Source organism: Maniola hyperantus, chromosome 15, assembly GCF_902806685.2.
Source record: "Maniola hyperantus chromosome 15, iAphHyp1.2, whole genome shotgun sequence".
Taxonomy (NCBI): Eukaryota; Metazoa; Arthropoda; class Insecta; order Lepidoptera; family Nymphalidae; genus Maniola; species Maniola hyperantus.
In genome coordinates, this window is record NC_048550.1 from 875,270 (window position 1) to 1,019,448 (window position 144,179).

The 144,179-nt window shown below is 37.7% G+C and overlaps 4 protein-coding genes and 1 non-coding gene across 10 annotated transcripts; 2 read left to right on the forward strand and 3 right to left on the reverse strand.

Moving 5' to 3' along the window:
- Positions 1-8,766: 8,766 nt before the first annotated feature.
- hfw (leucine-rich repeat domain-containing protein hfw) lies at positions 8,767-43,201 on the forward strand. 4 transcript variants are annotated; one of them, XM_069503509.1, is made up of 11 exons: positions 8,767-9,192; positions 29,348-29,439; positions 30,470-30,656; positions 32,765-32,890; positions 34,066-34,104; positions 35,387-35,587; positions 35,868-36,037; positions 36,751-36,939; positions 37,923-38,078; positions 39,463-39,567; positions 40,665-43,201. In XM_069503509.1, the coding sequence occupies exons 1-11, from the start codon at positions 9,159-9,161 to the stop codon at positions 40,941-40,943; spliced, it is 1,578 nt and encodes a 525-aa protein (XP_069359610.1). In that variant the 5' UTR covers positions 8,767-9,158; the 3' UTR covers positions 40,944-43,201. The 4 variants fall into 4 exon arrangements, with proteins under 4 accessions (XP_069359610.1, XP_069359609.1, XP_034832333.1 ...); XM_069503508.1 differs by having other exon boundaries at positions 8,767-9,188; positions 29,344-29,439; XM_034976442.2 differs by lacking the exon at positions 34,066-34,104 and having other exon boundaries at positions 8,768-9,188; positions 29,344-29,439.
- A 240-nt stretch (positions 43,202-43,441) lies between these two features.
- Positions 43,442-55,540, reverse strand: ais (DExD-box helicase 52). The gene is made up of 12 exons (XM_034976290.2): positions 55,341-55,540; positions 54,202-54,582; positions 53,163-53,348; positions 52,325-52,577; positions 51,909-51,981; positions 50,699-50,902; positions 49,342-49,454; positions 48,299-48,399; positions 46,686-46,831; positions 45,043-45,123; positions 44,403-44,546; positions 43,442-43,715 (listed from the first exon to the last, which is right to left on the reverse strand). The coding sequence occupies exons 1-12, from the start codon at positions 55,512-55,514 to the stop codon at positions 43,469-43,471; spliced, it is 2,103 nt and encodes a 700-aa protein (XP_034832181.2). The 5' UTR covers positions 55,515-55,540; the 3' UTR covers positions 43,442-43,468.
- Positions 55,541-59,171: 3,631 nt separating this feature from the next.
- Positions 59,172-64,553, reverse strand: LOC117988992 (broad-complex core protein-like). The gene is made up of 2 exons (XM_034976291.2): positions 64,423-64,553; positions 59,172-63,876 (listed from the first exon to the last, which is right to left on the reverse strand). The coding sequence occupies exon 2, from the start codon at positions 63,857-63,859 to the stop codon at positions 63,533-63,535; it is 327 nt and encodes a 108-aa protein (XP_034832182.1). The 5' UTR covers positions 63,860-63,876; positions 64,423-64,553; the 3' UTR covers positions 59,172-63,532.
- On the reverse strand, positions 63,953-116,057 carry br (broad-complex core protein). 3 transcript variants are annotated; one of them, XM_069503513.1, is made up of 8 exons: positions 115,469-116,057; positions 91,902-91,949; positions 80,465-80,698; positions 76,547-76,729; positions 74,526-74,993; positions 72,055-72,223; positions 71,616-71,663; positions 63,953-64,743 (listed from the first exon to the last, which is right to left on the reverse strand). In XM_069503513.1, the coding sequence occupies exons 3-8, from the start codon at positions 80,648-80,650 to the stop codon at positions 64,529-64,531; spliced, it is 1,269 nt and encodes a 422-aa protein (XP_069359614.1). In that variant the 5' UTR covers positions 80,651-80,698; positions 91,902-91,949; positions 115,469-116,057; the 3' UTR covers positions 63,953-64,528. The 3 variants fall into 3 exon arrangements, with proteins under 3 accessions (XP_069359614.1, XP_034832083.1, XP_069359613.1); XM_034976192.2 differs by lacking the exon at positions 63,953-64,743 and adding an exon at positions 65,139-69,519; XM_069503512.1 differs by lacking the exon at positions 63,953-64,743 and adding an exon at positions 69,621-70,354.
- Positions 78,076-78,159, forward strand: TRNAL-UAA (transfer RNA leucine (anticodon UAA)). Its single transcript has one exon. It is a non-coding gene; the product is annotated as a tRNA-Leu (tRNA).
- Positions 116,058-144,179: the final 28,122 nt, after the last annotated feature.

Sequence of the window (144,179 nt, forward strand, 5' to 3'; positions counted from 1 at the left end):
CTTGGCGCGTGGTGATACGGAACTAACGTTGCCGTCAAGTGTTCCCTTTGACCTTGTTTGAATATTCTAAGCCTTTGTTCTCCAACAGCACCCCCCTGTCAATGTCGTTCAAGTACCAAGAGAGCCTTGTCGCACTGATGTAGGTGTAAATTGTAATTGAGCACTAAAATACCGTAGGTCCTGGACTTTTTACGTTATACCTAGATTCCAACAATCCAGTAGCAGTAGGCAAATAGGGCGAATGGCAACCTACATAAACGTGGCAGTAAAGCCTGTAGATGGTTTATCAATGTTGATAAACTTAACTGCGCGAGCGCAGAGCTTGCGTGAAATCGGAACACGTCGGTAATTAGTTTCCGTGTATATGTGTCTTTCAGCCGTACTCAGAGTAGCTTAAGCATTACTTAAGTTTAGTTAAAACGAGCCAGAGCTATATCTCTCACATAAATCTGTCTTGTTTTAACGTAACGATTAGCGACCCTGAGTACGGCGTTTACTTTTCAATTTCAGGAGTTATTACAAATTGTAATTCAATTTTATTGCTGATTAAGAATGCATTCTCATTATAGGTTTATTGCTATTAACCTCCGAGGGAAAGTAGGTCGTCCTATAGTATAAGTCCCGAAAATTGCTAATGCGCGTGGCCGCCATTTTAGTGACGTCAGCTCTAGACTTAAGTTTCGAGCTGATAGTATATTTTTATTTCGGCTGACGTTAAAATGACGGCATTTCGATGTTAATGAGACATGGTTCCAGCGCAACAGCAATTTGCGGGACTTATACCCGTGATGGCATAGGTACAAATTTAAAGTCGGCCGCCTTCTATTGGAACTTGGAAGGTCGGGGGCTAGATTCCGGGCTTGCACCTTTAATTTTTCGAGTTATACCTTCACTTGATTTAACTATTAGGATTTGAAATTAAGCACTACTATCGATGCAAGATGTCAGTAGGTACGCGGCAGAAAATAATGTACATCGACCTTTAGAAAGAGATACCTACTAGCGGTTTTGTAGAAGCGTTGTCTCTATCGTTGAAACGAACGACTGAAAATCCGTTGGTTTCCTGCAACTCGTTTGTTGGTTCTGGAATGGCGATCTCAATAGGATATTTTACCCTTTTTGGAAAGTGTCTTAATTCGGTCCTAAAATAATAATTAACTACCAAAAAGTTACAAAAATTTTATTCAATCGATAAGTGCAATAAAAATGCATTTGCATTTCAACTTTCGCCGCGAATACACAACCCGCCATCATTTTAGGTTCATGAGCTGTCATGACGTCACACGGTTGTCGGAAGCAACGGTGTTTTCTAGTGAAATACATTGCAATTTAAATCAATGTGACGTCACAGTAAGAATTAACATGGCGGCTACGGTACCATGCCTTTTGGATATTTCTAGAACAGCTGAAAATGTGGAATCTTTAAAATTAAAATGAAATATAAAAAATCATCTTTCTAAATATATGTATAAAAGGATTGACTGACTGACTGATCTATCAACGCACAGCTCAAACTACTAGACGGATCGGGCTAAAATTTGGCATGCAGATCGCCACCGTAAAGAATTTCACCCTCACCACCTTGGGTGTCTGGTGCACTTCGACCGTCCGCTGTGCCAGATCCTTCTTTCTACGCACATGCAAAATGTGGAACCAACTCCCATCGGCGGTGTTCCCACTAGATTACAACATGGGGTTATTTAAGGGGCGGACCAACAAATTCCTAAAAGGCCGGCAACGCATCGGCGGTTCCTCTGGTGCTGCAAATGTTCATGGGCAGCGTTAATCACTTAACATCAGGTGACCCGCCTGCTCGTTTGCCCGCTATCTCTATTAAAAAAGAAAAAAATATATTTAACATAAAAAATATCATAATTGTAGGAATACATATTTGCTCAGCTAAATAGGAAGGCGCTCAATTATTATAATCATCATCATCATTAACCTACCGCGCGGCTTACTACTAAGCACGTGTCTCCTCTGAGAACGAGAAGGGTTTGGCCATAGTCCATCACGCTGGTCAAGTGTGGATTGACAGATTCTTTGAAAACCTCGTCAAGGCTATCAAAACCTATAGCCTTAAGCCTATACTCTATAGGGTAGGTGAATTTGTGGTGACTTAGCAAAAAAAAAAAAAAAAGTGTTATTTCTTGTTATACCTACAATGCGAGTTCGACTCGCGCTTCACAAGTTTTTATTATTGTACTTATTGCTTCAAAATAGCGGCAAAGTTCGATGCCTTTGCTGTGCATGCCAAATGTGCTGTGATAGCCCAGTTGTTAGGATCACCTTCTAATCACCAATTGGCACCAAGTGGGTTGGGCACCCACCTCTAACTTTTCGGAGTTTTTGCTTTAACGGTGAAGAAAAACATCGTGAGCAAACCTGCAGGTCTGATACCTACAAATGTTCTCAAAGGATAATTATCAATATAAGGAAACTCCATATTGATAAATAAGCTACACACTGCTGGCATTCAAGGCAATCTACTTTCCTGGTTTAAGTCTTATTTGTCGGGAAGACATCAAAAGGTTGTTGTTTGCGGTTATGAATCTGCTCCATTTAAGGTCCCATCAGGCGTTCCGCAGGGATCTCATTTAGGCCCTATTTTGTTTCTAGTCTTTGTAAACGATTTGTGTGACCATGTAAAGTCATCCAATTATTCACTATTTGCTGACGACTTAAAGATTTTTAAAGCTATTGAAGCTACATCAGACTCTCTAGCTCTTCAAAATGACCTAAATTCTATCTCAGATTGGTCTGCTAAAAATAAACTGCCACTTAATATTAAGAAATGTCTACATATAAAATTTACCAAAAAACGTATGCCACTTCAGACTTCATATACACTTAATGGCCTTTTGCTGGATGAAGTAAATGAGATCAGAGACCTAGGCATTATTATTGATAAAAAACTATCCTTCAACACGCACATAGACGGAATAGTCAGTAAATGCTATAAACTATTAGGTTTTATCTGGCGCAACTGCAAATCTTTTAAGTCGTGTTTGGCCCTTAAAGTGGTTTATACTGCCTTAATTCGCAGCTTACTAGAATATGGCTCCAGCATTTGGAATCCATCCTATAAAGACCCCATATTAAGAATAGAAAGGGTTCAAAAACGATTCCTTTTTCTGTTAACGGTACATCAGAATAAAAAAGCAGAATTAACATCTTACAGGCAAAGACTGAGCTATTTTAAAATAATGTCACTTGAAAACCGACGCTGGGTATCCGATCAGGTACTTCTGTTCAAAATTTTAAATTATGAAATTGACTGCCCAAACATTTTACGCAAAATAATTTTTTCTGTGCCTCGTAAAAATTCGCGATTTTCTACGTACAAGCCTTATATTATAAGGGGATGCAGAACAAACTTAGGAGAAAACAATGTATTGATTAGAATATGTCGCGAACATAATAATCTTTTTAAAACTGCGAAAAATATGATAATAGATCCTCATTCACTCTCCTTGCAGCAGTACAAAAAAATGCTGCATCAGTATATTGATGCAGCATTATAAACTCGTATGTTTCTTCGTAATTTTTCTTATTTTTCTTGTTTTACGTAATATTTAGTATTCAATATTTAGTACTATTGTAAATTGCAGTGCTTTTATTTTTTATTTTTTCATATTTGTATTTTTAGCTTTAAGTTAACTGGTAATCCCGCACTTGCAAACTTTTAAAATGCATGCCGGTTTGCCAGTAATTGGGTGTACACTCTAAATTTTTTCTCTGTGAATTGTAATTGTTATTTTATAATATGTGTACTATCTGTTGGCAAACCAATAAAATAAAATAAAATAAAATAAAGGTGTGTGAAGTCTGCCAATCCGTACTTGGCCAGCGTGGTAGACTGGCCAAAACCGTTCTCACTCTGAGAGGTGAACCGTGCTCTGTGAGCCTCCGCGGTGTATCCGTCTGGCCGTCTTTCTGTCAGCGGGCTGTATCGCGTTGGATAGGCAGTTGAAATCACAGAGTCTGTCGGTATAGGTATTTCTATTGCCTCTTCAACAACAAATATTGCCTTATCTAGTGCGTAGTACACAGAGGTCGTTGTGATAAAGCTAATGATACTTACTGTTAAAGCGAGATAGCTAAATGCATTTAAGCCTTTTAAAAAAAAATTAAAAAAAAAATATATTTGTGATCAAATTGGAGACCATTAATCGTGGATATTTTGTTAGTTATATTTTGTTAAGTATATCTATATTTTTCTTTAAATTTAAACTCCTGTACATATTTAACTATTTTATTTTTTACCTACTGTTAATCTGTCAAGTTACTCTGTACGTTATTAAGTCAGTCTGTTATTAAGTTAATCTATACTCTTAATCTGTAAAGTTAGTGCATTTTAGTTTACAAGTAAAGTTTCACCTGTAATTGACGACCATACTGTTTATTGTATATATTTAAATGTGCGGTCTTTTATGTATGGAAGTTGTCGGTGTTAAATAAATTAAAAAAAAAAAAAAAAAAAAGCCTTGTCCTTGGCCGTGGCCACTTTTTTGTTTGTCAAGATGTATTTGTACGTGAGATCTTGACAAACAACGTGAAGTGAGGTTATGTTGACTCGAGTATTTTAAAGAAATAATTGATTTGTTTCGTTTTTGAAGTAAGTGCAATGGTGGGTATTGCAGTATAGTAGGCTACAATAGCGGAAGCGAAGGTAAAATAGAAATAATACCATTTCACAAGCAGAGATTCCAGAACAAAGTACTCAGGGAAATCACAAATGCACCCTGGTATGTAAGAAATCACGATCTCCACAGGGACCTTAAGATAGAGTTCGTAAACAAAATCATCCAAGAGTACGCAGAAGCTCACCAACATCGACTTCGCCATCATGTTAATTTGGAGGCTGTGAAGCTTCTAGATAACATGGATATCAAAAGGAGGCTCAAAAGAACCAATCCGTTCGAATTAGTGTTAAAAAGTACATAAGTGCAGCGTTTGTGTAATAGTGCTTGTGTACTTTATTTTTCTAGGTCACAAGAACATTGTGAACTGTAAGTACGTGTTAGAATAAACTAAGGACAGTTATTGGACTGTAAATTAGATTTAAAAATTAATCATAAGTAGAAGTTTAAGCTACAATAATATTACTTATTAGCCCATAGGCTAGATGGTAGTAGTAATAAAGCTGCCATTTTATAATGGTGCTTTATGGTAGGAAAAAAAAAAAAAAATTCACAAGTAAGTACCTCTGCTTGAGCGAGAGGGACTGAAGGGGCCACGCTAGTTGCATATCTATACCTACTTACTTATCTGTGAAATGATATCGTGCAGAAAGACCGCCTGTCACTCCTGTCAGTCAGTCTCTGATTTATGCAAATCAATGCTTAACACGACATAATTACAAATAGTCACAAAAACGATTGCACTAATAAAATGCTAATTGATTAATTATAATTTAATAATCAGTTTTTGTTACAAATACAAATACAAATTGTTTATTTGCTGATGGAAGTGTATGTATATTTTTTTTTTTTTTTTTTTTTTTTTTTTTTTTTTTTTTTTTTTTTTTTAATACAATAAAACTTAAAGCTAGCCTTATCTAATTACTATATAAATCATGACCGCGTGGAATGGTGCCAAGAATACTGGCTGCATTTCCGCGCTGGACAGCCAGGCTGATCCGCTGCGCAAAAAATGAGCCAGCCCTTCTGTCACCAGTTGAGGCTATTAATCGCGGTGAAATGTCTCGTAAAAAATTTTTAGCACTAAGACTCCATGGCCCCAGGGTCTCCACGGCAAACGGCGTTGGTGTTGGCGTTGGCGTTTAACCTACAATCAGCAAATAATTTGCTGATTGTAGGTTACATTTATAAGTTGTCAATTACAATTTTTGTTTCGAGCTACAATATACCATATTATGCTGTGCAAATTTGAATAGGTACACAAACAGAATTTTTAATAGGAATCCTTACTATTACTGCAACACAACAATTATTTATCAATACAATCGCTCAAATATCTCATTATTAACATATTCAATTCTTATTATTTTGCATTAAAAAAAAAAATTTAATATTAAGTAAGTCATAAAATTATTATTAGGTATCTAATTAATGGCAAAAGGGCAGTTTCAAGTATTTCTATTATGTCCTAGTAAGTACATACAAAAAAAAAGTTATATGTCAAATAAGTTAGTAAAAATGTACATTTCTTAAATTTTAAAATTTATATAATCTCCAACCGAATTGAATTGGCGGATCATTAACCAGTCAGTAATCTTATTTTTAAATTTGTTCAAAGGTAAGTCAATTAAATCTTTTGGCAACTTGTTGTAAATTTGAATAGACATTTTTTTTATACAATGCATGTTAACTTACCTAATCATTGGCCATATTAATTTATTTCCCCGCCTGCTGTCTCTTCCGCGTATATCATCCAAAGTTTTAAATTACTGGCTATATTTTTTAACAAATATGCAAATTTCTTTGATATACATGCAAGGCAATGGTAAGATCTTCAATTTTTTGAATATTGGTTTAGCGCTATCCAAGAAATGTGCGCCAGTTATCGCCCTAACACACTTCTTTTGGGCTTTGAATGCCCTCTCGAAATCTGTCGAGTTACCCCAACTCGACAGAACTGTTGCTTTTAATACATAATTTTTAATATGATCTATACATCTGTAATAATTAATAATTAAAATTCAGGGAACTCTTATAGGATCACTTCGTTGTCTGTCTGTCTGTCGCGTCTGTCGCGTCTGTCGAGGGAATGAAAACATAGTACAGCAGGGTTAGCATGGGCGGGGATATAATTTTCTCCCCGGGGAAAGGATAAAATCTTTATCCCCTCCGACAGCTTTATCCACTCTCCGAGCATGGGCTCACGGGTGGATATAATTATCCACAGTGAATAAAACGGGGGACTTTTCGGTTTTTGGATCTTTTCCTTTACCTTTATTGGGTTAATGGTAATTGGTATTTGGGACCTATGTTGGGTTTATGTTGGGGTTCCCAACCATATTCCAAACATAACCCAAACATAACCCAAACATAACACAAACACAACCCAAACATAACCCAAACACAACCCAAACATAACCTAAGCCCAACAGGTACCGCGAGACATGTTTTGATTTTTTAAGTTCTATGAGAATAAACTTAAACCCACGTCTAATGTCGAGGATAAAATTGTCCCCGAATTAGGGATAAACTTCTCCTCTCCCCTGTTGCCGTGCTTTGAGAGGTGGACAAGTAAATTTTATCCCTCGTCAGTGGATATAATTGGGGGATAAAATTTTTGTCTCCTGCCCATGCTAGGGGGGCAGGGCAGGTAGGTACCTACTTTCCGTTGAGCTAGAATCATGAAATTTGGCAGATAGCGCGATGTAAGTAAAATTCAAAATTCTTTTAGAATTCAAATAATTTATTCAAATACCCTTATTATTCAGTACCTACCCTTATTATATCAGTAGGTACCCTTATTATAAATGCGAAACTGTGTTTGTTTGTTGGTTTATTGGTTTGTAGGTTTTTCCTTCAATCACGTCGCAACGGTGCAACGATTCGACGTGATTTTATGCATGGGTATAGTTAAAGACCTGGAGTGACATCAGTGGCGTGCAGGTCATAGAGGCATAAATGCACTGCTTACCCCAGTTGCAATAGCTCAATGCATATTCTTCATTATGACCTGCCATTAAACAGGTTCCTACCTAACTAATGCCTACCCTGACTTCAAACCCTGTGCACGCCACTGAGTGACATAGGCTACTTTTTATCCCGGAAAATCAAAGAGTTCCCACGGGATATTTAAAAAACCTAAATCCACTCGTACGAAGTCGCCGGCATCAGCTAGTAGGTAATAAATAGTACAGGAAAAATTTATAACTGTAAGATATTATAGTGAATGATCATAGTTATGTCCAGTTGTCATAATATAATTTATCGATGAATATGTAATAAATTAGAAGATTTTTTAAATTGTTTTAATTTATAAACCCTGTTCTTTAACTGTTAAATAGTGATGTGCAGTGCTTAAATTATGCAATTTATCGATGAATGAAAACATTTAAAATATAAAACGAAAATATTTACAGTAGTCGGTATGAAATGATATTTATTGTACCTACATCGACCTTTAGAACGAGATTTCGGCTTTGTAGAGCGTTGTCTGTTTCACTCAATTTGTGACGTTTTGTCGGTCTCAACGACAGAAAGAACGCTCGACGAAACCGCTATCTCTTTCTAAAGGTCTATATTCATATTATATCAGCGATTATTTATAGGGATACCTATACTTAAATTGGTTATCTAGGAACGATACAAAATTGCATTTGCTGCAATAAAGTAACGTAGGTAGGAAAAGAATAGAATAGAATAGAATGTTTATTTATTCATGTAAACTTTTTACAAGTACTTATGAATAGTCAGGTAGTTTTAATTTACCACTAGGTAGGTACGTACTTAGTAGAATATTTTTATAACAGATAGTAGGTACTATTACCTTTGGGAAATTTCGCACATCTGAGTGTAATTTTCTATTCTGATGAAAAATTCTACATAGTTGTTAGCTAAGAGCTAACAACTAAGTCTAAGAGCTTGTTTATAATTATAGATAATCTATAGAGGTCAGCTGCGACTGCTGACCAGTGACCAGTGACCACCACCAGGCGTTATCGCAACCAGCAACACCTCACAAAACATACAAATTCTCAAACGGGAATACCGGATACTCTGTACGGAACTGTGAAAAATACACCTATCCCTTTTTCCCACCACACACAACCTTTGCCTTTCGCGTTGATAATTCAGTCGCCGTCTTTATCTCGCCTGCAGAGTACCGTCATGCTGTTACTAGCTATACGGGTGTAGCATACGCATCAGTAAACTATTCAATTTTGTGTTTTGCCAAGTTGGAGTCGATCCGAATTAGACTCACTACATGTGTTTGGTGCGTGTAGGTACGTTAATAGTGATCGTCAATTTTTACGATTTGTACCTAAAGTGACTTATTTATTACGAAAAGTGAAAAATGGTTCTGTTGCACAGTAATCGCCGTCTGGGGCGCGCATTTATTAGATACATATAGACTTTGAAAGTTGTGAAGTTTTTGAATCGGGGCAAGGAGTGTGTTGTAAAAATATTCGTGCATTGTTGATTTTTTGTGATCGCTGCAGTGGCATAAATTAATGAAAAATGATTGCAACGAGAGGTCGTGTTGTTGATGTGAGTGGTTTTTTGTTTACATTGTTTTAAATTAACATTTAACTATTTATTTATTTTTAAATTCCATTACAAGTTTACCAACCTACCAAACCTTACCTGGTTGTAAGTGATGATGCAGTCTAGGATGGAAACGGGCTAACTTGGAAGGGGTATGGCAGTTTTATTAAACCCGTACCCCCCTTTTTGGATTCTAAGGGGAATCGTACGTGGTATCTAGCCACGACCAAAGCCTCCCACCAGACAAGACCAGAGACTGTTCATAAATTATAAATCTCTAAATTGCCCCTGCCGGGAATAATATAAAACTAACATATTTTATTACTTACCAGTGATTATTTATTGCCTATAATACCTAATATTATTTTTTATTGTTTTCCTTATAAAACGTCATTGGTATATCACGTCTAAGAAGTAAGTAGGTAGGTAGGTACCTACTACCTACTACCTACATGAGGAATGAATGTATTTTTTCAACAATGTCGAAATAAATACAGTTGGGTACAGATAAGGTATATAGTTGGATCCAAATAAATGTAATACCTATTAGAAAGTAAAGTGGACGTTGGTAGAAAGTTTTTCTATTTTTCTCCGAGTTTGCTAACTTGCTGATACAGAGAACTGGCATAGACCCAGGTTCTAGTTGTTACTATTCGAGTTTTATAAGTAGGTTTTATTTAAAAAAAAATTATTAATGTTCAACCATGAATTAAAAGATTATACACCTATGATTGATACATATTTACGCCCTATTGACGTCTCTATGTAAATATTATACACTATATATAATATTTTTTAGGTTTCTTTTCAATCACTTATACTAAAATATATAACTGTCTAAGAAAAAAAGAAAGATTTTTAATAGGTAGGTAGGTAGATACACTATTAACATTCTCACTCCAAAAGTTTTCCATAGTTAGAACTTAGAAGCCTTCGAATAATGGAACCCCTTGAAGTTAGAGCCCACGTGGTTTGAACCACTACTATACCTAATAGACAATCACGGACCGTACCGTATGGAGAATTATACTTATATTTCCATAGTTAAGTCGTACCTACCTAGTTAGAGTAAACATTACACACATTAAAATTCTAAGTATTTATACAAAAACATTGAATCACAGAATATTATAATAGCATGATTAAAGTAAGTAAATATATGTAGGTATACCTATAATTCCATTGAATGGCGATTCCAATTAAAATGCCATGTAGGTTTATTTTTAAACGAACAAAGCAGTGTTTGTTCTCGGCAGATGACATATATAATAGTGTCGCAATAATATATGCTTACGGCTAAAAATAACTTGGATTAGTGATGCGATCGTAAAATGTTAAAACTGCTCACATTTTAACATGTTTATTTATGGACTCGTGTTAACTGGAGTGGCACGAAAGTGCTAATTAATAGCCCATCGCGAAAATAAATGAAGTGAAAATATGTGACGGAACTCGGAAATTAATCAGTTTCAAGTTTCGTAAACTAAGAAAGAAATGATAAAAAAGTAGGCAACCAAACTAAAAAAACAAGATAAAGTTTAAAACTAAAACCCAACTAGATAACAAGGTACCTACCTACTTCTCTTAATAAACGCTGAAACATTATAGTGAAATTGCTTTTCTGTCACTTATTTAATATTGGGATATATATTATGTATTTATATTTTATAAACTCTGCATTTTCTTCTCTATCATTTGACAGGTATCCCATTCGATACCTACAATAGCAAAAAAATATCTAGAGACCCCACTTTTTTTGATGTAACATCTGTCGTAATATTAGGGAGGTATTAATTTTGTTCATATAAAACGCCATTCGGACTGTAACGCATCGATTTACACTTTATGCATCAAAATTATTGACAGTTTGGGCACTCCTGTGAAACATAAGTAAACACAAAAAAGTATATCTACATTGACTGCTAAAATCATAGTCCTTTCTTTCGCTTTGCCGTTGTCTCGTAAAAGGAGAATTAAACCCCAATAGGTAAGTATTTATACAATAAAATATCTAAGTAGGAAGGTACATAAAAACATACAGACATTCGTACGAGAGATTAGTGATTTGACTAATCATGTCCAATTAAGTAAGATTATTTTAAAATAATTATGATTTTCGCTGGAGTTTCCGGCATTGTAGCTTCCTATTCCTACGTAAAAATTTATTGAAACTTTTCTAGATCTTAAAAAATCTAAGTAAACACCTCAACTGATATTATTGATTAAGGTAAATAAATAACCAAAACGACTCGTTTCAATTCCCATGATTCTTCATACACTTTTAAAATAACGTAACCTAAGTAACTAGTGATGTCCTGTAACATTCGTAGAAAATATCGATAAATTCATTTTCACTTATGTATTTTGTACACGCCATTATTAAAATTACAATTATTTTTATTGTTTTCATAATTTTTGTTTTTAAATGTTTATAAAGAGCTACCCTACTTATATTTTTGTTTAAGTACCTATGTGCCTATATCGGTTTTTCAGAAACCATGAGTTTTAGTTGAGTGTCTGACTCAAAGAGAAATGAAAACGCTTAGAAACTAGGTAACACGTTGTAATAAAATGATTATATCTACTTAATTAGGAAGGTATACAATTATTTAAATATTTAAGTATCTTAAATAATTTGAAGTTTAAAAAAAACAACATTAAATTAAAACTAAAATAAATTAAACTAAATCTAAAACCTCATCGAGACCACCGCAGCGAGGCATTGTACCCAAGATGCTGGCAGCATTACCCCAGCATCCATACTAATATTATAAATGCGAAAGTGTCTCTGTATGTCCGTCCGTCTGTCTGTCTGTCTGCTAGCCTTTCACGGCCCATCCGTTCAACTGATTTTGACGAAATTTGGTACAGCGATAGCTTGCATCCCGGGGAAGGACATAGGCTACTATTTATCCCGCAAAATCAAAGATTTCCCACGGGATTTTTGAAAACCTAAATCCACGCGAATGAAGTCGCGGACATCAGCTAGTATTAAATAAATTAAATTAAACATATTATCCTACCTACCATCAGGTTAGAAATGCAGCCAAGCGTTAATATGTCGTGGAATAGAAAAAAGTTAGTAGACTGCTAAGTAGTGGAACGGAAGTGTAGTCAATTATATTAACAATTAAATGCCAGCTTCCGTAACCTCAATAATACAAGAGAAGTGTCAAGCCCCATCAATTGAGAGGTCCGCGCGCAATCGAGTTAGCCGTAGATCTTTGACCAGTCTAATTACTTGTTACTGCCGCCTCACTTGCTTCATGACTCTTGATTCTTGTGTTCTGAATGATAAATGTAGTGCTTGTGACAAACAGTGTTTTATATTTACATGTTTGTTTTTGTAAAAAAACCGGCAAAGTGGTAGGTAGGTCTTATAGCAGACATTAGGGGAAAAATCTGAAAACCGTGAATTTGTGGTTACATCACAAGAAAAAAATTAAAATGTGTTCATAAACAAATATTGCTGTTTTCGGCTTTCAAAGTAAGATTGCTATATCAAGTGGGGTAGGTATCATATGAAAGGACTTTACATATTATTATTTATTTTTAGGCATAATAGTTATGGATTTATCTTGCAAAATATAGATAAAATACGATTGTAGTACGGAACCCTTCGTGCGCGAGTCCGACTCGCACTTGGCCGGTTTTTTACGTCTATAAAGCATCAATGAGCAAATTAGCTGTGGTTTACATTACTAACAACAAAGTATGGCCAAAAAAGTGTGATTTATAGTAAAAGTGACGTAAATGTTAGTGAATCACTGAGTTTAACGAACTAGCACCTATTATTACAGCTGGAGTTACCAACGGGGAACACGCCTAGGAGTAGACATAGAGGGGTTTCTTCCTCCTTCCAGTCAGCAGATTGTTGTCAGAAATCAGCTGCGCGATTGCGGGACGACAGCTACAATGTCACGATCGCAATCACCTCTGATTGGTTGACGCTAGCTCATTATTGGCTACAATGCATTCTTGCAACAAGAATCGCACAAATTCAGCCAATCACAACAATTGAGATTGTAATAATGATATATGCAGGTTATACGAAATCAACCTAATATCAGACAATGCAACAGCTCGTTGGTTCACTTATATGGCCGCAACGGCTCTCTTTTTGAATATACTCTACTTATAAAAAAAATGTCTTAGCATCATTAAAAAAAACTGAAACAGGAATAATTTACGGGCTTATGGCCGCCTATTTTTGACCCAATGGTCCAGTACTGTGGTAAAGAGAAGCGCGATAGTAAAAAGTGCCGCATTACTTTTTGCTACCTTCAAAGTTTAAACAGTTTTTAGGATTCCGTACCTCAAAATGGAAAAAAGGAACTCTTATAGGATCACTTCGTTGTCTGTCTGTCTGTCAAGAAACCTATAATAGGGTACCTACTTCCCATTGACCTAGAATCATGAAATTTGGCAGATAGGTAGGGCTTATAGCACACGTAAGCGGAAAAATCAGAAAACCGCGAACCATCACGAACAAATAATTAGTATTTTCAAACTTCAAAGTAAGATTACTTTATTATATTATGAAAGGGCTTTACCTGTACATTCTAAAACAGATTTTTATTTATTTTTGATTTATCGTACAAAATGTCAAAAAATACGACTGTAGTACGGAACCCTCGGTGCGCGAGCCTGACTCGCACTTGGCCGGTTTTTTTATCCAACTAAACGGTCGTGGTTACTGTTTAGCACCATGAAAAACACTACCAAAAAAAGTCGCTGCGAGTATTTTACTAACGGGACTTCTTCGTAAGGTTAATTTTATAAGTCTTCCGGCGAAACTGGTTGTCTTTTTATATATTGTATCTAGCTATCCATCCGGCCAATTAATTAAGATCGGATCTACTGTGAGATCAGATCATATAAATTATTGACTTCCGTTTGGAAACTTTTTCTTAAAGAAAAGTAATAGTTACCTACCTAAATATCTTCTAAAAATATATAAAAGGAAAGGTGACTTACTGACTGACTGACTGACTGATCTATCAACGTACAGCTCAAACTACTGGACGGATCGGGCTGTTGGCATGCAGATTGCAGATAGCTGACGTAGGCATCTGCTAAGAAAGGATTTTTGAAAATTCAATCCCTAACAGGGTGAAATAGGGGTTTGAAATTTGTGTAGTCCACGCGGACGAAGTCCCGAGCATAAGCACGTCTTAGACCTTTGAAAATATTCTTTTAAAAACACAACCCTTCGCCTCGGCCTCAGTCGGGTAATAATAAGTAAAACACTGATTAATATAAGTATTAAGTACAGTACGCGCCAGAAAGTAAGGTACATCAACCTTTAGAAGGAGATAGCAGATTTGTAGAGCATTGTCTCTGTCGTTGAGACCGACAAACGTATTTTTGGAAAAGTTTTTCTAGATCCTCTCTAAATTATGTTTCATGATAGGTACAATATTATATGAGGTGGGTGCATTTAAACCGGCTTTAGTGATGCGGGCGCATTCCACGCTGCGCTTGTACAGGTCACAGAATTCCTAGGTATAGAATACCTAGGTATAGAAATGGTAAGAGAGCCTTAGTTGTCACCGCATTGATGTCTAGTGAATCATCAGTGTGCATTCCACGCACCACGATCTTGTGCCGCCCGAATCCACTAGCTCTTCTTCAGGGGTCATCTCCGTTTGGTCGGATCGACCAGACGGGGGTACGGGCCTCGAGGCTTTGCCTCCTTACCCGGCTAGCTCGATCAGTTTAATGGTTCAAGTGGGGGTTTTACCAACGCTGCGCTTTCCGATGCGAGCTCATAATTCCAGCATCAAGATAATTATCTCTATCTTTTTGTACTACTACACATTGTTTTTGTATCATCATCATCATCATCATGATCAACCCATCGCCGGCTCACTACAGAGCACGGGTCTCCTCTCAGAGTGAGAAAAGTTTTGGCCATAGTCTACCACGCTGGCCAAGTGCGGATTGGTAGACTTGTTTTTGTATACTTAATATCAAATCTAAAATTTCTTTCAGAACTACATTATTTCATGCATACTTTTTACTGTCTGTGTTGACTTCTTTTATGATGAATTGTATCAACGTTAATGAGATGTAAAATCTCATACTAAGCACAGACTTCTACACTACCATTTCTATTACATAATTAGGAATTCTGTGTTACAGTTTACGCAGATTTACTGCTTATGTAATGGAGTTGCCGTCAATTAGCTATCAACTGAGCTAATGTTATAAACATTAAACATGCGCACCGCACTTCGCGGCCATCTTGTTTCTATTTTTATGCACATTGTTGGATGTATTCTAAAATAGCACAACGCTGTTAATGCAATAAATAGATATACTATGTATCATGTAGTTAACGGAAATGTAGTTTTTATGGGGGTTAATTACCTAAGTAGGTACTTAATCCAGTTGCATGACAGTCGGTTAAAGTTATGTTACGGTTAGCGTTAAACTTAGAGTACCAATAAAAAGGAAAGTGGTTGCACAATTTAGTACCTATTCATTCCTCCATGGAAAATTTCGCCCCAAGAGCTATTTTGCTTTTATTGTAACGTAAGGAGCCTTAGCCTCCTGTCATGCAACTGAACCTTAGTAAGGTACTTATTTACTTAGTATCCCACTGGCTTATGCTCGCGACTTAGACTGCACAAATTTCAAACCTACCTTATTTTGTAGACAAATAGTTACCTATTTATATTCTGCAAACGCTTTCCATTTATTCACCCTGGTTATAAAGAAATCTTATTTTTTATGTTGCTGATATTGAGGTTATATTTAATTAACACGTCTTCTTCAAAATAAATGGATGTTTACGATTCTTACTGTAATTGTGGATATTTTCAATGATAGGGTAAAATAAAAGTCGCAGTAAAACATATAATCGTAAAAATAACACATTTTTTTAAATTAATTTATGTTTTGACACGTTGCGACACGCCACAAAAGGGGGCCCGGCCCGTTCACGGGCGATCTCCTTTCCTTAACTACGTAAGTATGAGCATACAATATATTACATACATTCGAAATAGGTAAGTACTATTTCGAATGACTTTGATGAGGCAAGCAATCTTTCCATACTCTTTCTAAGTTAGCCCGCTTCCATCTTAGATTGCATCGTCACGATCATAGTCTGGCTAACTTGAATCAGAATAAAAAAAACTAAATTCCAATCTCGGTAGGTAGGTACCTACTTTATTGCACTCAGATTTATTCAGTATGCAAAACAAAGATAAAGTATTTGTTTATGCATTCTTATTCATGCGGCAGCCGGCACACGGGTGTCGAGTGGTGACTGTTGAGCGAAAAACAATAGAAAACCGATGCCTTTTGCCTGCTCTTGTAGACTGCGTGGAAACTTCGAGACCTTGTTACATTTTAATTTTCAATACGAGGTCTTTATCTACTCATAGAATGTACAATTGTACATAAATAGAAACGAAAAGTATGGAAAAGTGTTTTATTTAGATCATCATCATCATCATCAACCGATAGACGTCCACTGCTGGATATACGAGTAGATCTCTTGTAGGGACTTCCACACGCCACGGTCTTGCGCCGTCTGAATCCAGCGGCTCCTTGCGACTAGTCTGATGTTGTCCGTCCACCTAGTGGGGGGTCTTCCAACACTGCGTCTTTCGGTACGAGGTCGCCATTTCAGCACCTTGGGACCCCAACGTCTGTCGTTTTTACGAACTATGCCTATTGCCACTTCAGCTTCGCAACCCGTTGAGCTATGGTGGTTACTCTAGTTGTCCTGCGGATCTCCTCATTTCTGATTTGATCACGTAGAGAAACTCCGCACATAGCTCTCTCCGTCGTCGCCCGCTGAGTCACTCTGAGCTTTATTATGAGGCCCATAGATAAACTTTTACAATTAGTGTTTTCGAATTGTCAAGTCTAGCAGTCCTAATGCTTATACCGCTGCAGTCTGCACACTTGCAATGGTTCGGAAGGCCCGCCTCACTATAATTTTTATACCGAGATTAATCAGCAAGAAACTCGGCGGTTGCTCCTTTTAAAAAAATTATGAAGGAAAACATAGGGAATTTCATGTTCTACTAAATAACTACGTACGATCAAGACTACCACTTCGCAAAGCAGATTCTATTGAGAAGAGACGACAATAAACTCGTAATTCTTTTCAAATGGCAACATTTTACAATTTAACTAGCTTACGCTCGCGACTTTGTCCGCGTGGACGAATTTCAAACCCCTATTTCACCCCCTTAGGCGTTGAATTTTCGAAAACCGTTTCTTAGAGGATGCCTACGTCATAATAGCTATTCTGCTTGCCAAATTTCAACTCGATCCGTCCAGTAGTTTGAGCTGTGCGTTGATAGATCAGACAGTCAGTTAGTCAGTTAGTTAGTCAGTCAGTCAACTTCTCCTTGTATATAATATTTTTAACAATTTTTAAGGAATTATCGTAAACACGAATTCAACATGTACCTACCTGTTCAATTAGCATTAATAATAGATTTTGTTTTATTTAAAAAATATATATATTTATCCAATTATTATCCTATTCACAAAAGTGAATAATGTAACTTGCATTAATTAATTTCTAAAAATAAAGCCATTTATTTATAGACATCACCTTTGCCGATTTTGTCTGTCAATTTACATAACTCGTTATATCGCATTCCAGTGCTAATCGCGTATTATTTGATAGTGAATCTGATTAATTAGCGCCCACCTATTTTCACACGCTTTAAATACCTACCTAAATAATATTTCATGCACACTGTTGGATGGGTTCTAAAATAGATAGATATACTATGTATAATGTAATTAACGGAAATGAAGTTTTTATCGGGGTTAATTACCTAAGTAGGTACTTAATCCAGTTGCATGACAGTCGGTTAAAGTTATGTTACGGTTAGCGTTAAACTTAGACTACCGATAAAAAGGAAAGTCGTTGCACAATTTAGTTCCTATTCATTCCTCCATGGAAAATTTTACCCCAAACTAACAAAACTGAGATGTCAATCCATTTTGCTTTTATTGTAACGTAAGGACGATGACCTCCGTGGCGCAGTGGTAAGCGCTGTGGTCTTATTAGTGGGGGGTCCTGGGTTCGATTCCTAGCAGGGGTTTGAAACTTTATACCTAATTTCTAAATTTCTGGTCTAGTCTGGTAGAGGCTTCGGCCGTGGCTAGTTACCACCCTACCGGCAAAGCCGTGTCGCCAAGCGTTTTAGCGTTCCGGTACGATGCCGTGTAAAAACCAAAGGGGCATGGGTTTAATAAAAATTGCCATACCCCTTCCAGGTTAACCCGCTTCCATCTTAGACTGCAAACAAAGTACAAATAAAGCCATTTATTTATAGACATCACCTTTGCCGATTTTGCCTGTCAATTCACATAACTCGTTATATCGCATTCCAGTGCTAATCGCGGATTATTTGATAGTGAATCTGATTAATTAGCGCCCACCTATTTTCACACACTATAATACCTACCTATTTAATATTATTCATATCACTACCCTTATTATAAAAGCGAAAATGAGTTTGTTGGTTTGTCCTTCAATCACGCTGCAACGGAGCAACGGATCAACGTGATTTTTTGCATGGGCTACACTTATTAAGAATAGAATAAGGATAATTTATTTAGAATTTAGAATTTAGACACAAGAAACAAGTTTCCTACCCTCTGCACTAGGAAAACCCTGTATTGCAGAAGGCAGTTACAAGTTTTTTAATAATATTTATGCGAATGTGTGTTTGTTTGTTGGTTTGTCCTTCAATCACGTTGCAACAGAGCAACGGATCGACGTGATTATTTGCATGGGCTACCCTTATTATAAAAGCGAAAGTGTGTTTGTTTGTTGGTTTGTTGGTGTGTTGGTTTGTTAGTTTGTCCTTCAATCACGTCACAACGGAGCAACGGATCAACTTGATTTTTTCATGGGTATAGTCAAAGACCTGGAGAGTGACATAGGCTACTTTTTATCCCAAGAAATCAAAGTAGGACGTGACTGACTGACTGTTCAAGGATGAGTTGCAATTCATGATGCACTTTCGTAGTTACAAGGCGAGGTGAACGGGCCCAACTTTAGTTCTTTTTTATTTCAATGTTTTTAGGGTTCCGTACCTCAAAAGGAAAAACGGAACACTTATAGGATCACTTTGTTGTCTGTCTGTCGGTCTGTCAAGAAACCTACAGGGTACTTCCCGTTAACCTAGAATCATGAAATTTGGCAGGTAGGTCGGTCTTATTAGCAGACATTAGGGGAAAAATTTGAAAACCCTGAATTTGTGGTTAGGTACATCACACAAAAAAAATTGTGGTCATGAGCTAGTTAGTAATTAGTATTTTCAATTTTCGAAGTAAGATAACTATATCAAGGGGGGTATGATACTAGTATGAAAGGACTTCACCTGTGCATTCTAAAACAGTTTTTATTTATTTTTATGCTTCATACCTAGTTTTTGAATTATCGTGCAAAATGTCGATAAAACCCTTGCGAGGGTTCCGTACTACAGTCGTATTTTTTCGACTCGTTGCGGGAGCCTGACTCGCACTTAGCCGGTTTTTATTATATCAAGTACATGTATGTAAGTTTATAAAGTTGCGATTGCTGTAAACTTGAGACTGGATGAGTTTGTTTTGGGCTTCATCTAGACTAGGGCGCGTTAGGGGGGCATTTAAAAAAATTTAAAAAATTGACAACAAAAAAATTATAAAGATTACAATACTTTTGGTTTTTTCGTGCTCGTAAGCGCTTGACGGGTTTTAAGAACCGTTTCATTTGTAGTGCGCTCCAAACAAACGCAATTTTCTACAAACATTTTTACATTTTTCTTATTTACTATATTAATTATAAATAATCAATCAAACTCTATGATATTTTGTAAATAGTTTTAATTTTTAGATAGATTGTAGAAGTTTTGTAGATAGATAGGCCGCGCCACTCTAGGCAATAAAGCGTCAGTCATGAGTCATGAGGTAAATGTTTCTCATACTTACTAAACCTTATAGCTGCTCTTATACCTACGTTGTGATCCTAACTGTATAATATAAATGGAAACTTAATCTTTACTTATGCTTAGATAAAAAAAACTTGTTTGCAGCCAGTTTAAATAACGTAGACATTTAAAAATAGATTACTTACCGGTATCTTTATAGGTGTCTTTTTTATTTAACTGCTCTTAATTTATTCGCTATAGGCCTTTATAAAGGACATTTACGATATCGATGTATCGTAAAATAAAATTTATGTATTCTGGTGACTAGATATAATTATGAAGTTAGATTTCATTGATGCGAATCACAGTTTTGCTTGTATACGGTACGTTATCTAGTAGGTACCTACTACCTTTTTGATTTTATCAGATACAAGTTAGCCCTTGACTGCAATCTCACCTGGTGGTAAGTGATGATGCAGTCTAAGATGGAAATGGGCTAACTTGGAAGGGGTATGGCAGTTACACGGCACCGTACCCGAACGCTGAATCGCTTGGTGGCACGGCTTTGCCGGTAGGGTGGTAACTAGCCACGGCCGAAGTCTCCCACCAGACCAGCTAGATTCCCTAATTCAGTGTTCAACGATGAGTGATAGCCACGGAGCTCTTTTGACTATGGTTTGTTCTCCATTGCTGCTTCACTGAGTGATATGAAAATTACTTTTTCTTAAAAACCTTCAATGGATTAAAAATGAATGTGAAGTGAGCTCAGTGGCTATCATTCATCGTTGAACACTGAGGTAGCGAATCACGCCGCAGACCAGAAATTTAGAAATTATAAAATTCAAACCCCTGCCATCGAACCCGGGTCTCTTACTAATAAGACAACAGCGCTTACCACTGCGCCAAGGAGGTCGTCAAAACCTCTCTCTCTCTCTCTCTCCGGTCGTTCCTTCATTGCTGAAGATCGTGGTCCTGGCAAACTGCCCTCGAATGGCTTATCTGTTTCCATCGGCTTCTGTCGGTGGCCATTTTTACAATGTGATGAAATCCACACCTGCTGGACTCCTTTAGCTGGTCGGACCACCTAGTTGGTGAGCGGCCTCAAAACCTAGAACCTACCTATTATACTTATGAGTTTATGACGGATGTGAAAAATACTTAAGCAAAATGGTTATTCGCAGCGGGACTTCCATAAATTAATCGACATCTATTGATATCTATACCTACAGGGTGTAACCAACGCTAGCAAGAACTAAGAGCGGGGGCACACGATGCGTTGCGGCGGTGGTGCTACGCCGGAGCGGTGTCGCTGCGTCGTCTTGCATAGAAATATCTATTGCATGTCACACGATGCGCTCCGGCGCCGCACCGGACTTGCAAGTTGCAACCACCGAGACGAGGCAGGGAGGGGTGAATGCGTTGCGACCATAGAGCAGAAACAAAGAGGAGATGTTGTATTAAGATTTCCCTCTCGTCGTCCTCGACGTCACAATATCGAGTGACATTTTGCGGGGTGAGGGGTTGTGGAACGCCGCCCACTTCTCAATTTTCCATCTGCGGGTTAGTAGCAAAACTACTCGCTTAGCGACCTAACATCGATATATTGATGTCACTACATAGTTCAGCTATCTCACACTAGATGTCAATAAGTGTAGAAATTACGTATAAAATTACTTACAAATGAAATGTGATACCATTCATAGCATCAGAACGTCTGTCTGAATAACTTTGACACGATAAAACACAACACTTCATCCTTTTGTTCTTAAAAACGCGAAAACACACCGATAATACGAGTCTCAATATATGTGAACCTGACGAACGCAGACAGCATACTAACTAAGGCCCCGCCCACAGTGATGACGTCAGGACCTAGTTGAAAATCACAGTGCACAGTTGCTTAGGCCAACTCCTCTTTGTTTCTGCTCTATGGTTGCGACGTCGAAGCGTCACCGCTCAGTTGTTCTCTGTCCAACGCTGCTACGGCGCCACTGCGTCATAACAACGTTGCGGCACCGCACCGCTCGTGTGCCCGCTGATACGGTGAAATCTTTGCGGTGCAGCGCCGCAACGCATCGTGTGCCCCCAGCTTTAGCGTCATTGTTAGTACAGTATACTACCTAAAAACACAATCCAATAGGTAATAACCGTTTGCCTCATTTTGTAGTTTTAATGATTTTGTATTTTTCAAACCCGCAATGTATTGCTTGCAAAAGTCGGGCCTACGACGTGGCACTGACTCCGCTTACTTACGCAACGTTCGTTGACCTCTAACGTCAGTCAGGTGTTTTATTTGCAATTGGAATTGCAATTGCAATGGGACCCTATTACTATAACTCCGTTGTCTGTCCATCCGTCTGTCTGTCAGCGGACTATATCTCGTGAACAGTAATAGGTAGAGAGCTGAAATTTTTACAGAATGAGTATATCTATTGCCATTATAACAACAAAATATATCTACCTACTAAGAATTTTAAAAATTGCCACCATGAAAATTGAAATAAGTGTTATTTCTTGTACGGTACGGTATTTCTGGTACGGAACCCTTCCTGTGCGAGTCCGACTCACACTTGACCGATTTTTTTTATTCGGACGTACGAAGGCCAACTGGTTTATGGATGACGATCTATCATCATTCATCATCCATATGGAAAGGCAGAAGGCTTGTCGATATGTCCAGCTTTCCCGATAACGATATCTAGTTATCTATGGTATCTAGTATGTACTCATTATCATATTGTATTTGATCGTGTTATCGTTGGGAATCTTTGTTCGATAGAATTTATTACCTCACTAGTTTATGCCCGCGACTTCTTCCATGTGGAGGTGGACTACACAAACTTCAAACCCCTTTCAACTCCCTTATATATAATATATTGCGGTGATAGCCTAATGGTTAGGACGTCCTCTTAATCGGAGGTAGGGGGGTCCGATTCCCGGCACGCACCTCCAACTTTTCGGAGTTGTGTACGTTTTAAGTAATTAAATAACTTGATATAACGGTGAAGGGAAACATTGTGAGGAAACCTGCATGCCGTCCACATGGCGGCAACATTATGTAGAACTCCAGTTCCACATAATGTTCTCTAAGGTGTGTGAAGTCTGCCAATCCGCGCTTGGCCAGCGTGGTAGACTATGGCTAAAACTCTTCTCACTCTGGGAGGAGACCCGTGCTCTGTAGTGAGCCGGCGATGATCATGATTTACTCCCTTAAGGGTTGAATTATCAAAAATCATTTTAATAGCGGATGTCTACATAACTGATTGACTGATCTATCAACACACAGTTAATAGATCAGTCAGTCAGTCAATCAGTCACCTTTTCTTTTTGCCCACGCCCACACCCTGGCTGAACAAAGCTCGATCTCCGTTTATCCGAAGAGAATTTGTCAGAGTGGGGACAGAACAAACATTTGCTCGTTTGCTCCAAATCCACCTTAAGAGCTGGTCATCAAAGGTATTTTCGTCCATATCCTTGTACGACATTAGACAGTGAGTTGTCCTGAGAATTACAACGGTAAAGCCCGAACACACCAACCGCGAGACGACAGCGGGTGAAACGAGACCCTCGTAGTCGAAGAAGACAGTGTAGTACTTGAAAGAAAGACGAAGAAAGAAGAAGATGTTTAGTTCTGCGAAGCGCGTGTTAGTGCAGTGTAGTCGTTGCAAGTTGTTGTTGTTATAACGGATTTTTTTAAAACGGAAACATTTTGCAAATTTTTTAACTCTCTACCTATTATGGTTCATGAGATAGATGGACGGACGGACGGACAGTGGAGGCTTAGTAATAGGGTCTCGTTGGCACTTGGCACCATTCGGGAGTAAAAATATACCGAACTCACTGATTTAAAATAATAAAATATTTACATATTTGTGATTTAAAATACTACAATATTCTTATTTACTACTAGTTGCCCTGGCGAACTTCGTTCCGCCTAACAGTCGATTAAATTTTTTTAATTCTTCTCTCCGTAAGAACCTCGTACTTCAAGGAATATTATAAAAAAGAATTAGCGAAATCGGTTCAGCTGTTCTCGAGATTTGCGATGAGCAACACATTTAATGATTCATTTTTATATTATAGATTTAACTCTAGGAGTAATAAGTTGAGAAGAGCCACTGGTCTTGGTGGACCGCCGCCGCGCCTTTTTATACTGAATCGATAGCTAATGTTCCTATGTGCTGGACACCTGCCCATCATTCCTTGAAGTCTACATTGTAATCGTTAACGCCATTGTTCTGATGTTTTCATTGGTTTTCGTGCAAACGTGATGTGTATTTTTAATGTGCTTATTGTTTGGAAGTATGTGTTGACTTGGGTACGGAACCCTATAAAGCACAGCGTTGTCGCTATTTAATTGATGCTGTAAGAAAGCATCTCTCGCGGCGCTCGGCGCCTCCTAAAACCATGCGCCTGTGTACTGTGCGCTACACAGTGACAGTTGCATCACGCCACGCTGCCGCCCCGCGTCTTGTTTGTCTCAAGCCTTAATACTTGAGACTTGCTAGCGTCACAAGCGGTTACCGGCCGCTACCAATTATCCAATACCCCACTTCCTTTCCTCATAAGAACCAAACAAAGAAGACTATAACAAGCAATTTTCACCTCTATTCCATTCAGATTAAAATTTATAATAGCGTATCGGATGCTGTATACCTTTAGAAACTGAACTTAAGTACGTATTTTGGTTACTTCCGAAGATATTACATATGCATACTAATATTATAAATGCGAAAGTGTGTCTGTCTGTCTGTCTGTCTGTCCGTCTGTCTGCTAGCTTTCAAGGCTAGCTTCAACGGCTTCAATTCACAAAAAATATTATGACACTTGTCGTCTGAATGGTCCCCTATAGAGACCAGTGGAAATCAGTTTTATCACTCAAAAAAATAATTGACTCGCATTATTTCGATTCTAAGAAAATTTTTTGTTACAAAAAAACTGAAATTTCTACCTGCTTTTCCAAATGAAATACATACAGAAATGGATATATTTTACATATTAAGTGTTTAGATACATACAAGCTTAATAATTAGATAGGTAGGTATATCTCATAATGTTCATGATAACACAAGCCCAGATTGCTCTCAGTAAACATAGGAATCCTCTTATCAGTGCTTGCTGATAACACAAATAGACGGCAGGCTTAGATGTCACCTCGTCTCTAATAAGTTATAAGGTATGTCGTAATAAGGACTATTTTACAGAAAGTGTTACGTCATTGTTTACCAGTGTTTCCATTTTAGGGGGGGGGGGGGGGGGGGGGGGGGGGGGGGATTACAGGGTGTAATCAGAACGATCTCGAATCTGATGATTACTATTATGATAGCAGAAAAAAAAACATGTACGAAATGTAGTTAATAAATTTTCTCTGCTAGAGGTCAACGAAAGTTGCGTAAGTAGGTCACTTGGAGTCAATACCGTGTCGTAGGCGGGGCATTGACCCAAGTTTTGCACGCTATACATTGCTGGTTTCAAAAATACTATTACTAAAACTACAAAATGAGGCAAATGATTATTGGTATTGGATTGTGTTTAGCGTTGGTTTTTCAAAATGTGGACTTTATTCGCCATGTATTTTCTATGGAAAAATAAATTCCACCATTTTGAATTTTTTTTCTACTCATCGAGTAGACCTTCGGATCCTGATCATCTTTTGCTAAGAAACCACTCTTCCATCTTTTATACCCTCCGAGATAGGTGCCGACAAAATTTGTATGGCGGCCATCTTTTTTTCGCCATTTTAAATTTTTTTTCAGCTCATTGGCAATTCGATGACGTTTCGAGTGACATTTGCTCGAGCACCCCCCACCTATCTTCAATACCTTAAGCGTGCTCTTCACCCGTCTCCGAAATCCTCAATCATCAGCTCTCTCCGTATTTTTCCTCTGAATGAATTTTTGTCTTCTATACGAAACCATCAGTCAAAAAATTTGTTCAGGAGAGGTGATCAATGAGTGAGTCAGTCAGTCAATCAGTGAATCAGCACGAGCAGCTATATATATATTATAGAATCAGTATCCTTATTATAAATGCGAAAAACCTAATTCCACGCGGACGAAGTCGCAGGCATCAGCTAGTTCAGAATAATAGTGACCATTTTATTGTGTTTAGCATCTTTGGTCGTTTGCGACATAATATTATTATTAGGTAGGTTAAGTGGTTAACTGGTACTTTTGCGGAAAGGAAGACACCCCGAGACACGCGATTTTTGAGTGTCCCGCGTGCGCGGATCTTAGAGAAGCAGCACAGGGAGCAAGCGACAGTGTCAACGCCCAAAATCTGGTAGCTCGTATGGTGTCAAGCGAAAATGAGTGGCACAGATACGGCCAGATGCTGAGAGCCATAATGTTGAGAAGGGAAGATAGAGAAAATCAAGAAAAAAGGAGAGAGAGCAACCAGAGAGCACGAAGTAATGTTACACGGTTCCGTGCTGATCTCGCAGAGGGGGAGGTCATTTTAGTCCGTGCGAGTCGGACACACCCTGTCGATAGACAGAAGTCCATTAGGGATTTTTCCTCCTCCTAGAAAAAAAAAAGGTTAAGTGGTTAAGCCCCTCATATAAAAGCAAATTTATAGTCCAAAATATTATGTCAGCGTGGCCCACCCACTGTTTTCCTACGTAGTATGTACAATATGGCCGTGTATTTATTGTCTTATTGCCCGAGCACACAGGGCGAGTCCTCGAGTCGTAAACATGCCTCCGATTAGCAAATATAGCCCTTGTTTGCATAATGCCCAGTGCCCGTCCAAGCTTTTTTAGGGTTCCGTACCTCAAAAGGAAAAACGGAACCCTTATAGGATCACTTTGTTGTCTGTCTGTCTGTCTGTCTGTCAAGAAACCTACAGCGTACTTCCCGTTGACCTAGAATCATGAAATTTGGCAGGTAGGTAGATCTTATAGCTGACATTTGGGGAAAAATCTGAAAACCGTGAATTTAGGGTTAGATCACACAAAAAAAATGAAATTGTGGTCATGAACTAATAATTAGTATTTTCAACTTTCGAAGTGAGTGACTATATCCAAGTGGGGTATCATATGAAAGGTCTTCACCTGTACATTCTAAAACAGATTTTTATTTATTTTTATGCATCATAGTTTTTGAATTATCGTGCAAAATGTCGAAAAAATAAGACTGTAGTACGGAACCCTCATTGCGCGAGCCTGACTCGCACTTGGCCGGTTTTTTTATACAAAGAATATTAGCCATGTTAAATGACTAATATTCCCCTTTCCTCTCCAACTAAGCGCCAAGCTTGTGCTAGGAGTAGATACGACAATAGTGCAACGGGTGGGGTTTGAACCGTCGACCTTTCGGTTTTCAGTCCACTCCTTTACCCGTTGAGCTATTGAGGCTCATAGCCCCTGTTTGCATACTGCCCAGTGCCCGACCCGAAGCTTTGATACCAAAATTACCAGTTCAACAAGATCAATACGTAATACATTTTTTTTGCATAAGCCTCGAGCACCGCAGAGACGTTAGCTCTCTATGCGTGTTCTATCGCCTTTATAATGGGGAGTGCTCTGAAGAGCTTCTTGACCTCATTCCACCCTCATTTTTCTACAACCGCACCGCGCGCCACGGTAAGGAATTTAACCCTCACCACCTGGGTATCTGGTGCACTTCGACCGTCCGTTATGCCAGATCCTTCTTTCCACGCACATGCAAACTGTGGAACCAACTCCCATCGGCGGTGTTCCCACTAGATTACAACATGGGGATATTCAAGGGGCGGACCAACAAATTCCTAAAAGGCCGGCAACGCATCGGCCGTTCCTCTGGTGCTGCAAATGTTCATGGGCGGCGGTAATCACTTAACATCGGGTTTTTGACAAATTTGCTTTACTTTTATATCCAAATCTCATAGCTAAAAATGATATTTTTTGAACTAGCACACACGTTAAAGAACGGATTTCTACACACGCGCCTTTCAAAACTTAACAAAATTACTTATGTACATCGAAAACAAAAATTCTATAAAATTAGGTAGCTAGTGTCAGCTAGTAGTCCGAAGGTGCTATAGGTGAATAGCGATCAAACGAGTCGCAGGGAGCCGCTGGATTTAGGCGGCGCCAAAACCGTGGCGTGTCGAAATCCCAACAAGAGACCTATTTCCAACTGTGGACAATGGATGACGATGATGATGATCGAGTTAATATTATGGGCTGGTTATGGGTCATGTTGGGAGTTCTGAATGATCAAAGCAAACTGAATTGCTATAAAAAGTAACGCGTGGGTGAACTGAAGTGTTTCACAAACCAAACAAATGTAGACCAGTAACTGAGACGCATACAAAGATTGTATTACGAATCAGATGACCACTTTTAATTATAATTCCAGTACTTATTTACTTATTAAGTATTTATTAAGGTACTAGCTGATGCACGCTATTTCGTACGCGTAGATTTAGATTTTTAAAAATCCCGTGGGAACTCTTTGATTTCCCGGGATAAAAAGTTGCCTATATCAATCTCCAGGTCTTTAACTATATACCCATGCAAAAAATCACGTTGATCCGTTGCTCTGTTGCGACATGATTGAGGGACAAACCAACAAACCAATAAACAAACATGCTTTCGCATTTATAATACGGGTAGTAGCCTAACCTAATCATTATGGGTAATGATTAGGTTAGGCTGACTTTTTTAGGTCCAAAAGGCTTGGGCTACTTGTTTTTTTAGGTCCAAAGAATTCATTGCTCCGAAACAACCTAGATTCATACAGTCACACAGACATTATAATAAAGAAAATATCAATAAAATAATAATAAAAAACTGATCAAGTGCGAGTCGGACGAACTCGACGGGTTCCGTACCATCGTACAAGAAATACTGAACACATTTTAATTTTCATGGCGGCCATTTCGAAATTTTTATTATTTGTTGTTATAGCGGCAATACAAAACACACATTGTTGCCTATTACGGTTTCATGAGATACAACCCGCTGACAGACAGACGAACGGACGGACTGACGGACAGACGGTCATCTTCGAGTACGGAAACTAAAATTGGTTTATTTCGGTGTCTCAACCGATAGACGTCACTGCTGGATATTAGGTAATTTTCCTACAGACTGTTCACTATAACTTTTCCCCTGACGTTATGTTGGCACCATTGCAAATCACACAATAATAAACCATAAGTTCTAAGGTATAAAGCTAACAAGGCATTAGTGCCAACATGACGGCAGGGGACGATAATTAATAGTGGATGGTCTGTAGGTGGTTGTTCTGATTTTCATGTATCTTGTCGTTTGTTGGCAGGTAGTGCTGTGGTGCTTGCTGGCGTGGTTCGCGGCGCATCTGCAGCTCATAGAGACGAGGATGGAGGAGGTCGACTCTAAATACAAAAGTATGGAGGTATGATACCTATCTATAAATCTGTAACAAGCAATAAGTACATATAATTAAAATACGGACGGACAGACAGACATGACAATCTATAAGGGTTCCGTTTTTTGCCATTTGGCTACGGAACCCTAAAAACCGTCCAAGTGCGAGTCAGGCTCGCGGACAGTCGTATTTTTTAACATTTTGCCCGATAATTCAAAAACTATGATGCATAAAAATAAATAAAAATCTGTTTTAGAATGTCCAGGTAAAGCCCTTTTATATGATATCCCACTTGTTATACATATCTTACTTTGAAAATTTACAAATTTTTCAAGAACACATTTTAATATTTTTTTGTGATGTAATCACCAATTCACGGTTTTCGGTTTTATTCCTTTACTTGTGCTATTATACCTAGCTACCTACCAAATTTTATAATTCTAGGTCTACGAGAAGTACCCTATAGGTTTTCTTGACGCACACGACGGACAGACGAACGCTCTCATACTCGACTTTAGAGAGCACTCTTAAGAAGTTTCTTTAAAGACGTCGTTTAGCTAGTAGGTCAGGGCCTCGAGCAGTGGAGAGGGCTCAGTGAGCGTGTATAGATGCACTATAGAGACGTGAATAAGATATTAGAACTAACCTATCTTGCAGTTTCTAGCGAAGCTCCCAAGATAGTATACGGAAACTACGGAAATGTTTTTTGAAAATTCCTAAATATTTATAATTGGACGTATTAATAGTTTTTTATCTTATAAGCACTTGCATAATTTTCACCACTCTAAAGAAATGGGGAATAATAATTAATATTATACTTAATGGGCAAAAACAACAACAATTTTATTCATTCGTTCATTAACGATTCGTTAGCGTGATTCAGTGTGAGTGATTGAAGATAGCTGCTGGTGCCATCTATTATTAGGGCGCTGTGAGTCGCTTAATACTTCCCGCTGTATGATTCCTTTGAGTATAAGTGTGAGCGTGTAAGTATAAACGCCATCTAGTGTCAATATGTGGCAACCGCCACATTCTTATTGAATGTTTATTTTTCCAGGCACACCCACAATCAACAGAGAAGCCAATGCCAGAGCCTCCTCGCGTAGAGACGAGGCTGGGCCAATGCTTCCACCTGTCGCGCAAGGACTGCCCCACGGACGGGAAGTGCAAGAGATTGGAGCCCGACTCCGTGTTCTGCTGCGACGTCGACAGCTTCCGTCTGAAGGAGGCTTTAGCTATTACCAGTGAGTACCTACTGTACACACTACACCCTGAATATCAGTACCCATATTATAAACTAGTAGGGCGCGTGGGAGCATGCGGCGTTGCTTTTACAAAACGCGGACCTTGTCTTAAGGTGACGCAGGACGCTCGACCAAAATTGGCAGCGCACGTGGGTAACATGTTTGCTTTTCACTTGACATTGTATGAGAAAGTTGAGAGGCACGATGATTTTCACTGAAATCAAGCGCGCGAAAAGGGTTTAAGAAAAGTATTTTTGAGAAAAAACTGCTGAAATTATGTTTGCAAAGTAAAGTTATTTCAACTAATGAATAAATAAACTACGTCTAATGATAAATTGTTTTAGAATTTTCATATCCCTAATCTTATTTATTTACACCCAAAGTTGTCATTAATTTAGTGTTAAAATAGGAATCTTTTGAGCCTCGTAACTTTTAAATCAATATTTTTTTTCAATGTTTTATATATCAATAAACCTTGATAATGACAAGATAAATCGATATAATTCTTAGTTTTGTGCGTACAATATCGAATATTGTTGTAATTTCCCTCCTACGTTTGTATGAAGAAAGCACTGAAATAAGCTTTTTTTTATAGTTTGTTCGTCCATATATTTTGTATGGAAAAATAAATTCCGCCATCTTGAATTTCTTTTCTATTCATCGAGTAGACCTCGGATCCTGATCATCTTTTGCTAAGAAACCACTCTTCAATCTTTTATACTATCCGAGATGGACACCGACGAAATTTGTGTGGCGGCCATCTTTTTTTCGCCATTTTGAAATTTTTTTCAGCTCACTGGCAATCGGTTGACGTTTCGGGTGACATTTGCTCACCTATCTTCAATACCTTAAGCGTGCTCTTCACCCGTCTCCGAAATCCTCAATCATCAGCTCTCTCCTTATTTTTGCTCCGAATGAATTTTGGTCCTTTTTGACCATAGATAACAATATTTAGGCACGATCAACATTAATGTCATAATATGCTACGTGTGCACTATCAAATTTATTATATGCGTTGACAGTTAGGAAGGCGGCTTTGCCTTATCCCACTTCTGAAGTCTTGTCACTTCTGTAGAACTTGCCATTTGTGTACCCTCTAAATGGCATATAGTTGTGTACAGATAAGAGGCAGAGATTTAGATAATAGAAATGTAATTAACAGGCAGCCTTGACAATAAAAATAGATCGCAATCAGAACAAGATGAAGCTATTACATATATACCAGCTAAGCACTGGGATTGGGTGCGAGCGTGTAAATATGTAATGACATTAATGTAATTTAAACCTATCTACCTAAAACTACGTCTATGGTTATTTGAGTTGATACAACATGATAATATACTATTATAATAAAATCTGAAAGCAATTTGCAATCTAATCGATCAGAATAATAATTTAGGAAAACCTATTATGTTTATATAATAACATGCTGAATTTCTCAATTTTGTCATGCAAACTTACATATTAACCTATTCATCGTACCCACCCGAGTTCAACTCGCACTAGTCCAGATTTTTTATAATTATTGACTCTTTTCTAAACGTCCTGTGGGCGGTAGGTGAGTACATTGCTCTTACCTATTACTAAGTCCCATCGACATAGGAATAGGGTTGTACTACGAAGTAGTACTTAGAAATTCTTTGCTAAGTCCTACGTTTCAAGTACCTAACCCACTATCACAACTGCCAGATAAATATCTGACAAATGACGTTTTGGCAGTAGTATAGAATATAGATTCTGTTATTTTTTTTTAAATTAATAATTTGGCGGTCGTTAAACAGGCTCTAAGTTTAGCAATTTTGTGGACGTTGCGCCCGATCTCTATAGAAATACACAGTATTCAAGAATGGGCAATTGACCTCTCGTGGCTCGACCTTGACCTGATGCTGTAGTCAGGATCGAGCCAAACAAGGTCAATGCCAGGCTCACAAAAACTGGTTATGAAAGCTTGTTTTAAAACAATAAATTTATTGTCTATTTTTAAACGACTTCATAGATTCTCCTAGAGTCCGCCGAATCTTAAAGCTAATAATTTCTATTTTTAGGCTTTAGGATGGCCAGAGATTTGATAGAATATAGAGATTTAAAATGTGATGTTTTTGTTTCAGTGACGCAAAACACGACGCACCTCCACGTTCTAAACGCGACAATCCCCGAGCTGGACGTGTCGCAGTCCATCTTCCGGCGCCTCACGTCCATGGCGCTCACCGACGGCAACATCGGCAAGATCACTGGTGAGCACCACAGCGACCGTTCAATGAGCTAAGCGAAACGGTTCAATGAGCAGAACTAAGAAAATGGAGCGATATTCTTAGAAATAGAAATAGAAATAGTGTTTATTTGCTAGAATGTAGTACAATTTGGTCTTAAATCTATTTTGTTCTAACACATTCAACCAATAACGTAGTGTGCAAATTGTTCTATTACATTATCATAGAAAAAAATGAAAATTTACAATCAATAGGTAACATCAATCAATAATATTATCCTCAATAACTTCACTTACATAACTTTATTTATATATAAATTCATCTATCTAGGTAAGTAATGTCAACAGTATGATTTGATTTAAATATAAAAACGCATGTCGATGTCAATAATAATTTAAAATAAAATAAAATTTAGTTATCATAATATATAAATAATTATCCTAGTTACAACAGCAACAAAACAGTTAAGGTCAAATCTACATTAATGGGTCATATAATCATTTACACTATAGAAACATGGTTGGTTTAAATGTGTTAAGTAGGGTACACTCATTATTTTAATACAAAGTCATTACAGAGTGTAATTTTTTTAAAAATTACATACATAGAGAATCATTTAACAAAAGTCCGCTCTAGACACAGCAAAAAAACCACGAAGATTTAGATGAAGCGTGTCAAATTAGAACGCTAACAAAATCTTAGACAGGTAATAGGGCTGATGATTTCTGATAAGATACCATATATTTTTGCAAATTGCAAATAAAACATCTGACTGACGACTAACGAGGTCAACGAACGTTGCGTAGATAGGGGGCGCGCAGCGGAGTCAATGTCGCATTGTCGGAGGAGCATTGACCCTGAGTTTTGGACGCTATACATTGCGGTTTTTAAAAATACTAAATCACTAAAACTACAAGGATATGGTAAATATTTATTGGTATTGGATTCTAGTAATCCAATACCAATTAATAAATACCAAACGTTCTAATTACACTCTGTAATGTGTTAGCCGAGAATATCACTTCATTTTCTTACTGTCACTGTAAGTTATAGTAGGTACCAATAACAAAAACCCGATGCGATTTCTAAGTTATTTCTAGATGTACGGTTAACGCACTGTAATATAACGCATACCCATTACGCACTAATCATGGAATCATTGCCTAATGTATTTACGATTTGTTTTTTTTTTACGCAAGCTATGGAATTCCTTTCGGAAATGAAGAGAAATAATGGCAGTAAGTGTTTTGCTCTACGTACACCAACATATCTATACCTATAGTATACGTCAAATGACGTCATTTCGATGTTAATGAGACATGGTTCCAGCGCAATAGCAATTTGCGGGACTTATATAACAGGGTCTTAAGTCTGTGAAAAGTCAAAAACACCTCAGACTCAGTCTCTGGACTTGACCCCACGTGTCCTTATGGCAATTGGGTAGGTATTTGACTACATCAAAAATAAATTATTTCTCAGAGGGTCTTCCAAAATACGTAAAATCCACGTCCTTTGTTAATTTTAAGTGTAATAACTATTTTAAATTATCAATTAAACAAAAAAGTACGTCATTACGATGTGACGTCACATTCCAGTATTTCATAGAATATCGCATACTAAATATACGCGTTTGGACGTTTGATAAAAAGTTACTGATTTGATTAGTTGTTTGATTTACTGGTGGGAGGCTTCGGCCGTGGCTAGTTACCACCCTACCGGCAAAGCCGTGCCGCCAAGCGATTTAGCGTTCCGGTACGATGCCGTGTAGAAACCAAAGGGGTATGGGTTTAATAAAAACTGCCATACCCCTTCCAGGTTAGCCCGCAATCATCTTAGACTGCATCATCACTTACCACCAGTGGAGATTGCAGTCAAGGGCTAACTTGTATCTGAATAAAATAAAAAAACCGGCCAAGTGCGAGTCAGGCTCGCGCAATGAGGGTTCCGTACTACAGTCGTATTTTTTCGACATTTTGCACGATAATTCAAAAACTATGATGCATAAAAATAAATAAAAATCTGTTTTAGAATGTACAGGTGAAGACCTTTCATATCCCACTCTCACTTGATGTAGTCACTCACTTCGAAAGTTGAAAATACTAATTATTAGTTCATGACCGCGTGGAATGGTGCCAAGAATACTGGCTGCATTTCCGCGCTGGACAGCCAGGCTGATCCGTTGCGCAAAAAATGAGCCAGCCCTTCTGTCACCAGATGAGGCTATTAATCGCGGTGAAATGTCTCGTAAAAAATTTTTAGCACTAAGACTCCATGGCCCCAGGGTCTCCACGGCAAACGGCACAAAAATGTAACTCTCTATAAGAGAGGCATACTACCTACCTGCCAAATTTCATGATTCTAGGTCAACGAGAAGTACCCTGTAGATTTCTTGACAGACAGACAGACAGACAGACAGACAACAAAGTGATCCTATAAGGGTTCCGTTTTTCCTTTTGAGGTACGGAACCCTAAAAAGTTGTCAAATACCGTATTTCTTATCATGGGTTTGTTAATTTCCAGGCCAGTTCCCAAAGTACTCATCAATCGCGTGTCTGAACATCTCCAACAACAACCTGAGCAGCGCGACCCTCCAGCCGCCCATCCAGCGCCCCTTCGCCTACCTCTTCAACCTGACGTTACTTGACGCGTCCACGAACAACCTCACCGAGTTCCCACTGAGCTTGGTGCAGAGCAACCGGAAGATATCCGTGGATTTATCTGGTAACAAGTTTTGAACTGACATATTTTAAAAGAACTGATCCTGTAGACAAAATTCATGTTCTGTACCCGTAGTACAAGATTTTACGTCTCACCAAACCAAACCAAATTCGAGAGTCGAAATACTTCCGCGTTTTTCTCTAACGTAATATAATAACTTACCAAAATGACGAAAAGTTTTGAGATGTAAGTACAAACTCGTAGTAGCCACATTATGTTTGTAACTGTGTGCCACAGACTAACATCCTGAGTTAAATGTTAAAACATTGCCTGTCTTTCCTAGGCAACAACTACCTCCCCTGCAAGACCTTTCTCAAAGTGATGGAGACGAACAACAGTTCGCTGGTGACATTCCTGAATTACGACAAGACGTTCTGTGCTCTCGGAATTCGCTTCAACTGGTTCAAGGACGTACTCATTGTTCCCATCGACCATCTGAGGGTGCAGAAAGAGGTACGTTTACATTTTTTCTCTACTTTCCTTCTAACAGTCGTAGATTATTATAAATCACTAGCTGATGCCCGTGACTTCGTACGCGTGAATTTAGGTTCTTAAAAATCCCGTGGGAACTCCTTGATTTTCCGGGATAAAAAGTAGCCTATGTCCTTCCCCGGGATGCAAGCTAACTCTGTACCAAATTTCTTCAAAATCGGGTGAACGGTTGGGCCGTGAAAAGCTAGCAGACAGACAGACAGACACACTTTCGCATTTATAATATTAGTATGGATAACTATTTAGTCATCCACCACCACAAAACTCACAATTCACATGGCATCTTACAAATTTATTTGAAAAATGCCGGCCTTTCAGGAAATTGTTGGTCCGCCCCATTCCAGTTCCGTTGAGAGGAAGATAAGCTCTTGGGAGTGGATCTTAACATCCAGAGTACTTTGAATAGTTTTTAAAATTAATTTTTGATTTAATCTTCTTCTTCTCGAGTCGACGGTCACCTCAAACATGGGAGGCCCAAAAAGCCGCAGCCGCGATAGCTCGGTCTTAAGGTAGCCGTCGTGGTGAAAAGATTAGTCAGCCTACTGATTTTGTTCATGTAGTAGTTGCTTCAAGGGACGCCGGGTGATTATGATCGGTATAAAACTAAGCACCACGCGGGGAGGCTCTTTTCATGTCCCCTTTGATTTGATTTAATGATCTTTTGCTTGTCCCAGCTCAACATCAGCTGCCGCGACATCAAACCAGCGAGTAGCAACTGCACCTGTGTGCCCGACCGGCTCGAACTCGTGGACGGGGTCAACAACGTCGTCGCGGTGCTGGTGGACTGTTCGCAGCGCCACCTGAAGGAGATGCCCACCAATCTGCCCCCCAACACAGCCAGGCTCAATGTTTCATACAACAACGTAAGTTGACGAACTTATTTTATCTTGACGGAATTTAAGCTCTTGATAGTAGTTTCAACGGAGACTTGCCAACTAGCAGATTCTTTCCTCTTCTCAATCGTTCACTCTTGACAGAGTGGTCGTGGCTATGAATTCTTCACTGCTGCTCGTGCGACCTCCCTCCAGCAACTTTTAAAGCATTACGTACGTACACGCACTTCTAGCTCAAAGCCTTGCCCGGCCCAGCATTTTAAAATCCTCTAAGCAAATTAGTTACACTGGCTTGTCTATACGTTACTGGTTCAACAATGAAAATAGTGGTCCCAGGGAAGTGGAGGGTAAAACAAAGATACCTTGGTCATAAAAATACGCACTGACATAAATCGCCCTACCAAGAAATACGATCGCCCACCAGTCTTTGAAAAGTTAATTGTCTTTTATTTAAAAAGATTCCGACGAATTGAGAACCTCCTCCTTTTTTTGAAGTCGGTTAAAAATACGCACTGACATAAATCGCCCTACCAAGAAATACGATCGCCCACCAGTCTTTGAAAAGTTAATTGTCTTTTATTTAAAAAGATTCCGACGAATTGAGAACCTCCTCCTTTTTTTGAAGTCGGTTAAAAATACGCACTGACATAAATCGCCCTACCAAGAAATACGATCGCCCACCAGTCTTTGAAAAGTTGATTGTCTTTTATTTCTGGGCAGACATTAGGCTGTTGGTTTTAAATGAGGCCGAAACTACATCTATCCGAGTTCACCCCAGAAACTAGAAGACAGGCCGACACCGAAGGCATTGAGAAATGATGCTGTTGAATCGTGATAATCTTTGTGTTGCGTCTACCTTACTTTATTCTTGTCAAAAACGTTTCGTACGAGTATATTGTGTCGACCACATTTGTGTTCGACACAATCTAGTCGTAACTAACTAACGGTTTCCCGCTGTTCTGTTGTAGAAAGGTGAAGGAGGAACTAGGTTGTGAAGGGTTTTGTTCTTGCAGATAACATCCCTGCAACCCGTGTCGGACCAGAGCTACGAGCACGTGCGACAGCTGATTGTGGACCACAACGACATCGCGAACATCGTGGACCTGGAGGGCACGAAGTTCATAGATAACTTCATGGTCTTCTCCATCGCCCACAACAAACTCAAGACGGTAAGTGTTTTGTTCTTGCAGATAACATCCCTGCAACCCGTGTCGAACCAGAGCTACGAGCACGTGTGGCAACTGATTGTGGACCACATCGACATCGCGAACATCGTGGACCTGGAGGGCACTAAGTTCATAGATAACTTCATGGTCTTCTCCATCGCCCACAACAAACTCAAGACGGTGAGAACTTCTGCCATGTGGCCTCAGCTGCTTGTTGACGGTGACCACATCAACATCGCCAGTCGGTCAACCAGTAGGTCAATTCCGGAAAACCTGCATCAATCATTATAACAATCGCAATTGTTGTGATTGGCTGAATTTATGGTGTCCTTGTTGCAACAATGTAATTTTAAAAAATAGAGATAGCGAGCAAACGAGCAGGCGGGTCACCTGATGTTAAGTGATTACCGCCGCCCATGAACATTTGCAGCACCAGAGGAACTGCCGATGCGTTGCCGGCCTCTCAGGAATTTGTTGGTCCGCCCCTTGAATAACCTTATGTGTTGGGAACACCGTCGATGGGGGTTGATTCCACAGTTTGCATTGTAGCCAATAGTGAGCGAGCGTCAACCAATCAGTTGGCGCGTTGCGAACATCGGAACTAACGTTGCCGTCAAGTGTCCCCTTTGTTCTTGTTTGAATATTCTAAGCATTAAGCCTTTGTTCTCCAACAGCGCCCCCCTCTCAATGAGCCTTTTCGCACTGTTGCTACTTATGTAGTTTATTGGCCATTCCGAGAATAGGCTACTTGACTCATATCTAATTTCGTCCAATAAATGATTATTTATTATAGTATTTTGCTTAAGACAACGAAATATATCAATAACAATTATTAAAAACGCAGGATGGATATATAAATCCAATTTAAAAAAATACAATTTTTATTTTTATTTGAAACGCAGAAAACGCTGTCAGCCATGATGTGACGTCATTAAATATGTAAACAAAGAAATGTCATCCCTATGTCACGCGTGGACTAACGTAGTATCCATATATATAAAATTGAAAGTCCGTAAAAGTTTGTCAGGACTTTAAATTATCTACTTTTTTTACATTCTCGGATGATACAATAACGATAATTACTATATTTTTCATGTAAACTAGTATAGAAGTCATGTTTATTAAACTTTGGGAGGTTGTGCTGTTGTTTACAAATGCATGACGTCAGAGCACAGATAATCTATCGGCCAAACATGGCCGACAGTGTTTTCACCTGTCTAAGAAAAATATATTTTTAAATTAAAGTTTTACGGTTTTTAGGGCGCAAAAAAATATAGTGTTAATTTTTTTGATCTAATAGGACAAATATTAACCATTTAAGACCTACTTAAAAAAAGGGTCAACTAGCCTATTGGATCTAACCAAAAACTTTTCGAAACTATTCCAGATCCACACATACATTTTGTCCGACCGCTTCGAGACTGTGGGGCCCTCGTTATTCATCTCGGACAACTATATTCATTGCGACTGTAACACTGAGAAAGTCCTCAAGGTAAATAATTTTTTTAAATACCTATTACCTTATATTTGAAAAGTACTTTTACCCCTTTTTCGAGCCTACACAGACGAGGGACTATTTATTGTCCGCGTAGGACAAAAACGAGTCACTAAGGCTGAGATCTATAGAGCGCACTTTGACTTTGCTCAGACTTAAGATTGAGTTAAAACGAGACAGATTTATGTGAGAGAATATAGCTCTGTATTGTTTTAACTCTGTCTTAAGTCTAAGTCAAAGTGCGCTCTATAGATCTCACCCTAAGAACTGCACTGCATAACGCACGCGATGGCAAGAAAGTCCTTCATCTTTGTACGGCGAAACACCGTAGTAAAATATAAGGGACTTTTGTCCTTCGCGGACAAGTCTTTCGTCTGCATAGACCCTAAAGGTGCTAGTATAATAGTCTTAATTTTTACTAAGACAGATCTCTATCGAAGTTTTAACGGTTTTTAGCTCTGAAAAATGAATTTCAAAAAACACAGTTAGGTATGTCTATTTTTGTCATAAGAACAAATGTACTTGAAAAAGAACTGCGCCCCTTGTGCACAATTTTAAAAACTGGTTGTCCAGAAGTCATCATGATCAACCCTACCGCGCCGGCTCACTTAGAGCACGGGTTTCCTCTTAGAGAGAAGGGTTTTGGCCATAGTCTACCACGCTGGCTTGTGCGGATTGGTAGACTTAACACACCTTTGAGAACATTATGGAGAAGTCTCAGCATACCTACCTTTTATTTAGATACTCAAAAATATCTCAACTTCTAGTAGTAAGTACTTAGTTTGATTAGAATAGAATAGAATATATTTTTATTCAAGTAAACCTTTACGAATGCTTTTGAATCGTCAACTAGGTAGTTTAATTTACCACTGGTTCGGAATGCCGTTCCTACCGAGAAGAACCAACAAGAAACTCGTCGGTTGCTCTTTGCAAGTGATCAAATATTACTATACCATACTGTGCAAACATTGCTGGAGCGAGTCAAATCCAAGCTTTTTTATCATTTACCTAGTCTTCGACTGTATAATATGCTTTTTAGGAGCATACTCTTTTTTAAACTTGTGTGAACCTTAACTTAATTAACTTCTTTCTAGCCATGGCTGCTCGAACATTTCAAAAACATCCCAGACTACAAAGGCCTGAAATGCGAAGACAACATGGGCGCTGTGGTGGACCTGCGAGAGTCTCAAGTGTGCCACACACCTCGGGACTGGACCGACTATATCTACTACATCATAGGCCTAGAAGTTCTCATACTAGTGTTGCTAATAAGTAAAGTCTCCTACGACTATTGGGTGTTTAAAACCGCTGGCTACCTGCCCTGGCCGGCGAATAAGATGCCTAGGTTGCCTTGCGATTGGTTATGCGAATAAATTGATGTCTATTAGGATTTAAATGATTGGACTTCAAAAAAGTTGTGTGATTGATTGAATCTTAGAATCTTATCTATAGAGCGAACTTTGACTTTGCTCAGACTTAAGATTGAGTTAAAACGAGACAGATTTATGCGAGAGATATAGCTCTGTTTCGTTTTAACTATGTCTTAAGTCTAAGCTAAATCAAAGTGCAGTCTATAGATCTCACTCTAAGTCATTTGTGGTTGCGAGAACTCAATTCCAGGCAGCTGCAGCGAGACGTGGCGATACTTTGCTGCTTTATGTGGCCCGCCTAAATAGACACTAATTTGTAAAATATCAAAGAATTTAATTAAATTTATAGTGTATATTAAGAATAATTATTATGCGTACAAAATGACTTATCACGCGTCATTTTAACTTTATGTGTCAATTGTCATGGCAAAAGTACGATATGAATATGGAGGAGGAATATGGAGAGGCCAGAATAGACTATAATGTTGTGTAGGCCGGGTGCCATCCGCCATTTTGTGAGATGTGTCTTGATATAAGTCCCGCAAATTGCTATTGCGCTGGAAACATGTCTCCATTAATATCGAAATGACGTCATTTTGACGTATATTTAAGTAAAATATACCATCAGCTTGAAATTTCAGTCTAGTCTAGTCATCACTAAAATGGCGTCTACGCGCATGAAAAGTCGTTTTGTATGCACTAGGTATAATAAATAAGTTTATAATGTATATCCATACTAATATTATAAATGCGAAAGTGTGTCTGTCTGTCTGCTAGCTTTTCACGGCTCAACCGTTCAACCGATTTTGACGAAATTTGGTACAGAGGTAGCTTGCAACCCGGGGAAGGACATAGGCTACTTTTTATCCAGGAAAATTTAATAATTCCCACAGGATTTTTAAAAACATAAATCCACGCGTATAAATAGCGGGCATCAGCTAGTTAAGAATAATTGTGTTTGTATATAATTGACGACAAAGATCTTATGCTATGTAATTATGATGTTAGATTTATTTTTAAACGAGGGTACTTTTGAAAAGAATCTCTAGTAGGTATTGGTAAATAAAGGGTGCATATGAAACATGAAAATTAAAACAAAAATTGTACAGAGAGTTGACTCGTACAGAGGCTTAAATATTCAGTAAGGTAGCTTTAAGAAAATTAAACGCCGTATGTGGCCAGGTAAAAAATTGAGGGCATAATATACAAAGTATTAGGTAATGTCCGTAACATCCCGGCAAGCTGTTAGGGCCATTGATGTTGGTTGATATATTCTGTGATTAGGAACGATGTGTGGATTCCTTTAAGTTGAGAGTGAATACGCATCTGTTAGGCAACTGCGCTCTATTTTAGGCTGTATCCTCACTTGCCAGCAAGTCTGATTGCAGCCAAGCGATAGTCTATAAAATAAAGTACTCTAGCTGCCATACTGAGGGTGAGATCTATAGAGCGCACTCTGACTTAGCTTAGACTTAAGACAGAGTTAAAACGAGACAGAGCTATATCTCTCATATAAATCTATCTCGTTTTAACTCAATTTTAAGTCTGAGCAAAGTCAAAGTGCGCTCTATAGATCTCAGCCTTAGAGTCGCTAATCGTTACTTAAGATTGAGTTAAAACGAGACAGATTTATGTGAGAGATATATAGCTCTGTCTCGTTGTAACTAAACTTGAGTAATGATTAAGCGACTCTGAGTACGGCAGTAAATATACTTTATAGAATACTCTGACCCTCTTCTGGCCACGACTTTGACACCAAAGTGCTAATATTTAAAAGATAATAAAGGTGGTATAGTTCTTGCATTTCACGAAGGCGAGTGGCTCATGCTTGTGTTTATGTCGTATCGGTATAAGTAAGGTATAGTAAATGTGTGCGTTTGCGAGCGCTTGCTCGCGACTGATTGGTCCGACATACACGCACATTTACGCAATGCCCATGTAAACGACGTAACCACGAGTAAAGTTCACTCGCCTTCGTGAATTGCAAGAACTGTATTTGATTTTGAGGCTTAAGCAACGTAAAAAGGTGCCATAATTGGCTTTTAATATTATATTAATGTCCAAATAGATTATAGTTAGATTCTTCTTCTTAATTTGCTTTATGGCTTTCAGTAGTGATAGTTAGTATATTTTTTGTAATTTTTAGATAAGTAAGTTAATGATTATTTTTGTATATCAAATGCAATGAAGACTGTATATTTTGTATCTGTTTTCCCAAATGTTTTGTATAGATGTATTGTAAATTATAATTTAAGTTGAAATGGGATGTTTAATTTTACCTTTAAACTCGCCTCTCAGGGTTAACCTTTAGTGGAGGAGTTTCACAATGTTTTTTTTATTTTCCGCAGACTTAAGTTACACATGAATCGCACACTTGCATGAACATAAAAACGTGTGTGCTAGTTATTTACTACCTGCCACTTCTATAACGTTATTTATAGTCTGTGGTTCTCTTTTATACTCTTTCAGAAAAAAATCGTTAGTAAAATAATAAACAATAATAATTATCACAAACTAAGAATTTATTATCATTTCTTTACAATAGGTTTCGAAAAATTCTTCTTTTTCCTGTTATTTTTATTTAAATTATTTGTCTTCTTCATTTCACTGTTTCGTTTTTCTTTCGTTCCTTTTTCTTTTATGCCTTTCTGTTTCTTATTACTGGAATCTCTATTTTCAATTTTTCTTTGTTTCATATTTTTGCTATTTCTAACTACATCTGTGGCTTTTGTCTTCTCAGTTTCATTTTTGTCTGATTTTTCTTCAAGTTTTCTCCTGAAATAAATCCATACTAATATTATAAATGTGAAAGTGTGTTTGTCTGTCTGCTAGCCTTTCACGGCCCATCCGTTCAACCGATTTTGACGAAATTTGGTACAGGCTTGCATCAAGAGGAAGGACATAGACTACTCATATAGGTGTTTAAAAATCCCGTGGGAACTCTTTGATTTTCCGGGATAAAATAGCCTATGCCACTCTCCAGGTCTTAAACTATACCCATGCAAAAAATCACGTCAATCCGTTGCACCGTTGCGACGTGATTGAAGGACAAACCAACAAACAAACACACTTTCGCATTTATAATAAGGATACTACTGTCGTTAAACCACGAAATAAGCTTAAAATCATTGGCTAATATTCTTAAAAAAAAGAAAAGTGATCAAACCTGTGATAGTACGAAGTGGTTAGGTCGGGGGTTCGATCCCGGTCACGCATCTCTAACTTTTCGGAGTTATGTGCGTTTTAATTAATTAAATATCACTTGCTTTAACGGTGAAGGAAAACATCGTGAGGAAACCTGAGAGTTCTCCATAATGTTCTCAAAGATGTGTGAAGTCTACCAATCTGCACATGGCCAGCGTGGTAAACTATGGCCAAAACCCTTCTCACTCTGAGAGGAGACTGGTGCTCTGTATTGAGCCGGCGATGGGTTGATCATGATGATGATGAATCAAACCTTACTTTTCTGGCTTCTCCAGTCTAGTGGAGATCTTGTCTCGATGCGGGGCCTTCTTCAGTAGATTCTTCCTCCTGTTGGCGTTCTGCTTCAGTTTCAGCATGTACTCGGGCACTGCGCATCCCGACTGCTTCATTACTGACGCGATGCTGGAAATACGAACGTTACAAAGAGTTACCAAAGGTTGTTGAGTTCCCATGGAATTAAGAAAAACCGGCCAAGAGCGAGTCAGACTCGCGCATTGAGGGTCCCGTACTACAGTTGTATTTTTTCGACATTTTGCACGATAAATCAAAAACTATTATATGCATAAAAAATCTTACTTTGAAGTTGAAAATTTTAATTATTTGTTTATAAAGACATTTTTTTTGTGATTCTTTTTTCAGATTTTTCCCCGAATGTCAGCTATAAGAACTACCTACCTGCCAAATTTCATGATTCTACGTCAACGGGAAGTACCCTGTAGGTTTCTTGACAGACCGACAGACAGACAACAAAGTGATCCTAAAAGGGTTCCGTTTTTCCTTTTGAGGCACGGAACCCTAAAAAGCCGAAATGTCATTCTAAAGGCCGATGTACACTTCTTTCTGTTGCTATGGCTTACATGAAATTTTGGCCCCTAAACTAGAAGATCCGGTATCTTACCTCCTAAGGTTGACAACGTCATCTTGTGTGAAAAATGTTATCGCCCGGCCCGTCTGCCCCGCGCGCCCCGCCCGCCCTATCCTGAAATATAACACGATACTATGAGACAGGGTCTTTTATGAAGAACCCTGCCCCCCTAGCATGGGCAGGAGACAAAAATTTTATCCCCCAATTATATCCACTGACGAGGGATAAAATTTACTTGTCCACCTCTCAAAGCACGGCAACAGGGGAGAGGAGAAGTTTATCCCTAATTCGGGGACAATTTTATCCTCGACATTAGACGTGGGTTTAAGTTTATTCTCATAGAACTTAAAAAATCAAAACATGTCTCGCGGTACCAGTTGGGTTTAGGTTATGTTTGGGTTGTGTTTGGGTTATGTTTGGGTTGTGTTTGTGTTATGTTTAGGTTGTGTTTGGGTTATGTTTGGAATATGGTTGGGAACCCCAACATAAACCCAACATAGGTCCCAAATACCAATTACCATTAACCAAATAAAGGTAAAGGAAAAGATCCAAAAACCGAAAAGTCCCCCGTTTTATTCACTGTGGATAATTATATCCACCCGTGAGCCCATGCTCGGAGAGTGGATAAAGCTGTCGGAGGGGATAAAGATTTTATCCTTTCCCCGGGGAGAAAATTATATCCCCGCCCATGCTAACCCTGCTGGGATGGCATTAACAGTCTATCCTCAGAATAAGGACCGTTAGAAGTAGCCCTATTGTGACACTGTTAGAGCGAGATAGCTAAATTTAAGCTCTTGTTAGAACGTGACAAAATGATTATGCTTTGTCCTTATCACCGTGGCCCGTAGATAGAGTAATAAAGGTAGATGCAGGAACGTTTGCTTTCTCATTCGCACTAAAAAGAGAGCACAGATAAAGTTACTAATGTGATAAATAGAGACGCAGCTAACCTATTTTTTGTCCCTTATCGTGTAACTGGTTTTTTTTTCAAGAATACATACAAGAAGTTGCAAAACAAACTTTGAGAATTCGTGGCGTAATTGTATTTCTCATGAGTTATTTACTTGTTTTCACATAAAAAACGTTTAACACAAATATTGTTGATTATTTCTCATGAGTTATTTACTTGTTTTCACATAAAAAACGTTTAACACAAATATTGTTGATCGGTTAATACAAATATTGACTACTAACAATGGTAATAATTGTCGTGTTATTCATCGTTACGTCGTGCTATCGCTATCTCATATGCGGTTACACAGTACTTACATCTACCTGTTATTCTATCTACGCCGTGGCCACTTTTTTTTGTTTGTCAAAATGTATTTGTACGTGAGTGTTTGACAAACAACGTGAAGTGTAGAAGGAATGACATTTCACAAGAAAATCTGCTTGAGCGAGAGGGACTGAGGGGGCCACGCTAGTTGCAAATCTGGACATATCTGTGGTCGCTTCAGTACTGAGTGACCATACATATCACAAACGGCACTGGCAGCAAGCGAACCGTGGCCTAGCGGTCAAGGCGTCGGGCGCGAAATTCAGAAGACGCAGGTTCGAATCCTGCTGGTTCTACAACTTTTGATATGTACTTAAAATTATTTAGAAATTTCCTTGAAGTAAAAAGCACAATCACAAAAAAATTAGAAAAAAAATACACATAATATATAAAAACTTACCTATGTATATAAGATATAGCAGAGGGTGGGAAGTCGTAGTTTATGACCAGATTGACGCCGCGGAAATCGATCCCGCGACCCATTAGCTCCGTACATATGAGCACCCAGATGCGGCCCACGCGGAAGCTTCGCACTACGTTGTCTCTCTGCAAAACAAGTAAAAAGTAAAGCTGTGAGATCTCGTGGGATACACGATACACCACAGAAGCGAAGCTGTTCTGTGTCTCGCTCACTCATACGGACAAAATCGCGCTGCTTAGCCAATGAGCGTCCGTTTCAAGGAATCAAAATCAAGTAATGAACATAGGCCTTTAGAATGACATTTGGGAAGAAAGTAATGTACATCGGCCTTTAGAATGACAGTTCTGCTTTGTAGAGCGTTGTCTCTGTCACTCATACCTGTCCTATGTCGTTTTGTCGGTCTCAATGACAAAAACAATGCTCTACAAATCCGCTATCTCCTTCCAAAGGTCGATGTACATTAGTTACCGAATTACTCCAATAATTAACGCTATGCACGCATCAAGTACACATACGTTTTATTGAGTGGAATGTCTGAAAATCTATTTTCAGTAAGATGAGGGTAGACCTGCATTTAGAAAGGATTTCCATAAATTTACAATTGCTCGGCGTAGAAACTTGTTTTGTATGTATAATACCAATAATAATAATAATAATAAATACACTTTATTTGCACAACCACAAGAAGGATTACATTAAATAATAAAAAACACAGACAGAAGGAAGATACAAAAGGCGGCCTTATCGCTAATTAGCGATCTCTACCAGGCAACCTTAAAGATTGGAAAGTAAAAGGAAAATTAGACTGCAGGTGGTGTGTAATATACTAATAAACATACATTCAAATAACTGATACATACTAATACATAAACCACTAATACATGTATTAAATAATATGTATAATACCAATATACTAATAAAATAGACTAATATATACTCTATAAACGTACTTAAGGAGAAGTAAATAAGTCTATGCTACAGATCGAGATGGCAATCGGGGTGTGAGGCGCGGGGACGCCCCGCAAGCCCGCACGTCGCACGCGCTATCTCGCACCTGGTTAACGCAGGGGCTGTGCGGGTCCCCACCCCGATTGCCATCTCGCGTACTATAGGTTGTCTCTACAATGTTCTTCTTCTTCTTTCTTCTTTGGGGCTATACAGGTCCTTGCTATCCCTGAATCACTGCGACCGTCTCCGATCTATTGTGTTTGTCTCCACTTCACACTTCCTTATCAAATCCTGTGGCCGCCAGATACAGCAGCACCTTCCTGACTGGAATTGAAGTAACGTCCTCCGGATAAATGATGTGTCTCCCTAGGTGGACGCTACGTTTGTGCATCAGAGCAGGGCAGAAGCAGATAATGTGCATCGGAGTCTCGGGAGACTCGTGGCACAGCCTGCAGATGTCCGAGCCCTGGAGCTTAAGGTTATACATGTGCCTTTTCAGGCCACAGTAGCCCGTTAAAACTCGCACCAGGATGCAACTCCTTTCCTGCTCTACAATGTTACACGAGCAGGAAAGGATTTTCAGAAGTTCTACTCAAGTGAAGTCGGCACGAGACAACTAAAATATGAGAAAAGAGACTCATTACCTGCGCCTGTGTTCTGTCCGCGTGTATGGCGTCCACATTTATACCGTCGTAGATCAGCTCTTTGAACAGCTGCTTTGCTCGATCCTTACTTTGCACGAACACTGACAAAGAAAAATTACAATATAATTAAAATTTCAAGGCTAACTAGAATAGAATAGAATAGAATAGAATAGAATAGAATAATGTTTATTCGAGGTATATAGGTGGTACATGGTGTAGGCAATATCGTCCTGTACAGCAGTGCAACACCTCGAACAGGTAGGCCACTCAGCTTGTGTTGAGACGTCGGGCCCCTCAGACACAAACCTCTAGAGCAAACATCTGAGGTACCAGACGCCCCAACGCTGATTTTCAGTGACCGCCTTTTAAATATTACCTAAACGTCAGTGGCATAGAATATATAAAGTTGGCGAGTAAATGGATAAATAAAATGAAATAAAGTGTTTAAAGTTTTTAAATTTAAAGTGATTTAGGACATAAAAGAAGAAATAAGAAATAATACATTGAAATAGATGTTGTAAATTGTAAGAATAGGAAAATTGTACGATAGTTTTTTTTTTGTATAATAAAGAAAATAAAATAAAATAAAATAGGATAGCTCGCAAGGTGTGGATGAGAAAGTGAAATTTGGTAAGATAAATAAATTAAATAAATTTTGACTAAATCTGTAACTCTAAAAAAACAGCCAATTGCGAGTCAGACTCGCGCGCCGAGGTTTCCGTACTAGTCGTATTTTTTCGACATTTTGCACGATAAATCAAAAACTATTACGAATAAATATAAATAAAAATCTGTTTTAGAATGTACAAGTAAAGCCCTTTTATATTATGACACTCGCTTGGTTTAGTAATGCAATTTTCTATCATATGAAAGGGCTTTACTTGTACATTCTAAAACAGATTTTTATTTATTTTTAGGCATAATAGTTTTTGACTTATCGTGCAAAATGTCGAAAACATACGACTGTATTACGGAACCCTCGTTGCGCGAGCCTGACTCGCACTTGCCCGGTTTTTTTTATTTTAGTTAAGTATTATATCTACCTAGAACAGGTGGCTTGAGTCCTTTTTGAACTAACTGCCTGAAGGCGACGAGTTTTCCATTTTCATTTCCGCAAAAGATCAGCTCCTGTTCCACCGACGTAGCCGCAGCGTTCCTAAACAATCACTACCAATATTATAAATGTGAAAGTGTGTTTGTTGATTTGTTCTTCAATCACGTCGCAACGGATCGACGTGATTTTTGCATGGGTATAGTTGAAGACCTGGAGAGTGTCATGGCTCCTTTTTATTATTACTTAAAACGTTGCAGTAGCGACAGCACGGCGACAGCAGTAGCAATGCAACAGTTCATTCGCTGTCTGTTCTTCTTTTTCTTATTTTGGTTTGTCGCTATTGCTGTATCTCTGTAGCCGCTGTTACCTGTGACGTTTGACAGCAATGATCGCAAGATTTATGCCTGTCGCAAGTCCATCCCGCCGGTCTGCCCCATTGGGAGAACGCCTTCGTTCTCCCTGAAACCTGAGAACCTGAAAAACCTGGAAACCTGAAAACGACAACCTCAGTCCAACAGTGACATTGATGAGTCCCCCTGTCTCTGTTCTTCTTCTTCTTATTTTGCTTTGTTGCTATTACTATCTCTCTCTAGCCGAACGTTTGACAGCAATGATCGCGAGATATACGCCTGTCGCAAGCCTGTCGCGGGATACATAATCATCCCGCAGGTCTGCCCCATTGGGAGAACGAAGGACCTGAAAACGACAACTTACCTCAGTCCAACAGTGACATTGATGAGTCCCCCTGTCTCTGTTCTTCTTCTTCTTCTTATTTTGCTTTGTTGCTATTACTATCTCTCTCTAGCCGAACGTTTGACAGCAATGATCGCGAGATATACGCCTGTCGCAAGCCTGTCGCGGATACATAATCATCCCGCAGGTCTGCCCCATTGGGAGAACGAAGGACCTGAAAACGACAACTTACCTCAGTCCAACAGTGACATTGATGAGTCCCCCTGTCTCTGTTCTTCTTCTTCTTCTTATTTTGCTTTGTTGCTATTACTATCTCTCTCTAGCCGAACGTTTGACAGCAATGATCGCGAGATATACGCCTGTCGCAAGCCTGTCGCGGGATACATAATCATCCCGCAGGTCTGCCCCATTGGGAGAACGAAGGACCTGAAAACGACAACTTACCTCAGTCCAACAGTGACATTGATGAGTCCCCCTGTCTCTGTTCTTCTTCTTCTTATTTTGCTTTGTTGCTATTACTATCTCTCTCTAGCCGAACGTTTGACAGCAATGATCGCGAGATATACGCCTGTCGCAAGCCTGTCGCGGGATACATAATCATCCCGCAGGTCTGCCCCATTGGGAGAACGAAGGATCTAAAAACGATAACATACCTCAGTCCAACAGTGACATTGATGAGTCCCCTCATATTGTGTCGGGCCCACTTGGCTATCTTGGGAGTATGTGTGGCGCTGAACATGGCGAGCTTGGCATTACAAGCGGCTATTATGATATCAAGTTGCTGTCTAAATGTGTCCATTTCTTCTGTCGAGCCTTCGAACAATTTGTCCGCTTCATCTATGATTAGCCATTGAACCCTGGAAAAAAAATCATCGTCATCTCGAAACATCGCAGCTCCACTACTGAGAGTCCATCTCCTCTCATAATGAGAAGGATTTAGATCATAATTTTTAAATACATATCAAAAATTGCGGACCGGCAGGATTCGAACCTACGTCTTCTGGGTTCGCGCCTGACGCCTTGACCTTGTAGTTTCGATAGCTGCAAAGTGTCGCTACTAGATGGCATTAACAGTCGCTACTGTGCGAACATACATATCACTAATTTCGTCGCTGGCAGCAAGCGAACTGTGGCCTAGCGGTTAAGGCGTCGGGCGCAAACCTAGAAGACGTAGGTTCGAATCCTGCTGGTTTGTAATTTTTGTTATGTATTTAAACATTTCCTTGAAGTGTAGGAAAAAACACTATAAAAGCTGAGTGGCCTACCTGTTCGAGGTGTTGCACTGCTGTACAGGACGATATTGCCTACACCATGTACCAATATATACCTCGAATAAACATTATTCTATTCTATTCTATTCTAAAGACCATAGAGACCACCATGCATGAGGATTGGCAGTATCAAAATGATCTAGTAAATAATGACAAGAAAAACTACATTGTTTTTAAAGATGAATGACATCATGAAGCAATTTTAAGCTCTTTTTTTACAAAATCGCTTCTGACTATGACGTCACAGACTGAGCGGCGTCGTAGTTTACACTACATTATTTACTAGATGATGCCCGCGACTTCCTCCGCGTGGATTTAGGTTCTTTTGTGTTGAGCGCGTGTGTGTCTCTTTGATTTTCTGGGACCAAAAGTTTGTAAGAATCGGTTAAACAGATGGGCCATCAAAAGCTAACAGACAGGCAGACAAACAGTTTCATATTTATGATATTAAGTAACGTTTTATACACCTCAGTCCTAAATATAAAACTGCATGTATTGAAATGACAAATTACATCTTGAAAGATAAAGGAATCGCATTTTGGCAATGATACACTTGATAAACGAAAATATTTCATTGAAATGAGAATCTTACTTATCCAAATTGATGCCTACGTTTTCTTGATTGAGCAAGTAGCACAAACGATTTGGTGTGCTTATTACTAAATCTGAAAAAGAAGAAATAATTTGTAGAAATTGTATTGAAATCTAAATATATATAAAAGGAAAAAGTGACTGACTGACTCACTGACTGAATGACTGACTGACTGACTGACTGATCTATCAACGCACAGCTGAAACTACTGGACGGATCGGGCTGAAATTTGGCATGCAGATAGCTATTATGATGTAGGCATCCGCTAAGAAAGGATTTTTGAAAATTCAACCCCTAAGGGGGTAAAATAGGGGTTTGAAATTTGTGTAGTCCACGCGGACGAAGTCGCGAGCATGAGCTAGTATGTCATAAATTGGGTGGGCAAGTACTTGGATCATTAAGTTACATTAACATACCACTTTTCCTTATAGTAGTCTCTCGTTCCTTAATCTTGCTTGCCTTTACACTTTTAATAACTGTACACCTCAATTGTGTTGATGCTGACAGTCTCAACGCTTCACGGTATATCTGATGAGCCAGTTCTCTCGTGGGGCAAAGCACTAGGGCTCTCGGGCCACCTGAGGGTGTCCCAAGTAGATGTAACAATGGCACTAGAAAAGCTGCTGTTTTACCAGAACCAGTTGGGGCGCATGCTACTATTTGGCGTCCCTAAAAGATTAGTTACAGATAATGGTACAGAATTTGTAGCAAAAAGGATGGAATTACTTTTATTTGTCATTCTTTTTTAAGAATAAATATAATGTTTATGAAAAAAAATTAAACTAGTTTCTACAGTACTGTTGAACTTGGAAAGGTGACCGAATTTGGCCTTTTCGTTTCATTCTTGCTTTGTAGCAGGTTATAACATTGGTTCTGGTTATTATGAATAATATCTGATGATAACCGTTAAAACTAAGAGTCAAAATCATACTTGTATGCAAACGTAACTTGGATCTCATTACTATAGTAAACTTGTTATAATAATGCTATACCATTATTATACCAAGAAAACTTCTCCCTGCGACTCGTCTGATGTCGTCCGTCCACCTAGTGGGGGGTCTTCCAACGCTGCGTCTTCTGGTGCGATTTTGATTTGATCACGTAAAGAAACTCCAAGCATAGCTCTCTCCATCGCCCGCTGAGTGACTCTGAGCTTTCTTATGAGGCCCATAGCAGAGTGAGTATTGTTCATAAAACCATAAAAGAATAACTACATTTTTTTAATTCCAAGAAGGCAAAGTAGATAAAACATACCTCTAGTATACAAGGTATGGCCTGTCGCTGAATTGGTGTAGGTTCTGAATATCCACACTTTATGACTGTATCTACCAGGGTATGTGCTACGTTGTACCAAGTCACAAGATCTGAGAAATCTTCCAATGCTTTTGGTACATGTCTTCCAATTGCCTTGATGCCATGCAAGTTGCGGAAGTGGTTTTGCTGCAAAGAAATCCATACTAATATTATTTATGCGAAAGTGTGTCTGTCTGTGTTACCTTTTCATGGTCCATATGTTTAACCAATTTCGGTATAAGGTACAGAGATAGCTCGCATTTCGGGGAGTATAGGGGTATAGGTTTAATCCCAGAAAATCAATGGGTTCCCATGGGATTTTTAAAACTTAAATCTACAATGACAATGGTACTGATTCTGAGCACAATCTAATTTTAGAGTATTCGCATGCTCTTCTTACTAATGTAATATGAAAAAGACAGACACAGTTTGACAGTTTTAAATTTAATTTTTAGATGTTAAAAACCCGTGATTTTAGCGCGCAGTCGCGAACCTACTGTTTAAATTTGTATTGTGCACTAAAATTTAGAGTCTTTAAATGTCATGTTCCGTTCCTTTTTTAGCACTGTTAAAAAGAAAAGGATGCAGATACTCTAAATTTAGTTTAAAGAAAGACAACGGAATCGGTGCGATTGTTACAGGTATCATTTAGCCTAGTATTAAGGCAGTACAAATGCAAAAACATGTCTATCGTGACCCATTCGCTAAACAGATTTTGACTAAAATTGGTACAGAGATTGCATCAGCAGCTCGATTGCAGTACAATCACAGCTACAATGTCACGATCGCAATCACCTGTGATTGGTTGACGCTCGCTCACTATTGTCTATAATGCATTGTTGTAACAAGAATACCATAAATTCAGTCAATCACAATTGTTGGGACCTCTACTTTTTTCCCAAAAATCAATAAATTCCCACAGGATTAAAAAATATTAAAATCTACATGGACAAAATCATAGGCATCAGATATTTATAAAAAGATAAAATTATCAACAAACCTCTTCCAATTCAAGTTTCTTCTTCAATTCCTCTGGATCTAGTTTACTTCTCTTTTTCTTTTCCTTCTTATTTTCTACAGTAACACCTTTGACCAACTGCAATTCCCCATCCTTTTCTAAGATATTACTTTTACCATCTTTAGACACTAAGTTATCATCATTGTATTCATCTTCAGATCCTGAATCATTTTCATCATGTTCAGAATTTGAATCATTTTCAGAATCAGAATTATTTTTATGTTGTTCATTTTTAAATATCAAGTTATTATCATCATGTTCATTTTCAGATTCCCGGTCGTTTAAAATGTTATCATTCAGAACTTCCTTTTCTTCTTTTATATCTTTTTCTTTCTTTAGTGTCAATGGAATAGTTTGTTCTTGCTGAAATTGTAAAATTTGTTTATATTAGTAACCAGTGACTCACTTTTGCTTCGCACAGGTTCCTTGAGAGGAATACTCACCTAAACATTGTTTTTGTGTTACAATTTATACAGCGCATGCCATGGAAGCTCTCAGATGGGACCATTTTTTAGGGTTCCATACGGCAAAAGGAAAAAAGAAACCCTTATAGGATCACAATGTTATAAAACATACTGCTCCTCCCCTCTTACTCCAAAGATTACTTTAAGTTACAATGTTTGACAGCTCTAAATTAAATTTAAAACTGTCAAACTGTATCTATCCTTATCATATTACATCAGTAAGAAGATGATGTGAAGATTCTAAAATTTAGTTGAGCTCAGAATCAGTAGGTACCATTATATTGCTTAAGCCCCCCACTACCTTTCTTCATCAACCTTTAACTAAATCGGTGTCATTTTAACTAAAACTTAAGGCTGAGAAAGTCAAAATATGGTCTATAGATTTCAGCCTAAGACTTTAAGCCACTGCCTAATACATTGTTGAGGTTACTCATTGGTTGTTCTACTTTCAAATCATCAGACAAAATCACATTCGCGCCCTGAATGTTCACTGCTAATTAAATAAAGATGTTTCCAATGCACTGTAAAGTTCATGCAATTAAATATTGATGCGTTACTAACTATGTAGAAATAACTGTCCAACTTCAAGTCAGAATTATAACGTTTTCGTTTTAAAATTGGAATGTAAAGTTGGGAATAGGTTATGTTGATACTTACTTTGTTCTTTGCTCCCAAAACTCGATGTTTAAACTTTAAACCCTTCGTCAGTTTTTTGAATATATCGTAAGCATCCATATTTGTAAAGAATATATTGTTTCTACCATTTAAATTATCTAAAAACACACGTGCAAAGATACTATTGTAAACAAATAGGTAGGTACCTTTATTCATTTGACATTTAACACTTGACCACAGAGTACATTGAATATACACTTGACACACATTTGATGTGCATTAATTGACAATGCTTGACAGCCATCATCGTTTGCCTACCATAGATATGTTTTTTATCATTCGTTCAAAAAGAAATTCACATTTAAGCCTATAATAATATCAAGACTTAATGTACAGTCAAGCGGGGTAACATTGCTATGATAATTAGGTACTAAAGCTTAATACTATAAACAAATTGATCAATAATTTATTTCTCAAAAAGTGGTAACAAATAACTTTATTCATTTATTTATTTTGCATTGTACATTATTGTATACTTTTGAAATTCAAATATAAACGCCCATGGCTTAACTTAGCCCAATTTAGGTTTTTAAAATTCACGTGGGAACTCTTTATTTTTCTATATATGCACATATATACGCACAGCTTGTCTACTAGACAGATCGGGCTGAAATTTGGCCTGCAAATAGCTAACGTAGACATCCGCTAAGAAAGGATTTTTGAAAATTCAACCCTTAAGGGGGTAAAATAGGGGTTTGAAATGTGTATGGTCCACGCCGATGAAGTCGCGTTTATAATATTAGTATGGATTTTTGACTTCCTTTATAGTAAGATCTAAAACTAGACGATTTGTGTGTCTGATCTGACATAAATCTGTCTCATTTTAACGCATAAGTCTAAATAAAATCCAAATACGCTATATATATGTTTCAGTTGTAGTACTTTAGAATACTGGAAGTAGCATAAGGGGGAAAATTAAAATACACATCATCAATGGAATCACTGCGAGTTTATTAAATTTTATGTTTTCATTACATCCAACTGTTATATTTCCCATTATAATTCAAAATGCAGATTTCGTACAAAACAGAAAGGACCATTTAGTACAACCCAATAAAAGAATTATTTGTGGTTGTCAGATTCAAAGATACTTAGAGTACTAGGTTTTCCGACTTTGATATGTTCTGACTACGCAGCCCGTTTGATTCCTTAATCACATTTATCAACAACATCAAAACAAGTAAAGACACCCCCATTCAATGAACAAAGAAATAGTAAAAAATTGGTACTTTGAATAGGTAACTAACTGCTTTTCAATAAGAATTTGATAATAAAGGTAAAAAAATTGTTTTAGAAAATCGGATTTCATAGTTTTTTAATGCGTTAGCGAAAAATCCCTTCATCGATACCAAATTGTTTGAAATAACGTTATATATTATTTATTTATTACGTTATAAGCACTCCAGAAAAATCAGTTACTCTTTTTTATAGTAAGTCATGAACAACAAAGTTACCCCATTTAGCACCCGTTTGTATCATAGGTATAATATTGTTTATGAACAAGCAATTCCTAAACGAATGCCATGTAATCAATTTTGAAGTTGGCGCTAAAATTTGATAGTTATCAACAAAGTCGAAAAGAATGTTTTTCTGAATCAATTTTGTGTTTTAAAACAAAACTGTGCGATTTCTGTTTGAAATGACTAAATTAAATAAATCCTCAATTTCTTTTCATTATAAAAACAAACTGAATGGGCAAAATTTGTTTTCCTATTCATAACATATTTACCAAAAAAACACAAACCGAATAACATTTAAAAGGGGTAAGTACCGATCTATGTTAATAACTTAATAATAAAAATTGTGTTCTTTTCTTGGGATTATTTTTAAGTAGGTAAGTACCACAATAATATTTGTTTGGTTCTCAATGTAACAATATTTTACAATTTAAGTGTCCATTGAATAATCTCATTTCATTAAGGTTGGCCTAACATTGGCTGCTATACACGAACGTGAATAACTGGAGCAATTAGATGGACGCTTGAGCTTCTAAAAATTATGTTTTTTGGTCGCTTCAGCAACTTAGCTCAAGTGATAGTACCCAAGGTGTGGCCAGCCTGACTCCACTCTCATACAATCTACAACAAGTACTTTAAGTGTCTTGACTGAAGATGTTCAGCTTACAACAATTTCAAGAGGATCCCTAACTCTGTATGGGGCCGCTTACTTCGGTCCCACATCTATTACCTTATCGAGTGATACACAATACTATGAAACATTTTTGTACATCCCGCTCCCTCCCAACTTTCCGAACATGAAAAGTATAACAAAACTCACTAACTAAAGGTATTTAAAAACATATTCGTCCTCTTTGATCAACGATGGCAAACTATAACTTTTACAATAGTAACACAATATTTAGGCATATTGAACGGCCGTAAATGCCACATACGCTCCATTGCAGCGTGTGCTCAGTAAAAAATAAAATAAATTAATAAAATGTGTATATCTCCACAAAGAATCCAGGGTAAGCATTACTTAAGACAAGAAACTCTTAAAAAAAGAAAAGTTGATACTAATAAAAACGCAGATCGTGCATTACATTAAATTACGAAAAAAGATAATCTAAACCTAAATCGTGTCAGCAAAAATATAGTGCAGTTAAAATTAGAATTGCCACTTAATTAACATTGACATATAAATTGATTTTCTTAAAAAAATATTTCTGTTTATAAAATGTGTCACCCAAGCATAACAAGTAACAGTTGTGCAATTCTGATAAAAACTCGACCAGAGCGTCTACATAACAATGCACTTTCCACCATAGTATACATAGGGTAGAAAATATTAAATTAAGTCAATAAGATTCAATAATGAATATTCATCTTAATAAATACTAATAGCCTTCACATTATAAGGCGTAAACGAAAAAGAAAAAAAGATTGCGCCCAAGCCGAATTTTCAGCGCAATTACACTCCTGCCTTACCATTATTTCTGTAGATAAAAGTTATATCTAGCAATATATGTCATAAGTGGGTATATTGTAAATACTTTTTATATAGTTACTGCAAAGACGGGTTATCAACGATCATTGCTCGACGGGGAGGCGTAGAATGAACTACTAATATAATACTTCTTATTTTTTATATAAAAGACATAAGTGCACTTTGAATTACGGAACTATGATTGTAACTATAGGTAGTTAAAGGGATCAGCAGATTATGTTGGAGATTGGTGACTTTGGTGTTTAGCACCCGATTTACTTCCTTATATTTACATTTATAAATCTTTAAATATTATAAAGTCCTTCTATCAGTAAAAAACCGCTAAGTTAGGAACAGTTTTGCAAATGTAAAAGAAGACAAAGCATTGAGTTTTTATGTTGGATTCTAATATTATGATGTTAATGTAGCCAATAGTGTAAAATTAGAATGACTGATTCAGAAAAGGTGTTTTGCCTACCTAATGAATAATGTCCATTTTCTAGTCTGCTAATAATCTGCTATTGATCGCGTTACTTATTGATAAGATATATGTGTAAAATTACTGAGGTACTATGGCAGATTGGGAACTATTGCTATAACTGTATTATAATAATTATATTAAAGTGGAAGATACTGTATATTTAAAGCTATTGACTTAAGAATATAACGACTTAACTGTAAATGTTCACTTTCATTCGACTACAGATAGAAACACCAACGACTTATTTATCGAGTCAAAAACAACAACGAACAACTCCGTGATTTGACTAAGATCACTGCTTGTTCTCGAAAAATCTGTATAAAAATAACTAGAATAAAAAGTATTGTCCAAAGAAAACAAGTTACCCAGTCGATGGCATAACTTTAGGTTAGATCGTCCAAGCATAACTTCGAACTATAAGTCGATGCGAATGTATCTTAGGCTAGATTTTAGATGGTGTCGATTTATTCTCAATAAACGGCTTTCGCGTCCCCGGTCGAGCAAATCTAAAATTATTTTAAATAATTAACTATTGTGTTCTGGTGGAATCGGCGATTTAATTTTCGGGAACGTCTCCCCAAAATTAAATCACAGATCGATAAACTATTGCATTTTAAATATGGATATGGATAACAAAAATAATGTATGTATGGAAATAACTATGTAACAACTGTTATAGTTTAGTTTTACAATATCTATAATTATTGTATTTATAAATATAAATAATCACGTTTATTGACTCGTCCTGTTTAAAGTAAACCCAAGACTCTCTAGTGTAGATCTACTTGTACGTTTATGCTTCTTCCGCCTTGTGTAATATGCATATCTGTTATTATCTAAATATAATATGTATATTATATAATATACACAGACAATTTATAAAGAAAAGGTTTTGAGGTACACGTCTGTATAAATACTGAGAAAGATAAAAATCTTGCAAATATTATCCTGGTCATGTAGTTACCAGAAACATGTTTGTATGTATGTCTTTGGTTAATTAGTTGAAGTGTTTAAACGTTTTCACATTATGTGATTAGGTACATAATATATTCATCTGATTGAGTCGATCGAAGCATATATCCAACATCTTTGCAAATGTAAAAAAATATGTGCTCCGACATAAATTGGCGACTAGTATATTCGGATAAAGAATCGAATAATGTCTAAACGCAATATAAATGAAATCTTGCAACTACATAGGTAATAGTAGGTAGGTATATCTATTTGTTAATTATGTGTAGCTTATAGCAAATTGAGCAATAATATCTGCACGAATACTATCGGATTTCATAAATGTTTCAAGTAGTTTTACACAGAGAGCTTTTTGGCTATATTAAGAATAAAAATTAAAAGATTTATCAAAGATAATACTTAATATTATTGGAGGTAATACTTAGATTTAAAAAGCAAGATTGTTTTGTGAATCCGATTTGTGAACCATGTTAATTTTATGTTTACCGTATATTGTAAATTCCGTCTTAAATTACGTGATAATGTATTTACAATAAGCCGATACTAATTTTCTTATGGCTACTGATTGTTGTAAAAAATCTGAATACATTTTTGTTTTTTGATAAGTTTTGATCATGCCGAACATTGATGATTTGTATCAAGAATTCTATTGGCAGTTATCATTGGACAAGTTTTGCAAACAAAGTAAAACTGTCTAAATTACAGTATGAAAACAGAAAATGCAGTTGAAGTTGCGACATTACAATAAATTCAGCATCTCTAAAAGAAATTAGTGCTAGCATATACGCATGCCAGTATTTTTAAATTAACAGGTCTTCAACGGCAGATTTCGTTTACATATTGTCATTTACTCGTAGTATCTTATAATATTTACTTATTGTAGGCTATTGTAATAGTTGTACTGTTACGAAGGCATCCCGTTGTTGATTATTTTGTGCATTACCTACCTTAGTAACACAGTCTGTTTATTAAACGTATTTCATTAGTAAACTTAAAATAAATTATCTGGCTATGAAGCGAAATGAATTAAACGTACAGTTAGTTAAATCAAGACAGTGAAATAATTTATAAAAAAGTTTTCTCACTTAATAATCTTACTATTTAGAAATGCAGTATTTTGGTATACATTGCAAAAATAATAAATGTTTTTTCTTGTTTCGCTGTAACATTCTGTTAATTTTAATGGGATTCTTTTAGAAATTTTACCGCTGCGATTACATTCTAACACTTTTTGCCGACACTTCCAAACTTAACGCGAAAGACCCTTATGCCTAATAACAATCACCAACGGCTGTCTCCGAAATGATGTAGTCCGCAGCTGTCTACTGAGATCAAAAATTTAGAATTACAAAATATTTTTACGAATAAAATTGGTGGGAAAACAATCCAAACTTTTATTTTAACAAAGCAGTCAACAACAAGCTTTCAAACGGCCGAACCAATGAAATAAGTAATTGCACAGCGAAAACAATAAAGGCAAACACTAATAAAAACATTATAGAAAGACTAAGTCCTAAGTTTCACTATTAATAAATCCATTAGTAGAATATATATAAAAATCCTTTCCATTAATGATTTTATCTATTTACTATTTAGTTAATAATATCACGAGGCTTTATTCCCAAATGATGCCACGATCCTTCAATTATGTATTAATCGCTAATTTATAACATATTTACAATTCAAACTACCCGCTTGCTTTTTTTCTTCTAAGCTCCCTAAGGTGATACTATGACGATTCTTATTTCCGAACCGAATTCGTGTCTTACTTTCGGAATTTACAGCCAGTTTCTTTAATTAACATTCAAATAAAAATTAATATATAAAAAACAAAATATGTGAGGTATTACAAACATGGAGGTACGCGCGTTGTTACCGGGGATAACCACGTTTAAAAGCAAAAAATGCTCCAAAACTCAGAAGAAAATAATTTGTTTTACAAATTAATTTAAGCTGAATATAAAAACTTACAATATATTTGGAATTATACCAAATAACCATTAAAACTCATATCACAAAGCAAGAATATGTAACATTCCGAAAAATAAAATAAAAACCTACTTGAATATACCTAAGCTTAACATTGGAAAAATAAATGCGAAATTAATTAATTAATTTAAAATAAATTGCATAAACAAAAACAGCGCGGCTAATTTTGCATTGATTTCGTGTTCGTATTTTGAACTGTTTTAACGTACGATATGAATTTATAATATATTTTATTTAAAATTACATAATATATTTTTCAATGATTTTGATAAGATATGGCACAGTTCAATTTAATCAATAATCATTTTTCAGAATGTTTTTATTCTACTCGAAATAAATGCATATTGGCAGAAATTATCCCCATTTTATTTTCTTTGGCTTGTGAAATATCACTGCGTAGAAATACTTTCATTTCTGTATCTTTATTCTTTTATAGATATATGTGATATGTAGGGTTTTATACTTATATGTGTAAATGCAGATTCGCTATTATATCAAAATGAATTCGTCGATTTCACCCTGAAAAGATATGTACGTCGCAATTTTAGCCAAATGCGGTTCCCAAGCAATTTCCTACAATATAAATAATATATTTTTACATCTGCAGCCATCTTATGGTCGATCTTAAGACTTTTAAGAATTTTGAGAATATAATAATAATCTAATAAATTTTCAATAACGAGACGTCCGCTACGTTGGTCGACATTTAAATAAGAAACCACTATACACTCATAGAGAGAAATCCGAAAATGGATACAGATTAAATATAATTATGTTAGTGAATACCTAATAACTACGTTAATTTATACAGACGAAACGATTTTTGTCTCACGATTTGAAATCATGCACGTATACGATCGTCGAACAGGGAACTGCTTTTCGAAGACCCGCACATTTCGACTCTCCTGCGCCTCATCGCCTACATCTCCCTCCCTGTAACCCTGTATTCGAGGTCAGCCCCGTAGCATTTCCTCTAGCTCCTACCGTCTCGATTCGTTCGCCAGCTATCTGCACATTCTATGTCAGTTCGGAATATCCTTCAAACCTTAAAATCGCACGAAGACGAACGAAGGCACGGCTACTTATACATTGATCAAAAAATGTTATTATTTGAAGCCAAAACGCACGTAGAATACATATATTGTTCAATAAGACGTTAACACCTTTGTACTTTCGAAATCAGATTCTCAGAAGTCTTTTATTTTAATCAACATTAACATTTTTTTCTCTCTTTTATCTAAAAATTTTGGTAATTAACTCCTAAATAATCTGTATTTAAATTTAGATTTGGCGATCCGAAAAAGTTTTATTAAAAAATATTTTCTTTATTTTAATATTTACTGTTTAAAATTTGTACGTTTCTCTTTGTACAGTTACCGAATCTAATTTGACACTAGACATTTATCGAAAAGTGATTTAAAAAAATGTAATCTCTTTAGAATACAGTTGGCATTATTTTGGCAGTACTAGACATATTAATACTTTAGTATTGCTCTGAATTACATTGTCGTATTGAACACTGTTTGACCATTTCTACTAAACAACTCTTGTAACCTTCGTAGTGTAGTCACGAAGCGAAGTCCGATCCTCGAAGCGTAACACTAAACGACTTCTATAAGTCGCGTGCGACAATACTGTTCATTTTTAAAACTAACGTCAATATTTTACTACCATTATAATACACAATTAACCATTAGAAATGCGGCAGAGTCCTGCATCGTTTTGGCATCGTCCGTATATTGCACATGTCCGCTCCCTACCGCGTGGCGGAGGGCGCGCGTCGACCGGTTCACGCCATGGTCTGCGGTCATTGCAGGCCCGGCGGCAGCTGCGGCGCGTGCTCGCCCAGCTCGAACAGGTGGTGCGGCGCGGGCTGCAGCGCGCTGTGCAGCGCCGACGTCTTGAGCAGCCGCTTGAGCATGCCGCTGGAGCCGCGGTGCTGCAGGCTCTTGTGCGTCGTCAGCGAGTTCTTGGTGCGGTACCTCCGGTGGCAGAACTCACACACGTACAGCGTGTCCGACTGCTCGTGCTTGTCTTGGAAGTGTCGTTTCAGGGAGTAGTAGCAGGAGAACGTCCGGCGGCAGTACGGACATTCTTGCGGCTCGTTGATTCCGCCGGCCGTGGGCGGGGGCATACGGAGGGGCGGTACAGCTGCAACGGAAAAGGTTTGTGTATAGCTCGACGGCGACCCGCTCGTGAAGCTCGTACTCATTCGTTAGTTGCCAGTACTCGATACAGCTCATGAAAGTAAGTCCGATGCAGATTTAGAATGGTTAGGGTAGGCTCTTATGATACGTATAAGTCTGAATGTATGAGGTTATCAAAAAATAATTATAATACTAATAATATGCACTGTACACATTGACTAACTACACATCACGAGTTTTATATATTATTTAAAATTTTAGGAAATTCTCTCAACCACATTGACACAGAAACACGTGATAACAAAAATGATAGAAGCATGCTCCAAGCAACACAACAACGTCAAAACTGCGAAACCCGTAGGGAGGGGGCCTTTGGCTCGGGAGGTTCAATAATAAATTTTAAAAAATAAAAAATAAACGAAAACAAAAGTAACGTAACGGAAAGATAAAAAGGACCCTTAAACCTAATTAATCTATCGAAAGTGAGTTTTGTTAATGATTCATTAGCGGTCAGTTAACCCTAGATTGCTGTCTATAAACAGATTCTAACCTTTGTGAGTGGTGTTAAGTACGGCTGTAGGATGATTGGCCTCGTGAAGGTTCTCTTTGCTAGATGAATTCTGCCGCACGCCGCGCCAACTCCGTCCAAGTAGTCACTAAAAAAACCGGATTTGATCCGTATCCCCGGGCCTGGACTTGTGGTAGGTGTATATGTGGGTCATGAGCGAGTTCCTCGAGCAGTACACTCGTTCGCAAATCGTGCACTTGTACTCCTCTTGTCTCTCCGCGTGCTTGTCAGCGATGTGCCGTTTCAAAGACGCCTTTGAGCACAGTACTTTCGCGCATAGCGTGCAGGAGAATAATTTTTTACCTGAAAACAAATTGAAAAAACAAAACAAATATGGGGTTGGTCCCCGAACCCGGTAAAATAAAATAACACCTAGCTGTTATTTGTTCTAAATTGTGAATTTCATTTTAAAAATAAAAACATTGGAAAAACAAGGAGTGAAAAAGTGATTGAAAATATTGATAAAATAAACAGTAAAATTAAGAAAAAAATAAATATAAATGATTGCGAAGCTACAGTGGCCAATGAAGTGTTAGAACAAACACATGCAGGTGGCGGGAAGTAAAGTGTTCGTAACGGAAACAGAGACAAGCGGCTCAACGCAAGGAACGAGTGCACTACAACTCATCACTACACGTGGAAGCTGTGAACCACAAACTTGCGTACCGGTGTGAGGTCTTCAATAAAACTAACGGCAGTCATTTTGTATATTTGTTTTTATTAAAAACGCCATTATCATCAATATTAGGATTTATGAAGTTCGGTTTAACGATTACAATTACATTTTATGAGTAGTTATGTCAAGGTTTAAAAGTAAGGAGAAAATAACTATTTGTAATATAATAAGTGATTTGAAATTATTTTAATAATAATAATTATTTAAGTCATAAAACTATCGAGTCGTGCAGCCCATTAATCAGGCGGTGGTCTTCAAATATTGTCTTTTCGCCAATTTCTTCTAATAGCGTTTAAATGGAAGACGAACATAAAGTAACAATTTTTGGCACCATAACATTGTGCAGTGTAATGGGCTGCATTACATAGATGCCAATTATCAACAAAAACACTAAGATCCAAGGACAGTATATTAATAATTTAAGAAGAAAAAAATAAAATTTCAATACAATAACCAATAAATTAATTTAGATTCCTTATAAAATAAGTAAAAATGCCAACAAGAAGTATAAGAACACATCGAATAAGGTCGCCACGCCTGAACGTGCGGTAAGAAAAAAATACCTTAACACGTTAGAAAGATAAAAAACTTAAACAGGTCACAGAAACAGTCTTAAACTTGCTAAGATCCTAACTAATGTAGTTTTGACAGGGATGTGTTCTGCTTCTTAGAACACGGTGTAGTATCGCCCTTAAAAACCCATAGACCACATGATCTCCTGAGATCCCCAAAACTTAGCTACTACGATAATACAAGCTAAAAAACAAAGATCCTCGAATCACAAGAAATTTTGAATTAATACCGAACCGAAACGAATCACGCTTCTGACTTATTTTTTTTATAAAAATTATCAATTTTAGTAAATAATTGTACATTTTACTCTAGAGAATATGCCTAATAGTGTACAATTGAAATGCGTACTTAGTCTAATCAGTCTATAGCGTTTATTAATTTTGGCATAATTTTGAATAATTTGTCCTAAATAAAATTCACAAGATCTTTAGTCTAGTACTACGTCGACATAGCCAAATTAACTGCCTCTTTCAGCAGCACATCCCTGTAGTCGTAAATTAAACATGTAGATGCTATTACCGCTATGAATTCAGATAAATCTTATATCTATAGTCAACTAACTTAATTCCCAAACCCAAATTAACAATAAAAACTATTACTAAATTACTACACAAAAACAACAATCCTACGTCTTACGTTCAGAAGTTTGCAATTTGGTTGCAAAATAAAACTTAACATTTTTTACTTTTTCACCGTGCACGGAATGTTGCGAAATTTTAAAACAATTTAGTTTCCATTTTTGACTATCCCATTTTCCCCCTAATATTTTACTAGCACGAACATCGTTCCAATTTAGCACCAAATCTCTAGTCTTCCAATTATTTAAAAGTATCGTAATAAAGCTTATTAAATAACTAAACAAATCGTAATGGCTAAGCGTTTATGCAATAGTAATAACAACGTAACCTTATAACGTATAGTATTAAAATTTACTTTAGGAAGCCTCTCATACTTGTTATTTAAAATAGCGACACCTCAAAGGTGCTGAGTGTTCCGAACACTACTCCTAAAATTTAGAAGTTTACGCAAAATATGTCTTTCCAAATCGAAAACAATAATTATGTAAAGCAGGCACTAATATAATTACTTAATGTGTATAATGTTACAATAAATTATATGTTTACATTTACACTTAGATAAGATTTCCTTATTGCTATTAAAATGAAATATAACATTGATTTAGCGATCCAACGCTGAAAATAGTGATGTTTATTGAACTAGAAAAAGTACATTGACGTTAAATTATAAGAATTGTGTACAACGTGTATGTCTAGATCCAGATAAAAGTTTGCCGATTGTTAAATGTAATTCTAGCACATTTATTGCCTACGACTTAAAGAAGCTGACACAAAAATTCAGACAACAAAGTACACTAACAGGAACCCAGTCATACCCAAAACGGACTATAATGAGTACAAAATGAGTCCTCACGCGCCATTTCAACTTTATGTGTCAACTGTCATGTCAAAAGTACGATTTCAGTCCTTATTTTAAAGGTGAACCGTACTTTTGACATGAGAGTTGACACACAGAGTTAAAATGGCGCGTGAGAACTCGTTTTGTACGGACTAAACACCAAATTGACAGAGCTAAGACTCGCATTGGGCCTTTTCAAAGTGCTTACGAAAAAATATAGCTTGGAGCTTTAGTCATGACACTTTAGTTTAAAGTTTTGAGTACAACTGTATTGGTTCCACTTTTTACTCACGAGATTACGTCTATATAATCGATAGTTTATAGGTGACTAGCTAATGCCCGGCATAAGTTGCAATGCAACTCGCGTGTTACGTTAAATGTACTGTCTCAGAAAACTTCACGCAACTTCAAGAACAAAAGTTTAAACTCAATCTAATGAATGATACGCTAACGCATAGGTAACGACAGACAGACGAATAAATATTAATTTTTATATAATATAAAGTTTTGCCTTTTTAGCCAGCTTTGTTTCTGTCGCTTGTATAGTCGCACTCGTGATGACTTTAACTATGTTGACAAAATGTTGACATCAATATCTACACTGAAACTGTCTATTATACACTGATATGGTTATTTAGGAAATCACACGTTCATAAACAGCTGCTCTGAATCTAGACCGCAATACAAAAACCGTCTAAAAACTTGTCGCCTATATATAAACAAAAAAAAAATAGTTTTATGACTACGCAATTATGGCAAGCAGAAAAATTTCATTATTAAAAAATTCACACTGTTGAAATTTAGGAACATTAACACTGAGAATTATTAAGATTTAATAGTAATTACCTATTAAGTATTTAATTTTATCAATAATGTGTTGTTTGATTAGTTTACTCCAACGTAATAATAACCCTAACTCAGTATAAAATGAATATAATAATTATTAAAGTTTAAAATGATAAAAAAACATGTCGAAAAGAAATGAATAACAACAAAATAATAAGAAACGAACACAAGGTAGTGATAAAACTTACGATTGAAAACTAAAATCTGACTAAACTAAAAAAATATATTATAGCCATAATATTGATTCGCTTAAATGGCACCTTGCGATTCACTTAATGCTTGTGCATTGACAAAATAACGCGAAAATAATCGAAAAAAGTAAAAGAGAGTGAAACAAACAGTCGACTAGATAGAATAACAGTAATATAAAAGTAAAATGTAGTCGACTCTTAGAGTAAGTGATGTGAAATAGTAGTTGGTTTGTGATGCCGTGTCTATTGTAGTTGTCCTGTTCGGTGGTTGTGTAACGAAACCTGTGGTATTGTATTGTACTGTACGGTGTGGTGACTGGTGACGTGCGTCTGCGGGTGGCTGGTAATTAAATGTCGGTTCTATTGGTGCTACGTGTTCTCTTTCAGTCTTACAGTCAATGAACAAAAACACCTAAATAAAATAATAAATTTGAAAAGCCTCATTAGCCAATTATATATTTGTGTATATAATTTTATTTATTTTTAAATAGATTTTTAGTAATCTCGTATAAATATCTAAGTGTGAGATCATGAAGGTAAAAGTACAGAATAAATAAAATTGCAAAACGCCGAAAAATGAACACAACGTTGAAAACAATATGCCTCTTTTGTTACTTACAACGAACACTGTTCCTTTTATAAATTTAAGCCTAATATATAAATTTACAGCACCAAGATTTTCCTCTTTTTTCTCAAAATATTAATTTTTCTCTTCGCCTTATTGTCACACATTTAACAATAGTGTAAAATTCAGGAATCCTCATACCGCAGTATTGCACTCGGCGGGCGTACGATCGATTCTCTAAAAAATTCGTCCGAAAGTCGCCCTCCCTAGGACTGGAATGTTAACTTTCCATAACGTCGAATTAAACTTTAAACGGAGTCGGCGCCGCGACCGACCCACGAGATCGCCTCCACAAGTTCGAAGATAAACATTTAAAAGAGAAATGTAAATAAAATAAATCGCGACACTAACATGTCAATAATCTCTGCGAGATAAAAAATATAAATCATCTACTATACGATAGAAAAAAAGGAGTCGCCAGGGCTCGTCGGTGGAGCGCCGCGCCTAGACGTTGAACTGATCCTTGAACTTGTAGAAGTCGATGGCGTGTGTCTGGTGCGCGGGCTTGGCGTCGGGCGCGGGCAGCGGCGGCAGCGCCGGCGGCGCCTGCGGCAGGCCGCGCTGGCGCCGGTGGTAGATGCTCTTGTGGTTGTTGAGCGAGTTGAGCGTGCGGAACACCTTGTGGCACAGGCCGCAGCGCGCCGAGTGCAGCGGCTGCAGGTGCTGCTGCTCCGTGTGCCGCTTGAGCGTGAGCCGCGTGGACAGCAGCTTGCCGCACACCTCGCATCGGTGACCCGCCCCCAAGGGGCCCACTGCGCCACACATAACAACCAACATTAGCGCATTAGTCAAGGACCCGCACGCGCGGGGCATACCAACACCACAGCGACCGCTCGGATCCAACGGGTCCCATTTAAACGGAACCAATTGGCACAATTCAGTGCCGCCAAAAATTTTTCACGGGTGGCAATTTAGCGAACCTGGTTTGTAGAGGCAATTCAAACGTGATTCGATTATGAAAATTTGACTAATGCGCTTTTTTGTAAAAAGGAGCGTTGGTGGTTATGCGTGTACCGATCACAGATGTCCCAATTGGTTCCAGAAAGGCGAGTGTAAGCGTACCGCCGTGGTGGCCGCGAGGCGACGACGGCTCACGCTTACACGCAAGCGTACATTTTAGTAACGATAGTTATAGATACATAATATATAGAGTCTGGCGATGCGCATGCAAGTACACGTAAAACTATGCTATGTACAAATGTTAGGAACATATCGCGTTACATTTTTATTTAAACTTAACAGAGGTCTACGGGCAAGACTATGGCTATGTTTTAGGTGGTTGGGATGGCAGCTTAGATTCCTCGAATGGCAACGTGTATGGCCGCGGGCGGGGCAGCGCCGCGCGTCAGTTGACGGGGTAGAAGGGGCCCTGGCCGGCGGAGGGCGGTTGCTGCTTGCGGTGGTAGATGGACTTGTGGTTTCGCAAGCTATTGAGGCTGGAGTATACCCGTCGGCAAATGTTACACACGGGCTCCCTGGACGGTCGCATGTGAACGTTTTGGATATGCCGTTTGAGGCGCGTCAGGGACGACAAGCTCTTGTTACAGGGCTCGCATCGGTACTCTTCCTGGGGGGTGCGGGCGCCACCTGGTCACAACACAAGCAGTTAGCCCCATCGAAGCTTCCGAACGCACTTTTAATGCACTCACTATCGTAGCCTCTCGTTACTCTCAAGCACCGCCACCCCCCTTTACTGATGATAGCCATCCGACGCGGCGATATAGGCAATGCCAAGCGGTATTAGTAACGCAAATATCTGTTTCCTAACCCGACCTACGGCTTAGTTAAGCTCAGCGATGATTGTGTGATGAATAAATCGGCTGTTTTCATAACAACTTGTGGGACGCGGTATCGGCGAGTGCAGTTTCAAATTTCTCGAACAAAAGCGTTAGTAGTCTTCAATGAAATATCTTTTTTTTAAATAAACTGACATTGCGTAATCGTTACTTAAATTCCATTGTCCAATGTTGTGTCCCCGCGGTACGATTCCCAAGACAATAAAGATTAAGGGTAATTCGAGAATGTTTTTAGAAACACGAATGATTCATGGGATCTGTTATTTTGTGAATGAAAATAATATTCGATCGGATTTGTTCCATATTTAGGTATTCTTGATATTTTCGGGAGCTATCATCGCAATTTTCTTCAGTTTTCATTTAACCGGCACGCTTTTTTATTTAATTAAGCCAATTGAACATTATGTTTAGTGCGTTTTAATATCTAAGAAAGAGGAACTAAATGAAATTTATTGAAATGAAATGGAAATAGTCGAATATTAAAAGAATTGAAGGAGTCGAAAAAAAATAACTAAAGTAGGAGCGACGGGACAAGGGATTTTCCTAGCGTAAGTTATCAAGACACATCTAGAAAACAAGCTAGCAATTCTCTGGTATAGAATACATTAAACTAGAGTAACAATACAGTAACATGCACGCCACGTTGCGTTTTGGTTCAATGATCAGTTCTCATTTCCACAGAGCGGTCAAGTCTGACAAATGAAAAAGATTCTACGCACGAGAGTCCATCGAACCATAACACAAAAGCTAACATTAATATTGAATACAAAACACAGAGCACATAATGAAGATATATAATATATATAAATATAGGTTAGGAGTAGATATATTAGAATACATATAATACAATATATTATTATGTCACGTGATAATTGCCTCATACATTTTGTAAAAAATATAAAACCTAATAATGATATATAAACCTAATAATGACAGAGCAGAGAGGAAGCGGTGATGGTGGCATACGACAGACAGTGCATTAAAATATCGTTTGTTTCAATATATGTAGGTATGCATAAAATAAACTTGTTGCTAGACAAGCCGCGACTCACCTTGAGATGTGCTCGCCATTCCATCTGGAGCCAGCGGACTCTGCAGACCTGCAAGTAGCGTATGGCTCTTATTCATTTGTCGATAGAACCAACTGCCTATTTTATTTTCTTGTGCTTTAAATTAATACATCTTTAAGTACTTTAACTACGGTATAAAATACTTAGAATCTACTGCCACCATGTTAAATGCATTTAGTTTCGGGTTCATTAACATTTAGTATTGAACCTAAGTCAGAGAAGTTGATGTATCATTTCTTTTTCGCCTAAGGTAGGTACCTAATTAGTAATAGTATAAACGATGAGATTTGAATTCACTCCAATTATTAATCGAACTGCATTGCAACCTACGAAATAAAATTTATTTTTAACTAAACAGTAGGACATTCTAAATAAAAACAAAAAATATATCACAAAAAAACACGTCACAAAAAGCAATTACCGGCCAATGTGTGATCAGTGAGTGCTGTCATGCTATAGTTGTAGTTGTGCTGTGATGTCGCGAAGAGCTTGGTGTCGGCGGGTGATATGAACGGTGAAGGTGGCAGCTGCGGTGGCGGCGTGCGGTCGTCTGCTTCGGCGGAGCTCGCGCGGGAAGGTGGCCCGCATCCCTGAGGCAATCATAATGTAGGCATTAAACTATGAAACTGATGAAGTTTTACTCTATGGCCAGAATTCAGACTTGATTTGAGGTTCGCTCCAACAATGCGTGGGTCTGCAATTACACTAATACATGGGGCATAATATTGTAAATTTTTTTTTTTTTTTTTTTTTTTTTTAATAGATATAGCGAGCAAGCGAGCAGGCGGGTCACCTGATGTTAAGTGATTACCGCCGCCCATGAACATTTGCAGCACCAGAGGAGCCGCCGATGCGTTGCCGGCCTTTTAGGAATTTGTTGGTCCGCCCCTTGAATAACCCCATGTTATAATCTAGTGGGAACACCGCCGATGGGAGTTGGTTCCACAGTTTGCACGTGCGTGGAAAGAAGGATCTGGCGCAGCGGACGGTCGAAGTGCACCAGACACCCAGATGGTGAGGGTGAAATTGAATTTTGAAAAGAGCAACCGCCGAGTTTCTTGCTGAATTTTCTCTGTAGGAAGAGCCTTGCGAACTAGTGGTAGATTCACTTGACGATTGAAAAAATCTTTCCATTTTTAAAACGATTTTTAAGTAATAAGTAGGTACTAAGTTTTCTTATAAGTTTCTATTAAGTAATACTAAGTTTTCAAATAAGTCGAAATGGGAGACCGTTATAAATGGATGAGAACAAACTCGTCAACTATAAAGCGGCAATCTAACTTTGTAATAACGTTTCTTTTATCTCCAAATTATTATTATCTTTAGACTAACAAATGTAGCTCTGTGTGACAGATACCTAATGATAATGAAGTTCTGAAGACGACCTAGTATTACTTACTGAGTTTTAATAAAACGGAGTTACACCCAATTTATTATTGCCATTTCTAGGGTACTATACCTAAGTTCTTCCACAAAATAAGAAACACTAGAAAAAAACCAACAGCATTTTGTTAACATAATAATTTACTTGAGTCGTCTCTAATTTTATTGAATTTCATTGCAAAGAGCTAGCCCTTGTTCTTTGTTTAGTATCAGACTAAAACGTTGCGGTTTATAACCATTCATTGCGAGTAGGTCACAAAAGTCCCGGAGCGCTAATAATATGATATCACCGTAGACAGTCATCATCATCAACTACCGATAGACGTCCACTGCTGGACATAGGTCTTTTGTAGGGACTTCCACACGCCACAGTCTTTCGCCGTCTGAATCCAGCGGCTCCCTGCGACTCGCTTGATGCCGTCCGTCTACCTAATATGGGGTCTTTCAGTGCTACGCTTTCCGGTGCGAGGTCACCATTCCAGCACCTTTTGACCCCAACGTCTATCGGTTTTTCGAACTATGTGCCCTGCCCATTGCCACTTCAATTTCGCCACTCGCTATGTCGGTTACTCTGGTTCTCCTACGGTTCACCTCATTTCTGATTTGATCGCGTAGAGTAACTCCAAGCACAACTCTCTCCATCGCTCGCTGAGCTTTCTCATGAGGCATTTAATTACCGACCCTGTCTCGGATCCGTAGACGGTAGATATTACTAATAATTATTAACTATAGGTAGCTATATTACAAGGCAAGTGAGTTATTTGACTCTTACACAATTCCGGGTACACGTTCTAGTTAGAAGCCGTCTCTAATACTCGGTAAATCTCAATGTCATGCCATACGTACCAATGAAGTAGGTACCAACTTATGGTTATGTTTCATTGCTTTGTTACTCTACTTGTAATTTTTGTTGTTTTCTTAAATTCGTGACACCTGCATCAATCATTATTACAATATTGATTGTTGTGATTGGCAGAATTTATGCGATTCTTGTTGCAACAATGCATTGTAGCCAATAGTGAGCAAGCAACAACCAATCAGAGGTGATTGCGATCGGGCCATTGTAGCTGTCATTCTACCGCGATCGAGCAGCTGAATCGACGAAATGTCAAATATTAGGCTATGGTGACATAAAATCATAGAAAAATAGGGCTACATTAGGGCTACCTGCGTCACATGTACTAACATTGGACGCCTGTAAGTGACTTTTTATTAGAAATTAGCTAATACCCGCGACTTTGTCCACGTGGACTACACAAATTTCAAACCCCTTTTTTAATACCCCCTTAAGAGTTGAATTTTCAAAAATCCTTTCTTAGCGGATGTCTACGTCATAATAGCTATCTGCATTCGAAATTTAGCCCGATCCGTCCAGTAATTGGACCTGTGCATTATTGATATATCAATCGGTCAGTCAGCTTTTCCTTTTTAAATATATTTAGGTTCCCTAACTGTCGTGAACTGTGGCACAGATCTGTGGAAAAATATGGATGACTTTTACCAACTCACAAGTGGTCTATGATGGGAATGTGGCGGCGTGTCATCCGTGCTCCTGTCGATGTCAGGATTGGACTGGCAGATCATGTCCAGAGGCTCGTTCTTGACTTCGTCCATCAGCCGCGGAGATGGCGATGAGCTGGAATTCGAGATGCCATTCCCGTTCCCTTGTTCGTGCGCGCGCGTGTTGTTCATCATAGAGTGGTTCTTTGTTGAGAAGTCGTGGATTTGCGGCTGATCGTTGTTGTTGTCGTGACGGACGCGTTTGATGACGTCGGGCGAGTTATCCGCTGAGCGGGACATCCGGCGTGGCGGAAGAGGGATGCGGCGCATGATTGAGGGTGGGTGGAGGAGCGCTTCCTCGAGCTTCTCTGTGTAGCTTGGCGTGTGGGGAGCGTGAGGGGTGTGTGCGGGGTGGGGGGGTGTGTGAGGGGATGATGCTGCTGCGGCAGCTGCGCGTGCGATGCTTTGCACTAACGGCTGTAAACAAAAACGCTGGGTTAGAAACAGTGGCGTGCACAGTGTTTGAAGCCAGGGTAGGCATTAGTTAGGTAGGAACCTGTTTACTGGCAGGTCATAATGAAAAATATGCATTGAGCTATTACAACTGGGGTAAGCAGTGCATTTATGCCTCTATGACCTGCACGCCACTGGTTAGAAAGATGATATTATGTCACCAACATTAATAGAAACCGAACATCAAAGCGTTTTAGCGTTACAGTAAAATCAACCTTAACAGCCTTTTTTAAAAGCTCAAGTGCGTTTGTTAATCTCGAGCCAGCGCTACAATTTAAAACGGTAGTGCTGAATTTTTGTTTTGAAATTAAGGACCTATTCTTTTGAATCATTATCATCATCATGATCAACCCATCGCCGGCTCAGTACAGAGCACGGGTCTCCTCCTTTGAATGATAATATTTAAATCTCGTGCTCGATAAGTTCATGATTAGTCCAAAATGTTGAATTAATTCAAATTGATTTATTCTAAATGTAACTAAGTACCTACATAATTGATTCGGTGTGATTTTTTTAAACTTTAAAGAATATGCACCGTAAATTAAAACACGTAAAAATAATTTACATTGGCATACCTACCTAGTACTAAAATATGGTCTTTTTATCTAAATTTTAATGTGGTTTAGTATGTCTAGACGAAGTTATCTATTAATGTAATGTAGTCACATGGAAATTTCATGTTTTACCATATTTTGATTAAACCAACCTCTAATATATACCTAACTATGAGTAGAGTTGTATTAAAATCAGGAATAGTAGGTTTTAGTGAAATGCCTACAACCAATAATTTTTGATAATGACATTTAGAAAATATTGACGATAAGTACTCCATATTATGGAATGGATTGTAAGTTCATTTAGACATACTCGTAGCTTGGTACAGAATAAAACTAGAATTTCAAGATATTCTACTAAATAGCCTATTATGGTTTTTGTAGGTAGGTAGGTATATTCCAATTTCCGTCATCTGATAAATTGTGTTTACGTTTCGCTTATAGCTAACATTCATACAGTAGCTACGCGGCAGAAAGTAATGTACATTGACATTTCGTCTTTGTAGAGCCTTGTCTCTGTCACTCATACCTACATGACGTTCTGTCGGTCTCAATGACAGGAACAACGCTCTACAAATCTGCTATCTCCTTTTAAATGTCGATGTACAATACTTTCGGCTGCGTACTGTACGAGGGTCGAGACGAGGATCAAAAAGCAGACGCGCAATCAGTCGAAGACATTACCGTGACGTGAGGGTAGATTTGTAAATGCACGGATACATGTCTGTTGCTAGAGAAGAGAGTGCCGGGAGTGCCCTGACAATTCGACAGTTGGGTTCATCATCATTTCCGCCTGTTGACGTCCATTGCTGAACATCTTCCCAATACCCAGTCTTCGAACTTCCTCATTTCCAATTCATTTCATTTTTCACAGCTATTCCCATTTTCCCGCCGTCCTCTTTATATCGTCCGTCTATATTGCTGGAGGACTAAACTAAAGATAATATCACATTGATGTCATACCCCCTGAGCGTCGTCATTCTGTGTGAGGCCGGAGACTCGGAGCACCTCCGCGGTCTTGAGGAAGGAGGACAGGCTCCGCTGGTGCACGTTGACCTCGCCGTGGTAGATGAACTCCACCAACGCGTTGAGGTCCGTGAACGCCACGTCCTGGAGTACTATCACCGGGTGTTTGCATGGTGTTGACTGTGAAAGAACACCATGTTAACATATCGAACATCCTGTGTAGAAACTAGAAACCGATAAGGGGTATCCAGGGTGTAAAAAAAACTGCCATATACCCCTATCGAATGTCAATATTATGTGTATAATATTATTAATTACTAGATGATGCCCGTGACTTCATCCGCGTGGATTTAGGTTTTTTAAAATCCCGTGGGAACTCTTTGATTTTTCGGGATCAAAAATAGCCTTTGACCTGCCCTGAGATGCAAGCTATCTATGTACCACATTGAAACCGATTAAACAGATGGGCCGAAGCTAGCAGACAGACAGGCAGACACACTTTCGCATTTATAATAGAGCCTCGATAGCTCAACGGTTAAAGGAGCGGACTGAAAACCGAAAGGTGGCCGGTTCGAATCCCACCCGTTGCACTATTGTCGTACCTACTCCTAGCACAAGCTTTACGCTTAGTTGGAGGGGAAAGGGGAATATTAGTCAGCAATTAACTTGGCTAATATTCTTTAAAAAAAATAAAAAAAAATCTTAGTATGGATGGATATGGAAGTATGGATATGGATTATACCTAGATCTTAATTTTTAAACTATTAAACATTTTAACCTTAAGTTAAATGAACCACGTGTAAATAAATAGAAAACTTGTCTAAGTAAGTACAATATAGACTGCAGGTCCGTATACGACAAAAATGCTAATCATGACTAATTGGTCTGCAATTTCTATTATCACTGAATGCATAATAATGAACTAGGTAGTTACTACATTTTGACGTTTACTTAAGCCTTATTTACACTATTAAGTTGTCAAGTAATTAACTAAATTTTAACTTAATTTTAAGTAGCGTTTTCACGCTAAACTTAAAATTAAGTTTTTACGCATCCATACAAGTAATTTAGTAAAGCTCTCAAGTTCATTCCGAGATGAACAGCGAAATGCGTGAAAAAATAAACTCTGATAATTCTTTATGTTCTCAGGGAAGCCACAGAAAATATTAACATTAATTTAATTAATTAATTAAATTAAAAGTTTTACCTTTTATCCTATCTATTTTAAGTATATTTATCTATTTTGACCTGCCCAAACGTGCTGTAGTCACCGGTGGGAATTGCGCGCGGGGCTACTTAACCGAAAAATGGACAAAATTCTATTCTATTTGTTTACTTGTACACTAAATTTTGACTTGCAACTTATAACTAAATTCACTGTTTACATGCATTATGTCACTTAAAAGTAAGTTAAAATATAGTTAACTACTTAACAACTCAATGCGTGTAAATTAGGCTTTAGTAGTTAGTACGTCTACTTAAGTTAAATGCGTTACTCCATGCATATTTTCACCGCTTGAAAACAAGTCAGGTTGGCCGAGTGGTCTAAGGCGCCAGATTTAAGCTCTGGTTCCCGAGAGGGAGCGTGGGTTCGAACCCCACACCTGACAAATTGTTTTGCTTTTTATTTTTTATTACTATTTTTTAAAGTTCCGTAGTACACAAGGAAACCTTATCTTTTCGCCATGTCTGTCTGGTGTATAAATTTTAAATGTGTCAACTGTAATGTCAAAAGTACGATTTTAGTCCTTGATTTATGGGTAAATCGTACTTTTGACATGACAATTAACTCAAATGAATGCATAATATTATGTCCATCTATCTGTCCGACCGTCCATGATTTAGCTACTAGAAAACTGTTATTTGGCATGAGTATAAAACACGGTTGAAGCAATTTTTTCATTGAACTACTTACTCCATGGCAAAAGATTTGTGAGCGTAAAGTTAGCAATTCATTTATTGGCGTTTTTATAATAAGCTTCCAGAAGACAATATATTGGAGATGTCTCTCTACAAGTTCAAAGTTTACATAAAACTAAACTTATTGAAAAATACTTACAATGCAAAGGAATATTTTAAACGATAAGAAAGCTTAGGAATGAGTTGTTCAACAGCTTTGATAGTTCTGATAAGTTTAGTGGATAATAAAAAGAATACCTGGCTGAGTTTGTTGTGGGCTCTTCTCAGACATGAGCGCTTTTGGAACCCTGGTAGCTTTAATTAATTATCATCAATTGACAGTCAAAACGTGTACAATATGGTATCCAATTTGAATACAATGCGTAAAATTTAACTCCTCACACGCCATTTTAACTTTTTGTGTCAAATTTCAAAAGTACGATTTTAGTTCTATATAATTTTAAAGATGAACCGTACTTTTAACATGACAGTTGAGAGATAGAGTATAGAGTTCTCAGAACAAGGACTAAGAAGTAGCGCTATTGTGACACTGTTAGAGCGAGATAGCTAAATGCATTAAAGCTCTTATTAGAACGTGACAAAATGATTATGTTTTGTCCTTATCACCGTGGCCACTTTTTTTGTTTGCCAAAATTTATTTGTACGTGAGTATTTGGCAAACAACGTGAAGTGTAGAAGGAACAAGTAAGAAAATCTGCTTGAGCGAGAGGGACTGAGTGGACTAGTTGAAAATGTGGACATATCTGTGATAGAGCTAAAATGGCGCGTGAAGAGTCATTTTTTACTGACTAAAAATGATTTGACTTTGACTTTGTGGAAATGGTCAATTTGTCAACTTCGAGATTTTTATAATATGAATCACTTTAAATTTTGCAATGATTTTACGCTGACTATGTCGTTCGATTGTTTTGAAACGGAAATTGTTATAATGAATGAATTTGCTTTGAAGATGTAGTAACAATTAACATACATTAGTCATACTCTCTGAGAAAATATTTGAGCTAAATAGAAGGTAATATTTAAATACCTATTGCAAATATTATGTCCTAAATAGCTTAATTTCTTCAGATACAAGTTAGCCCTTGATTGCAATCTCCCGGGACCTCCCACTAATAAGACCACAGTTCTTACTACTGCGCCAAAGACGTGGTCTCCTCTTAGAATGAGAAGGGGGTTGACTTTTGGCCATAGTCTAACTACGACGCTGCTGGCCAAGTGCGGATTGGCAGACTTCACACACCTCTGAGAACATTATGAACTTTCAGTATGCATGTTTCCCCACGATGTTTTCCTTCACCGTTAAAGCATGTGATATTTAATTGCTTAAAAGTTAAAACACACCTAACTGCGAAAAGTTAGAGATGCATGCCCGAACCTCTGACCTTCGAATAGGAGGCACACGTCTTAACCACTTGGCTAGCACCGCTTTTCTTAATCAAATATAGTTCAATAGAATAGGTACCTACTTAAGTACTTTTGTCTGCGGAGGAACTTCGAGTACTTCGGTCACATCGCAAGAAAAGACGCCAGCAATATTGAAAAACTCATGGTCACTGGGAAGATCGAAGGAAAGAGACCCCGCGGACGTAGCCCGAGACGTTGGTCAGACCAAATAAAAGAGGCGGTCGACACACCTATCTGCGATGCAATCCACGCGGCGAGAAACAGAGGAAAATGGAAAAACATCGTAGCGAAGATTATATCAAGGGGGAGCCACGATCCTCAAAATTGAGGGAGCGACGCAGGAATAAGAAGTACTTTTAGTAGTTCCCGGAAGTAAGGGCTGCAGGACGACCCTACTGTGTGCTTTCAAACTATTCCCGTCATAGGCCAGGGTGACTGCTCTGAGCAGTTTACCAGATTCTCAATTCGCCAGATTCGCAACTCACCAGATTTTCAACTCACCAGAATTTATACAATCAAACAGAAAATCCGTATCACTATAGGCGGAAACAACTTATCGGACGAATATGGTTTAGTAAAATAGGTACTTACTTTTAGTAGTTCCCGGAAGTAAGGGCTACAGGCCGACAGGACCACCCTGTGTGCTTTCAAACTCTTCCCATCACAGGCCAGGGTGACGTCGACGAAGTCCTCGTCATCGCGAAGGTTCTCGAACGCGCTGGTGATGCTGCTCTGGTAGTTGTTCCACCTCAGGCAGAAGTGTTGTGTGTCCACCATTTTGTTTTGTTTCGTTTCCCGCCAGTTATCGAGTCATGGGTGTCTTATCTGTGGACGACAAAGATGAGTTAGGTTTCATGGAAATATGAAAAGTTTGATTTTTTATAACATTTCCGATGCGAGGTCGCCATTACAGCACCTTGGGACCCCAACGTCTATCGGTTTTTCGAAATATGTGCCCTGCCCATTGCCACTTCAGCTTCGCAACCCGCTGACTACGACTCTGACTCGGATTCTCCTACGGATTTCCTAATTTTTTTTGATCACAGATAAACTGCAAGCCTGTCACTAAGTGACTGAGCTTTTTATATATGAGGTCCATAGTTAAAAGTTTTGCAAGCACTTTTAACTATGGGCCTGGGGTGCTTTTAATTCATAGACAGCAAAGAAAAAGTGACTCGTACTGGGAGCAGACCCGTGCTCTGTAGTGAGCCGGCGTTGGGTTGATCATGATGAAAGGAAAGGAAAAGTTACATTACAAACAGCTTTAAATAGAAACTTGCATTGGCGATAGCATAAATAATAATTGTGCAAAAAAATAGCACAAATGTGCAATAATTCACATCACATAATGTAATAAACAATTGATATCTGCGTGTCTTATTATCAAGTGACCCGTTTTTATAATCATTGTTTTTAATTATTGTGTAACTTGCAGATCTAGTAGTCATGCGTGATAGCTTTTTGATAACTTTTAATTTTTCATAATTCTGTGCCCATAATGTAGGTAGGTGCAGTACGCGGCCGAAAGTAATGCACATCGACATTTAGGAGATAGCAGATTTGTAGAGCACTGTCTCGGGCGTTGAGACTGACAAAACGCCATACCTATGGGTATGAGTGACAGAGACAACTCTACAAAGCCGAAACGTCATTCTAAAGGCCGATGTATATTACTTTCGTTCGGCCGCGTACGGTGTAGGAACGTTTCGCTGCAACACCGGAGCATCCTCAGAAGATGTAGGATTGATGCAAAACTTAATAAAAATAAAGATTAATAAAAATAAAAATTATTTATCTTGGATAGGTATCATGGACTCTAAATATAAAGTTCAACGCCTGCTTCTATCCAACATCAGCAACTATTCTTTCAATAGTGCTTATTCGATCTCAAAGCTAAAGTAAACTAGCTATCCCGAAGATGGAATTTTTGCAAATCCTTTTCTTCTTCTGGGGTCTGCGTTATACAGAAAAACTAGAAGCTCAAGTTTCTAGATCTGTTGTTTGAGCTATAGATACATGGTTATTATGAATTATGACAGTCAGTCCAGCGTTGGCAGACCCCCAGTAGACATTGTGGCCAAACGAGTCGATACGAACCTCTAGATTCAGACGGCGCAAAAGTCCAGCAGAGCATGTTTATCGATTGACGACAACGATTTATATAGAACTAGATGATGCCCGCGACTTCGTCTGCGTGGATTTAGGTTTTTGAAAATCCCGTGGGAACTCTTTAATTTTCCGGGATAAAAAGTAGCCTGTGTCCTTCTCCGGGATGCAAGCTATCTCTGTACCAAATTTCGTCAAAATCGGTTGAACGGTTGAGCCGGGAAAAGCTAGCAGACAGACAGACAGACACACTTTCGCATTTATAATATTAGTATGGATGACAGGTCTTAAAATAATTCAATTTAGAGATTTTGTGCATCAAAATTGATACCATTTTCTGGGCAGTGTCAGAAAAGCTGTTAAAAGTTTAGCTGCATTATCACCTACTGTTTGGTGTGATTGCAGTCAAACGCAAGACTATGTAGTTAAGGAAAGTTAAGAAAAAAGAAAGAACGTGAAAAAGCGTACCTAATCGCAAGATTTGATTCAAGATTAAGTATAAAAACCACAAAGAATCGCTTCTATGTGTAATAAGCAGGTAGGCTCTGCTAGGTTTATATAAACTCTTACGAGAATGAATACCTATAAGATTTTAAAATAACCTTTCACAATAATAACTCGTAAACAATTTAATACTTTTCAAGTTCGCTTATAAACAAACATAATATTTTTTCGCTGTTATACAAACTATACAAAGGAGTAAAAACATCGCAATAGGTAGGTCTCCCTGAACTTTACAACTTTTTGCCCTTTATTACTCGTTGTTAACTTCTGATTAACTCGGAAACCATAGAATGAAACAAAACAATACTTCGCTTACCTAAAAATGGCGGAAAAATGGCTGGAAAGATATTGTTCGGTTTGGGCCACAAAAATATTGCAAGGAAATAAGAGGTAGGCCAAATGCTAAAGGCCATGTTTCACGTGTGCTTCGCCGCGAAATTTTTTTAGGCCTATTGTTTTAGGCTTTGTCTTAATCACAATAACACTGTATGTTTTCGACTCTGAAATTTTGTAAAGACTATGTAAAAACGTACCTATTTACGAAATTAATACCAATATATTCTTATTTCATACAAATACCTACCATGCAAAGTAGAATCACACCTGCGTAAGTTTTTATTTTAAAGTTTTAAGCCTAGAGCCAGCTCATCCGAAAGTTAGTTTCAAATCGATTGCAATTTTTTTCGACAAACAGTGGCTCTGTTTGTCGAAAAAAATTGCAATCTGACAAGAAAAACTAATAAACAGATAAATAAGAAGTTCCAAAGTTAATACTAAACGTAAACTTAAAACTAGAGCTACAAGGGCATCTTGGCGGCTTTTTTATTATTATTCAGATTTAGTTAGCCCTTGACTCCAATCTCGCCTGGTGGTAAGAGATGAATGCAGTCTAAGATGGAATCGGGCTAACTGGAAGGGTTATAGAAGTTTTTTATTAAACCCATAGGTGATATTGAATGTACAGTACTGTGTTTTAGATGACGTGTGATGTTGTGTGGTGGTGGTTTTGTTTGCTTGGTGGTTTGCTTTTCCTAAAATGTTTAGCAATGGAAGGGCGGGCGGTACATGTTACACGTTGTAATCGTTGTTGTATACATAAAATTCAAAGTCCTGACTGACTAACTGACTTATATATCAACGCACAGCCTAAACCACTGGTCCTAGAGACATGAAATTTGGAGAGGGTGTGCTCTTTGTAAAGAGTAGGTATCCACTAAGAAAAGATTTGTTGAAATTCCACCCCAAAGTGCGTTAAATGGGGGATGGAAATTTGTGTGAAAGTCCGTCATTTTTCAAGTTATTTCCATGAAAATTGGTATTTTCGGTCACAAATGAAGAAATACGTGTTTCAGGATTTTTGGAAATTCAACCCCCACGTCGATTTTCTAAATTCCACCCGAGCGAAGCCGGGGCGGGTCAGCTAGTATTTTTCATATTTTTCTTGTTTGCCGATATTGTGGGCAACTCTACCAATGCATAATGGTAGTAGGTGCATTTTTCCAATGATCCGATAGTCTTCGATTCCGAGTAACGCAACCTAATCACGCACTTCTTCGCGTATCACATAATAAGAATAGGAAAATGGCGCTTATTACCTAGACAGTAAGAGTGTGGGACTCTAATGGAGTTTTTAAACAACCGTAGACAATAACCCAGTGCCCGACATTGCGACAATAATGATCGGGTTACTTATTGGTATGTGACTATCTTGGACATCGTGATAGCTAGAGCTGTCACTAAGACCTGAATCTAAGTATTTTAGGCCCCCCCGACCCCCGAAGAGGAGACTGACGTCTTAACCACTTTGCTATCACCGTTTAGGTATCATTTTGGGTAAGCCCCTAAATAACTAAAGAAGAAAAATTTTGGGTGCGGAACACATTGGTCTGGAAACAGAGCACACCACAAGTCTAGCAATTATCATACGAATATCGCCATTTGTAAATTCCCACCTCTGAACAAGAGGTCGTGACACCACGCGGCAAATCCTTTGCCATTCATGCCTTTATCTTTATGAAAATCATCCCTTAAGGAGGACTTGAGGAGATTTAGTAATAGAGTCCCGTTTGGCACACTTTGGGTACGGAACCCTAAAAACGTTTTCATATCAACGTCGTTTATTCACAGGAGTAGTCTAGAAATACAGAACACACCCCAAGTCTAGCAATTATCATACGAATATCGCCATTTGTAAATTCCCACCTCTGAACAAGAGGTCGTGACACCACGCGGCAAATCCTTTGCCATTCAGCCTTTATCTTTATGAAAATCCCCTAAGGAGGACATGAGGAGGTTTAGTAATAGAGTCCCGTTTGGCGCAATTGGGTACGGAACCCTAAAAACGTTTTCATATCAACGGCGTTTATTCACAGGAGTAGTCTAGAAACAGAACACACCCCAAGTCTAGCAATTATCATACGAATGTCGCCATTTGTAAATTCCCACCTCTGAACAAGAGATCGTGACACCGGCACGCGGACGCGGCAAATCCTTTGCCTTTCAGCCTTTATCTTTATAAAAAGACACACTCCCTTTGTATGCTGGCCTAATTCATAAAAGGAGCGATTTTATATATTCTTTAACTAGCTGATATTCGCGACTTCATCCCTCGATGCGCGGATTTAGATGTATTATTAAGGATCCCTTTGATTTTTTTAAATATTTTCTTAGTTCGTGTCTATCTTATAGAGAGACTAGCTTATGCTCGCGACTACGACCGCGTGGCCCACACAAATTTCAAACCCCTATTTCACCCCTTTAGAGCAGTGCATTGATAGATCAGTCAGTCAGTCAGTCAGTCACCTTTTCCTTTTATATATTTAGATTATCTTACGTCTTTGTGATTAATTTGGGATAAACCTATTTTTCTGTATAATTTATTAACTTGCGTTTTTTTAAATTTTTTATTTGATGTAACCATTGGTTACAACCAACCCACACTAGGTTATCCTGTGTGACGACCTCCCTGGCGCAGTGGTGAGCGCTGTGGTCTTAATAGTGGGAGGTCCCGGGTTCGATTCCTGGCAGGGGTTTGGAATTTTATAATTTCTAAATTTCTGATCTGGTCTGGTGGGAGGCTTCGGCCGTGGCTAGTTACCACCCTACCGGCAAAGCCGTGCCGCCAAGCGATTAAGCGTTCCGGTACGATGCCGTGTAGAAACCAAAGGGGTATGGGTTTTATAAAAACTGCCATACCCCTTCCAGGTTAGCCCGCTATCATCTTAGACTGCATCATCACTTACCACCAGGGCAGTGCAGTCAAGGGCTAACTTGTATCTGAATAAAAAAAATTAAAAAAAATGTTTATACTTATGTCTTATGATTTAATTTATTGAATAAGTTAAATTTTTATTAGATCGTTTGAAACGGGTTTGATTTTTTCATAAGATCGAACTATGAATTCCTTAAAACTTATACCATACATAAAACACGAATCCTAACTAAAATGTCCGTTTTGTCCTATTTAAAAAACAGCCATCCATCTTTGTGTCTGAATCAAAGACTTTTTGTATAATTCTCACTTCTATAAAGGGCAATTTACATTATGTACAAATAATTTACAAAAGACCTTCATACCTAGGATAATATTTCGTACCTATTTAAAGCTTAGTATTTAAATTAGCATAACAATAAAATTCGTTAGATAAGTTACTTACTTACTTCAAGTTATTGAAACCCTAAATAAAACAAACCCTAAATGATGGATTTTTGCGAAATATTTAATAATGGTGCAATTTGTGATTCAAATTTGAAAATAACTGAAAAGAACACAATGGGAACTACGAAGATGAGTGACTGAAAAACTAGTTTTCTCAAACGCACTGAGGGTTCCGTATTACAGTCGTATTTTTTCGACATACCTACCTACCAAATTTCATGACTCTATAGGTCAACGGGAAGTAGGGTCCCTATAGGTTTTCTTGACAGACAGGACAGACAGACAGACAACCAAGTGATCCTGTAAGGGTTCGTTTTTCCTTTTGAGGTGCGGAACACTAAAAAGAAAATAGTTGAATGCCTATCAAATAAAAAGACTACCTAGTTACCTACTGTTAGAAAATTTAAAGTTAAACTTTAAGAATTAATTTAAAATTTACTTTTTTAAGGAACTTAGTAACTGGACACGATGAGAATGATGATGATGATGATGATGATTTAAGTGTATGTGACTATGATATGTATTATGAAACAAGTTTTTGGACTTACGAGGAAAAATTTTAGGTTCTCAATTCGGTGCGTATTTTTTAAACCAAACACAGGTTTTCGCAAATCTACGATCTAAACTAAATTAATTATAATTCAATTGATCATTTTATCTATGATACCTACTAGCTAGCATATCCGTTTGGGTAAAAGTATCTAAAATAAAATTAAAGATAAAAGTTCTATGATAAGTAGAAATAATGCAAAAATTGACTTTACGCTAATATTTTTAGGTTGGAAACTCTATATCGGCACTATCTTTGCATAGACACGATAAATTATATAACACATGCATTATCATATGCATTATACCTATCTACCTACTAGGTATATTATTTTCTAGATAGCAAAATTTTAGGGATCTGTATCGTCAAATCAAATCGTAACATCCAAGGCCATTGCTGACGTGAATTCAACAACGCGACGTGAATTATCCAAAAAGTCCTTCCCTCTAACAAATAAACCTGGAATATCGGTGGAATAGTTATACTCGGTTTTGTCTTTCTCTGTCATCAGTAATTTGACATTTGAAAAAAAAAGACAAAACAGAGTATAACTATTCCACCGCTATTCCAGGTTTATTTGTTAGAGGGCTTTAGTTTATGTTTCACTAGCTCATTCCCGCGACCTTGTCCGCGTGGACTACACAAATTTTGAACCCCTATTTTACTCCCTTAGGCGTTGAATTTTCAAAAATCCTTTCTTAGCGGATGCCTACGTCATACGCTATCTACCTATCTGCGTGCCAAATTTCAGCCCAATCCATCCAGTGCTTTGATAGATCAGTCAGTCAATCAGTTAGTCAGCTTATCCATTTATAAGACGAAGAAAGAAGACTATCAATCCGCCTGAGCATGGACTGAGGATGGTTTGATTATGATTATTTTCTTCCTTCCTTCTTTTTCTGTATAATTAGTGTCCCATTTATTGCCATTAAAAGATTACAATTCTAGTATGTCGATTTCCTGAGTCTAACCGGTTCTCGCTTGACGCTATTCTCTTATCGATATATCGATATCGATAAAATTTAGAAACTACGGTGATTAGCGCATTAGTTCTATTATCAAAGCAATGACAGCTGCCATTATCAATCATATCCAAATTAGATTACTCTATACAACTTGCAAGTGCATTGATAAATTAAATAGATAAATAATTTATTAGAGCCTTGAGTAATATAGTCTTATCTAATGTTTTTTAGCAGTGACATCCACAACATTTAGTGGTTAGTGGTTACTTAGTAACTTAATGGATGATGCCCGCGACTTCATCCACGTGTATTTAAGTTTTAAAAATCCCGTGGGAACTCTTTAATTTTCCGGGATCAAAACTAGCCTATGTCCCTTCCCGGGATGCAAGCTACCTCTGTACCAAATTTCATTGAAATCGGTTAAACGTATGGGCTGTGAAAAGCTAGCAGACAGACACACACTTTCGCATTTATAATATTAGTATGGATAGTGCAAGCTTAAGAATTCACTTGGTAAGTGTTCATCCACATAAAATCATCATGAATCAACCCATAGCCGGCTCACTACAGAGCAAGGGTCTCCTTTAAGTATGAGAAAGGTTTGGCCATAGTCCACCACGCTAGCCAAGTGCGGATTGGCAGACTAAAATACCACATACATAATGACTTGCAATTTGTCCGTATTTAGTTTTTATTCGTGTTAAATTATAATATGGGTACGTATATAGGTATGGATATATTTAGTTATATAAAAGGAAAAGGTGACTGACTGACTGACTGATCTATCAACGCACAGCTCAAACTACTGCATGGATCGGGCTGAAATTTGGCATGCAGATAGCTATTATGATGTAGGCATCCTCTAAGAAAGGATTTTTGAAAATTCAACCCCTAAGGGGGTGAAATAGGGGTTTGAAATTTGTGTAGTCCACGCGGACGAAGTCGCGAGCATAAGCTAGTTTAGTTAATAAATGAATTAGAACTGGGCGCATCGTACCGAAGATAGCCGGCTGTTATCGCGTTTTTTTTGTAAATTTAGCGTTTATCACAGACCTAGGCTACCTGATATCTTATCGGTTGTATAGTTTAGGTTTCAGAATGTTTCTAGTGCTATAAAAATCGTTCGATAGTGTGCTATATTATAAATATTATTAATATAGTATGTATATCCAAACATTACATATTAAGTAGGTATATAAATAAGTTAATTTAGTTTTGTGAGGTTAGACACTTATTTCGAAACTAGCTTATGTTATGACTTCGTCCGCGTGGACTACACTAATTTCAAACCCCCATTTAACCTACCTAGTGGAGTGGAATTTCGAAAAATCCTATTTTAATGGATACCTACTCCTTACAAAGAACACACCCTCCAAATTTCATGTATCCAGGACCAGCGGTTTAGGCTGTGCGTTGATATATAAGTCAGCCAGTCAGGACTTTCAATCCATACTAATATTATAAATGCGACAGTGTTCCTGTCTGTCTGTCTGTCTGCAAGTTTTTCACGGCCAAACAGTTTAACCGATTTTGATGAAATTTGGTACAGGGTTAGCTTACACCCCGGGGGGGACATAGGCTACTTTTTATCCCGGAAAATTAAAGAGTTCCCGCGGCATTTTAAAACAACCTAAATCCACGCAGACGAAGGCGCGGGCATCATCTAGTTGTATGTATAAGTAAGTACTCTGACTGCAGCTCAAACTTTACCTAGAATTGAAATGATAATTGAAATTACAAATTAAAATTTTGACCATCAGTAAGCGTAAAATTTTACCTATTCTGTATAAATGATTAGAGTTTGAGTTTGAAACGGAATAACTTAAATCTATCCCTGAAATAATTCTGCTTGCTAATCTTGCTTCTTAGGCGCCGTCCTATTGTCATCGCTCGTACGATGATGCGTGCGTCCCGTGCGTTCAAACTAACTGTGTTCTACTGAATGTCCTATAGAAGATCGCGCGATCATGCGATGCGTGCATATTGTATTTCATGAGAATAGGACGGCGCCTTAGACTGCAATCTATAGGCAAGGCGTACTTTGGGGTTACCTACTCTGGCTTTACTTAGAACTAAAACGAAATAAGTTTATGTCAGAGAATCTGAGGAGAGCAAAATCAAAGTAGGCAGATACGCACAGATCCTTAGAAGCCGTTTATTGGTCAACTAGCTAACGACCGTGACTTGGTCTGCGTGGGTTTAGATCTTTAAAAAATCCCGTTGGAACTCTTTGAGTTTTCGGGATGAAAAGTATTCACTCTCTAGATCTTTAAACTATAATATAATCAAAGCAAAAAATCTCTTTAACACTCTGATTGTAATTTAAGTTATCAAATAACACCAGTTATTTTATTACTGTCTTAATTAAATATAGGCTACCTACTGTCGTTACCTTGTCTAGAAAAACAAATAATGTAATTTTCAAGGTTTTTTTCAAATTGCACAGATGGTGTATGAATAATGTGTAATTGTGGTAATATTTAAATAGGTTTTAGTGTAGAACTAAATAATTATTTAGCTTTTTGTTAATTTTTCTATCGTAAGTAATATACTTACCTACTCGGTGTATGTATAAAAAATATTCTTCTTTAACATTATTAAAATATCAACTTTGGTATTATAGGTATATTAGGTAGCTACCTACTTAATTTTTTCCTTGTAACTATATTGATTTGAATGCCATCGAATTTTAATCTTCTTTATCACACATATAAATAACAGTTAAGTAAATATTTCAAATAGTTATAGACCGTTAAGTTGGTAAAAATCTTTTCTGCATTTTTTTTCAAAATGCAGATTTAAAAAAAAACTTAAACTATTTATTTTAAAATTGTAAAAAAATATGTTTTTGAGACCCTCACAATAAAGTTCTTTCATTTGAAATGTCACACGGTACAGTTTGCAAAACTTTTTTTTTTAAATATTCTATTGGCTTCTAAACGTGACCCCTATATTCGAAATTAATTTATTTACGTTGCACGCCCGTGTTTGGGTCACAGAAATATCGGTTCAGTAGATTCGGAGCAAATTGGGTGTGCCAGACGGATAGACCGAGAATCCTATCCGGTTCCCGATTTAAATTCGGATGTACGGAACCTTAAAACTGTTTCTACCAAGAATTTATCTATTGTTCAATTTTTATATACCTATCTCTAGAAAAATCGATTGCATCATTAATGAATTATAACAATTTTGACTGTTTAATAAATATCGAAACTATAATAAAGTGTCGTTATCTCTGAAAGAACTAAAAACTTAGGCTTTATCTAGCTTAGTGTCAGAGCTCAGTGTCATGACCTACCTACTTGTTATCAAAAATCGACTTAATTATTGCTTTGTGTTATAATAGGTTTTTAAAACCGTATCTATTGATTGACGTTGACATTAAAATGTTCACATAATGTAAATATACCTATATGCACTAATTAAGACCTAATTAAAAATACTAGCTTCGCGTGGAATTTTTGAAAATCGATGGGAGTTATATTTCCTAAAATCCTGAAATACGTATTCCTTCATTTACAATCGAAAGCCCAAATATAAATTTTTATAGATGCTATCATCATCATCATGATCAACCCATCGCTGGCTCACTACAGAGCACGGGTCTCCTCTCAGAGTGAGAAGGGTTTTGGCCATAGTCTACCACGCTGGCCATGTGCGGATTTGGTAGACTTCACACACCTTTGAGAACATTATGAGAACTCTCAGGGATGCAGGTTTCCTCACGATGTTTTCCTTTACCGTTAAAGCAAGTGATATTTTAATTACCTACTTAAAAACGCACATAACTCCGAAAAGTAAGAGGTTCGTGCCCGGGATCGAACCCCCGACCTCCGATTGGAAGGCGGACGTCCTAACCACTGGGTTATCACAGCTTATAGCTATAGATGCTATAGGTACCTACTTCAAAAGCGACAAGATATCATACAAACTATCATCCCCTTTTATGATTCTCTTGGGATGAAATATTCAAAAATCATAAGATTTTTTTTTTTAAATAAAATACTTATTAGTCATGTTAAATGACTAATATTCCCCTTTCCTCTCCAACTAAGCGTCAAACTTGTACTAGGAGTAGGTACGACAATAGTGCAACGGGCGGGATTTGAACCGTCGACCTTTCGGCTTTCAGTCCACTCCTTTACCTATTGAGCTATTGAGGCTCATAAAGCTCATAAGTTAATTGAGGCTAATAAAAATAATTTTTAAAAAGTGTAAGAAAATTTAACTTTTTAGTCTTACCTTAGCGATTGCAACTGCCCTCTTAACTGCAACCTTTTTGAGTTAAATCTGAAACAAAAAAAAATTTCATGTACCGTCAGAGCTTTATAGTAGTTTAGCAAATCTTTTAAAAACGACGTGTGGAATGCCCTTGCATCATCCGTCTTTCCTACCACAACATATATTTTATTATTATGTACCTATATTTAAAGTATTTGTATAATCAGTAACCTATTTTAACTGTGAAAGTGTGTTCTTTTGTTGTTTTGTTGGTTTGTCAACAGAGCAACGGATCGACGAGATTTTTTGCATGGGTATAGTTAAGAGACCTGGAGATGGACAAAGGCTACTTTTTATCCCGGGAAATCAAAGAGTTCCCACGGGATTTTTAAAAACCTAAATCCACGCGTACGAAGTCGCGGACATCAGCTAGTATTATATAAAAGACTGACTGGCATAGGTTAACATAGGTTAATGTAGGAAGTGGGTATGTGTAGAAACATGAGATTTTCCGTGTAGATTCTCTCTACGGCGTAGACCCTTGTAGGGGTATAATAGGGGTAGTGATCTAAGATAATAATTTATGTAGGTAATGGTTATGTGGTGGTAAATTACGTAAACTTTAAATTAAATAAACGGAACCCTCGCAGGGTAATAAAATATAAGTCATATGTAACACCTAACCCGAAATAAATTAGCCGAATTAACGTTTCATTGGTAACCTAGTAATTGAAATACATTTTTGGACATTCCGTTAAGTCATTTAACTCACGAACTCGAAAACAGTAGCTTCATTAACTTACGTAACAAAGCCTGGAAAGCTCCATTCACAACACACACATGCAAACACAACCTATTTACATGCGAGCATACATGGCACACACACATAGAAACTAGACGCGCTATTGGCCCACTTTCACTTTCGTATAGAGCCTACATAGTTGGAATTCCAAACGAGCCTCACCGGTTGGCTATTCAAAATTTGACCTTCATTCCGATTGGTCGATTCCGACTCATATACTGGATGTTTACGGAAATAATGTATAGAGCCTACGTGTTTCCGGGCCTTGGGTAGGTATGTATTCACGCCTCCGTATTTGATCCGGGTATTGGAGATAGTTTCCCGCGACCCACGTACCTTTTTACGTATACATTATGTATTGGTTGGGACCGGTAAATGGATATTTTGATATATAGACCCCTTTATGTATTAATTTGTTTGTAGTAAAGTTAATACATGCCCCAATTTCAAGGATTTGAGTAAGCTTATCGTGAAAATTATCAACTGCTACACTTCTTTGTAGTCGTACTAGCTTATTACCGCGACTTCGTCCGCGTGGCCTACATAAACAGCTTCAAACCCCTATTTAGCCCCTTAGGGGTTGAATTTTCAAAAATCCTTTCTTAGCGGATGTCTACGTCATAACACCTATCTGCATGCCTTTCAGCCCGATCCATCCAGGAGTTTGAGCTGTACGTTGATAGATCAGTCAGTCCTTTCCTTATATATATTTAGACATATATGTATAGATTTTCTCTAATTGTAGGTACCAATTAAGAAGTTCTTGCAATGAGAAGGAGCTAAGGGCCGATGCTCCCATAAGCTAACTAGTCACATAAAGCCGAGTACAGATAGAGCGAGGAGGGCAAACGAAGGATAACGAACGTTGAAAATACTAATTACAATTTGTTCATTTGCACATTTCTTGTGTGATGTAACCACTTTCAATCAATTCACTCTATTTAAAATTTAAGGTTTTAAGATTTTTCCTTAACTTGTGCTATAAGATTTACCTACCTACGAAATTTAATGAAAAATAGTCGGATAATCCATCCAAGTCCCTACAGGAAAAACTATCCATCGCTCGTCGAAATCCACATTTCGCCTGCGTTTGCAATCGTTCGCTCTGTCTGTACCCACCATAACACTAAGCGTCTAGTAAACAAATTGCCACACTATCTTGAGTTCCACAAAGAGTTTATTCATTTTTTCCTTGTCAGTTCAAATGTTATCATTTTTAGAGCTTCATTAGAATAGCAACTCCTTTCAGTCTACATCAATACACGTGCTAATTTTTTTCTATAAGTATTTTGTCTTATTACTTTGTGGTCTGCTGAGTTGTTTAAAACAAATTTAAAATGTTTAGTGATTTTTAGGATACCGTATTTCCAGAAAAAAAGGAACCCTTATAGGATTACTTCGATGTCTGTCTGTCTATCTGTCTGTCGCGTCTGTCAAAAACCTTCAAGTGAATTAAAACCTATAGGGTACCTACTTCCTGTTGACCTAGGATACGGTATTTTACACCGAGCGAGAAAATATCTAAAAATGTATAAATAAGATAGTATCAGCAATAAGCAATCGAAAAAAAAGAATTATAATAATTATAATGAATTTTAAAGATTTCACTTTGTTTATCTGTTCTACAAAAATCCAAAACGCATGATGCTTGTTAATTCTGACTAAGTATGACGTCACATGGATTGATGGCACAGCACGAAACCCTTCGCGTGCGAGCATTAATAAAAAAAATTAGGATAAGAGTCAAATAGATTGTCACAATATATTTTACGGAAACTCCACTTTTAAAAACATCTACCTATGATTATAAAAACATTTGAGTGAATGTATATGGATGTTAAAACATTATAAAATAGGTCACTATAAAGTCAATGATATTTTTATAACCGATCTTAAACCTAGATAATAAACACTGAGTTATGTAAAATGAATAGATAAATATTTATTTCTTCCTCATGGCGTAGGGTTTTTAACCCGAGCATTGGCTTTCTTATTACGTTCACGATAAAATAAGGGCTCCTGCTAACTCTAGACCAACCCTGGTAACGGGTATTTTTTGAAGCACTTTCTTAGGTGTGTAAATTATTAAAAATTAGCCAATAAATTTATAAAAAATGATTGCGTTTTACCAACTATATTTAGTTTTAATATAACCTTCATTTAGTGCAACGTTGTTAGTTTATAAGTAATTGTTATTTAGCTTATACCACTTATACCACTAGATTTATGTGTAACGTGTAGGTACCTAATGTCGACGGCATTGATGTACGGAAAAACTCAAGTTTCGAGTTTACGATTACACGAACTTATTGTAGACTGTAAATATTTTTTAAGTTATACAAAAAATATATTGTCATGATATAGACACCGGAAGTTCATGTGAAACAAAAGATGACACGCGCTGAGTTCATTTGTCGCGGGTGGTTTCATAATTGCGAATCGAGTCTATTATACTGCAGTGTTTGGATAATTGCTTACCGTGATTAACGGGTTCAACTTAAATCTATTTGTGAAAATCGGATATTTTATGCAAATTGAGTCTCTTATTTTTAAAAAAGGTAATCGAAAATTGTGTATTCTTCTAAATATATAAAAGGAAAAGGTGACTGACTGACTGATCTATGCGCACAAACTACTGGACGGATCGGGCTAAAATTTGGCATACAGGTAGTTAATACGACGTAGACATCCGCTAATAAAGGATTTTTGAAAATGTCTTTTCAAATATTCGATTAACAATCATATTATTAACAGTAATATTAGTATAACAAAATTTTATATTTAAAAATTATACAAAAATGATATTGTCATGAATCATGATATAGAAACCGTTCATGTGAAACAAAAGATGACACGCGCTGAGTTCATTTGTCGCGGGTGGTTTCATAATTGCGAATCGAGTCTATTATACTGCAGTGTTTGGATAATTGCTTACCGTGATTAACGGATTCAACTCAAATCTATAATGAAAATCGGATTTTTTATACAAATTAGGTCTCGTATTTTAATAAACGTGTCTTCGTCCGCGTGGACTACACAAATTTCAGACCCTTATTTTACCCTCTTAGGGATTGAATTTTAAATTAATATCCTTTCTTAGCGGATGCCTACGTCATTATGTAGTCCGATCCGTTCAGTAGTTTGAGCTGTGCGTTGATAGATCAGTCAGTCAGTCAGTCAGTCAATCACCTTTACCTTTTATATATTTAGATTGTGGAGTTTGCACATTGCAACATACAGATTTATATTAAGCTTCCTTGTAGTATCATGGACTTTCACAAAGCAACGCCTGTTTCTGTCCAACATGAAACAAATTAGGTAGGTATTTGATTTTGCTACGGGGAAAAACAATCGCAAACGGCAAGCGGCGCAAGCATGCCTCTCTTATCGACAGTTCCATTTTTGTTCTGTTTGCTGTGGAGACCCTGGGGCCATGGAGTCTTAGTTAGACATTTCACCGACTCATGGTGACAGAAGGGCGGGCTCATTTTTTGCGCAACAGGTCCAGCGCTGAAATGCAGCCAGTATTCTTGGCACCATTCCACGCGGGCATGATTTGTATAATAATTAGATAAGACTAGCTTTAAGTTTTATTGTATTATTTAAAAACAATCGCAAACATAAATTTGTGCCTACTCGTAAATTAAAATTGAACGCGTTTAGATTCCGAGCAAATTTTGCGGATAGAGTCGTCTATGTTTGCTGCTAATATTTAGACAACGTATTAAAAACCCGATAACGGCTGCACTGTCACTAGGGATGGGACCGTTTGCGGTATCCTATTTATCGATATTTAATTTTTTTTCACTAAAATAAAAATTGGCTTGTTGTAAGTCCCGCAAATTGCTATTGCGCTAACACCATGTCTCATTAACATCAAAATGACCTCATTTTGACGTCACCCGAAATAAAAATATACCATCAGCTCGAAACTTCAGTCTAGTGCTGACGTCACTAAAATGGCGGCCACGCGCTTTAGCAATTTGCGGGACTTTTACGTTATGAAATTTGCATAAAGAGCAAACAAGATATGATTACCCAGTCCGTAAACTCTATAAATGAGAAAAAAGAAAACAACAATAATAATAATAAATAAAATAATAAAATTTTCAGTTAGGTAATCTAATTTCTATGATGTCCATCGTACAATAAAAATCAATAATAACGTTTTTTAAGTTCTTTAAGCTGAGACTAGTTTATTTTAACTGTTGATTTTATCAGAATAAAAATTTAAATGTCTGGTTTTATAAACCCCCCTAAAAATCTGACAACGCATTGGTGGTTCCTCTGGCGCTGCAAATGTTCATAGGCCGCGATACAGTACGCGGCAGAAAGTAATGTACATTGCCCTTTAGAATGACATTTTGGCTTTGTAGAGAGCGTTGTCTCTGTCACTCATACCTATATGACGTTTTGTCAGTCTCAACGACAGAGACGATGCTCTACAAATCTGCTATCTCCTTCTAAAGGTCGATGTACATTACTTTCTGCCACGTACTGTAAACAGTACAGTACACAACAGTGTTGAAAATGTTAAAAATATTATAGTTTATTATATGAACTTATTTTACATGAACGTTGATAAATTTTTGTATAGGTCATCTATACAAAAATTTATCAACAAAACGCGATACCAGGGGATTGTCTTTCCCTTATCGACTTGTCGACATCGATAAGAGGTGGAGTGCGACGCGTCACATCCCTAACCTAGGGCAGGGCGAGTTATCAACTGCACGAGATTGCGAATATGAAAATATCGTGGTGATAACGTGTGCCGAATTATTGTAGATAATGCCGAATAGAAACTAGTCGAAATTATTTTTTCTATTTGAATAGATGATAGATAAAGTCGAGGTTTTTAGGCCAACGTCATGTGATAGCAAATTATTGGATTACTAGATGATGCCCGCGACTTCGTCCGCGTGGATTTAGATTTTTTAAAATCCCGTGGGAACTCTTTGATTTTCCGGGATAAAAAGTAGCCTATGTCCTTCCCCGGGATGCAAGCTATCTCTGTACCAAATATCGTCAAAATCGGTTGAACGGATGGCCCGTGAAAAGCTAGCAGACAGGCAGACAGACAGACACACTTATAATACTTATAATATATACACGAATTTATAATATTAGTATGGATTATTTTAATTTGCTGCTTTGTAGAGCTACTCAATACTCATAGATGTAACCACAAATTCACGGTTTTCAGATTTTTCCCCTAATGTCTGCTATAAGACCTACCTACCTGCCAAATTTCATGATTCTAGGTCAACGGGAAGTACCCTGTAGGTTTCTTGGCAGACCGATCAGACAGAGAGGCAGACAACAAAGTGATCCTATATAAGGGTTCCGTTTTTCCTTTTGAGGTACGGACCCCAAAAAATCATGGATAGTTCATAAATCATATCGTTGGGCGAGGAAGGTATTTTCGATAGAATAACATCGAGTAGCCCGGACGACTCCGTGTAAACATATTGTATGTACATCAACATACAACATACAACATATCTATGTAACCGAATATGTAAACAACTAAATAAAAACGTTAGGACGTCGCCGGATATCTATATTTATTGTTTATTTTTATATCACTCTAGCACAAACCTGTGATAGCCTAGTGGTTAGGACGTCCGCCTTCTAATCGGAGGTCGCGGGTTCGATCCCGGGCACGCACCTCTAACTTTCGGAGTTATGTGCGTTTTAAGTAATTAAATATCACTTGCTTTAACGGTGAAGGAAAACATCTTGAGGAAACCTGCATGCCTGAGAGTTCTCCATAATGTTCTCAAAGATGTGTGAAGTCTACCAATCCGCACATAGCCAGCGGGGTAGAATATAACCAAAACCCCTCTCACTCTAAGAGGAGACCCGTGCTCTGTAGTGAGCCGGGGATGGGTTGATTTGAATGCTTACTTATCTAAATACATAAAAGGAAAAGGTGACTGACAGACTGACTTACTGATTGATCTATCAACGCACAGCTGAAAGTACTAGACGGATTGGGCTGAAATTATTATGACGTAGGCATCCGCTAAGAAGGTATTTTTGAAAATTCAACCCCTAAGGGTTTAAAATAGGGGGTTGAAATTTATGTAGTCCACGCGGACGAAGTCGCGAGCATATGCTAGTCTCGCATAAATGCGATTTCCTACTAACCTATATTAATTGTTTAATCCTAAACAATACCCTACATTAATCACGTATGGCCATTCAGAACTCAACTACCGAAAATCTTACACTGCAACAATTGTCTTACTTCCAAAAAAGTGCACTTGCAAAATTACTTCATGCACAAAAGCCTTACAAACCATTGTGTACTATATTGCTGTAACAATAGAGATAATTTTTCGTTGTTAGGCTTTTGAACTAGGGTTTATTGTATAGATAGTGCGAACACAACTTTCCGGTTAGTAATAATTAATTAGTTAATTTTAACCGTTCTCGGAATCCAACTTGACCCTTTGATTTTGTTGTAAATATTATTTATTTCTAAGGTTATTAAGGAAAACAATTTGATGCGAATGTTGCAATACTTTCCTTATATTATTTTAATGATTATTTTTCATAATTTTCTCAAAAGTTTGCGAAGTCTGCCAAACTTTGACGACCTCCCTGGCGCAGTGGTAAGCGATGTGGTCTTAATAGTGGGAGGTCCCGGGTTCGATTCCTGGCAGGGGTTTGGAATTTTATAATTTCTAAATTTCTGGTCTGGTCTGGTGGGAGGCTTCGGCCGTGCCTAGTTACCACCCTACCAGCAAAGCCGTGCCGCCAAGCGATTTAGCGTTCCGGTACGATGCCGTGTAGAAACCAAAGGGGTATGGGTTTAATAAAAACTGCCATACCCCTTCCAGGTTAGCCCGCTATCATCTTAGACTGCATCATCACTTACCACCAGGTGAGAATACAGTCAAGGGCTAACTTGTATCTGAATAATAATAAAAAACTGCACTTAGCCAGCGTGGTAGACTACGGCCAAAACCCTTCTTATTCTGATAGGAGACCCGTTCTCAGTAGTGAACTGGCTTTGGGTTGATGATGATGATGATTCAAAGCCGAGTCGAATCGGTTAGAAAAAAGTACCTACCCATTAGATAACAATTCGCTCTCCGAGCTAATTCCGACACCTATGATAAGAAATAGAGCTAATCTTCGGCAATGAACATTAGTAGTTTCTATGAAGTATCCATTTTTAGGGTTCCGTACCTCAATAGAAAAATGGAACCTTTCACTTCGTTGTCCATTTGCTTTTTTTTTAGAATTGCGTGGAGATAAATTAATATCAAATAGATATTTAAATCTACGGTCCCTTGAAACCGTAAGTAAGTCAACGCAATCGAAAAAGACGGCCATTAATGCTGTATATTTTGACAACTACTCGTATATTATAAATGCGAAAGTGTGTTTGTTTGTTGGTTTGTCCTTCAATCACTTCACAACGGTGCAACGGATCGACGTGACTTTTTGCATGGATATAGCTTAAGACCTGGACAGTGATATAGGCTTCTTTTTATCCCGGAAAATCAAAGAGTTCCCACGGAAAAACGTAAGTAAAAATCTAAATCCACGCGTAGGAAGTCGCGGGCATCTGCTAGTCTCAAATAAACCGAAACCTCAAGGGTACTTCCCGTTGAACTAGAATGAATGTTCATGAAATTTGCCAACATGGAAGGTCTAAAAACGTCAGTTAATAATGAAAATTTCAAAATCGCTGCCATGCAAATTAAAAAGTACTAGCTGATGCCCGCGACTTCGTCCTCATGGACTTAGGTTTTTAACAATCCCGCGGGAACTCTGGTTTTCCGGGATAAAAAGTAGCCTATGTCACTCTCCAGGTCTATGACTATACCCATGCAAAAAAATCACGTCAATCCGTTGCTCCGTTGCGACGTGATTAAAGGAGAAACCAACAAACAAACACACTTTGACATTAATAATAAGGGTACTTGATTTAATCTTGTACGATGATACGGAACCGTTCGCTTGCGAGTCTGAATCGCACTTGGCCAGTTTTTATAGGTACTATAGACCACCGTCAGAGGCGTCCTGTTTCATCGTTTCTAAGATGCTCGCTGATTGGCGGGGACTATTGCGCAACTAACTCAACTGAGGTACCCGAAGGGAACCAAAAGGATCCTATTACTAAGCTTTCGCTGTCCGTTTGTCCTTCTGTCTGTCAGCGGGTTGTATCGGATAAACCATAATAATAGGCAGAGAGTTGAAATTTTCAGTGTATATTTCTATTGCCGCTGTAACAACAAATAATAAAAATTTCAAAATGGCCGCCATGCAAATTAAAAAGTATTTAATTTTGTACGTTGATACGGAACCGTTCGCTTGCGAGTCTGAATCGCACTTGGCCAGTTTTTATAGGTACCATAGACCACCGTCAGAGGCGTCCTGTTTCATCGTTTCTAAGATGCTCGCTGATTGCCGGGGACCATTGCGCAAGTAACCACCTGAGATATTTCATTGTTTAGGATTGCTTCACCGTGTTGTGTAAAATTGAGAGATTCGCTCGAGCTTGTGAAAAAAAATTGCATATTGTAAACATTAAGACCACCTAAGATGACAAGTTGTGATAGCCTAGTGGTTAGTACGCCTTCTAATCGGAGGTTGTGGGTTCGATTGCGGGCACGCACCTCTAACTTTTCGGAGTTATGTAACGTTTTACTTAATTAAATATTATTCGCTTTATCGGTGAAGGAAAACATCGTGAGGAAACCTGCACGCCTGAGAGTTCTCCATAATGTTCCCAAAGGTGTGTGAAGTCTATCAATCCGCAGCATATATATAGCAGGTGGTAAATTCAAAAGCACTTGTAATTTTTTTTTAAATAAATAATGTTTCTATTCTATTCTAAAATAACTCCTACCATTATATCGTGACTAATGGAAACGGTCACGACCTTCATGATCACGATCTGCATGCCAACTTTCAGTCCGATCCGTCCAGTAGTTTGAGCTGTGCGTTGATTGATCAGTCAGTCAGTTTTTCCTTATATATGATACCTACTAGCTTATGCTCGTGAACAACATAAATTTCTAACCCCTATTACACCCCCTTAGGGGTTGAATTTTCAAAAATCCTTAGCAGATGCCTACGCCATAATGCCAACTTTCAGCCCGATCCGTCCAGTAGTTTGAGATCTGCGTTAATAGATCAGTCAGTCAATCCTTTTATATATTTAGACTAGCTTATGCTCGCGAACTCCTCCGCGTGGACTACACAAATTTCAAACTCCTATCAGTCAGTCAGTCAGTCACCTTTTACTTTTATATATTTAGGTTTAGATATTTGGGTGTATTTAGCAAGCTGAGCTAACATTGAATTCTGTAATCGCGGTGGTTTTTTGCTCGCTGTATCCTGTTTAGTCATTGAGTTTTGGTCTAGTCTGATAGTGGGGGTACTGTGAGACGCAAAAGTGTCTACTGCAATCAATTATTTATTTATTTACTAACTAGATGATGACCGCGACTTCATCCGCATGGACTACACAAATTTCAAATCACTATTTTAGCACCTTAGGTATCAGTACCCTTATTAAATACTAGATGATGCCCGCGACTTCGTCTGCGTGGATTTAGGTTTTTAAAAATCCCCTGGGAACTCTTTAATTTTCCGGGATCAAAAGTAGCCATGTCCATCCTCGGGATTCAAGCTATTTCTATACCGAATTTCATCAGAATCGGTTAAACGGATGGGCCGTGAAAAGCTAGCAGACAGACAGACAGATGATTTTTTGCATGGATATAGATAAAGACCTGGAGAATGACATACGCTACTTTTTATCCCGGAAAATCAAAGAGTTCCCACGGGATTTTTAAAAAACCTAAATTCACGTGACGAAGTCGCGGGCATCAGCTATAGTTATAGATATTGTCAAAAATCGCTTTTTAGCGGGTGTCTACATTATTATAGCTATGCCTTTCAGTTCGAACCGTCCAGTAGTTTGAGCAGTGCGTTGTTAGATCAGTCAGTCAGACAATCAGTCACCTTTTTCGGGTTACGTACTTCAAAAGGAAAAAGGAACCCTTATAGGATCACTTTGTTGTATGGCTGTCCGTCGTGTCTGTCAGAATACTTCCCGTTGACCTAGAATCATGAAATTTGGTAGGTAGGTAGATATTATATACTGAAAACCATGAATTTGTGGTTACATCACACAAAAAAATTAAATTGTGGTCATAAACTAAAAATGAGTATTTTCGATTTTCGAAGTAAGATATCAAGTGGGGTATCATATGAAAGGACTTCACCTGTGCATTCTAAAACTGATTTTTATTTATTTTTATGCATCATAGTTTTTGAATTATCATGCAAAATGTCGATAAAATACGACTGTAGTATGGATCCCTCGTAGCGCGAGCCGGACTCTCACTTGGCCGGTTTTTGTGGATTGTATTATTATTAAAAATCATCAATTTTATTCCTCCAATCATGTTAAAATTAAATTGCATGTAATTTGATTTTCCTATATCTACCTATGTATTTAATAGTAATTAAATTAAGTTTTTTTTAGTCGCACTTGTCCACACCTATGCGTAATTGTACATTTCATAATATAAACGAGTTTCTAGTTTTCATAAACAGTCTAGTTTAAATTATTCTTATCAGCTCTTTTCAATAACAATAATAGGTATACTAATGAAGTGAAATGAAATGAATAAGAATAGATACCTGGTTGAGTTTGTTGTGGGGCATGGGGACTTCTTAGAGCATGGCGCATTTTGGATCCTTGTAGCTTATTTATGTAATTAATTATCACAATTACCTACTTCAAATGATCAAAAAAAATTACGAGACATTTCATATTACTAGCTGATGCCCGCGACTTCTTCCGCGTGGATTCAGATTCAGATTCAGATTTATTTATTTGCTTTCATGTACATTTACATTAATTGATGGTGGGTGCTTAAAGCTAAAAGCTAAATACATGAGACCCTGTCAGGGTATTGCAAATACAATTTTAGGTAAAATAAAATGGTAAATATTAAAGATACAATAAGAATAGGATTAAAATTATTAAAATTATCATTACTAGATATTAAATATTATTCATTTGCATGCTTATATATTATTATATTATGAGAATGTTGACTAGAATTTATTATAAAGCAAGATTAGTACAAAATAAAAATAAGGTCAAATTATAGTAGTATTAAATAATTGCTGTCATGGTCTGATTAAGTCTCTGTCAATACAATAAAATATTTAAAAATAGTTACTGTAAGAATTTAATTTAGTTATGTTGCAATTATTTAATCTTACAAGGTCTTATAGTTCAATGTCCATATCAGATGTCATTTACAGGATTTAGGATTTTTAAAAATCCCGTGGGAACTATTTGATTTTCCGGAATAAAAAGTAGCCTATGTCACTCTCCAGGTCTTTTTAACCGACTTCAAAAAAAGGAGGAGGTTCTCAATTCGTCGGAATCTTTTTTTTTTTTTTTTTTTTATTAACTATACCGATGCAAAAAATCACGTCGATCCGTTGCTCCGTTACGACGTGATTGAAGGAACAGTACCCTTATTATAAATGCGAAAGAATGTTTGTTTGTTGGTTTATTGGTTTGTTGGTTTGTCCTTCAATCACGTCGCAACGGAGCAACAGATTATCGTTTTTTTTGGCATCGGTATAGTTAAAGACATGGAGAGTGACATAAGCTACTTTTTATCCCGGAAAATGAAAGGGTTCCCAAGGGATTTTTAAACCTAAATCCACGCGAACGAAGTCGCGGGTATCAGCTAGTAAACCAATAAACAAACAAACACATATTCGCATTTGGGTATAATATGGGTAGTGATTATCATTGAAATATTTCGATGGTTAACGTAATAATATTAAGAATAGAATAGAATAAATTTTTATTGCATTAACTGTGTAGGTACATTAGGTGTTATACTTGTTATAAAGTTCTAACAGTTTGCCACTTTGTGGCGTGCAATACTGGTTACATACAATATTTTTTAAATATTACAATTTTTAACTATTTTGTTTACTAAACTAAAAAAAACCACTACCTACGTACTTACATACTATACTTATAGCAATAATTTTCATAAAAATACTCATTAATAATATTATAAAAGGCCTTACTAATTAACCAAATTCTTAATTTATTTTTAAACATATTGCCTTCTGTTTTTTTAATATTGAGTGGTAAATGATTAATTTTTTTAATACCAAATGCAAATGCGCTTTTTGAGAATGTGTAGCAGTTATTTTGGGGTACAATTATGTTGTATTTATATTTTGGACGCAAGTTGTCTCTTTTTGCGTTATTTAAGGATATAGAATAAGTGTGTTGCAGTATGGATCAAACTGCATAACTACTATTATCTAATTATTGTACTTTAATTAGACTGACTGTACCCTTGCCGCGGTCATTGCCATATTTTTAAGGAAAATAGTATATTTTGTGCAAATACTGATATATATAGGTTCGCAATAGACTACTAATATAATAGGTATTAAATTACTGCTTGGCTATAACAATCTTTAGCTGTAGGTAACTAGCTTATGCTCGCGACTTCGTCCGCGTGGACTACAGAAATTTCAAACCCCTACTTCACCCCCTTAGGAGTTGAATTTTCGAAAATCCTTTTTTAGCGGATGCCTACGTCACAATAGCTATCTGCATGCCAAATTTCAGCCCGATCGGTCCAGTAGTTTGAGCTGTGTGTTGATAGATCAGTCAGTCAGTCAGTCAGTCAGTCAGTCAGTCAGTCAGTCAGTCAGTCACCTTTTCCTTTTATATATTTAGATATTATGTACTCATAAATTCTGTCTGCTTGTTTTTAACGAAAGAACAATGGGCAAAATGTAAGAACTTAATATTAGGAATTATTTTTATTAGGAAGCAATATATATATTATTATAGGCAGATAATGGGGCCGATTCTCTTGTACACAATCTCTAAACTAAACTTAATTAACAGGTCTAAATCTAGTGCTATCCTTTTCCGCAAGCAACATTATGAAAGGGATAGCAATAGATTTAGACGTGCCATTTTAGTTTAGTTTAGAGATTGTGTACAACGGAATTAGCCACAATGGCACCGATTCCTTTGTCTTACTCTTAACTAAATTTAGAGTATCTGCATCCTTTTCTTTTTAACAATGCAACGGAACATGACTTTGATTACATTAGTAAGAAGAGCATGCGAATACTCTAAAATTAGGCTGTGCTCAGAATTAGCCCCCTTGCTTGGTGGCAGCTTTTTCCTGCATGTTTAGCAGTAGGAGTGCGAGCGGTGCATTTCGCATGCTGCATGTTGCACCATACAGATTCTACCTTTTTCAGCGGATTATTGCAAAGTAAGCTTTTGGTTCATTGTATATCAGTAAAAATCTACACTAATAAATAAAATTGAAGTGTCTTTCTGTTTGAACGGGCTAATCTTCGGGACTGCTGAACCTATTTTGACGGGACTTTCACAGACAAGTAGAGGATTAATCTTATAATTAACATAGGCTATTTTTAACCGACTTTCAAAGAAAGAGGAGTTGTGTTTTTCTACCTATATGGGTACATAGAAATCTCCGAGATTTCTGAACCGATTTGAGTATTTTTTTTAATCGATAGAGAATCTTTGCGATATTGTCCTATAAAAAATTTGGATTCCATTCCCTTAATCCTGATGCTGTACAGGATCTGACCACAAAAATTTAATAAATTGATATTGGAGGTACCTACTGTTAGGTGGGTTTTGTTAATAGTCTGTGCGCGACCTAGCACTCTCTGACATTCTCCGAGAGTCTATGGTTTCGGGGGGACTCTAGACTCGATGGTAACGCGGGGACTCTAGACTCGATGGTAACGCGGGGACTCTAGACTCGATGGTAACGCGGGGACTCTAGACTAGATGGTAACGCGGGGACTCTAGACTCGATGGTAACGCGGGGACTCTAGACTAGATGGTAACTCGGGGACTCTATACTCGATGGTAACGCGGGGACTCTAGACTCGATGGTAACTCGGGGACTCTATACTCGATGGTAACGCGGGGACTCTAGACTCGATGGTAACGCGGGGACTCTAGACTCGATGGTAACGCGGGGACTCTAGACTCGATGGTAACGCGGGGACTCTAGACTCGATGGTAACGCGGGGACGATGTATAGTACTTTGTATCGACCTGTAAATTAATTAAATAAGAAACAGTGATTAAATGTTATAGTATATCAAAGTGGTTTTCTTTCTAACACTACCAAGTAAAGAAATTTTGAACTCGAGAATCCAACTCCTCTGCTGTAAGGAGTTGCATTTCTAATCGTGGTCATCCCACGGGATTCGTGTGTTTTTACGAAATTTGGTATCGTCTTGCATCCCGGGGACGGGCTACTACAGATACTACAGAGCGTGGATTTGACCTGCAGCTCGTTCCGGCAACGCACAAGACTGCAAATACTATTTTATACATGGCATTGTGGCTAATTCCATTGTACACAATCTCTAAACTAAACTAAAATGTCACGCCTAAATCTATTGCTATCCCTTTCATAATGTTGCTTGCGGAAAAGGATGGCACTAGATTTAGACCTGTTAATTTAGTTTACTTTAGAGATTGTGTACAAGAGAATCGGCCCCATTATCTTGTTCCTATATCAAATATTTGAAAAGAGCAACCGCCAAATTTCTTGCTGGTTCTTCTTGGTAGGAAAGGCATTCCGAATCAGTGGTAGATGCATCCGACTATTCGAAAGTACTTGTAAAAGTTTATTCGAATAAAAAAGATTTTTATTTTATTTTTATACTAATTTTTGTACTGGAAAATCAAAAGTTCCACGGGTTTTTAAAAACCTAAATCCACGCGTGCGAAGCCGCTGGCATCAGCTAGTGTTAAAATAATGTTTGGAATTGTATGATAACCTAGCTGTGGCAGGCAATACCTTATGTTTCAAAGCTCTCGTTCGTGTCTCGAAAGGGTGTTTTTATTTCCTTTTGAAACGTCTACGTGTTTTGACGGCGGCGCTGCGTTGGTGAGAGGTGCAGTTTTTGGTTTTTTATCATAAAACGGGGGTGTGTTATGTTCCCGGGTTCTGTTTACGTCGGACCCCCTTTCCGTACATACTACTCTTACAAAACTCTTATTCTTCTTTTCCAAATCATCATCATCATGATCAACCCATCACCGGCTCACTACAGAGCACGGGTCTCTGCTCAGAGTGAGAAGGGTTTTGGCCATAGTTTACCACGCTGGCCATGTGCGGATTGGTAGACTGCACACACCTTTGAGAACATTATGGAGAACTCTCTGGCATGCAGGTTTCCTCACGATTTTTTCCTTCACCGTTAAAGCAAGTGATATTTAATTTTTTAAAACACACATAACTCCCTAAAGTTAGAGGTGCGTGCCCGGGATCGAACCCTCGACCTCCGATTAGAAGGCGGATGTCCTAAGCACTAGGCTACCACAGCTTTTCCAAATAGTATGAAACAAATCGCAATCTGCCTTTGTCTCTGTATTTGCCTATCGTAATATGTATAAGGAAAAGGTGACTGAAGGAAAGCTGTGCGTTGATAGATCAGTCAGTCAGTCAGTCAGTCAGTCAGTCAGTCAGTCAGTCACCTTTTTCTTTTATTTATTTAGATTAAGGCTTGAACTGCGTATCATGTTAATTGAGTAGAAAATATGAATAATACTTGACGCACATGATTTCTTCTTGACTGAGTAATGTAATGTTTTAGTAAACTGAGCTAGTTTACCTAACTGACGACTGTAACTTGAACTAAGAGCGGTTAGTTACACGTTAATCTGGTTGAGTTTAAAAAATAATCCTGCAATGAGGCTGAATGGTTTAGGATAGGTATAGACTAAAATAAGCCTTTAATGTAGCTGAATAGTTTAGGATAGGTATAGACTATAGACTAAAATCCATGAGGTCGTAGGTACGGTGTACCAATTAAGAAAAGCTAAAGCAAAGAAATGCGTTGTACAAATGACTAGCATATTCCTACGACTTCGTCCGCCTAGACTACACACATTTCAAACCCATGTTTTACCCCCTGGGGTTGAATTTTCAAAAAAATGTTAGTGGATGTTTACGTCATAATAACTATCTGCATGCCCGATCCATCCAGTAGTTTGAGCGGTGCGTTGATAGATCAGTTAGTCAGTCACCTTTTCCTTTTATATATTTAAGACTAGCTTATGCCCGCGAATTTGTCCGCGGGGACTACTCAAATTTCAAGTGCCTATTTTAAGGTTTTTAAGGAATATACCCATGCAATAAATCACGTCAATCCGTTGCTCCGTTGCGACGTTATTGAAGGACAAACAAACACACTTTCACATTTATAATATTAGTACTAATTATTTAATATTTTGATTCTCTACCTATTTTTTATGATTTAGGTTTTTAAAATTCCCATGGGAACTCTTTGATTTTCCGAGATAAAAAGTAGCCTATGTCCTTACCCGGGATGCAAGCTACCTCTGTGACCAAATTTCATTAAAATTGGTTGAAAGGTTGGGCCGTGAAAAGCTAGCAGACAGACATACACACTTTCGCATTTATAATATTTGTAAGGAAGTATGGATTATTTAATGTTTTGGTTCTCTACCTATTATTTCCTAGAGAGAATTTGGTAATATTCTAGAAACTTCGTCTGTAATTATTTCCAATGATACTTTGTCACACAAATAGGTAGGTAATGTTAGTCACTCTTAAAGTTATGTCTATGAAGTATCAAATGTACCTACTTACTCGTATAATTTACTTACAAGTAAAGTAACTGTTCAAAGTTTATTCTTCAACTTTAACTTGGATTCCGTTAAAAATTCTGGACTTTCAGTGATATTAGAAGAAAAAAGTTCAAGCTTGTTAGTTTAACTTCAGGATTAAGCATGAAGTAGGTATTTACTTAACTCGTTTCGAACAGTTACTAAGTTAAGTAGTTGGGAAATGAAAATAGGTACTTTTTAACTTTTTTTCAGTTAGTTAAGAAATGGGAATTATATGGATGATGTTTGAGGAAACGAAGCTGACCGGAAGTAGATTTTTTGATAAAAATTGGCATGTTTTGATTAATAATTCTTGGTATAGTTTCCGTTTTTAATATTATGAAGTGTTATTTTTTTCTGATAATAAGCCGTAAACGGTGTACCTATTTGGGATTGTAAGATAAGTTAGAATTATTGTAGAATAAGATAGGTTATACAATAGGCACACATACAGTAATGTGGCCTGTTAATAAAAGATTTAAAAAAAGTGTACATTATCTTTCGAGATAAAAAATGCAAACACGTGTAACATACTTTGGAAAATATAATTATTTAAAATAGTAGGTATTTGATAGAAGAGAAAAAATCTTACAACGGCACGCATTGTCCTATAAATGAGATTATCCATAGCACTAACAAATTTTTTTGTGCAAATAATATTATCACTATGCCACGACCTTGCTCCCAGCTATCGCCTAAATTAGCAAGCGTCACTTGATTAAAAAAAAACTTACCGAAAAAAAAATTTTTTTTTTCCTAAAATTTGAAACACCACACACAACACTGCACAGGTTTTAGAGAAGTTTGTTCATACCGCATCTGAGGACTCGCGTGGTTTTGGTTGACGCTAGGTACATCGCGCGTTCGCCGGCGCTCGCCGACTGCAGCGCTTACGCACTCCCCTCCCCACCGAAAATGCCGCGAAAAATAGCGCGCTAAAAACTGTGCACCCCTGCTGAGGCTGTATGCTAATCCCCAGAAACTCGGGCCCTTTTCCGGGGGGGGAGCGGGCGCAATTAAAAGGCGCGCGTGCGTGCCCCGCGATTAGGAGACGGAATGACAGTCGCCGCGACTAATTTTTTTATTTCTAGGGTTCCGTACCTCAAAAACAAAAACGGAACCCTTATAGGATCACTTTGTTGTCTGTCTGTCTGTCTGTCGGTCTAACAAGAAACCTACGGGGTACTTCCGGTTAACCTAGAATCATGAAATTGGGCAGGTAGGTAGTAGGTCTTGTAGCAGACGTTTGGGGAAAAATCTGAAAACTGTGAATTTGTGGTTACATCACACAAAAAAAATTTAAATTGTGGTCATGAACTAATAATTAGTATTTTCAATTTTCGAAGTATGATAATGATAACTATATGAAGTGGGGTATCATATGAAAGGTCTTTACATGTACATTGTAAAACAAATTTTTATTTATTTTTATGCATCATAGTTTTGAATTATCGTGCAAAATGTCGTAACAATGCTACTGTAGTACGGAACCCTCGTTACGCGAGTCTGACTCGCACTTGGCAGGTTTTTTTTTCTTTTTCCTAGTCTGCAAGGCTATGTTTCGTAGATAGATGCGAATCGATGATCGTCTGGATGAATTAGCGGGGACGGTCTCTGTTTTTCGATTCCGTTCCGTCTATTGAAATTTCCATTTCGTGTTCTTAGATATTTTTTCTAGTTGAAGAAATGATAAAGTTTTGGTTGCGACAATGCAGTTTTGTTATCTGGTTTTATCTTTGAAACAGAATTGAATTCGGCGTTGTTTAGATAGCGATAATGCAAAGTTGAAATTCTAATAAATTACCTAATAGACTATCGTTTTTGGTAATAAAATTAAAAATCTGTATTTATAAAATTCATAGTTCTGACTGACTAGGTGGACGGACGACATCAGACGAGTCGCAGGGAGCCGCTGGATTCAGGGGGCGCAAGACTGTGGAGTGTGGAAGTCCCTACAAGACACTTATGTCCAGCTGTGGACGTCTATTGGTTGATGATGATGGTGATGATGATGAACTGACTGACTTATATATCAACGCACAGCTCAAACCACTGTAGGGAGCAACGAGATTTTTTGTATGGATATAATATAGTTAAAGACCTTGAAATGATATAGGCTACTTTTTATCCTGGAAAGTCAAAGAGTCCTATGGGATTTTTATAAAACCTAATTCCACGCGGACGAAGTCGCGGGCATCAGCTAGTCCCTATATATGAATCGCTGAATGTGTTGCTAATTCGCAATTTCGCTAATTCTTTTTTTATAATATTCCTTGAAGTACGAGGATGGTTCTTACGGACAGAAAAATTTAAAAAAAATCCTGAAAACTGTTAGGCGGTACGAAGTTCGCCGGGGCAGCTAGTCACACTAATAATATAAAGGCGAAAGTTTGTATGTGTGTGTGTGTGTATGTTTGTTACTCCTTCACGCAAAAACTACTGAACGGATTTGGCCGAAATTTGGAATGGAGATAGATTATACACTGGATTAACACAAATACTACTTTTCATCCCGGAAAATCAAAAAGTTCCCGCGGGATTTTGAAAAACATAAATCCACGCGGACGAAGTCGCGGGCATCAGCTAGTAACTAATAAAAATAAACCAACAATTGGCACTATAGCACTCAAGTTTGCGCGAAAAAAACTTCAACTGCCAAAAATTACCATCAAAAAGGTCAAGTTTATGTACAGACTAGTTAACCTGTCTATGGCGTATGTGGCTCACAATAGCTTCGAGGGGTGCAAGCCATGCTGCACGCGCGAGCCGAGCTCGCACTGCAGAATGTAACGACTAGGCATTGAGCCTGCGCACACCTCTCTACTAGCACTTAACGGTGCTTTAGAGAATGCCACTTTTATACAGGACAAACTTTTCAAACACAAACATAGCTAATAGGTATTCTTACAGTATAACATCCCAATAAATCTACAACAACATAATTTTTGTTAGACAAAATAATCTTAGTTGCGAGAAAATTAGTGATCACAGGCAAACTAGAAACCGCTGGCAACTCCGCCTCAAAAAAGTCTAAAAATCATTTGTGGGAATGAGTATAATCTTTTATAACAAAACTAGCTTATGCTCGCGACTTCGTCCACGTGGACTACACTTTCAAACCCCTATTTCACCTTCTTAAGGGTTTAATTTTCGAAATTCCTTTCTTAGCGGATGCCTGTCATATTATTAGCTATCTGCATGCCAAATTTCAGCCCAATCTGTCCAGTAGTTTGAGCTGTGTGTTGATAGATCAGTTAGTCAGTCACCTTTTCCTTTTATATATTTATTAAGATTAAGATAATCATCATGATCAACAAATAGACGTCCACTGCTGGCAGTGGCGTGCATAGGGTTTGAAGCCAGGGTAGGCATTAGTTAGGTAGGAACCTGTTTACTGGCAGGTCATAATGAAAAATATGCATTGAGCTATTACAACTGGGGTAAGCAGTGCATTAATGCCTCTATGACTTGCACGCCACTGACTGCTGGATATAGGTCTCTTATAGGGATTTCCACATGTACACGTCTGGCTCCGTCTGAATCCAGCGGCTCTCTACTATTCGTTTGATGTCGTCGGTCCACCAGGGGATCCTCCAACGTTGCGCTTTCTGGTGCGAGTAATAGATTCCTACACACCCCTAAAATGTGCAACGAAAGCCGATCCGCCTTCGCACGGGTGCGTTTACTCAGGCCCCTTATTATAAATGCGAAAGTGTGTTTGTTTGTTGGTTCGTTGGTTTATTGGTTTTTTGTCCTTCGACTGCCCGCGACTTCATACGCGATTAATTAGGTTTTTAAAAATCCCGTGGGAACTCCGATTTCCCGGGATAAAATATAGCCTATGTCTCTCTTCAGGTCCTTAACTATACCCATGCAAAAAATCACGTTGATCCGTTGCTCTGTTGGGACGTAATTAAAGGACCAAACCAAAATACCAACAAACCAATAAACCAACAAACCGACAAACAAACACACTTTCACATTTATAATATGGGTACTGATGTCGCCAGCATGCGTTGCAATGCGTTATGCGACGCGCGCGCCACCTATTCTACGTTGATGGTACTATAATATCAGAAACCTTGAAAAGTTTCAACTCAATCAGATGAACGATGCGTGAATGTAGAGGTAACAAACGGACAGACAGACAATTTTTTATTCACACGGTTTCTCTATGACTTCCAAATAATACTTTTACCATCATCATCATGATCAACCCATTGCCGGCTCACTACTGACCACGGCTCTCTTCTCAGAGTGAGTAGGGTTTGGCCATAGTCTACCACGCTGGCCAAGTATGGATTGGATCTTCTAAACACCTTATGGAAAACTCAGACATGCGGGTTTTCTCGCGATGTTTTCCTTCACCGTCAAAGCAAATGATATTGAAAAGTTAGAAGTGCGTGCCTGCGATCGAACCCCGACCCCACCGACTAGGAGGCTGACGTCTTAACCACTAAGCTAAGAGTGGTCACGCACTCATCCGATCCGAGTCCGTGAAAATACGGATATAAAAAACTCGGACCAAACTCGGATATTGCTTATGCATTAATCCGATCTCTGATCCAAATCCAAGCTATTCAGTGGACATCTTTTGCCATATCTACGTCATATGTCCGATTTTAATCCGAGGCACATCCGAGATATTTTCACGGATGACAGAGAAAATTTGGATGACCGAAATGCAGTGCGTAATCGCTCTAACTGTTATGTATATTTTATTAAAATAATTTACAAACCCCTTTTTAAAAGGTAGGTGTAACAGTTTTTTATTGTTCTGTTAAAAATTCACCATTGGGACGGAAACGTTTCTAACTTCCGGTTATATTTTTCACCCAAAACTCATTTGTCAGTTTGTCTATGCATATCTCTATCAAAAAAAATGTATTTTGTCTATTGATATTCAAATTTTATTATGAGGTCAACCGTTTGGTTGCATCGGTTATTGCTCTCAAAATTTAATTACATATGCAAGAATGTCTAATACTGAGGTCCCGACGCACTTGCAGCGTAGCTAGACCCCTGTCTGTCCGTCTGTCCGTCCAGATATATTTGCATCATAATAGTTGATGTTACAAAGGGGCTCGCTAATTGTTCGGGATAGATAGAAATCAAGTTCAACAAAAACACGAAGAGTAATTGAATAACGATTCAAGTTGGGAACGGGTTAATTTTATTTTTATTCGTTTTCAAAAAGTTTAAGAAAGTTTTTTGACAAGTAAAATTCAAAATATATTCATTTCATGAAGAGTAATTAGTCTTTTTTATACTACCTCTGTGACTCTACGAGTCCCATTGCATTAGCTTGGAATGAAGATTTTACTGAGAAGATCCGCATAAAACTCAGCATATGATTTTTTCAAAATATATAAAGTTACAGTATTATCAATGTAAAATTCACTACACTTTTTTATGGTGAACTGAAAATTTAGCCATTTAAGTCCTTCGGAAAGCAGCTTCTACTGAAAAAAGTCAACAAGAAACTTAGCAGTTTCTCTTTTTTAATCGTAAAAAGTTACAATATAAAATAAAAATTCTCCACACCTCCCTGTGGACAACTGAAAGCTCAGCCGGTTACTTCCACGCAAAATACTTTAAATCGGATCATTAGTTAGCAGTTGCTTTTTTAATCATAAAAAGTTACAATACAATCAACGCAAGTACAAATTTAATACACTTTCTTGTGTCTTATTCACGCAAAATATTTTGAATCGGATTATTAGTTAGCCGGTGGGAGTTTTTAATCGTAAAAGTTACAATATAATCAATGCAAGTAAAAATTTTCAAAATCTTGTCTGAAACTGACAGTTAAGCCGGTTACTTCCAAGCAAAATATTTTGAGTTATTAGTTGAAGTTTACCAGTTTTCGGAAAACATCTACTGAAAAGTGCCGGCAAAAAACTTAACAGTTGTTCGTAAAAAGTTACAATATAATCAATGTAAGGAAAAATTCACGAGGTACACTATCTTTCGGGCCAAAGCTCAATCGGTTACTTCCAAGCAACATATTTTGGACTTTTAGTTGAAGTGTGATAATTTAATGCTAAAGTTTGCACTTACCTGGTGAGCCGGCTGGCGCCGCGCCGCATCAACGCGTTCAACAAAAACAATCAACAAAACATCAACAAAGTCACTACTAGTCAATGTCCGGTAACGGAACACGGCAAATAAACAAACTTACAAACTTAACCTGAGTGTTGACAAATATTCACAAATTGAGACTAGGCAGAGGAATTCCGAATTGGGAGGTGCTGTGTCCAATGAAATCGAGCGCGCGGCCGACCGGCCAATCCGTCACGCCTCTCACCCGCTGCACCACACACGCACGTGAGAACTTTGCTAACTTCTACAAACTTTGTTCAACCGCCTTGCGACCCGCGCGCTCTAACTTATTCGTACCCCCGATATGCGACCGACCCTTATTAGTCTTAATTTGAAAAAAAAAAACGAATTGCCGCTTATTATTTTTTAATTTAGTTTATTTTTTTTCGGAAACGTCCACCCGTCCGGTCGGGTCCGGCCGGTCTGCAATATTAACACGAGCCGCGTCCACCTTTTGTAATGAAACGTTCACACATGCTTCCGCATTACCGTCCCGATGCCATCAATAATGAAGCCGGGCGGGAAAAAACAAAACGGGGCACCTCTCCCGTCGAGGCGCCCGCCGACACTACAGCCTCCTCGTCAAAGATCAGAATTGCATATCTGGGTTGCGTTAATGAGCGGGGGGAGTGGGTCGGCGGGGGGGGTCGAAAAAGTGGCACCGCTCGCGCGCGAATATAAATTCATCGCCAAAAAATCATTACGCGGGGGGTGGTATTACGGCTCTCTGCGCGAGTTCGGAGTATAGTTTTTAAATCGGCCGCTCACTCGTCGGCGAGGCGCCGCGGCGCTAGGCCGCTCACTACTGCACCCTGGCCCGAGCACTAACTCTCCCCAACTATCACGCATGCACTTCTCGAACTTTCTTTGCAGCGCACATGCTCTCCACTCGCCACTCGCAAGACGTCTACCTCCTTACGCTGCGCGCTAGCCACACTCCACCTATTATCGCAACGATATCACACTTGATACTAAAAAAAGGACTTGTTTAGGAAAAAAAGTTATTAGTCTATTTTGAAATTCGTCTTTTCAGCGACGATCACAATCAATTTGTGCGGAGGAAGGCATACTTCCGTGCAGAGGCACTCGTCTGCGTGTGTGTGTGCGAGCAAATTAAATCTAATACAAAATTGCGTTTTATGTTCACGCTAGTGCGTGTGCGTGTAGGGGCACAATGCGAACTCGCGTCGAGTACACTCGGCCCCGGTATTCCGTATTAGGCCTACTTATCTATTAATTAATATAATTCATCGTTCGTTTTTAATTGACTTAACAACTTTAGAACAATGACACTTTGTTTCAATGCGTAAATGATATCGCTAACAATCCATACTAATATTATGAATGTGCAAGTGTGTCTATCTGTGTAGCATCGCTTTTCAAGGCCCATTTTGACTCAATTCGGTACGAGATAGCTTGAATCTCGGGGACGAATATAGACTACTTTTTATCCTGAAAAGAAAAAAAGAGTTCCCACATGATTCCTAAAACCTACATCCCCATGGATGAAGTCGTAGGCATCATCAATTTGGTTCAGAGATAGCTTGCATCCTGGAAACGGACATAGTCTACTATTTAACCCAGAAAATAAAAACCTGCTCAAGGGATTCAACAAAATCTAAATCCACGCGGTCTTCACTAAAGGCGCTGGCATCATATTCTAGTACTTAACTAAATACAGTTTTTTTGTATAAAGCACTAAAAGTAACTAAGTATAGCACGATACGATATGAAACTAAACTCTTAACTAATTTCGTCCAGTGTAAAACTAAAGCAATATCTTTGCGTAGTTCCTCCTACATCAATGCGTACTCGTAGAGCCGTGGAAATGCGTCTACACATGACTACGCGCGTAGGCCTCTACGAAGCGATCAAGTTTCGATGCAGTTAAATTGGAGACTTTTATTAAGTACGTAATTTTAATTATTCTTATTTTACTAACCCGATTTTATATAGCTTAACTCCCCTATACCTATTTAAATCTTTAGTTTATATTAGCTAAGTCGATATCAGTAGCGTTTCTTTTGTAGAATCCATCGTAGACTTATAAGTTCATTAATTTAAAAGAGTTTCTAACTGCCAGAATGCTATAGTTTCGATTATAATTATAAAAATAAATAAATAAATTAAATACACAATCTAAATATATAAAAGGAAAAAGTGACTGACTGACTGATCTATCAACGCACAGCTCAAACTAATGGACGGATCGGGCTAAAATTTGGCATGAAGATAGCTATTATAACGTAGACGTCCGCTAAAAAAGGATTTTTGAAAATTCAACTCCTAAGGGGTTGAAACAGGGGTTTGAAATTTGTGTAGTCCACGCGGACGAAGTCGCGAGCACAAGGTAGTCTTATTCTATAATTTAAAAAGACTTACAGAAAAACGTCTGGCTGGAACGATAAAGTTTGTAAAGATTGGCAGCATCGAGCTTCACGAAGAAACTGGAGTTATTTAAAAAAATGAGTAATTTTAAACAAACAATGTGGCTAATTCCTTTGTACACAATCTCTAAACTAAACTAAAATATCACATCTAAATCTATTGTTATCCCTTTCATAATGTTGCTTGCGGAAAAGGAAAGCACTAGATTTAGACCTGTTAATTTAGTTTAGTTTAGAGATTGTGTACAAGAGAATCGGCCCCAATGTGGCTAATTCCTTTGTACACAATCTCTAAACTAAACTAAAATATCACATCTAAATCTATTGTTATCCCTTTCATAATATTGCTTGCGGAAAAGGAAAGCACTAGATTTAGACCTGTTAATTTAGTTTAGTTTAGAGATTGTGTACTAGAGAATCGGCCCCATTATTTTAAATTAACTAATTAGATTAATTAGGCTGTGCGTTGATAGATTGGTCAGTCAATAAAAATAAATAAAATAAAGGTCAAGTTGTTTGAGATCTATACATACAGGCGATTAACATTTTCAACAAAAAATATTATTTAAAGTTTAATTCACAGCTAATTAATAATTAATGATTACCTTCAACGCTGCACTAAAGGACCGAATACCACGGTGGCGACACAAAACACAATACCTCAACTACACATTAGCATAATGCGATCGACTGTACTTTAAAACCCACACAAACTTAATGTTAAAAATGAATTACCAACACAGACTCCCTGCCTCCCTGCTACACTCATTTTCATTTCGATGTTTTTGGGTTTTTGCGCAGATGGGGGTGCCCTACCCCTGGGGGGGAACCTCCCTCGCCCTATGAAAATAGGATATATTTTTATGTTTTATTTGCCGGAAGCTCGAAGCTTAGTTGCATGTTTATTAGAAGTTTTTATTAGTAGAAACAATACGAAAGGTTATTTGGTACGTTTTTTTCGTTTTTCCCGAGTACTTCGTTGGCGGATGATTTGCGATGACAACCGTATCGGTTAAGTCACGGAATGTTTGTTTTTGATTAGGGTTTAAGTTGTAGTATATCTAGGGTAAAGCCGTCATAGCCTAGTGGTTGAGACGTCCGCCTCTCATTCGGGAGATCGGAGGCACTTGCTTTAACGGTGACGGAAAACATCGTGAGGAACCTGTATGCCTGAGAGTTCTTTGTAATGTTCTCAAAGGTGTGTGAAGTCTAAAAATTAAAGAATTTTCGCTAGAATTTTAAAACCTAAATGCGAATCTAAATAGACAGGTACTATCATCTAGTCTCTAAGTAGTAAAGTAAAAAGTATTTAATAGCTGACGCCCGCCACTTCGTCCGCATGGAGTTAGGTTTTTATAAATCCCGTGGGAACTTTTTGATTTTCTGGGATAAAAAGTAGCCTATGTCACTCTCCAGGTCTTAAACTACTTATACTCATGCAAAAAATCACGTCAATCATCCGTTGCGCCGTTGCAACGTCATTGAAAGATAAATTGACAAACCAACAAACAGACACACTTTCGCATTTATCATAATATGGGTAGTGCTAAAAAGAGACAGTACTGACTGACTGACTAACTGACTAAAAAAGGATTTCCAGAAATCCCACTCAGCCAAACCCAGGTGTGATAGGTAGTCCCTACAACAAACTCTCTAGTTTGTTGTAGAGACTTCTGACTAAAAATCCAACGAGTTAAAACTGGTAGATTTTAGTTTTATAACGATTTATTCCTGTTATTCAACTTCCGATTCCATCATCAGACATTATCTTTTAGCCAACTCTTTGAGACAAACACACCAACATACAGAGAGTGTTATAACACCCCTACATTTGCATCGAGCGTTATAAATATGCACTAGCTACTCGCCGCAGCTTAGATGGGGTGTAATTCCTGAAAATCTTTTTAAGTGGAGGTATAAAAACACCTACATGCAAAATCTAAATAAAACAAGTGCAGTCACATTATTCTTTTACTTAAATCACTACCCATATTATAAATGCGAAAGTGTGTTTGTTTGTTGGTTGGTCCTTCTATCACGTTGCAACAGATCAACGGATCGACGCATTTTTAGCACTGGTAATAATTAAAGACCGAAAGTGACATAGGCTACTTTATATCTCAGAAAATAAAAAATATATAAATATAAATCTATGCAGCCAAAATCGTAGACATCAGCTAGTGTACTTATAGACTAGGCAATAAGATTCATCGATAGATATCAAAAGAATAAAATTGACTGTGAAAGACTTTGAGTTTGTAAAGTCTACGTAGCTCTACTTCGTAGCACGTACCTACGCTACGTCTACACCACTCGCATATTTTGCCTACGTAGCCTACATCCCTTAGTAGGGTGATATCTATAGAGAGCGCACTCTGACTCTAAAACGAGACGGAGCTATAACTCTCATATAATTCTGTCTCGTTTTAACTCAATCTTAAGTCTGAGCAAAGTCAAAGTGCGCTCTATAGATCTCAGCCTTAGTACTAAACAGAACGTTAAGCGTGGTTACGCGAGTTTAATCCATACTAATCATAGAAATATTATTTTCTGTGATACTAATATAAATGCGAAAATGTGTTTGTTTGTTAGTTTATCCTTCAATCACGCCGCAGCAGAGAATTCAACCCTGATGCATTCCCCCCCCCCATTCTCCATAAACAATTTCTGGCTAAGGTTTTATTTACCACTAGCTTACGCTCTACATAAATTTGAAACCCTCATTTAACCCACTTAAGGGTGGAATTTCGGAAAATTCTATCGTAGTGGATACCTACTCTTTACAAAGAACACATCCTGCTTTCATGTCTTTAGAACAAGCGGTTTGGGCTGTGCATTGATTAAGTCAGTCAGTCAGTCAGGACTTTAAATTTTATATATACAGATAGGTAGATACTATTTTCTAATCTGTGCATCTTGCCTGCGTTGCCTGTGTGAACGTGCCATAAGATCGATAAGAAATTGAAAATAGAATATAATTACGCAAAAATTATTTATGGAATCCATAAAAATATAGGAAATATAGAATCAAAATAAATAAACACTGTAAGAACGTTTTCAGATTGGGTGTATGTACAGTGCGTATCATCATCATCATGATCAACCCATCGCCGGCTCACTACAGAGCACGAGTCTCCTCTCAGAGTGAGAAGGGTTTGGCCATAGTCTACCACGCTGGCCATGTGCGGATTGCTAGACTTCACATCTTTGAGAACATTATGGAGAACTCTCAGGCATGCAGGTTTCCTCACGATGTTTTCTTTCACCGTTAAAGTAAGTGATATTTAATTACTTAATACGCATAAAACTCTGAAAAGTTACAGGTGCATGCCCGGGATCGAACCCCCGACCTCCGATTAGAAGGCGGACGTCCTAACCACTAGGCTATCACAGCTTACAGTGCACAGTACAGTACACAGTGCGTATAACCATAGTTTATTTTGACGCTAGTATGAGACTCGCCTACATTCAGAGATTCAGAGATACGAGATCAACCATAGAGATCAACATAAAAAAACACGTACATACACCCCTAACCGTACAACCATATTATTTACTAGATGATGCCTGCGAGTTTCTCATTTTTGTTGTTTGAGTGATCAATGGTTTCTGAGTACTTTTATCGCCGGTTTTTCTATTCAATAGCGCTATTAGTCCGATAACTCGAGACAGTGCGTTTCTGAACTACGCAATGCAAGATAAACTCCGTTTAAACTTAACTGGCCAATGTGCGCCGTTTATCTATTCCATAAAGTTATTTGACGTTTCATCTGTCAGTAAGGTAGTTCATGGTTTGCGTATTTTTAGATTAAAAAGTATTTTAATAGTAACTTTGCAAAAACAGTGTTTAGCCACTTATTTAGCATAGAAAAAAATACTATTATTAATAAAACTAGTGTTGGTGGCTAAATAAAATAATAATATGCATTTCAAACACGTTTACTGTAACATACCCATCTTGTGACAGAATAATGTACTGGTTATCGGTTTCATAGTTTTTGTTGTATTCAGAAACGCATGGACAGTTAAACGACGTTTACAGTATACATACCATTATTGAATTAACAGCTAATGAGAACATAACTGACGAGTTCAGAAACCGGGCACAAGGCATCTTACCTAAAAATAAATCCAATCTGAAACCGCTCTTAGAGGTAAGCAACGTAAAACGTGGCACCTGATCGCTTGACTTCAAAGCAAAGTTTATGTAACCGAGCCGCTCAAAGCCGTTCGTTCGAGCAATTTGCTATTACATCATTACATTACCACTAATTACAACCTTATTACCGTTAATGTAGACAAATAGAGTCGAATTAATATATTAACTCACACTAATGATCGAATACTGAGAGTTCTCCATAATCTTACCAAAGATGTGCGAAGTCTGCTAATCCGCACTGCGTAGTCTAGTATGGTTAAGCCCACGGAACAGAACTGTTCCGTGGTTAAGCCTATCAAATCATTTATTTTTACACCACTCGCTCTAGAATGCGTTATATTATAGACCTGTTAGCTAAGGGTAAATCAGAATCCTATAAATTATTGATGACGAATAATTTGAGATGATGATGATAATGATAATTGATCAAATAGTGCTTGACGACATAGAAAAGTATAACTTAAAGTTAACATAACTACTGCATCTGAAATCTAGTCATTTCATCTGAAGCACATCATCACGACTAACTTGACTACAGTTTCAATTAAGTCACACTCAAAACCAGTCATCGAGAAAAAAATATACAATTAATAAAAAAAAAGAGAAATACTTAAAAAAATGTATGCAAGAACTTCCTTATTGTTGTGTAAAAAAATGTTTTAACCCTTGCCATATCCGTAATGAGCGCACCACAGGCCGAGAGGGGGGCGGGCGGTGTTCTCGGTGGGCATAATAAATTCATTTGCTAGTTTTTCCAATAATTCCCCCGATTGGTGGAAAAATGTGCTGCTTTTCATATTGAATTGGCCGGCCATCGTTTTATCTCTTTTTATCGCGGGGGAGAGAGGTGCTTGTATATATTTATTTGGTCATATATAAAATTTGATGACATTATCGTCGATTAAAAAAAACTATAGGTATGACTAACTTATATGATGGTTGCCGGGGTGGACACGTTTAGGGCCTTGATTCTTTTATGATATCATCATCATCATCAAGATCCATCGCCGGCTCTCTAATGAGCACGGGTGTCCTCTCAGAATAATAAGGATTTAGCCATAGTCCACCACGCTGGCCAATTGTAGATTGGCAGACTTCACACACCTTTGAAAACATTATGTAGAAAACTCAGGCATGCAGGTGAATGGTGATACTTAATTTAATTTAATTTAAAACAATTTTATTGGTAACAAAATTACAGAGAGTAAGAAAACATGATATTAAAAAACAAAGGGCGACTTTATCACTAAAATGATCTCCCACCTTCCAAGCAACCCAATACTTATTTTTTTTTAAAAAGAATATTAGCCATGTTAAATGACTAATATTCCCCTTTCCTCTCCAACTAAGCGTCAGGCTTGTGCTAGGAGTAGGTACGACAATAGCGCAACGGGCGGGGTTTGAACCGTCGACCTTTCGGTTTTCAGTCCACTCCTATACCGGTTGAGCTATTGAGGCTTATCAATTGTTTAAAACGCATATAAGTACCTCTGAAAATTTTAAGATGCATGCTCGAGACTTAACCCTCAATCTTCTGAATATAAGGTAGATCTATGCTCTCACGGCTCACCTGCATATAAATCAAATGTATGCAAATACAAACGCATGTACCTGCCAAGGTATCTTGGTAAACGACTAATCTCGATGACTGAGAAAAAGACACCATTAAAACAGAAAGCAAGGCAGTCTCGACTAGTCGACACTACAGCGGCTCTGGAATCTAGATTTAGATCTAGGTGATGACCTCTCTGGCGCAGTAGTTAGCGCTGTAGTCTTAATAGTAGTAGGGCTCGGTTTCGATTCCCGGCAGGGGGTTGAAATTTTATCAGTACCCATATTATAAATGTGAAAGTGTGTTTGTTTGTTGATTTGTTGGTTTGTTCTTCAATCACGTCGCAACGGAGCAACGGATCGACGTGATTTTATGCATGAGTATATTAAAGACCTGGAGAGTGACATAGGCTACTTTTTATCCCGCGAAATCAAAGAGTTCCCACGGGGTTTATAAAAACCTAAATCGACGTACGAAGTCGCGGGCATCAGCTAGTCATTTACAAATTTCTGGTCTGGTGAGAGGCTTCGGCCATGGCTAGTTATCACCCTAAGCACAACTTTGTTAAGCGATTTAGCAATCCGGTACAATGCTGTGAAGACACCAAAGGGGTTAAATTTAATAAAAACTGCCATACCCCTTCCAGGTTAGCCCGCTTCCATCTTACACTGCATCATCACTCACCACCAAGTAAGATTGCAGTCAAGGGCTAACTCGTCTCTGAATAAATATAATAAGATATCTTCTCGTAGAGGTGTGCACTATTTTCCACCTTACTTACAACTTACCCTTTTGGCCGGTCCCAGCCTCACAATATCTGAAACCAATACAAACACATGGTTAAAAAATACACAATACTTTAAATCCTCTAAATATATAAAAGGAAAATGTGACTGACTGACTGACAGACTGATCTATCAACGCACAGCTCAAACTACTGGACGGATCGGGCTAAAATTTGGCATGTTGATAGCTATTACGACGTAGGTACACATCCGCTAAGAAAGGATTTTTGAAAATTCAACCCCTAAGGGGGTGAAATAGGGGTTTGAAATTTATGTAGTCCACGCGGACAAAGTCGCGAGCATAAGTTAAGTAGTAGTAAATATAAACATAAAAAATTACTCGAAATTATCACAATTGATACAAAAAAAAACACTTAGTTTCCCTTAGGCTGTATATATAAACGGAAAAGCTGACTAACTGATCTATCAAAGCATAGCTCAAACTACTGCGCTGTGCGTTGATAGATCAGTCAGTCAGTCACCTTTTCCTTTTACATATTTAGATAATACGCTTATGATTTTCCTAAAAAGGAAAATGAAAAACTTTAGTTTGTCACCCATGGCACTTAGATCATTTTTTTTTTCTTTAAAAAGAAAACTTAACTTTGATTATTATTATATTTTAACCAGCTGATACCTGAACTACTACGTTCACGTGGATTTAGGTTTTTATGAATAGACTATAAGTAAATCATATCACGCAGACGCAAGACGCGGGCGAACATCTTAATGTGATGCTACTGTAGATTTAACGCTACTTAATGAGTTCTTAAACGACGAATTTTCTTGGCGCCAGTCTCTACATCAGTTTAATTGTGTAGAAATAGAGCGTGCTAGCCTAGAAGATGCCTATTCACTCTTGTCTTGAGAGTTCGCGCTATAACTACAAATTCACGGTTTTCAGATTTATTCCATTACTTGTGCTATAAGACCTACCTACTGCCAAATTTCATGATTCTAGGTGAACGGGAAGTACCCTATAGGATATCTTGACAGACACGACGAACAAACAGACAGACAGACAAAGTGATCATCAATAGCTCAACGGGTAAAGGAGTGTACTGAAAACCGAAAGGTCGACGGTTCAATCCCCGCCCGTTGCACTATTGTCGTAACTACTCCTAGCACAAGCTTGACGCTTAGTTGGAGAGGAAAGGGGAATATTAGTCATTTAACATGGCTAATATTCTTTTAAAAAAATCCTATAAGGGTTCCTTTTTCCTTAATTTTCAAAAATCCATCCTTAGCGGATGTCTACGTTATAATAGCTATCTGCAAATATCCAAATTTCAGCCCGATCTGTCCAGTAGTTTCAGCTGTGCGTTAATAGATCAATCAGTCAGACAGTCTGAGTTTTTGGCTCAACTCGTTTTTTGTTTAAATAGATCGTGATTAAGGGTTTTATTAAATTAAAAATGTTTCTTTTAAGCAAATACTACTAATAGACTTAATACATTACAATGTAGAACATGGATAGGAAAATGTAGATAATAATTTTATTATAACACTTTTATTCAAATAGCTTCAATAAATAATACGCCACTTGTATAAACTTACTGTATATAAAATGTGGTATTAGAAAGAACAACTGTATCAACTCAGACGGGACAATATTTGGTCTATATTTTACACGTGTTTTCGTATAATAGGTTTTGCATCGCTAGTCGCTACCTAAGACTTTGAAGGTTGCGAAATGGCGATGCAGTCAAAGGCTGCCTCCGCTATACCAGAACGCTTATTCATCATCATCATCATCAACCGATACACGTCCACTGCTGGACATAGGTCTCTTGTGAGGACTTCCACACGCCACGATCATGCGTCGCCATTGACTTATACACGGTGGCCGGGGATGTGACGTCTAAAAGAAAAATTCAAATACTAAGGGGTATCCAAATCACATCATCAATTCAGCGATTTTTAGTAGCTTAGGAGATATGAATTTTTTAATGATTTTTTCATAATTTTCATTCGTCAGTGGTTTTTATTTTTTTTCTCTTTTAGTGGAACGTTTTTTTTGTGGCAATTAGTAAACATACATACATAGTAAGCATAGACTTTTTATCCCGGAAAATCAAAGAGTTCCCACGGGACTATTAAAAAACCTAATTCCACGCGGACGAAGTCGCGGGCATCAGCTAGTATAGATATAATTCAACCCGGCAGTTCCAAATGAAGCGGTAGTTCTAACAATACTTTATTAAGCCAAATATTTAAAAAAAATCACGCATATCTTACTCAAGTTATCTTAATAAGGGAAATCTTTCCTCTCTTCTCGATGTATTTTTCCATTGATCGTGCTTCCCCTAAGCATCTATACATTTTCTTATTCTTAGTTGGCGGCAGCACACATTAACACACGCGAGTGTGTGTAACCCCCTAAATTATTTCGACATATGCAAATTTGTACTCACCTACAGATGTTGCCAAAGATTATGTGTCATACAGAGACGGGAATAGGCATATATTACCTACAGAGCGTGAGAAATAGTAAAAGTGTTTAGTATAAGTAAGGGACAAGGAAGAAACAATCAGTACCCTTATTATGAATGCGAAAGTGTGTTTGTTTGTTGGTTTATTGGTTTGTCCTTCAATCACGTCGCAACGGTGCAACGGATTGACGTGATTTTTTGCATGGGTAAAAATAAAAACCTGGAGTGAAATAGGCTACTTTTATCCTGGGAAATCAAAGAATTGGCACGGGATTTTCAAAAATCTAATTCCACGAGGACGAAGTCGCGGGCATCAGCTAGTAAGCTATAAATCGATTGTGTCCATTCAAGAGGTACCGCGGCATCTGATACTGAGCACAGATCTCCTTTTAGAACGAGAGAGGCTTAGACCATAGTCCACCCACAACGCTGCCCAACTTCACACACTTTAAAAAATGGAGAATTCTGACGCATGCAAGCACGATGTTTTCTTCACCGTCAAACCAGTTGATATTTAATAACTCTATCATTGATATGCTATTATAGAGCGATTGTACATTTTTTGAGTGAGAAAATAGTCAGTAGCTAGTCGCTTATTCCTGTGTTAATGTCTTTCGTAGGTATTTACAAGTAAACAATACCAAGACATATCTGCCAACTACTTAATCTTCTTGAGCACACCTAGCGACGCGAATCTCCCAAAAAAACGGAGCGGCGCAGTTGTAAAATTGTCTAACTACCCTCCCCCTCCCCCCCGCGCACTCATTACAGCGCGTGCGTGGGCCACACATGACGTTGTAGGTCGCTAGATCATTCTCAAGATTTTTGGTTTCTTTTTGAGTTATCGCCAAAAATGTGGGAATTTCAAAATTTGATTTTGGCTCGGGACGAAACAAGTGGGATTCCTTTACAATGTGACATTAAAATAATTAGTCAAGCAAATCCAGCGCGCCTTTTGTGTTAGGGGTTTTAGTTTTGACAGACGTAGACCTTTTTTCATGCCTATTGGTAAGCAAAGATGATGTCTAGGTCGGAGCGCGCTTGCCTAGAAAATACTTTTGCCTTGAAGATACTCATAAAATTCCAGTCTATTTTACTGTAACGCGGAAGTATTTCGACTCTCGAATTTGGTTTGGTTTGGTGAGACGTAAAATCTTGTACTAGGGGTACAGGAAACGAATCGCTTCGTATGATTCAGTGGAAATTTCAATAAAATGTATAAATAAAATGAAAAGTAATAAGTATCTTCAGACTTATCCCTCTAACTCAATCCCATTGCCAAAAAAAACCATACGCGACTCAGATCGCGATACTAAGCGTGTTCATCTCTTTCTAGTTTTGAAAAAACCCCGCCCGCCTCCCACCACCCCCTGGCCGCCCCCCTCTCCTAATTCCTTACATATTTAAATTCCACTTTCAACGTTCGTTGGAGACTCTACATTGTCTCATATGCCTTTTTGGCATTTTTTTCCATTTCAACAAGCCTCGGAAAAATTAACCGCTTTGATTTGTGAAGCAGGTGAAAAAGATTGTTTCGTTTCATTTCGAGAATATTATAACTGCCGTAATAGCCTGGTGGTTAAGAATTCCGCCTCCTATTCAGGAGGTCGGGGGATAGATTCTGGGCACGGACTTCTAACTTTTCCGAATTATATGCGATAAGCAATTGAGCTGGCAGGGATTAGTCAGGGATGATGGCAAGAGACCTGGGATTGATGCTGGTTCCCTGGGAACGGGGACGGGTGCTAATGTGGGACGCAATGTGCGTTACACATTAGCCCCGTATCATATCAGGGAAACAGTATTAAGACCGGGAGCCGCAGCAGAAACGGCAAAAAGGCCAAGCGGCGCAAGTATGCCTCTCTTATCGATAGTTACATTTTTGTTCCGTTTGCCGTGGAGACCCTGGGGCCATGGAGTCTTAGTGCAAAAAAATACGACACATTTTACCGCGATTAATAGCCTCATCTGGTGACAGAAGGGCTGGCTCATTTTTTTTGTGCAACGGATCAACCTGGCTGTCCAGCGCGGAAATGCAGCCAGTATTCTTGGCACCATTCCACACGGGCATAATTTGTATAGTAATTAGATAAGGCTAGCTTTTAGTTTTACTCATAGATTAATTATTGGTCTCGCTCCGCTGTTTTACTGTATCATTTTCATTAAAAAAACAAGTAAATATCACTTGTTTTAAGGTAAGCAAAATATCGTGAGGAAACCTGCATGCCTAATTTTCTCCATAATGTTGTCAAAGCTGTTTTGAGTCTGCCTGTCCGCACTTGGTCAGCGTGGCGGACGATGGCGAAAATCTTTCTCATTCTGAACCTGAGCTCCTCTGCTGAGGAGACCTGTGCTTAGTAGTGAACTGACGTGACGATGATGATGATGATGATACAAGAACTCCAAAGCATTCACAGAATTTTAAATAGTGGGTCTAAAATATTTAAACGAAAAACCGTACGAAAAAGCACTGCTTAAAGTCCTCAGGCTTAGAACTCTTTACGGCTAGGCTTCGTGAGCTTATTAAGCTAAGCTTCAACTTACATAATGAATACACCCGTATCACGTATGTTAGGAGGCAAATGAGTTCAAAAGAGTAAAAAAGTATTAATACAACTTTAAAGACTGTGTTACGTATGTTATATTTTTAATTAGGTTTTTTACTCCATCAAAGGTTATTTGCCAATTCGCAATTAGTCAGCGCAATAGTCAAATCTTCAGTATAGAATAGAATGCAATATGTTATTTCTATTGTAATTCAAATAAACTTTTACAAGTGCTTTCGATTCGTCAAAATAATTACCACTGGCTCGGAATGCCGAATTTATCAAATTTTATGAAATAAAATTAGGTATAAAAGACAAGGGATTACTTATCACGCATAATTCACGTATATCTACCTATACTAGTAAAGTAATTTCTAATTCTTAAAAATTATTGAGGTAATCTAAGGAAAAGGTGACTGACTGACTGATCTATCAACGCACAGCTCAAACTACTGGACGGATCGGGCTGAAATTTGGCATGCAGATAGCTATTATGACGTAGGTATCCGCTAAGGAAGGATTTTTGAAAATTCAACCCTAAGGGGGTAAATACGGTTTTGAAATTTATGTAGGCCACGCGGATGAAGTCACGGGGATAAACTAGTTTGCTCTATAGGCAAGAACGGATTTCATACGCCATGTACTATGAACGTAATATATTAGGTATCTTGTTAAAAGTCATCGGTTAATTAATAATAATAATTAAGTAGGCGAATAGATTCACTTCAAGAGCTTGTAAAAAATATTGTACTTCACCCTTCCACTTAGCAATGCCTTCGCCCTCTAGGTATATACGATGGACGACCTTGGAAAAATCATACGTTGAAATAGATTTAAAAAAATGTCCGTATATTTTTATTTGAGCGACACGAAAAGTGAGAGTGGGAAGAATTTGAGCACTTTTTTATGCCACGAACAAATGAATGGAAATATTTTTTAGGCTACGTACGCGTCCGTTCGCAATTTTTAGAGATCGGATCCTAAAAAAAGTACAAAAAATCGACTCGACCGCCACTTTTTTGCTTTATTCCCACTGTATCGAAAGTGAAAGGGATTTGAATTTTTCCGGGGCATTTTTATTCTAAAATTCAGTTATTTTCCATCGTTGTTTGTAAACAAACATGCTCGGGAAATTCGGTGTTCATTTATTGGCGGTAACAATTTGTTTTGGACTAAGAGCCAGCGCGTGCCAGACCTTCTTTATTTTATAAAAGCTGAAAATTTATCTGTGTATTGTCCCCAACACAGAGAGGAACGATCATCAACTGCGAAGTTTGGTTCATGGTGGCTTTGGGAGATAACAGGTAATAAAGGTGTAAAAAATCTTACATCAAAGTATTAAGTCTAATGTTTTTATATTATTTTCTTCGGACTAGTATTAGAAATCACGTCATGCGTTGACAGACACTTAGTATCGTGGCAACCCACTGCCAGACACCCTTAAATTTTAACAATTTATTAAACGTTAAAGGTGTCTGGCAGGGAGTTGCCACTATACTAAATGTCTGGCAATGCATGACGTGATTTCTAATACTATTCCGAAGAAAATACAAAAAAATGCACTTTAGACTTTGACGTAAGATTTTTTAAAATCTTTATTACCCATTATATGTCCTAAAGCCACCATTATCCAAACTTCGTAGTGGCTGATCGTTCCTCCCTGTGTTGGGGACAATACATCTGTGTATTGTCCCCAACACAGGGAGGAAGCTTTCAGCTTTTATAAAATAACGTAGGTCTGGCACGTGCTGGCTCTTAGTACATTTGCTTGGAACCTGTACCTGCCGCGTTTAGGTCATAATTGCGTGTTGTCCCGCGTTACATTGTCAATACAGCTTCGTATTTTAATATCGTAATTTCACTCATCGCATTTTCTATTTCCTATAATGGGATTTGTTTGAACTATTTCACGGTTTAATTGGTTTTCCAAAACTGACAGCTATTGTGTTTTATTTAATTAACTTGTTAGAAATAAGGATAATTATGAATATTAAAAACTAGCTGAAGCCCGCGACTTCGTACGCGTGGATTTAGGTTTTTAAAAATCCCGCGGGAACTTATCAATTTTTCGAGATGAAAAGTAGCCTATGTCCTTCCCCGGGATATAAGCTAACTCTGTACCAAATTTCATCAAAATCGGTTGAATGGTTGGGCCGTGAAAAGCTAGCAGACAGACAGACAGACACACTTTCGCATTTATAATATTAGTATGGATTACTTATTTATTGAAAATCAATTGTTTTCAAATATTTTTATTGTATTTAGAAGAGTAAATTATCCAAATTAAACAAGGTATATGCTAAACACCAAACAACGATTTATTTAAAAAAAATCATTAACTTGGAAATAAATTTAATTTTTTAACAGTTTTAGTACAAAAAGAACTGCCAAAATTTCCTTGAACTCAAGAAAATAATTATTTGGATAGGTAAATAATAAAATTTGTAGGCTGTATTTTCAATCGTTAGATAACCTAGTTAAGTTATCTAACTATTGAAAACACAGCCGCTAAGTAAATAACGGTTTATTTTTGTGTTTTTATTAAAATACGGAAATATTCTTGTATTTATAATAAGTTAAACATTTGGCCTTTTCACAAAAAGTACGCATTGACTTCGAAATGAAATCGACTACTTTAGCTAAAGTTAGCTTCGACATTACTTACCGGGAAGAAATATTGTACATCAACCTTTAGAATGAGATTTCGGCTTTGTAGAACGTTGTCTCTGTCGCTAATACGCATGTGACGTTCGGTATCAACGACAGAGACAACGCTCTACGAAACCTCTATATCTTTTTAAAGGTCGATGTACAATATTTCCTACCGAGTACTGTACGACTGACACATAATGTTATGGTTTTATTTTTATTCATTTACCTAGAAGATGCCTATTCACTCTTGTTTTAAAGATACCCGGGTTATGCTATTAAGGCTGTAATATTAGCTGAGCTATGTATTATATAGCGAACTAAACTGAAGCTGCGATAGTCGAGTGTTTAAGATATCCACCTCCAAATTGGAAGAACGGAGGTCTCTCATTTCGACCTCTAACTTTTCGGAACTACGTGCATTTTAAGCAATTAAATAACCGTTAAAACAAGTGTTTTAACGGTGAAGGAAAACATCGTGAGGAAACCTGCATGCCTGAGACTTCTCCACAATGTTCTCAAAAAGGTGCGTGAAGTCTGCCAATCCACACTTGGCCAGCGTGGTGGACTATGGCCAAATCCTACTCATTCTGAATGGAGACCCTTTTTATCGATTACAAGTTAGCTCTTGACTGCGACTTACACCTGGTGGTAAGTGAAGATACTGTCTAAGATGGAAGTGGGCTAACTTGGCAGGGGTGTGGAAGTCCTATGATAATCTAATGATTTGATTTGATTTATGAAACCCACACCCCTTATCGGTTTCTACACGGTTATAAACTAGAACGCTAAATCGCTTGGCGGCATGACTTTGCCGGTAGGGTGGTAACTAGCCACTGCCGAAGCCTCCCATCAGACCAGACCAGAGAAAATATTTTATAAATTATAAAATTCCCAATTCCCCATGGCGAATTTGAGAATAGATACCTGTAGAGTCAGCCGTCAATGCCGTGGCTACTAAGACAAAACCCGTGCTCAGTGAGCCCGCGATGAGTTGATGATGATGCTGATGATGATGATGATGATGCAAAACTAAATGGTTAGAACCGAATGCGGAGGAACGAATACAACGAAACAACCAAAAGTGCTAACTAAGATACATTTTGTATCACATTTTGACAACTCCAACGGTCTCATACGACAGGGCCGTAATAAAAATTATATGCTTCAATTTACGATGGCATGGGAGGGGTAGGGGGGAGGCCAAAAAATGCCCCCCCACCCCCTGATTGCGGGATCGAATCTCGCTAAACGAGGGAGGGTGAAAAATTTCGCGGTAGGGTGAGAGGGTGCGATACAGTTTTTTTTCCAACATTATCCGGGCACCAACTATGAGTTGGGTTGTGTAATTATTAAATTTTTATTTTCCCGTGCGCTTTTGTTGCCGAGCTGCTGTTATCAACGCTTTCTTGGCTCTGTCCGGGTGATTTAGCTTGCGAGGAGCGCTTAGTGACGTGAAGTACTCGTAACCAAAGCCGGTTCATCATCATCATCATGATCAACCCATCGCGTCGCCGGCTCACTACAGGGCACGGGTCTCCTCTCAGAGTAGTATGGTTTTGGCCATAGTCTACCACGCTGGCCATGTGCAGATTTTTAGACTTCCCACACCTTTGAGAATATTATGTAGAACTCTCAGGCATGTAGGTTTCCTCACGATGTTTTCCTTCACCGTTAAAACGCGTGATATTTAATTAATTAAAAGTTAGAGGTCGGGATCATATCCCCGACCTTCGATTAGAAGGCGGACGTCCTCACCACTAGGCCACACAGGTTTTGCAAAGCTGCAAAGCCGGTTGCAACAGTCAAATACGGTTCAAAAAGACACCAGCTAGTTGGCTTTTTAGGGTTCCGTACCACAAAAGAGAGCAGAGCCGTGATAGTCTAGTGGTTACGACGTCCGCCTCTTATTCGGGAGGTCGGGGTTTCGATCCCAGGCACGCACCTCTAGCTTCTTGGAGTTACGTGCGTTTTATTAAGAACTTAAATATCACTCGCTTTAACGGTGAAGGAAAACATCGTGAGAAAACCTGCATGCCTGACAGTTTTACATAATGTTCTCAAAGGTGTGTGAAGTCTGCCATTCTGTCGATACTTCCCGTTGACATCGAATGAAAGGCAAAAAGCAAGATCTCAGCACAAGTAAAGGAAAATTCCGTAGTTGTTAGCCACCAGACCAAAGACTAGACCTTTCAATCAGCAAATAAATGATTTGATCTGATTTTAGACCTGAGACTATATTCCTATACCTGAAAATTATTTTTATACCTAATTCAATTAGATATGAAAACAATATTCTCGAGGAAATTTTTGCGTATGTCATCTTATAAAGGTAAGCATCCACATGTCCGCATCGTACGCATCGACCTACTGCCAAAAAAAAAAAGTCAAATTTCTAAGTATCGATAGATCAGTCAGTCACCTAGTCAGTCGTCCATGGCGTGGCATACTACCTACCTTATTAGCAACAACTTTCCATGAAATAAATTCAAAAAAGTATAAATAGGCATGAAAATGATATAACTTTTTCTCAAGGAGCGTCGACGTACGTCAACTTTATTATAAATGGATCTACGTCGGATCGTAGTACTACGGCGTAGAGCGCCTACGCGAAAATAAATAATTTAGACGTACCCTCTAATTGCGTAGTACAAAGGACGATTCATAAGAATTTCCTGCCGAAATGTTACCTTCAAATTCAGAGTCAGTAATTTAAAATTACTAGTCCTTAGTAAAGGTACTTTCTTTATTTCGGTGCGAAATTTTCAATAGGAAGCTCAAATACAATTTTTTGTAACCTTGGATTTAACTTTAAAACTGACCGATTTCAATAAAAAACCATTATTTAATACCTTTAAGGGTTGAATCGTGTTGAAGTGTGAAAAGGTAACAGACAGACAAACTAGACAAACTCTTATATATAATATTACTATGGATATAAAAAATATCATTTTACTCCACGTGAAAATGAAAATGAAAATGAAAATCTTTTTTATTCGTATAAACTTTTACAAGTGCTTACGAATAATCGGATGCATCTACCACTGGTTCGGAATGCCTTTCCTGCCGAGAAGAACCAGCAAGAAAATATATAGTAGAAAAAGTCTTATTTATCCATAGTTATTCCACTTATTTAATATTTAATAGTCTATAGAAATATGAAAGCAATAATTCGCCATCGGAGGGAGAAACTCGTATTGTTCTGCGTAGCATTTGGAATTCAATGCAAAGCCGCGGGCGTATAGTTGTTCCTAACATATTCACAGTCGCCCGCGTTACATTCCGATAGAAAAATACAAAATATTATGGCCAACGATATAGGTCCTAAATCCTAGATATCGTATCATCAGGTCAACCCATCGGCAACCCTTTACGAGCACGGGCACAGAGTGGATAGTATGGTATTGGTACTGATTCTGAGCACAACCTAATTTTAGAGTATTTGCATCCTCTTCTTACTTAATGTAAATATGTAATATGAAAAAGACAGACGCAGTTTGACAGTTTTAAATTTAATTTTAAGATGGTAAACCCCGTGATTTTAGCGCACAGTCGCGAGCCTACTGTTTAAATTTGTAGCGTGCACTAAAATTTAGAGTATTTAAAAGTAAAGTTCGTGTTCTGTCCCTTTTTAGCATTGTTAAAAAGAAAACGATGCAGATACTCTAAATTTAGTTTAGAGAAAGATAAGAAAGAAAGAAAGAAAGAAAGAAAAGACGTTTATTTATAAGATAACGGAATCGGTATTATATCAGAATAAGAAGGGTTAAGATCACGCTGGCCAAGTACGAATCGACTAACTTCACACATCTTTGAGAATCTAAATATATAAAAGGAAAAGTTGACTGACTGACTGACTGAATGACTGACTGATTGATCTATCAACGCACAGCTCGAACTACTGGACGGATATTTAACTTGTGAAAACGTATATACTTATAACTCTTAAAAGGGTAAATTATTCAAGGTATTTGTTATAGTTTATTTGAATAGACGTTTATTCTATTCTATTCTATTCAGGTTTCATGTATGTCAGTTTCTTTATTCCACCATAACTTCTAAAAGATTTAAATATATGGTACATGACAATAGTTAATACATTTTTTGAAGTGTGGAAGTAGCCATTTTTAAATATGATTTTTTTACATTTTATTTTGTTTTTTGGCGGGGTAGTCGTTTTTTTAATGAAAAAAAGTGAACAATGATACCTAGTTTGAATAAATGGCTTTGACTTTTCTACCAGGGTGAAAATAGGGAAAAAGGATTCTTTTGGAATATGCAATACTGAGAGTAACCGCGTATCTTTGTCCCTTCATATCAATGCATCGATGCTATTAATTATTAATGAGAAATCAAAAATGGGGGCCAGCGCATAGTGTAGGCTGCGCTAGTGTATTTATTATGAAAATACGGAAAATACAGCCTTTGATTTTCCTTGCTCAATAAGAAATTGGGCCATTTGTGGCTCGGTCAAGGATATAGTGAATGTTTGCTGTTGATTTAAAATCGAAATGTAAAGGAAAAGGTGGCTGACTGAATGACTAACTGACTGACTGATTGACTGATCTATCAACGCACAGATCAAACTACTGGACGGTTCGGGCTGTTTAGCATGCAGATAGCTATTATGACGTAGACATCCGCTAAGAAAGGATTTTTGAAAATTCATCCCTTAAGTGGGTAAAACAGGAGTTTGAAATTTGTGTATTCCATGCGGAGCGGTGATAGTTAAGACGTCCGCCTTCTTTTCGGGAGGTTGGGGGTTCGATTCCGGGCACGCAACAATAACTTTGCGTTTTTATAACAATTAAATATTGTTTGCTTTAACGGTGAAGAAAAACATCGTGAGGAAACCTGCATGCCTGAGAGTTCTCCATGTTCTCAAAGATGTGTGAAGTCTGCCAATCCGCATTGGGCCACGTGGTAGACTATGGCTTAAGCCCTTCTCACTTTGAAAGGAGACCCGGCGCAATAGTGGGCCGGTAATGGGTTGATCATGATGTAGTCCACGCGGGCGGAGTTGCAGGCATAAGTTAGTTTATTATGAAAATAGGGAAATATTACAGCCTCCCGTTTTCCTTCCGCTGTAAGAAATTAGGGCATTTGTAAGTCGGTCAAGGATTTCGTGAATGTTTTCTGCTGATTTAAATTGATGTATTATAATGGGAGATTTAAAAAACGATCTTATGCGGCTTTTTTAAAACGTTTGTCTGTATCGTTAGCTAACTATTGGTGTTCTTTTAAACTGAAACTGAAAAAAAAAATAGCTCAGTAAAATACAGTAGGTATGTAATTTTTTTATATAAAACTTGTAAGTACGTTTCACTAACACCATATTATTACGTACTTAACAATATATATTAAAGAAGACGCAAATCTAATATATTTTCAAAGTCTGCACGTATCAAAGATATACAAAAAAAAACGAAGCAACTTCATACAGCCGAGAGCTCACACACTCAAAGCCCTCAGCATCTCAATACGCCGAAAACAGAATCAAAAAACAACCCTTACAACAAAAGAACTTTCTAATGACAAATTTCCGTCCGAAAAATGTATGAAAAAAAAGTTCTAATTCACGCACGAGGGCCGCCCGCCCGCCCAACCGCCCCGCGTGGTGGTACATATACGCAATTTTTGATCAATACTTAAAAATTAACCCAGCCTCCGGTAGTTTTTAAATTACTCTGCGCATGTCATGATTTTTAATCAGCCACCCCGTGTGACGCCTCCATGAGGCAACATACATACTTTTGTATATGTTTAAATGTGATCAGGTTATTATACAATTGGTTTTTTACATACACCCCCCCTCGTATTGGACACGGTTTTTTACGATGAACATTTTTGGTGGGGACGCCAATATTTATTTATATTACGTATTATATATCGCGCGTCGATTTATCGACGCTTAATTATTAACATTAATGAAGGTAGTCAGTCATAGACAAAATATTTTATATTCTGGTTATTATGGTAAAGTGTCGAGTTTCTTGCTTGTTTTTTTTCAGTAGAATCTACTTTCCAAACCAGTGCTTCAATTTTGATTTTTGACTTGTCATAAATATGCAAAGTCAGCGAAACAAATATATTTTCAAAATCGCTCGCGTAGATTTTAGGTTTTTAATAATCCAGTAAAAAATCTTTGGTTTTCCGTGATAAAAAGTCACTCTCCAAGTCTTTATCTTTGCAAAAAATCGTGACGTGATTGGAAAGTGAGGATGCAAATAGAAAATGGAAATTTTTATGATATAGTCGAAATAGAATCAAGTTACCCATCTAATTGATAACCTGCTGGGTATTGCTTAATCTACTAAATATATTAATGTAAACCACAGACAATCAAACCCTAAATGATTTAATCAATCATGAAAACCGTATCTGATTACGTTCAACTATTAAATTAAGGGAAGACTGTAGAGTATGGTCTAACACACCCTACTCTACAGCCTTCCTTTAATTCAGAGCCTCAATAGCTCAATCGGTATAGGAGTGGACTGAAAACCAAGAGGTCGACGGTTCAAACCCCGCCCGTTGCACTATTGTCGTACCTACTCCTAGCACAAGCTTGACGCTTAGTTGGAGAGGAAAGGAGAATATTAGTCATTTAACATGGCTAATATTCTTTTTAGAAAAAAAAATTAATTTACGTAAGATTTTTTACACCTTTATTACCTGTTATCTCCTAAACTCCGTGGAGTACACAAATTTCAAACCCCTATTTTACCCCCTTAAGGGTTGAATTTTCAAAAATCCAGTCTTAGCGAAAGCCTACGGCATAATAGCTATCTGCATGCCAAATTAATGCAGCCCGATCCAGTAGTTAGAGCTGTGCGTTGATAGATCAGTCAGTCAATCAGTCAGTTCGCTTTTGTATATTTAGATGACGGTCTGGCACGCGCTAGCTTTCTCTCTTTTATCTTTCTGTCACCGTAGAGAAGCTAAGGTGTTAAATTTCATTTTGTGTCCAGAGCAAAGGCCAGATGAAAAAAAGAAACAAATTATATATTGAGTTCCACACAATTTGTACTTTCAGTTATTTGACTTAGTAGGTAACAACTAACAACCATCGATATCAGTCCATGGTAACAACTGTTTTTGATTAAATCGAAATTACAGTCAAAATAGGAAAAAACCCGGTTAAGTAAAACCCGGTTAAGTAAGAGTCGGACTCGCATACTAATCGTTCCGTACCAGCTGAAAATCAGCGCTGTATGTTCTTGTGCAACAAGGCATACAGCATAATGCTGAGCTGGGACCCTTTTTTCGGGTTGTGTCACACAATATGACAGTTTGTTCCGGCGCTTCTTTTGCTTGTTCTCAGGTGGAAGAAGCGCCGGAATAACCAGCTCTTAGCTTTAAGTTGTAATGTGTGGCACAATTACATAAATAAACGTCTTTTCTTTCTTTCTTTCTTTCTTTCTACCATCGTACAAGAAATAACACTTTTTAATTTTTTTGTGATGGGACCACCAATTCACGGTTTTCAGATTTTTCCTTTTATAGGTTTTGATTCCCTTGACAGATCTTGGACAGACAATTAATAGATTTTTTTTCTTTGGAGATACGGAACCCAAGAAAGAAACCATTTCCATTGCCTTATTTAACCGTCAGTGGTAAAAACAGAATATAATATTTCACATTATGTGAGAAAAGAAGCAATATTATGTCTTCTGTTTCATTTCGTCTCATGGATGAATGTAAAAAAACAAATTAATTTATTAAGTCCATACAATTTGTATTTTCAGTTAATTTGGCCTAGTAACAGCCATTGACAGTGGTCCATGGTAACAACTTTGTTTTTGATTAAATCGACATAAAAACATAAACAGTTTCAATCAAAAAGTAAATCAGTAACAAGGGCTTGTTTTATTTTCTCTTAAATATTTTTTCGTCTTGTCCTGACTGACCTGAGACTGGTTGATCTAAATATATAAAAGGAAAAGGTGACTGACTGACTGACTGACTGATCTATCAACGCACAGCTCAAACTACTGGACGGATCGGGCTGAAATTTTGCATGCAGATAGCTATTATGACGTAGGCATCCGCTAAGAAAGGATTTTTGAAAATTCGACCCCTAAGGGGGTAAAATAGGGGTTTAAAATTTGTGTAGTCCACGCGGACGAAGTCGCGAGCATAAGCTAGTCTATCAATAATTCACACACTGATCTCTTAATATTCAAGTGAAAACCAAACTACATTTGTATGGCGAGCGCTGGAGAAGCTTCTCTTAAAACGTTAACTCCATGTATTTCTTCGTACAGCTCACAAATCACAATTGGGTATTTGATTCCATTTTTTTTATTACTTTAGTATAAACTTTTTTAAATCCTAGAATAGCAGCTAAGTGCTATTCTAGAATTTAAAACCTCAATAGCTCAACGGTTAAGGAGCGGACCGAAATCCGAAAGGATGCCGGTTATATTTTTTAGGATTCTACTCAGAAGAAGTCTTAAAAATATTATCGTAAATAAGTTTCACTTACAAACAGCCCCGTTAGTTTATAAATAGGAAACTCGGGCTGTCACGCCGAGGTGACTGATGTGCCAACTAAATGACTTCACTGCCAAGAGTGCGTATGATATTGCGTGATATAAAGGTTAGCATTCACTGTCCTAAATCTTCTAGGCAAGCTCGCTCCATCTTAGACGGCGTCATCACTGGCCAACAGGTCTGATTGCAGCCAAGTACTATTCAAAAAATTAAAAATATTTTCGTAAATAAGTTTCACTTACAAACGTCCCCATTAGTTTATAAATAGACTCGACAGAGCGATGACAACATTGTTAAGGAAACTCGGGCTGTCACGCCGAGGTGACTGATGTGCCAACTAACTGACTTCAATGCCAAGAGTGCGTATGGTATTGTGTGATATAAAGGCTAGCATTCACTGTCCTGAATCTTCTAGGCCAGCTCGCTATATTCGGAACTAAAAATTAGTGTTGAGACATCTGTCAACGTAGTGTCAACACGAAGACCAATTTTAATTGGGTATTTTCCTACTTTTGAATTTGATAAATATTATTAGTATTACTTTATTATAAACTAGGATAAAAATAATGACGTACGCTGAAAAAAATATTAAAATCCAACAAAGATTTACAAAGTTACACGCATTTTAATTTTGGAGTGGGAGGTTCTTCTACCCCTTTCTCACAAAACGAAAATTTGTATGAAACCGCACGAAGCTACTATGGCATTAGCACACGAGTAGAGCATTAGTAAGGTGTGACGTCAAAATGCTATATCGCTATCTCTGTCTAATCAGAAATATTAAAATGCTTATAACTTTTTTGTTATTTGATCGATTTAATTAGTTTTTTCAGTTTACGTCATTATTTTTATCCTAGTTTATAATAAAGTAATAAAAATTGGAGTCAGTACCCGTAGTACAAGATTTTACGTCTAACCAAACCAAACCAAATTCGAGAGTCGAAATACTTCCGCGTTACAGTAAACTGGATCTTAAAAGCCTTGTTTTAAAGCTCAAGTTTGTTTACACTTCTACAGCCAGCGCTCCAAGCGGAAACATTGCGAAATTAAAATCAGTGGCATTGAATATTTGACTTCAATTCAAGGCTGTTTAGGTCCATTTTACTGTAACGCGGAAGTAATTCGACTCTCGAATTTGGTTTGGTTTGGTGAGACGTAAAATCTTGTACTACGGGTACAGATACCCAATTCCTATTACACTCGGTAGGGCGCTTAGAATCGGCACAAAAAATAACTGTCATTTTGTATGCACACCTTTCTAGCGCATACGTCTATATCCGTGTATCTACCCCTTATTTTGAAGAGACGCGAAATCAAGTCAGTAGGAAATCATTGATGTCAGTGTAACAGTGTTACACTCTACTTACTTCCGGTACTTCCCGGCTCTACTGATGGGGTTATTCCGCTATATTTTTATAGTTTGTCTGCTATTTTTAGGGTTCCGTATTCAGAGATATAATAAACTCTTAGGATCACCTCGTTGTTTGTCTCTCTGTCGTGTCTGTCAAGGCCCGTCAAGGGAATTAAAACCTATAAAGTATTTCCTGTTGACCTAGAATCATGAAATCAACAATGTCTAATAGCACATGTAAAGGGGAAAATCTGAAAACCGTTAATTTGTGGTTACATAAAAAAAAATGAAAAGGTATGTTTTTGGTGGTAGGTTTCTTGTACGATGGTACGGAATGAGTTTGAAATAACTGCGTTGATTTCGTCCGCGTGGATTAAGGTTTTTGAAAATCCTATGGAATTCTTTGATTTTCCGGAAAAAGTAGCTGTCTGTTTTCAGCTTGCTCTGTTCCAAATTTCGTCAAAGTTGGTTCAGTGGTTGAGCTATTAAAAGGTGAAAGATAGACAGAATTTCGCATTTATAATATTAATACTACCTAGATGATGCCCGCGCCAATTCGTCCGCGTGAATTTAGGTTTTTTAAAAATCCCGTGGGAACTCTTTGATTTTTCGAGATGAAAAGTAGCCTATGGCTTTCCCCGGGATGTGAGCTAACTCTGTACTAAATTTCATCAAAATTGGTTAAACTATTGGGCCGTGAAAAGCTAGCAGACAGACAGACAGACACACTTTCAGATATGGATTAATAGTGTATAGTGTGGATGCATTATATGGAAGAGTGATTCAATTGATATGAAGTTTTCTCTAGAAATGAACTGCTCAAAAGTTTTTCCTATTTTCTTGTACGCATACGTAAGAAAATCGTATAAATCATTAGAGAACTATAGATCTAATCGAAAGTCCTATGATTTTTCCGTAGGTTATAGCAATTTTCTGCGTGACAAAAATATGCAAAATGAACGGAAATTTTGATAATAATTGTAAGCACTCATAACTTTCGCATACCTCCAAATTATATTAATGGATGTTTAATAAACGCAATTTTAATGTTTTCGTTTGTTTTCAAATAATTTCTACCTATAAACTTATGTGCATAATATTATAATTTATAATGTTTAAAAATACAATTAATTTCATCTGAACTCCCGTAAAACTTACTTAGATGCGTATAATAGGAATTCTAGCTACTTAACTTACATAAAAATAAAAATTGCGAGTATTTATTTCGCAAAAAAAGTGTAGGCTCAATGTGTAACGTCAAATTACCCTTAGCTATAACGAGTTGCAAACGAAAATAAATGAAATAAGTAAAATGAAAAATCTAATCTCATGAACAGTTCCAGATGAAATTAGAAAGCGCTCGGAGCGGGGAATTTTCCGAACTAAACATCCCGACACCCGTATGTGGGGAATAATTTAAAAATACGCAAAATACGGCCACTTCTAACCGGCGGGGGTGCCGAATGCCCCACACCCCCCGTTTTGCGTATTTTTCGGTATGCGTGGCAGGTGGAGACCCCTCGCGGGGGGTTCGTTAAAAAGCGCCCGAGTACGTAGTATTATAAAAGTTGCGCCTACCGCGTGTAAGTAGTGGCGTGGGGTAGGGGGTGCGGGAGGCCCCCACCCACCTAGTTAGACAGTTAAAAGTATGCGGTATTAACGGAACGGAAATGAATATAGGAGTAGGTAGGTACGGTTTTTCGGGAGGCTGTGACGCCGCGGGTTAGATTACGGGCATACTTGTGCCTTTATTTTGTTTTTTTTTTTCGTTTGGGTCTTTTTGTGCCGGCTCGCGGGGGTTAGGGTTTGTTTAGAGCTATCTACTTCGTTATGCGTTGATACGCCTCAATATGAGAGGATTGTGACTCTGTAATGTTATGATGTTAGAAATCATTAAGCTTTCCGAGTCCAAATTGGAATATATGTAAATTATCGAATAATTATGGAGTTTTATCCTCAAACTCTACAAAGGAATAGGTAGGTACATAAATCTTTTAGGCGATTAGTCGATAGGAAAAGGTGACTGACTGGATGACTGACTGACTGATCAACCAACGCACAGCCCAAACCGCTGAAAGGCAAACAGGCGTTATGACGTAGGCGCTCACTAAGAAAAGATTTTTAAATTCCACCCTTAAAAAGAATAGGTAAGGTTGGTATGAAAGTTTGTATGAAAATCATACCTATCTATGTATGAAAATTGGTAGTATTTGGGTTTTGGGCAAAAATGAAGAATACCATGTTTCAGGATTTTTGGAAACTCCACCCTCTCGCCGATTTTCAAAAATTCCACTCGAGCAAAACCGGGGCGG

Excerpts from the sequence above, each read along its gene's own strand:
- LOC117988992 (XM_034976291.2), bottom strand. The coding sequence starts at position 63,859 with ATGCCCCCGCCCACGGCCGGCGGAATCAACGAGCCGCAAGAATGTCCG.
- ais (XM_034976290.2), bottom strand. The coding sequence starts at position 55,514 with ATGAATAAAGGTACCTACCTATTTGTTTACAATAGTATCTTTGCACGT. Across the intron at positions 52,578-53,162 it reads CCATACCTTGTATACTAGAG|GGACGCCAAATAGTAGCATG; the intron begins GTATGTTTTATC and ends CTAATCTTTTAG. Across the intron at positions 46,832-48,298 it reads CGGACAGAACACAGGCGCAG|AGAGACAACGTAGTGCGAAG; the intron begins GTAATGAGTCTC and ends CTTGTTTTGCAG.
- hfw (XM_069503509.1), top strand. The coding sequence starts at position 9,159 with ATGATTGCAACGAGAGGTCGTGTTGTTGATGTGA. Across the intron at positions 9,193-29,347 it reads AGGTCGTGTTGTTGATGTGA|TGCTGTGGTGCTTGCTGGCG; the intron begins GTGGTTTTTTGT and ends GTTGGCAGGTAG. Across the intron at positions 32,891-34,065 it reads CAACATCGGCAAGATCACTG|CTATGGAATTCCTTTCGGAA; the intron begins GTGAGCACCACA and ends TTTTTACGCAAG.
- br (XM_034976192.2), bottom strand. The coding sequence starts at position 80,650 with ATGGTGGACACACAACACTTCTGCCTGAGGTGGAACAACTACCAGAGC. Across the intron at positions 74,994-76,546 it reads AGAATGACGACGCTCAGGGG|CCGTTAGTGCAAAGCATCGC; the intron begins GTATGACATCAA and ends TTTTGTTTACAG. Across the intron at positions 69,520-71,615 it reads AATGGCGAGCACATCTCAAG|TGGGCCCCTTGGGGGCGGGT; the intron begins GTGAGTCGCGGC and ends TGTGTGGCGCAG.